This window comes from Dipodomys spectabilis, unplaced genomic scaffold (genome assembly GCF_019054845.1).
Source record: "Dipodomys spectabilis isolate Male_0828 unplaced genomic scaffold, ASM1905484v1 ptg000105l, whole genome shotgun sequence".
NCBI classification, from domain to species: domain Eukaryota; kingdom Metazoa; phylum Chordata; class Mammalia; order Rodentia; family Heteromyidae; genus Dipodomys; species Dipodomys spectabilis.
This window is the reverse complement of record NW_024870782.1, coordinates 2,090,039-2,234,217: the sequence shown is the minus strand read 5'-3', so window position 1 is coordinate 2,234,217 and position 144,179 is coordinate 2,090,039. Positions and strand designations below refer to the sequence as shown.

Genomic DNA, 144,179 nt, shown 5'->3' with positions numbered 1-144,179 from the left:
AATTAAATTATCTATCTAGATTTCTAAATTGGAGATAAATCACATTTTCTTCTAATTTTTTTTATTGTGAAAATATCGTAGAGAGGGGTTACAATTATATGGGCAAAGTAATGAGTACATTTCTTATCAAGCATTGTTTCCTCTTCCTTTGTTTTCCCTTCCCATCCTTACCCATCTCCACACCCTCGCCAGCCAAAGTTGTAAAGTTTGTCTTTCGACATAACGTCTTGTACATCTCATTATTACAATGGGTCCAACGGTATCCCTAAAATTATGAAGCAAAAATATCTCGAGGAAATATATTTTTCAATAAAATGTTTCCATCCTTAAAGTGCATTATACTTCAATATAAAGTTTACCTCAAAATAGAAATTCTGCATCTAATCTAATGTACGTTTGCATGCACAAAATTCTGTGACTTTTAGTCTTATTACGTGATATTAATTATATTTTTATTGTGAAATGATCTCTACTTATGTTTATTACAAACTTCTGTAATTATACAAATCATGCCTGTACATGCTAATTTACATAATTTAATACACAAACAAAAGTGTCTTTTTTCTTGTCTCCCACAGGGAAGGAAGCACTCTAACAGAGAGTCTATAGGGAATGGAAATTTGCAACGTGAGGATAGGAACATGAGCACTTTCTACTTGGCTGAACAAGAATTCTTGTTTCTACAGCACTTTCTTGCCATTTAATCACACAGGGAAAGCCACAAAATTTGAAGTTCATATGAAGGAATTACATTCCTAAAAGTTGTGGCAACCCTGCTCAAAAGCTCAATCTTATCACTAATTCTTTGTGCTTGCTGGCTGATCTATTTCTCTATCACATGTTTCATATTATTAAGCATATTAGCAATTCAACAAGAAGTACATGTCAGGAGACTCCTGAAATTACATCTATTTCAGTGTAATATTTAGAAGAGAGGAAAATGATTATATTGATCTCCAATTCCTCCCTTTGGCCTTCAATATACTAATCAATTGTCAAAACAATCGTGTAAGATGTTAGTTTATTTTCCCAATTTAATTAGAGATTAAGCAAGAGGTTTTTTTTGCAGTAAAGTGATGATAGTAGTATCATAGCTCTGATATGAGCACCTCCTCCCTAACAAGTAATGCTCTATGTACTGTAAATATGGAAGCCACACTAAATTCTCTCTCTCTGTCTTCCTCTCTTTATCTCTCTCTACTGACACACATACACACACACACACATACACACACACACACAAACACATAGAGCTGCCACCCAGGCACATCTGAGATCAGTTCCATTCCTTTGTAAGTATAGTTGATTGATGTTTGTGCTCCCTTACTTTTCTTTGCTTCAGGATCTTGCCTGGACCTGTATGTTTCCCTGAATTCAGTCCCTTGTTCTTAGTATACTGAGTATCTTTGTATACTTCAGGCCAATTAAGAGTACCCTGAATACAATACCTTCAAATTTGACATTCAAATGTAACCCCATGAATTCATACTACTGTTCCAAGATACTAGAATGTATTGGATCTAGAGCAAAAAAACGCCCACCTTTTTATTTTACAAAGAATTGAAATCATGAAATAGAAGAATATCGATCAGGAACTGAGCTAAGAGAATGGGAGTATGTGGGAAAATGTAGAATGCTGTATGTGTGTTAGAGATATAGAATAATAGGCTCATTTATTAAAAACTTGTCATCCTATATAGAAAGCTCAAATTAAGCATAGAGTTTTTCAGTTACTTTGCTTACCTATCACTTCTGATCACAAATTCTCTTATGAGTGTGTATAGTATCTTTGAATAAATCACACGATTTTTAGGTACTTAACATCTTAAGGAAAGACAGTCTGCTTCTACATTTTTCATTCTATATGACAAACCCTTAATTTTTTCCCCTTTTTGCTGAATAAATGTATTCCTGGAAGCAGGATATTGACAGCAAATCTGAGTGTAATTTTCATTTTGTAAATTTCAAATATAATATAAACTTTGTATTGACTAGTCATTTTTTAAAATTAGTGATATTCATGAAGACAATATTTTGATGCCTTTAAGTTAATTGAGAATTACTATGGTAGTTCTTGTGTCTAATTGACTTAACCATTATATTATTCATGTATAAACATTGCATTGCAATTTTTATTTTTATATATAAAATAATCCCCAAGGGCTTACTTTAAAGTGATAATAGGGGAGTTGTCTTCATATTCCAAACTTTATATTTACTTCAGTAAAAGTACTAGAAACACATGATGTTTACTGGAGCAATTTAAAAGCTGAGAACGCATTTCTAAAGAGAATGGATTTATTGATTAAAACATAGAATAGAGTAAAAAAAGTCAGGTTTCTTGCTTGAGACTGCATAAATTTCATATGAATGTAGCTCAAGATGTGACTCATAGATAAATTCATATTTATATTACTGAGATTTACATCACAATATAAGCAATATAGGTATTTAAGGAATTGGTCATTCAAAGCCCTAGATACATAATGGATGAAGAATGGAATTGAAAATAGCACAGGCAAAACAATTCAACATGCAGCTTTTATGATTTTATAATACTAATATGGAAGTAATGGAGCTTTTCCCTTTCTGAAGAAGAACGGTTAGCCAATATTTTCAATGTAAGTCATTAATTGTAATGAGTCTAAAGTCTTTTCCTCTGAGATATCCAAGAGTACTATACTCATCTTCTGAAGAGTAAATAAGTAATTATTTTCATTAGCTTTGCTTAATATTAATTTACTTGTAGGACATAGTTTTAAATATCTTCTCTTTCTCTCTATTTAATTACATACATTTCTGTCTCTTTCTGTTTCTTCTTACAAGCCTGAAATCACTATTTCAAAGTAGTATAAGCAGGAAAACAAAATAACCTGATACAACAATCACAAATCCTAAATTATGTGAAAAAATCCAAAATATAAACAATAAATCTGAGGATGAGGAAAAACAATGACAGAATAACAACAGAAAATTATCCTAGCAATCTCTAATGAAAAAGAGATTTAGAGTACTAGCAGGTACTCCACATCTAGAGGGTCACATCAAATCAGCTATAATTATAGATATGCAGCTATAAATATAGACATATAGACATACAATTCATAAGAAGATTTTATACTGTCTTCACAAGAAAACAGAAATCTATGAAATGGTGCCAGCCAGTAACACATTGGGCAGCACATTCAAAAGCACATGTGCAGTGTGGAAATAAAAGGGCAACATGGAAAAAAGCAGGAACAGAAATATACATCAGAGAGAGCCACATCCATACACATAGACAATTCACCATACCACTGGACAGTCCATATGGTCACTGGAATCACAAATGTTAACATCACAACATCTCAGCACAACTGATTTCTATTCCTTAATGGACTCGACAAAAATGCCATTCCAGAAAAACAAATCACAACAGGAAACCAAACCAAGACCCTTAGAATCAACCAAGAACATAGGTAGTCACCTACTAATATCATAGATCCCCCAAAAGAAAACCTCCAAATGGACAGAACAAATCAGAAAAATACAAGAAAAGTGATGTCAAAGTAGTATAATTCACACAGTAAATAACCAGGCATTAGAACAGACAATCAAGGATGTAGAAGATAGTTATCGAAATGTATTACAGATACTGCTGAAAAATGTGATTAATGGAAAGATAGAAAACCTCTACAACGAAATTTGTGAACAAAATGAGACCAACCAGTCATTAGCAAAATAATTCATGGAGACTTCAAACAGAAAGATAAATAAATTCTGAGAAGGCAAGGGAGTCCAAGAAAAAATGGATGTCTAGTTAAAAGATATGAGAGAAGACACAGCTAAGAAAACAACCCTTACATCTCCCCCAACCAAAGAAAAAATGTACAGAAAGCCCATACAAGACCTAAAACAAAGCTTTAATAAAGAGACAGATCTCCTAAAAAATGACCAATTAGAAGACAGGGAAATCAAAAACAAAGTATAAAGTCTCCACAGCAAATTGATGACATAGAAAATAATCTCAGGGTCAAAGACAGAATAGATCTAATAGGAAAGAGGAAATAATCATTTAGAACAAATCCAAGAAATAAATGATCTTGCCAGAACTTCAAGACTCAGTTAGAAGATCAAATTTCGGGGAGATAGGTATCAAGAAGGAGAAGAGCAAGAAACTAAATGGATGGGAAGTATATTGCAGAATTCTAGCAGAAAAAACATGCCAAACATCCAGTGAGATAGGCTCATTCAGAGAAGCCTGTAGAAACCAAACAGAATTCTAGAACTGAACAATCCACCATGACATCATAATCCATTAGAGGATTATTAAAGATCGAGGAAAGGGTTCTTAAAGATGCCATAGAGAAAAGATTAATTATTTATAAAGGACATGCATTCAGAATAAATACAGATTTCTTAGCTGATATGGCAAAAAGGAAACCTGGCATTATATATGACAAACATTAAAGGTAAACAACTACCAACCATGAATACAGTCCCAAGCCAAACTCTCCTTTACATTTAAAGGATATATAAACATATTTCATGACAAAGAAAACTTGAAATAATGTATGTCCACCAAATTATGAGGATAGAATATAATCAAATATATCCTACATAGAGAAGATCAAGAAGAAGAGGAACTGGTTATATAAAATGTTCCCTACCAGAGAACAAGGTAGATATGTTAAGAGTAGATGAGGCACAGCTCCTAACAACAGGTGTATAACATAACAGAACTTATCAGATATTTCTGTCTTAAAGCTCAATATCAATAGACTTAAATTTCCAAATAGAAGACATAGATTAGATAGTAGTATCAAAAACCAAGATGCATCCATCTAGTATCTATGAGAGACACATTATCAAACACATTCTATGAAGCTAGAATTAGACTCCTCCTCAAATCACATAGGGACCCACCAAAGAAAGACAACTATGAACCTAACTCTTTGATAAACATTAATGCAGAATTTCTTAATAAAATTCTCACTAACCAATTTCAGCAACTAACAAAAAAAATCATATGGTATGATCAAATAAGATTCATCTTGGATACGATTTGATTCAATATTCTTGTCAATAAACATAATACAAACCATCAGCAGAACCTGGACAAGAAACACATGATTGTCAATAGGGATGTAGAAATTGCTTTTAACAAGCTCCAATACCCCATTATGATGAAAAGGTCTAAGAACCTAGGAATGCATGGAACATTCCTCAATATTAAACTGAGTATGTATATGACAGAGATAATTAGCATTTACCTAAGGGTGGAAGCATGAAGACATTAACATGAGGAATGAGAAAAGGATGTCCACTCTTTGCTACTCTTCAATATGGTAGTGGACTTTCTTGCAAGAGCAATAGACAAGAGAAAACATAAAGCAGATCAAAATAAAGTACAAGTAAAACTATCCCTTTTTACCAATGAAATGACCCTGTATTTAAAAGACCCTGTAGATTCCTCCCTAAAGTTAGTACAGATGATGCTAACCTTCAGCAATGTAGCAGGATATAAAAACCACAAGAATCAGTAGTTTTTCTGTTACCAACAATGGGAAGATCCACGCTGAAATCCAAAAACAACCTCATATGTACTAGCCTCAAAATCAAATCAAATCTAAACAAAACATAACAACAACAACAAAACTAGGAATTAATTAATTTAACTAAAATTGTGAAGGACCTATATGTGAAAACTTTAAAAATATAAAAAGGGAAATTGAAGGAGATTCAAGGAAATAGAAAGTCTTTCAATGTTCCTGGTTGGAAGAATTAACATTTTGAAAACTGCAATACTTCCCCTAAACAATTGGCAATGCAATATTCATCAAAATCCCAACAATATTCTTCAATGTAGAAGAGAAAGCAATGCAACTATAATATGGAATTACAAAATTACAGATGAAACAGCATGCTTAGAAATGAATTCCTTGGCCTATAGTCATCTTACACACACACACACACACACACACACACACACACACACACACACACACACACACACACACACACACACAATGGAATTATATTCACCCATCAGAAAGATGACTTTTCACCAGTGGTAAGGAAAATGAAAGGTTTGGGAAAATTATATTAAGAGAAAAGAGAAAGGAATGCAGAAAGGAATGCAGCAATATAGGTTTCATGGATTCATTCATTTATTGTAGCTAGAAGATGCATACAAATCTATAAGTAAACAAGACAGATTCTACCTTGTCCGTTAGAATGGGCATTACTAAGACACTAACAATAGCAAATGCTGGCATGGATGTAGCCAATTGGGAACTCTATTATACTTTTGGTGGGAAATTATTAAACATGTTCAACCACTGTGGAATGCAGTACGGAGTTTCATGAAAAGAGTAAATATAGATCTCCCTTAAGACCCAGTAATTCCCCTCATAAATAACAAACAAGCTCACATGAAAACTACCAGCATAACCATGTTCAGGGCTCAGGCCCAGAGTTCAAGGACTGGAAAAAAGTTACCACTCCTGGTATTTGTTTCCGCAAATTCGAACCATTTTATATAAGATACCAAATCAATCTATTTGCAGTAGCTAGAATAGGACTTATATGTACTGGGTGATAAATGGCTCCTTTGTTGAATCTTAGGAAGGGATGCAGGTAGTAGATAAAAGGGAGATTTTTTGTTGTTGTTGTTCGAGGGAATTGAATTCTGGGCTTGGGCACTGTCCCTGAACTCTTCAACTCAAGGTGAGTGCTCTACCACTTGAGTGATAGTGCCACTTCTGGTTTTCTGATGGTTAAATGGAAATAAGTGTCTCAGGGTCTTTCTTACAAAGGCTGGTTTGAACCGTAGTCCTCAGATCTCAGCTTCCTGAGTAGCTAGGATTACAGCTGTGAAGAACTGGCCCCAGGTAAAAATGGGGGCTTTTTAGAAAAGAAAATCCACCTCTTCACCAGTGTCTAAACCTCAGATATTACTATTAGAACACTTTACCTTCACCTCATTTCATCAGACATTTGTAAATTTTCTTTTCCTTCATGTGGGAATACTGCAGTCAATATCAACTCAGCTGGGGGACTGGATCAATTGTATGATAATTGCTAGCACCTAATTTAAGAACTTTTACATCAAAAGAAATGAAACCCTCATTTGGAATAATTGTTTTCTCTTTTTATTACAAAACTGTGCTTGATTACTTCCTAATGTGATATTGGACTTCCTAATAGAGTGATGAAATTTTCTTTCTTTTCAACCTTCTCCCACATGTGGTCAAATATTTAAGAATTCAAAGATTTGCACTGATAATTGATTAAGCTGACTTCTAAGAAAATGTGCATTTGTGGAATTTGGTTTTCTGTCTTGTTCTTACATGCACAAGCTTTCTATGATTTATTTGTTCTACAAGGAATTCTACTTTCCAATCTTTGTGTGACCAGTTTTAGTCTCTCTGATCAGTCTTTCTGATCCTCTCTTTGGAGTCTCATTTGAGTCTACCTCATAAAAAATATATTAGTTATCAGTTAAATGACTCTCAGCTTCTGTTTTTTGCCTGACTTCATGTAGGCTGTGATAGCAACCCTGCTTGTCTGTGCTTACTGGAGTGTGTGTGTGTGTGTGTGTGTGTGTGTGTGTGTGTGTGTGTGTGTGTGTGTGTTGTTTTAGATGTCTAGGTAGTAGTTTCTCTGGGCCCCTGTGATCCCCTGGCCTAGAGTCAATGGGTTTTTCTCCTAAAGAACAACTGACTAAATTCCTGTTAATTGTCTCAAAATGAGGCAATCAGGCATCCTTGCAAAGCCATCAATAATGCTTTGTAACCACTTACAGAAGTCGTCTATCAAGATGGCCTTTCAAGGTTGACTGTGAAAAATGTTCATTTCCAAGTAGGCACCATAAAGCAGATCACATTCCTGGGATCAGACTTTTGGAAGGAAGGTTCCCCTTCCTTCCTTCTCTTATGATAGATCAAACCATAATATTCTTCAGTTGTGGCCAACCTGGAGCACATATTCCCAAGAATATTCTGTAGTGTAAAACAGTACCAACTTTCAAAATAACGGTAATAAATACTTGTCTACTACAGACTGATTTATCTTGCTTTTATCTGTTGTTATTTTCATTACTTCAAACACATGGATAATTTATATTGGGATTAGACAAAGGATTAAAGGAATAAACATTTAGTTTACTTTCATAGATCCAATATAATACACTTAACCCGTAATGGACAAATAAATCCAACTCTAGAAACAATGTCATGAATATAAAATAAGCCTCAATACGTATAATCTGGCACACACACACCATCATCTACTCAAAAATTCAGTCTCTTTGTAAATATTTATTTGGTATGAAATAATAAAAATTTAATTAATGAATTTGACTTTTAAGTATTATCTGAAATAGTCCTCATGTATATAATTGTAAATAATTTTATAGATGTCACCTAGAAAAGAATTTAACATGCATGTAGAAATTAAATTTCCACAATTTAAGTTATATGAGAGGGGTCATACCCTCGTGTACTATGTGGTGTGAATTTTACCAAAGTGATGAACCCTTCCACCTAATACCAAGAGTCATGTGTGATAATTTATTATTTGATGTTAAGATGAGTGCTAAGTGTAGAATACACTTTGAATTATTACATAAACTCACAGAAATGAAGCAATAATGATATATTATTTGTTTAAATTCTAATGCTTCTCAATTTTACAATTCATTAAATAGATTATTAAAATTATTTTCACTTTCTTCTTTTCTATAGCTGCTGAAATTAAAATTATATATTAAACATTCAATATTAAGAAATCAATAATAAATAAACTATTATTAAAATAACATACTATTAAACTGTGATTTGAATTATACTTCTAACAAATTGTGATGTAAACAAGTCAATAGAATTAAGGGTGATCATTTTTAAACTTAGCAGCTTGTTATTTATTTATTTTATTTTTTGGGTCTGATCATGGGGCCTCAACTCTAGACTGGGCGCTGTGACTCAGCATTTCAGCTCAAGGCTAGTGCTCCACCACTTGAGACACAGCACCACTTCTGGCTTTTTTCTTTTTGCTTATGTGGTGCTGAGGAATCAAACCCAGGGCCTCAGGCATGCAAGGCAAGCACTCTACCACTGAGCCACCTTCCCAGCCCAGCAGCTTGTTATTTGTTTCCTAATTGTGTCATTTGTTATTCTTGGTCCAAGTCATCTCTTCATCTTAATTGTTTACTTTTCTATTTTATCTCTGTTGATTTGCTGATTGTGCATTTTGTTTTCCCTTTTTAATGATTGACATGAGGCTGAAAATCTGTATGCTAGTTTATTACTTGCTATGTTAATGTAAAATTACTGCTTTCCACAGCTGTTCTACACTATGATACTACAGTATTTCCCCCACTCCCATCTCCTGTATTGCTGCTCTCATATATTTTATTTTATTTTTTATTTAAATTTTATTGTCAAGGTAATGTACAGATAGAATATAGTTACATAGGTAAGGTAATTAATTTATTTCTTTTCTAAATTGTTACCCTTTCCCCTATTTTTCTCCCACTTCACTCCCAAAGCCCCCCCCCCCGAGATTACTTACAAAATATTGTCTTGTGAGTACTACTGTTGCATAGGTTCCCCCTTTGTCCTTTGTCTCACCATTTTGTTTTTTTTTCCTTTCCCTTCCCTAGTTCAGATGAACATATTTAAAATACCCAGGGTATCAAAATCCAATACAGTGACTACAGGGGATTAACCATAGGTGGGGAAAACACAAAAGGATAAAAAGAAATCACATAGTCCATTAAGAACAACAACAACAAAGAACATGTCTTGGAGTTCATTTCACTTGGAATCACCTTATACGATCATATGTACATAGCTATTTTTTGAGCTATTCTGCTCATCTACTAAGATTATCCTTGATGTACACAATAATGCTCCCCTATTACCCAGTAATCCCACTTCTGGGCATATAACCAGGTGATCACAAACAAGGCCACAGTAAAGCTACTACTGTGTATCACAGTAATATTTACCAAAAGTCACATACACACACACACGTATAGATAAACACACGTGGAAAAATACGCTTGCATCACAAAGAATGTGACCACGTCATTTGTAAGGAAATGGAAGATCTCTGAAAAAAATCATATTAAGTGAAGTAACCTAGACTTAAAGAAAAATAGGTCCTATGGTTTCCCTCATTTGTAATTATTAGTTTACATCAAGGATAATCTCATGTATGTTAATTTGACATTTTGTTCTACGTTGAGCATGCAACATTATTGCTATATTGTTTGTTATTATTTCTGAAAATAGGCAGGTATACTTAAAGAATTACCTTCATCTCATCCATTATTGAAGTAAGAACAACTAAAAGAGTAACCACTACTGGGAAGAACAACTCCTACTTACTTAGCTTCATTCCTATGTAAGGCCAGTGTTGTCCCCTGTATCCTCATGTTGTACATTACACCTTTATACCTTGTCATAATGTATGTCTAGTATCTTATGCATTTTGAACTAAATGCCCCAGAAGTTCCACTTTGCTTTACTTTTTTTTTTTAAATTCTGTCTTAATGTTTGAGGATGGTGTGTGTGTGTGTGTGTGTGTGTGTGTGTGTGTGTGTGTGTGTGTGTGTGTGTGTGTGTTTACAAAGATCAGAACATAACATTTTTCTTCATTTTGAATACATCTTTCACGTCATTGTAAGTTGTGGCTTACTGTATTTTAAGAATTCAAGAATGAAAAAATTCACATATAATCACTCCAAAATGCTTTAAAGCTAGGAGATGATAAAACACGACTCTGTAAAGTAAATTTTCTTCTACTTTTAAAATTATTCTGAAAGCCTTGTGCTGGTTTGTCACACCTGTAATCCTAACTACTCGAGATACCAACTCAAGAGCCTAACATCTGTGGATAACATTTGGAAGCCAATCAGGGCAAAATAAATTCATGAGATTATTTTTCAAAAATTTTAATGAACTAGCAAAGGGCCAGGAACGGAGATGTAGCTCATATAGTAGCTCACCAATCTAGAGAGCAAGATGTAGCGAGACGTTGAAGCCCTGATTTCAAACTCTGAGCATGCCAACATGCAGGAATGCACACACACTCACTTTGTCAAAATATCTTCATATCAGTGTTTTGCATTCATTTCTTTGTTAATGATATTATATGGGTAAAATATGCACATATATTTATATATGTATATTTATTTACATATGCATATATGTGTATATAGGCCCATATATGTACACATGAATGTTACTATACACACAAATACACACATACATACACAGATGTACACATGCACAAATGGAGAAAGACACATAGATATAGCCAACAAAAGTTTCACTAGTTGTTAAATATGCCTTTGACAGAATGCTTGGTAACAAATGTGTTGAAGATATATTTGTCTCTAAGAGTTCTTTTACCACTCCTCTTATCTCTTACAACTGGTAGGTTTAGAGAGATTCGACTTGAAAAATGCAGTACAAGTGATAGCAAGTCACTCGGAAATCTCAATAAGTATAGGTCATATGGTGTCTCCCTGCTCCCCAAGGAATGCTTGCTCTTGTAGACACTCTCAACATCCAAAGTAGTAGGACAATATCCTTGTTAAGAATAAAGGTATAAGGCTTTAAATGGCATCCTTCCTTGGGCTCTTTCCACAGCCAGCATCAATTCCTAAGCAGATGAGTGACTCCCCAGAAGACTGGAGCACAGGTCAAAATTTAACTAACCCATATGAAAAGTCTAAAGTGAGAAATGGTGACTGAGGTCGTGCTGATGTCCTGGCCACGAAAATGAGAAAAAAAGAAAGTTTTTTTATGTATTAAATTTAAGAAAAATTTGTAACCTGTCAATAAATGTGTAGAACACAATTATACCAACTGACAAAAGATGATGTGCATTTCATTTATGTGCTTTTGTACTTGGAAAGTATTTTTAAGTGTGTCTACCCAAGTAGAATCAACATGAAACAAGCCAGCATTTCTTCATTTAAAATGCAAGGAAAGGATACACCTTGTCCCATTGTAACAATGAGATTTGCAAGATACTATTAGAGGGGGGTGGACGGAGGTGTTGGGGATGTGTGAAGGTAAGGGATAGTAGGGGAAAAACAAAGGAGGTAGTAACAATGCTCAATAAGAAATGTACTCATTACCTTACTTATGTAATTGTAACCCCTCTGTACAGTATCTTTATGATAAAATATATATTAAAAACATACAAGGAAAACTGTACATATAGCAAGTTGTATTTGTCACTCAATATAAATAAAGTATTGGTTTTAGGGCCACAGGCATACTAAAATTTTGGATGCTCAAATTCTCTACATAAACACAGTATATTATTTTCATTAGAATCTGCCAACAACCTAGTGCAGTGTAATTTCTGTGAAAATTTTTACTACATTCTATGTTTGTAATGGAAAATAAAATATATTCACTATAAACAGATACAAATTTATTTCAGATATTTTTTGTCTGCATTTTGCAGATGGAATTGCGAGAGCTAATTTGAAAAGCACAAATTTAATCAGCAAGAGCTGTCTTCAAGATGTACAAAAGATCTAATACAGCATCATTGAATAGTATGGGACTATAAGGAGAAGTACTTGAATTGAAACATTATCAGAAAGTGTAAGCAAGCACAGATTTTAGAAATGCAGCTGCTAGATTTCTCACGGAGAGCTTTTATAACATTTTGTGAAACACAAGTCAGAACCTCATGGAAGTGTAGACAATTTTCCTTCACCTTTCTGTCAATCTTGGTCATTGTCAATCATAATATAACTAATCTAGAATAATCCTGTAATAAGAAAATATTTATGAGAAGTGGGGGAAGATGGTGGAGGAGAACCTGGAGGCTAAACTATCTCTCACATAGAAAGCAGTTTTAGTGTTCCAGTGATCAGTACTAGGATAGAGTATCACAATAAGTGTGCCATCACAGTAAACAGTTTGGCTAGAGAGGGAAAATCCAGGGAAGCAGACACATCTGAGCAGTTGCTGTAGCCATGGCTGAGGCAGCTTTGGTGGTGGCCATAGCCACCCCGCCATACCTACAACAGAGAGGGTCCAGAACAAAGGCACCAGACACAATGGGTGAGCAGATTCAACTCAACACCAGCAAAAACTGAAAAGGAGCAAATGAGTTAAACCATTTTAACAGGCCCATATCAAGCATTGAAATAGAAAAAGCAGTAAGAGTCCTCCATTCTTAGAAAAGCCCAGAACCACATGGATTTACAGCGGAATTCTACAAGGTTTTCAAAGCAGAGCTCATACCAATACTCCTCCAACTCTTCAATGAAATTGAAAGAGAAAGTTCACGACCAAACTAATTCTATGAAGCCATCATAACCCTCATCCCAAAACCAGGCTGGAACTCATCAAAGAAAGAGAATTATACACCCATTACTTAGATGAACGTTGATGCCAAACTTCTCAACAAAATTTTCGCCAAACAATTCAACAATTCATCCAAAACTTTACATACCATGATCAAACAGGATTCAGTTCAGGGATGCAAAGCTGGTTCAATGTACACAAATCAATTAATTAACACCACTTTATGATGAAGTTTCTGGATAAACTAGGAATCCAGGGAATATTCCTCAATAAAATAAAGGCTGTATATGACAAACCTGCAGCCAGAAACGAGACAAGGATGGCCACTCTCTCCACTTCTCTTCAATTTACTATTAGCATGCCTAGCTACATCAATAAGAAAAGACAAAAACATAAAAGGGATCCACACAGGGGAAGATGAAGTAAAACTCTCCCTCTTTGCAGATGACATGATCTTGTATTTAAAGAATCCTATGGACTACAATCCCAAATTACTCATTCTGATTCAAAACTATGGCAATGTATCAGGGTATAAAATTAACCCTCAAAAATCAATGGCTTTTCTGTATTACTCATTCTGATTCAAAACTATGGCAATGTATCAGAGTATAAAATTAACCCTCAAAAATCAATGGCTTTTCTGTATGCCAACAATGAGAAAAGATTTTCTGAAATCAGAAAAGCAACTCCATTCTTAATAACCCCACAAAAAATAGAATAGCAATGAATTAACAAAAGAAGTAAAGGATCTTCAAGATGAAAAGTTTAAAAACCTGAAAAAGGAAATCAAAACAGAACTTAGAAAGTGAAAAAACTCCTTTGATCCTGGATTGGAAGGATTAACATCGTGAAAATGGCAATAATTCCCAAGGCTATCTGCAAATTCAATGCAATACCAATCAATAATTCAACCTCATTCTTCAAGGAAATAGAAGAGGCAATCCAAAAATTCATATGGAACGATAATAGGCAATGGATAGCATAAAAAATCCTTAACAGAAAAAACAGTGCTGGAGTAATATCAATACCAAATTTCAAACTCTACTACAAAGCATTAGCAAACAAAACAGCTTGGTACTGACACAAGAACAGACCTCAGGACCAATGGAATAGAATTGAAAACCCAGAAATGAGCCTACACACCAATAGGCACCTAATCTTTGATAAAGGAGATAAAAAATAGAATGGTAGAAAGCCTCTTCAGTAAAAGTGCTTGCAAAATGGGTTAATCACTCATAGAAAACTAAAGTTAGATCCTTATCTATCATCCTGTACCGAATCAGAAAAAAATGAAAAGAATACTTAAAAAGGACCAAAAGTTCAGAAGAGATAAACACACACACACACACACACACACACACACACACACACACACACACACACACACACACACACACACACGTATACACCTAAAATAAAAACTATGGGAGGAAAATAAGATTAATAGAAAACAATTTTAAAAATTAAAAAAAATTTTAAAAGGTTCAAATAAGAGTTCTTTGATTGCAACAATGAGTTGTACAATTCATTATGTCGAAAAACGAACTTAACACCTTTGGTGGGGGGTGGGGGAGGATCGGTGGAGGGAGGGGAGAAGTATGGGAAGGGATGGGAAGGTGAAACAACAAGGAGGCAACAATGCTTGATAAGAAATATACTCGTTATCTTGCCCATGTAATTGTAACTCCTCTGTACTGTATTCTCAAAATAAAAAATTAAATTAAATTTTAAAAAAGAGTTCTTTGACTTTTTTTTGGTGGGGGGGATGGGGACAATGTTACGATTGTGTATCTCCGTGTCCATAACCAGTCTCTTGATGGAGTCTCTGGTCTGCTTGTGGTGTTTGGTTTTCCTGTGGCTTGATTGTTTTCTTAAGTCAGTTTGTTTGAACAGTCAGAAAAATGCTTTGCCTAACCCATTGTTTTGTGATCCTCCTCCCAGGCTAGTTCAGTGGGAGGTAGATTTGCTTTGAGTATCCCAAAAGAGGGAGATGGGAGTTTCCTCTAGTTTGGAGATGCTGTGATAAGATTAGGTTATGTGTAGAGTTGAGGCCTTTCAGCAATCAGTAGCTTTTCCTTGCTGGGCTAGCTCCTGAGACTCTCAGAGTGCCCAGCTTGGAGTCATTCTCAGGGTTTATGTTTACTGAGTTTCAATTGTTTGTCTAGGCTGCTGTAGGGAGAGGCAGCCTCTGGCTCTGCTTACCCAGTGATGAAAGTCACTCCTCATGGGGCAGATTTTTCTCTGTCTGGGTTGTTTGACTTTCCCCTGGGTGGAGCTGAGCCTGCAGGTCAGAGCAAGTTCCTGTGACCTGCTAAATGACTCTTTTGTTTTCCTCCAAGGCCAGTGTTGGAGCTAGTTGCTCAGCCAGGCCTTCCAGTCATAGGGGACATGCAGCCTTCCCTCCTCTGATCCCTGAGCAGGAATGAGGAGATCAGGGTTCTACTCCTACCAGCGTCTTCTTCCTGGGCAGTTTCTGATCTGTGATCTGCAGGATGAAGATATCTGCTCCTTGTCAGTTCTTGCTTGCGTTGGGTAGAATCTGCTTGCCCGCCACATCTGGCGCCTTTGTCCATGATTCTCTCTGTAGTTATGGCTGCCAAGAGTGTCTCTGCTACCAACTCTGCCACTGCAGCCATGGCTAGCTGCAAGTGTCCAGATCTGTTTCCTTGCTTGGATTTTTCCTCTCTGTCCAAACTCTCTGTATTGAGATGAAACACTTGGTGTGACTCTGTAGCCTAAGACTGTTCACTGGAATACTAAAATGCTTTCTATGGGAGAGTTTGTTTAGCCTTCAGCTTCTCCTCTGCCATCTTCCCCCGAATCTCATGATTTTTTCATGAGTGTTTTTTTTAAGGGAAAAATGTCATTGGTGTTTATATTTTGTGTTGGCATAAAATGAGTCTACTATTGTCTTAATTTAATAAAATAAAACTCAGTGGATGGGCACTGGTGGCTCATGCTTGTAATCCTAGCTACTCAAAAGGCTGAGATATGAGGACCTCAGTTCAAAGACAGCCCAGGCAGGAAAGTCGGTGAGACTCTTATCTCAAATAAGCCACTAGAAAACCAGAAATGGCACTGTGGCTCAAGTAGAGAGCTCACCTTGAGCTGAAGAGTTTATGACCAGTGCCGAGGCCCAGAGTTCAAGCCCCATGAATTATCAAATAAAACAAAAAAACAACAACAAAAACTCTCTGATTCTATGACAGCAAAAATTTTGTGGGTAATGGTTAAGACCAGGTTGCCATTCTAAAAAATTATATATCACCCCCCCAAAAAAGAGGAACAATAGGAAATATAGAGCAGGAAACTTATAAATCTTAATGGACGAACAGTCTGTCAGTTTGTTTTGACTTTTTATCAAAAATGAAAGTAATACTTGATAATATTTTCTTAAGGCATTTAAATTTCTTTGACCTTGACATTTAAGATTCATTTTAAAAAGAAATTCAACAGGTGACAGTGTTTTCTCCTTACTTTTCCAAAGAAATGATTATTTCATCATTATAGTGTATAGCACAATATAACCTGAAAGCATTTGTTAAGGGGAAAAAAATTCCCATTCTTTGTTTTGCTTGTCTGTATTTAAAGCTGCATACCACATCCTACCCACCCTATTGTCTGTCTTCTCATTTGAAACATTTCAATAAAAGTGCCAGCCAGTAATGTTTTACAAAATAGCCTGCTTTCATTCATTGTGCTTTCCAAAATATATCTCATAAATGCCAACAACAAAACACAACTGGAAACATCTGTGGATTTTTCTATTTATGGTGCAAAGTAATCACTTTTCATAATTCTTAGAACCAGCTCTTCACAGGCATTAAATGCTCTTTCACTTCCATGCTTTAGAACAGCAACATGTAACAATTGTGTACATGTTAATTTGTTCACCACATCTGGTTTGTTTACAGCAAGGACTGACTTCATGGAAGATTGTAATAGATGAGTTGAGCAATTATGTAGTTTAAAAGGGCTCTGAGTTGGGGATGAAGAATATCCATTTATGTGACTAAATATTTAAATTAAATCCTATAATGTATACTCCTTCAATTTTCTGGCTAACATGTTCTACAATCTACATATTTTTAAAAGAAATATTGTACGTTGTTTCCTTGGTGACAACGTAATTGGAAGACTTAAAATTTTCCTATACCATGGCCATCTGAAATGAGATGCAGATACTTAGGTTAGCATAAAGAAATTTTGGGACAGCATTAATGTTTGAATCTTGGATGGGATTTGATTGGGAATAGTGACAGGCTTTCATAATATGAGAAGAAAAACCAAAGGCCATACTAATACTTTTATCTGCCACATTGTTTTATTAGTTTATTCAAACACACACATATAAACACACAGATACACATTATGAAGACCCAGTCAGTCTGCAAGAAAATATTTTAATAGGAATTCCATAAAATATTTAGTCTGCTGAGATCTGATTAGACTTTACAGAAATATCTAGTGGCATCCACCCCTAGACAAGTTATTATCATTGGTGAAGATGTTGCCATTTGATTTTAGAATGCCCCAGAAAGACCTATGTGTTAAAGAAAAATGACATTCCAATTCCTCCCAGACTGTGGAGCATACCTGAATAGTTCTTCTGGAGATTAAGTTCTTCAGAGTGAAACTCATGAGAAAATAGACTTTCATCTTCTTACTTCTTCTTTTAATCATTCTAGGTAAAAAACATTTCTCTTTGACATACTCCCCTCCTTGACATTGTCTTGTCACTGGCCCCCAAAGCAATAAAATCAGCTGAACATACACTTAACCATTCAATCTTGTACATCTGAGTAAGCCTTTCTGCTTAATAAATGGACAATATCACTTATTATGGTAGGTTATAAAGCTAACCCAAAATTCTAGTCTTTCTAACAATGTAAAGTATATTAAAATGTGCTTCATTATAAAATATCTAACTCCCTGTTGTATATTGTGTCTTTTTTTCTGTTGATCCTAGCGCTTACAATCAGGGCATAACTGTAAAACGGTTTACAATAAATAATCACATTACTTTTATGATTCCATAATTTTACTTGTTTTCCTACAAATTTATAGAATAGTGTAGCTATGGAAAATCAATAAATATTGAATTTTGATATCGGATTACTTATCATTGCAAGTGTTGTAAAAATTTATCTACACTGAAATGATTGCCATTGATATCTTTCTCAAGATTCCAAATGTTTTTACTTTCAGCTGAGCTTTTACAAAACTCATATCCCAAACATAATTTTTAGTTTGTTCATGCAATCATAAATATATGGCACAAAATGCTAATTAACTTTATTTGCTGTCATTAATGGAGTATACCTAATAGAATCAAGTATATACCCTCAGGGAAATAAGATATTCCTTCTAAATCCAGAATTGCAGGCAGACAGACAGACACCCACACCCACATATATATACACACCCACTCTCTCTCTCTCTCTCTCTCTCTCTCTCACACACACACACACACACACACACACATACTTACCACTCTGATTCAGGTATTAGACAATGATCTACTAATCAAACTTTCTTGTCCAGACATAAAATTCATTCATAATTCCACACATATAGAAACACCAGATCATTCAAAATAATGAGACTATTTAACAGAGCCACCACGTTCTGAGCCATGTACTCCCTGATTTCATTCATTCATTTCGATGCATTTTTCATATCATGATTAAAAATCTTCTTGTATCTCTCTGATTAACAGATAATATGTTATCATATAAGAGAAAATGTAGGTAAAATTCCTTTTTGCATATGAAATAATAACATTCATGAGGATAAACCATGACTGTTTTTCAGTTTGGTTACCAAAATGGAACTATTAGACCTTCTGAGTATTTAACTATAAATCTGAACCTTCAAATTTCCCTGGGATTTGAATTGTGCTACTTACAACATTAATGTAAAATAAAAGCATTACTAAATAGAAAGAAAATTATAAGTTTATCACACCTTAATCCCTGACTTGACTTTATGATAAAAACAATTACATTTATATAACATGATAAACATCCTGAAACAAACTATGAGGTATGGAAACAGAAGAGTCTGTTTTTTGTTTACTGTATGTTGTTGTGATTTATAGTTTGTGATGATTCTGTCTTCTTTACCTTAGGCATGGTATATTCATTCTACGTCTTCAGGAAGGTGGGGGTGGGCACAGAGCTTTAGGGAAAGGGTGAAAAAATGAAGCAGTGGATTTCCTTGAACATTGACTATTTAACACATGGGTGGGGAAAGAAGGGAGGGAATGGGAAAATATGAGGGAACTGAAGACATTTCATAAAAGGAAATGTACACATTACCTGACTCATGTAATTGTAATACCTCTATAAATCAACTTAATAACAGAGTAAATTTATTTTAAAAAGGCAAACAAAACATTGTTCCTTAGAATCTTACAAGTATGCTTTGTTCACTGGTTTGAGCTGGTTGAGTCTATCTCTGAAAATAGCTACATTTACATTTATTGGGTGAATTTTTGAGGTACTAGTAGATAAAAGTCAATTATGAATGTATGTTTTTCTGAGACTCTGATTTATTTATTTCTTTAATCTAATTTGTATGATTTCTATCTACTAGTTTTTGAATTGGCTTGTTCCTGTTTTTCAAGGACCTAGTGGTGCATTATTAGTGCTGATTTAAAATTGTTCTAATTTGTTGATGTACATACTCAAAGCTATAAATTTTCCTGAGTATTGCCTGTGTTCTTGTTCCCCAGAGGAGGTAGTATTTTGTCTGTTCACTTCCACTGAATTACATAAACGTTGGAACTTCCCTCCATATGTCTTCAGTGACTCACTGATGATTTAGCAATGTGTTATTCAGTCTCTGTGAGTTTCAGAATTTTTTGTGATGCTTTTTGATATTGAGATCTAATTTGGTCCCATTGTGGCCTGACAGGATACAAGGAGTAATTTCATTTTTATTTTTGAATTTTCACAGATTTTCTTTCTGATCTAAGATATGATCTATTTTGGAAAGCTTGTCAAACCAGGTATTTGGTATTGATTTTTTTGCTAGATTTTGACCTAGACGGCCTGTCCAGAGGTAAGAATGATGTGTTTAAGCAACCAGCAATGTGTTTGGATGTATACATATTTTTATGGCAAGTAGTATTTGTCTGATGAATTTGAGAGATCTAGGATTCAGGGCATTGATATTTAGCATTGTTATATCCACCTGATTGAGACTTTCCTTTACCAACATTTAATGTACTTTTTAGTCTCTTTTTACTTTTATACCAATTTTAATTTAAAGCCAATCTTATCTAATATTAATATAACTATTCTCGCCTGTTTATGAGGTCCATTTTTAATTTGTAAAGATGATGTACAGAAGGAATCCAATTACATAAGTCAGATAATGAGCACATTTCTTTTTCAACAGTGTCACCTCTTCCCTCATGTTCTCCCAGTTTTTCTCTTTCATCCTCCCTCCCCCATAAATTGTATAGTTCATTTACAAGGTAGTGTTTATTGAGTGGCACTGCTACATTTGTTGACCCTGTGTCCCACCATTTCTGTGTTTCCCCTTCCCCTTCCAAACCTATATATAAGACCAAAGGTGCCGAAATTAAAACAAAATAACAGCATCCGAATTCAGATGGAAAAAGCAAAATAATAAAAAAAAACTCTCAATATCATTTCTTGGAGATCAATTTGATGAACATTATATTATATGATAATATTCATATAGCTATTGAGCCTTTGTGATCCTCTCCAAAGGGCATCCTCCTTTGATCTCACTGTACAAATGTTTAGAATCCCATGTAATTTATCATGTCCAAATGTAATGTTTTCTCTTTTACCATCCAAGTGTGTTAGGCTGTAGAATTAGAGGCACATTCTAATACAACAAATGAGGGAAATCGGGCAATCTATATTTCTTTGAATCTGACTTTCTTCACTTAATATAGGTTTATTCCAAGTCTTTCCATTTCCTTATGAATGGTGTAATATCATTTTTTCTGGGTGAATAGAGTTGCATCATACTGAAGTGTTTCTTCATGGCAAAGGAAAAAGTTAGCAGGATATATAGAAAGAGAATAGAATGGAAGAAGATATTTACTAACTAAGTATTAGACGAGGGTTTACATAACTAACCCATATTTACAGATCAAATAAACCCTCAAATAAACAAGAGCCCAATTAATATATGGGATAATGACTTAAAGAGAACATCTTAGAAGAAAAGTAACAATGACAAATAGACATATCTCTCTCCATGAAAGAAATGCCAATCCAAACAACAGTGAGAGTCTTCTCACCCCTGTTACAATGTCATTATGAAAAAACGAACAATCACAGATACTGATAGGGATGTGGTCCAAAGGAAACTCTATTTGATTGTTGGTGGAAATGTGATCTTGTTCAACGACTTTGGAAAACACTATGGAGGTTCCTCACAAAACTGAAATGAAAGCTCCCTATGATCCATCAATTCCACTTATGTGCATTTACCCAATAGAGCAAAAACAAGGCCACACTGAAGCTGCTAGCACAATCATGTTCATTGTTGCATTATTTTCTATAGCCAACATATAGAATCAGCCCAGATACCTCTCAATGCAAAAATGGGATGAAGAATTGTGTGCGTGTGTGTATATGAATTATATATATATATATATATATATAATTTCATTGATATCTATTTACAAATATGTATGTATATATACATACATAATCAAATTTTATTAATCAATCAGAAAGAATCATATTGCACCATTCTTTTCTGGGAGGCAGTGGGTCCAGTCGTGGGACCTGAGATCTAAGGCTTGGTCGCTGTCCCTCAGCTCTTCAGCTCAAGGCTAGCGCTCTACCACTAGAGCCACAGTGCCACTTCCGGATTCTTTCTTTTTGCTTATGTGGTGCTGAGAAATCGAACCCAGGGCCTCATGCATTCAAGGCAAGTGCTGTACCACTGAGCCACCTTCCCAGCCCCTATTGCACCATATTAAGAAAAATGAAAGACTTAGAAATAATCATATTAAGTGAAATTAACTGGACCCAGAGAAAGTTAGGTTGTATGACTTTCCTTATGTTTGGTAGACAGAAGGTGCTTATAAATGTAAAATTAAATATACTGGATGCTATGTAAGGAGGTAAATGAATTATCTGAAGTGTCAGAGTCCATGGAAAGTGAACATAATATATTTCTCTTAAAAGATTAAGTCAAAACCCAACAAAATAAATACCAGTAAATGGGGATTACAAGAGAGGACAGAGGGGGTAAGGTGAGAGGAGTAGGAAATTGAAAAGGATACAGTACAGGCAAAAATCTATTGCATACTTGCCAGAATTGAAATATACAAAGTAATGTGTAGTGTGAAATGGGAGTTAAGATTTTGAAGTGGTAACACAATTCCAGGTGTATTGTATACACAAAATGATTTGTTAAATGGCAAGTAATTCCCTACATAACATATTATTGAGGTAACTATGGACTTGGTTGTTTGGGAGGAGTGGATGAGAATGTTGAATGGGGTGACATTAATCAAGATGAACTGTATTCATAAACAGCTTCAGTGAATGGCAACTCTTTTGTACAAATACTTAAAGACAATAAAAGTATTCAAAAGGTTGATTATGATAGTTAAATAGAACGTTGAACCTCAATTCAATTCCCATTTAATAATATTTGTAACCTGGAGGTTTGGAGAATAAAGTTTAAATAATAAAACATTATGAATAGTTTTTTTCAAAAATTTGAAATTTAAATCAAAACTACTTTGCTTTTTGTCCACTATGGGCTGTTATAAGAAAATACTTCAAAATAAGTGGATTAATAACATCAGGACTATATTACCCATACTCTAGAAGCTTGAACATTGATTATAAAAATGATTATTCAAAACAAATTTTTGTATTATGGGGGTCAACATTCTGGTTCATTATAATCTGTTTGCTGGACATTCACATGCAGAATAGTTATATTTGGCTTCTTTTATCAGGATCATTATTGCAGGGTCATCTCTGAAAGGCTGATTCTAATGTCACCAGACAGGGGAATAGAATTTCAATATGTGTAATTGGAAGGAGTTACAGTATCCAATATATTTTGCAACTTTTTCTTTAACTCAGTGTAGTGTATCATTTGGATATTATTTCATAGAAAATAATAACTTAAGGACAAACCTATATCGTGTAAATTATGTGAATGATTCTTCTTACGATGGGAATAATAGTAGTGATGACAGAGTGAAGTATGATTGTTTTGTGGCTCTTGAATCACATCATAGGTAATCATGTAAACATGTTCAGCCTTTCGAAGGCCTTTCTGGTGTATTTGAACAATCTTCAATGAGTTAACTGCTTTCAGAAATACAGATCTCCTTAGATTTTAATTGCTGTCTGCTATTAAGTCTCCCACAGAGACCAAAATCAGAGTATGCTAATTTCTCTGATAAAACATATAATATAAATTGTATAATTAATATAATATGAAGACTGTATAATTAATAGCACTATAAATACTAGTGTTCACATTATATAATATATTGATATCCTTTGGTTACATCAATTTTTAAAATATTTATAACAATGTAAATAGTTTGCAAATAGTTATTTGATGATGTATAGAAAATGAGAAAAAGATTTGTGTACATATTTACTTGAGATGCAAACATATTCATCTGGTTATATCTGATCCTTCCTTTGTTGGTTTCATTCATGCATGGAGAACATGCAGAGAAGTGACAATTGTAGCCTTGCGTTTACAAAAGGGTTAACTTACATGAAGTTTATGTTGGGCTAAATAAGAGATTTTATAAATTAAATTGGTTTTGTCCCTTCTTTCCTTTCTTCCTTCCTTCCTTCCTTGTTTCTTCCTTCCTTCCTTCCTGCTGTCCTTCCTTCCTCATTCCTTCCCTCCATCCCTACCTCTCTCTTTTGCTCTCTTTTTTCTTTCTTTCTTTCCTTCTTTCGTCCTTTTTCTCTCTTTCTTTCTTGCTTTTCTTCTATTCTTCCTTTCTTTCTTTTACTCATAATATTTCTTAAGTGTATACATAAAATACCAATGTGTTATGAGTAATTATAAATATTAACTAGATTAATATTAATTTTAATGAACTATGTTATATCTTAAATCAAATTGTACTAAAAACCACTTCATAATATTTGCAGGATATGAAACAAATTTTACACTTCATGAAATTGTTTATTTCTTCAAACTAAAATAAGAATCTAGACATAATATGCATGTGTGTGCATGTGGGTGTGTGTTACTCTTGTGATTTGAACTCAAGGCCTATGCCTTAGTTTTTTTCACTCAAGGCTAGTTTCACCCACAAGTCCACTTCTGGCTTTGTGTGTGTGTGTGTGTGTGTGTGTGTGTGTGTGTGTGTGTGTGTGTGTGTGGTTATTTGAGATGTGTCTCACAAACTTTCTTGCCAAATCTGGCTTTGGTCCCCAGCTTCCTGAGTAGAAAGGATTACAAACTTTAGACACTCATATTCAGGATAGATATATCAACTCCCACTCATGATAACCAAGGGACAGAACAGATAATGAATAATCCAAAGGTGAGTTCCCAAATAGCTCTACAAACACTGCTGGCAAACATGATAAATGAAAAGATTGAAAACATAAAAAGGACTCTGTATGAGCGTGATCGGGAGAGAATGGAGGCAATCCAAAGGTTTATACAGGAATATTCTGAGTGTGAGGAAGCTACTCAAGAACTGATACAGGATTTTGGTGAGCAGCTTGAGAATACTCAAAGAGAATGGCAGGAATGGTGTAAACAGGCGGAGAACACTCAAAGAGAACTACAGGAATGACATGAACGGGAGGAAGCTAAGCAAAAAGTAATACAGGAATTGAGAAAGCAGGATGAGAATACACAAAGATCACTAAAGGCATTCATGGGGTCCATTAACAAAGAGCTGAAGGAAGTCAGGGAGACCACAAAGGGAATGCTGAATGGAACCCAACAGAAGGAATGGGAGTCCAAGGAAACCATAACCAATCAACTAAATGATTTGAGAATAAACACTGAACACCAAATTAAGGAGGTAAAGAAGTTCATACAAGATCTAAAACAAAGCTTCAACAAACAATTTGAAGCCATCAAAGCTGACTATTCAGAAAGAAAAGAAATAAAAAACAAAGTAGAAAGTCTTGACAGCAGGTTAGACCATGCAGAAGATCGAATCTCGGGGATTGAAGACAGCCTAGATATTTTAGAGAAAGAACATACAACCATCCAGGACAAGTCCAAGAAATATGATAGATTTATCCAACACTTGGAAGACACCATCAGAAGGCCTAATCTAATGATAATGGGTGTAGAGGAGCACCTAGAAACAGAAGTTAATGGCCTAGGAAATTTATTTAACAGGATCCTAGCAGATAACTTCCCAAACATACAAAAAGATAGGCCTATTCAGATACAAGAAGCTTTTAGAACTCCAAATAGACCATACCAGGATAGGACATCTCATTGTCACATTATAAGCCACACAGGATCAATTCAGACCAAGGAAAAGATCCATAAAGCTGTCAAGGAGAAAAGATTAATCATCTATAAAGGGAAACCAATTAGAATCACCTCAGATTTCTCAGCAGAGACAATCAAAGCAAGAAAAGCCTGGAATGATGTATGCCATGCCCTAAAAACAAACAACTATCAACCAAGAATACTGTACCCAGCCAAACTTTCCTTAATAACTGAAGGCCAAAAACAAAACCTTCCATAGCAAAGAAAAATTGAAACAATACATCTCCACCAAACCAACCTTACAAAAGATTCTTAAAGATGTCCTACATATAGAAAACCAACAAGATAAAATAAAGGCCAAGAAACTGCACCCAAACCGAGAATCCAAGAACCATAGGAAGAACCCAGTTTTCGTAGCCCCAAAGAAGGTGGATAACATGGCATGAACTCCCAAATACCTCTCAGGCCTATCTATCAACATTAACTTAACTCTTCAATTAAGCGACATAGACTGTCTAGATGGAATAAAAAACAAGATCGTTCAACTGCTGCCTTAAGGAGTCACATCTTGCCCATGAAAACAAACACATTTTCAATGATAAAGGCTGGAACAAAATCTACCAAGCAAATGGCCCCCATAAACAGACGAGAGTTGCAAGCCTAATATCAGATAACATAGACTTCAAATTAGAATTTGTGAGAAGAAATAAAGAATCTCTCCTTCAGGAGGATAATACAATTCTAAATATCTATTCGCCAAACAACGGAGCACCCAAAATTTATCCAAGAAACACTACTTTCCCTCAAATCCCACATAGATCCAAAGAAATTAATTGTTGGGATTTTAACACAACACTCTCCCCTCTAGATAGATCAACTCGGCAAAAACTCAACAGAGAAACCACAGACCTAAACAGCTGTATAGATCAACTAGATTTAACAAACATCTACCGAATAACTAACCCAGCAGCATCACAATACACGTTTTTCTCAGGAGCACATGGAACATTTTCAAATAGACCACATTTTAGGCCACAAAGCAAATGTGCCCAAATTCAGAAACATTGAAATTAAACCTTACATTCTCTCAGACCACAAGGGGATAAAATTAGAACTGAACACCAAACGCCACCAAAGAAATCCGTTAACACATGGAGGCTGAACAACACACTGCTAAATCAGGAGTGGGTCATGGAAGATATTAGAAAGGAAATTCAAATGTTCATGCTATTCAACAAAAATGAGCACACAGATTACCAGCTCCTCTGGGTCACAGCAAAAGCAATACTCAGAGGCAAGTTCATAGCTCTGAGCTCCTACATCAACATATTGGAGAGATCTGAAACCAACAATTTAATGAGATATCTGAACCTCCTTGAAAAAGAGCAGCAAGATAAACTCCAATTCAGTAGACAGAAAGAAATGATTAAAATTAAAACAGAATTAAATGAATTAGAATCCAAAAAAACTATAGAAAGAATCAACAGAGTTGATTCTTCGAAAATATTAACAAAATTGACAGACCCTTAACAAATCTTATGAGAAAAAGAAGAGAACACACCCAGATAAATAAACTCACAGATGAGAATGGAAACATCACCACAGAAACAACCAAGATTCAGAACATTTTAAGGGAATACTTCTCAAAACTTTATGCTAATAAGTTTGAGAACTTGGCAGAAATGGACCTTTTCCTTGCAAATATTGACATGCTAAAAATAAACCAAGACGAGTGAAACCATCTTAGCAGGCCCATATCAAGAATTGAAATAGAAACAGCAATAAGAGACCTCCAAGATAAGAAAAATCCAGGACAAGATGGTTTTAGAGCAGAATTCTACAAGGCTTTCAAAGCATAGTTCACACCAATACTCCTCCAACTCTTCAATGAAATTGAAAGACAAAGTTCACTACTGAAAACATTCTATGAAGCCATCATAACCCTCATCCCAAAAACACGCAGGGACTGATCAAAGAAAGAGAACTATAGACCCATTTCTTTAATGAACATTGATGCAAAACTTCTCAACAAAATTTTGGCCAATCGACTTCAACACTTTATCCAAAAAATCATACACCACGATCAAACAGGATTCAATTCAGGGATGCAAAGCTGGTTAATATATGCAAATCAATTAATATTATTCATCACATCAACAGGAGCAAGGATAAGAACCATATGGTTATCTCAATAGATGCAGAAAAAGCATTCGACAAGATCCAACATACCCTTTATGATGAAGGTTTTGGAAAAATTAGGAATCCATGGAAGGCTGTATATGACAAACCTACAGCCAGTATTGTACTTAATGGTGAAAAACTAAAGCCATTTCCTCTTAACTCAGGAACAAGACAAGGATGTCCACACTCGCCACTTCTCTTCAATCTAATATTAGAATGCCTAGCTACAGCAATAAGACAAGATGCAAACATAAAGGGGATCCAAATAGGGAGAGAATAAATAAAACTCTCCCTCTTTGCAGATGAAATGATCTTGTATTTAAAGAATCCCATAGTCTACACTCCCAAATTACTCAAGCTGATTCAAAACTTTGGCAAAGTAGCAGGGTATAAAATTAACCCCCCAAAATCAATGGCTTTTCTGTATGCCAACAATGAGAAAAGTGTGGCTGAAATTAGGAAAGCAACTCCATTTGTAATAGCCCCACAAAAATAAAATACCTAGGAATTACCTGACCAAAGAAGTGAAGGACCTCTATGAGGAAAACATTAAAAACTTGAAAAAGGAAATCAAAGGAGAACTTAGAAAATGGCAAAACCTCCCATGCTCCTGGAATTGGAAAGATTAACATCCTGAAAATGGCAATATTTCCCAAGGCTATTTACAAATTCAATGCGATACCTATCAAAATTCCAACCTCATTCTTCAGGGAAATAGAAGAGCCAATCCAAAAATTCATATGGAACAATAAAAGACACCGAATAGCAAAAAAGCTCTTCAACGGAAAGAACACTGCTTGAGGAATATCAACACCAAATTTCAAACTCTACTATAAACCCATAGAATTCAAAAAAGCTTGTTACTGGCACAAGAACAGACCAAAGGACCAATGGAATAGAATTGAAAACCCAGAAATGAACCTACACACCTATAGCCATCTAATCTTCCATATGGGAGCTAAAAAAATACAATGGAAGAAATACAGCCTCTTCAGTAAATGGTGCTGGCAAAATTGGTTAACTACTTGTAGAAAACTAAAGCTAGATCCTTAGATATCATCCTGCACCAGAATCAACTCCAAATGTATCAAAGACCTCGAAGTTAAAGCAGACAATCTGAAAACATTGCAGGGTGGAATAGGATAAACCCTAGGTCTCCTTGGCACAGGCTTAAATTTTCTTAATAGAGACCTGGAAACACAACAAATCAAAGAAAGTTTGGACAAATGGGATTGCATGAAGTTGCAGAGTTTCTGAATGGCAAAGGAAATAGCCAGCAAGATCAATAGAAAGCCCACGGATTGGGAGAATATCTTCACTAGCTATACAATGGACAAGGGTCTCATATCTAAAATATATTTGGAACTCAAAAAATTAAATCCCACAACAACAAATCCTCAAACAACTGCTGAATAAATAAGGGGGTTAAAGACGTAAAGAGAAACTTCTCTGAAGAAGAAAGAAGGATGGCCAATAGACACATGAAGAAATGCTCAACCTCCCTAGCCATAAAAGAAATGCAAATCAAAACAACATTGAGATACCACCTCACACTAGTTAGAATGGCAAAAATCAAGAACTCTAAGATGCTGGAGGGGATGTGGACAGGAGGGAATCTTACTTCATTGCTGGTGGGAGTGTAAACTTGTTCAACCACTTTGGAAAGCAGTATGGAGGTTCCTAAAAAGACTTCACATAGAGTTCCCCTATGACCCAGCAATCCCACTTTTGGGCATTTACCCAAATGTTTACAAACAAGACCACACTAAAGCTACCAGGACAACTATGTTTATTGAAGCATTATTTACCATAGCTAAAATATGGAACCAACCGATATGCCCCTCAGTAGATGAATGGATCAAGAAAATGTGGTATAATCACACAATGGAATTCTAAGCCTCCATCAGAAAGAATGACATTGCCCCATTTGTTAGGAAATGGAAAGGCTTGGAAAAAATTGTATTAACTGAAGTAAGCCAAGCCCAAAGAAACATAGGTTCCATGATTTCCCTTATTTGCAATATCTAGTATATGTGTGAGTCAAGCAGAAAAGGTCAGATAATGTAATGTTAAGAAAATGAACACTTAGTTATGTATTTAAATGTTCTTTTTTTCTTTCATGCATTTGTTTCTAATGCATTTATAAGATTATTTCTTTGTAGCTTTGTATGTCCCTCCCCCACAGTATAATCCCTGCTTTCACCATATTTGGTGTGTGTATAATTTGTGAAGGAGAAAGGGGAAAACAAGTCGTTTAAAGATACAGGGGGACCCGTTGCAACAATGGGAAGTACAAGTTGTCATGTCCAAAACGAAGTTTACAACTTTGGTGGGGGGGGGGGGGGGGGAGACTGGGAAGGGATGTGAAGGGTAAACAAAGGAGGAGGCTGCAATGCTTGATAAGAAATGTATTCATTATCTTCCCATGTCATTGTAACCCCTCTGTACAGTATGTTCACAATAAAAAAAAGAGAAAAAAATTACAATCTAGAAAGTGTATCTGTAATGTTAGTTGTGTCAAGTCACCATCGGCAGCAATCGTTTTTAGATCTCACTATGTCCTGTCTAATGCCAGATAATATTTCATTAATTTATTTAATTTTTTCTAACAAAATTCATTATGAATGGCAACATCACAATTTTCTAGTGAGCATCAACACATCTTCAACATATTTATTTCAACAAACAGCATTTTGCATTTTGTTTTTGTTGTTTAATTTTGCCAGCGCTGGGGCTTGAAATCAGGGCCTGGGCCCTCTCCCTGAGCTTCTTTGATCCAGACTTGCACTCTACCAATTGAGCCACAGTACCAATTCCAATTTTTCTGCTTATGTCATACTGAGGAATCACATCAAGTGCTTCATGCATGGGAGCCCAGCACTCTACCACTAACCACATTCCCAGTTATTGGGACTTGTTATTGTTGTTGCTTTAAGATAGCCTTTTACTATGTGTCCTTCTGTTGGCCAAAACATAGGCTGGTCTCAAGCTAACTTCTTAATCTTCCTCTCAAGTTCAGAGATTACAAACATTGACCACCATATTCGGCTCAGGATTCTTTGTGAGAAAATACTCTTTTAGATATAGAAAGAGTTATTCTGTCTTCCATGGACTCTATGGTTTTTGCATTCAGCATTTTAATCACATTCTTGTACTGGTGTGTTTCCACTTCTAGATCAATAGAACTATTTCAGGTTCTGAACTTGAAGCTGATCCCTGCCACCCAATAATATCACATTCTTGTGAATAGCAATAGCTGGCCTCATGAGCATAGCAGCCAGCTGGAGCTCAGCTATCTGATGGCCTTGGGCTCCAACAATGCAATCATTTCTGTGCACAGACTGAAAACTATCATAGGTAATTATGATTTACTCCATTCTATTCTCAGCTAAATTCTATTCTCAGCTATGTATGCTTTAAAATCTCTTGAATATTAATTACATTTTCCTACATTCTCAAAAGTAACATATGTCTTACTCTAAAATTCATTCAAACATGCAAAAATATTAATGTAGTGCTGTCCAACTATGGCTCAAATTTTAAAACCTGGATAATTTAGAGATAAAAATCGGAGGATCCTGGTTTAAAGCAGCCTATGCAGAAAAATCTGAGATATTTCTCCAATTGAGAAACCAAAATCCAGAAGTGGAGATGTTGCTCTCGTGGGAGAGTGTCAGCTTTGAGCAAAAAGGCTAAACAAGATTATTAGGACTACTTCTGACTCCGTTGCCTCATTTGATTTTGCTTCACAAGTTACAAAATATTTTGACATAATTTTGGTTTGATGTTTGGGGGAGGTTGGCTTTTGAAGTACTAGGGGGCCAGTACTCAGGCTTGAACTGAGGTTCTGGAGCTCTTGCTTAGATTGCTTTGCTCAATGCTGTCACTGTGCCCCTCGAACCACATCTCCACTTCTGACTTTTTCTACTTAATTGAAGATAAGAATTTGAGGATTTATTAGCTTGGGTTGGCATCAAACTGTGATCCTCAGATCCCATCGTTGTGAACAGCTAAGATTACAACAACGATCCAGAGGCTGAATATATTGTGCTCCCTATGAAACCTAAACAAGGGCAAGTGTGTAAGATGCATTTCTCTGTACAGTGTTTTCACAATAAAAAAGAAAATTAGTTAGAAAATATAGCCCTTATATGTGTGTATACATTATGTAAATGTGCAGAGGGAAATGAGGATGTATCTGCTGATTTTGAGGAAAGATTTCAACTATGAGTTTTCACAGACTGGGCTACGCTGTACAGAATGCTTGAGACTAACGGTGAGGTAATTGATGTCATCATCCCATTCATCTACATCCCTTGTTAACATGTGCACTTTATACTGTGTTGTAATCATGATTATTTTGTGTATGAGAGGCAGTACTGGGGTTGAATTCAGGACCTATGTACTGTTGCTTAGCTTTTATATGCAATGCTAACACTCTACCATTTGAAGCACAGCTCAGCTTTCTGTATTTACTGTTTAAATGGAGGTAAGATTCTTTTTTGCTCAGTTGGCATTGAACTGAGTTCCTCATAGCTCAGGTTTCAGAGTAGCTAGTTTTACAGGCCTGAGGTTGCAAAGCCTAGCTTTTCATTATTACTTTTACAAGCTATCTGCTCACACACATTCCTTGCATTCAAAAGTCTCACTGTTCAGGATGATAAGATGTAAGGAAAGATGGTTGAGTGGATAAGTTACCAAATTGGTCTCTAGCCCCAGTAACATCATTCTGGCAGTAAGTTACATTTCAGTCAGTGAGCACATATTTCCAATTTCACTCTGCCTTTTTTAAATGCCTTTTTGAACTGTCTTTGATACATCTTTTAAACATTATCTCCCAAACAGGAGATATTATGTGAATGTATTTGATAATATTTCAAATAGGCATGTTGTTGTGTGTCTTCATGTCTGTTATCAAAGGCTGTCCATCTGGGCTTCAGGAACAGAGCTAATGTTTCCTGTCTGCTGGTTGCAGACAGGAAGGTTTTTCCTGGCCAGGCTTTGACTTGGGATCCATTCATCTTAGATTTCTAAGTAGCTAGGATAACAAGCATGAACCACCAACAACTGGCTTGTTTTAGAAGCATTGCTTTTCATTCATTGATTTTTTTTTTCCTGGAAGGTTGATCTAGACAGACTGCTTGTACCTCATGATAATGTGATTTGAATAACACCCTTTGCCTCTGGCATTTCTGAAACTGATTTCCACAGTTCTAGACAAATGGAATTGTTCTAAACCAATAGCATTTTCCTTCTGAGATGTTAGGTCGCTTATTTAAATCTCTTATCATTTCCTTTGGCAAAACGATCAGGGTTTTTCTGTAAAACCCTATTTCTTGAGATTATTAGAGATAGAAGGTATCATGTACACACTTTCTAATAGTCTTTCCTTTTATAAACATATGTTACAAGATTGGATGGAAGAATGATGACTATTGAATTAATTTGATAACCACTCTAGAATTTTTAAGCTTTAATCCTTATTAACTCAAAGGAAGATTATAAACATTCAGAATAGTGGAATGTGTCTACTACTCATTAGTTGTATGTGGAAAGATGATCAGAATTCTTATGATTAATAAAATATATCTTCAAATTTCCAATGGTTGACTGCTATGCTAATTGGGAGGAGACATTGGTGCTGCCAGGGGTTTGAAAGTTGGTAATGAAGCAAAATATCCTGGGAGAGAATTTGCTAAGGATATAATTTCCAAGACTCATACCAAATACATTGAACTAGAATGCTAAGTGATGAATGACTGAGCACCAAATTTTATTTGTTGGCTTCTTGGTTTTTAACGTCCTGGGATTTGGACCTAAGGACTGGGTGCTGTTTCTTAGTTTTTTCCTCAAGGCTAGTGATCTTTCACTTTAACCATAGGTTCATATCCATATTTTTGGTGTTTAATTGGACATGACTTTGGGCTTCCTTAAAACTGATCCTCAGTTATCAGTCTCCTGAGTAAGTAGGATTCCAATTGTAAGCCACCAGAGCCCAGCTAAAATCACATTTTAGAAGTATTCTTTCGGTGAATCAGATGTGTCTGACTGCTATTTTAGCACTTTGGTTCCAGTGGGTCATGTCAGTTTTATACTAAAATCAAAACCTTTCTTCTTGTAATACACATATCCCGTATCTACTTTATTCCTATCTTCATTTCTGACCTCTTTTTGCTTCTTTGTACATTTCCATTCTTACTTCACAAGCAAGCATGTCAGTGCAGTTTTCCTTTTCTGAAGCAAGTCAGTTCCATTCCGATCAATGGGGGATGTACTTGCTGTTCTTACTGCCTGGAGTACCTGCTCCTAGATAATTGCCTGGATGATGACTCACATATCAGCTATCTCTTGTTCAGGGTTGTCTCATCCCATACTCACTGTGAAGTTGTTGCTACAAAATCACGAATATCATGTCTCTGAATAATAGGAATTATCATTATGCTTTCTGGTTTTCGTTTCAGCATGAAATTGGTGAAGACAGAGCCACATTCACTTCTGTTTCTCCAATACCTATAATAGTGTCTAATCCTTAGTGTTCAGGAGTCTTACATGGAGATCAGCCTTCTCCAGTTCAATTTATTCTAGCTTCTGGTCAGGACAGCTCTTCAAGCTGAAGTCTGATAGCTAGTAAGTCATTCCCTCTCATTATTTGTGCCTGTTGGTGTTGTTGAGTCTACTTCAGGTCAAAACCAGTGCCTGACACCTATTTGTTGTTATGGCAAAGGTGGCTGTGACATCATAGAAATTATAGCCATTATTTTGTGAAGCTGTGTGAGGACATTCACCCCCACATAATTTCTTCCAAATATGTGTCTCCTTTGCCTAGGAGTGCATTCAACAATTCAACAACCAAACTCTCACCCAGTTCTTGATACACTCAGAATATGTTTCCATTTCCTTTAAAAAAAATTCAAAACATGCTTTGGTGATTTGTAATTGAATTACTGAAACAGAGTATATAATTTTATGTATTTGTAAGTCTTTGTCTATCTCTCTTGAGCCCTTGCCATATTTATATGAGTTTGCAGCTTGGGAAGGGAAATAAGGTTTAACTCAGTATAGTCAGAGATTATAGTTCAGAAGGCTCTTTTTAGATCCTTTTGGAGGGAATGCCTACTTTCTATCTGATGTTCTACAGATGGACATCTTGGTACAGAAACTGAGTAGAGTGTCATAAGAGTGACATAAGATTTCTACTGACTTTCTTCTGAGTTTGGGGAGTGTGATCCCACTGCATATATGTCTCTTTGCTACACTGAAGGGCCCAGGCCTCTTCTGAAAATTTAAGGCCTAAACCTCATAACCCAGCTTCCCACATCTCTAGGATTACAGGCTTGAGTCTCATGGACTCAACTCATAGCTGCATTTTTATACATAGCGTAGTCAGTTTCATTATATTCACTTCATAGACAGATATATACAAATATATGTATATGTTTATTCATCTATTTATAATAAGTGTTAGATATAGAAACACACGAATATATATTCATATAATCATATAATTATAATCAAATTATAACTGTATTTACCCAAAAATATTTTACACTAATATTTTGTTAAATAATTACTCAAGAATAAAAATTTAAATACCTGTATAGTTTGAAAAATCATATTCAATTTTATGTATTATATAATATACTATATATAACATCAAGAATATAACATGTATTTACATACAGCTAATTAAATTATGTTATTTTCCTTCCGGATTTTGTGTTTGTTCATCTATGTAAGCCTTCTTTCTTCTATTGATGATGGTTTTTACTTTCTAGTATATATATTTCCTATATATTTTGTCAAATATTAACCATAAGTAGATTTTTATATTATTGGATCCAAATTTTTCTTCCATATTTACCCAAAGCAAAAAGAAAATGTATACACATTTGAACTCACTGTTGGAAGTGTGTCCCACATACCACTATAAGTATTGTGTCATTTGTCCCAATTGAGAGAATAGCTTTCTAGGCCATTTTATCTGCTGTCCAAGACCTTTTCTCTCCCCCTTATCAACACAGCCAGGGATGGCCTGGCTTCTTTGCCGCTCCCTGAGCATTTAACAGTTCCCTTTATACACAGTAGGCTCTTTTGTTCAGCCCCCTGTCACTCTGTGTTTTCCCTCCAATAGCACATGTATACACGATGCTTCAGATTGTAGGCTTAAAAAGAAACATATTTAGGATTCATGAGTCTACAATATATCTAAAACATTGACATTTTAATAAAGTTAGAAAAATAAATAGAATTAACACTTTACAACAATCAGAACAAAAATAAAAATAAAGACTTTTCCAGCAAGGGGGAATGGAATCTCTAAATCTAGCTTGGCCTCTAAGTTGCCTTCAGACATAAATTCTGCCTCTGAGTCCTCAAAGGAATTTACTTCCTCATTAAAGACAGGATTTTCTTCCTGAATCCAGGGAGGGGCAGATTCTAATTTCTTAATTGCAATTTGGATCCCCTGCAGGAGGATAGATTGGTCTGGGTATTCTGTGAGGAAAGATTCTCTTTCCTCAACTGAATCTAGATTTTGGACCTCTCTTATTGGTTTTCCTGAACATAGACTGGGGTCATTTTCCTTTAGCACACATTTACCCTGCACACCAAGACAAGTCTTTTTGACTGGTTTGGCGCCGATCTAGGTGGATTGTGAATATCAATGGGAGACATTCTGGATCATCTTCTTCCTTGGTTGTATGTGCAGGTGCACCTGCATCACATGTGGTGTTCAGAACCAGTAAGATGTCCACAAGACTCAAAACTTGCTTGGGCCTTTCTACAAATTAAAAAAAAAAAAAGCCCTCTATATTCACATGCTTTCTGGAGATTAGTGATGGCTTCCTATGTCTATCAGTCACCATAGATAACATCACTGATGGGTTCTTTATCTGGAATTTTGCAGGAGTTTTTCTACGGTGATGCAAACCTGAGCATGGAAATAGGTTCAGGAGACTTAGAACTATAGAAGTTAAGGTGTGACTAAACTTTCATGATGATCTAATGGGGGAAGCTTTAGAACTTGAGTTTGGACTGAACACTGATAAGTAGGTAGGGTGTTTCTAATGAGTGATTACGTCCAAGTTCTTTCAAAAGGAGAACAGATATTACCTGGCAAAGAATATCAATAAAAGGACATTTTGTCAAGCTGGGGCGTACAAAGGGCTGTTGGTCAATCAGGCACAGACCTAGAGACCCAGGTTCTAACCGTACTCACTAGATCTGAGGCATCTAAACAAGGACTTCTTCCTCTTTTTCTTGGTCTCAAGGATCATGCGTTCCTTCAGCTGCTTCAGAAGAATATGTGAGCAGAAGAGCAAGTCTGAAGAGGGCATGTTGAGCTTGACATACTGTGTAAATTCTTTCATGGTGTCATGGTACGTGTACTCATAGAAATCATCATAGTAGAAGTCCATCCACATAGGAAAGATGGAACAAACCATGCTGTGAGCAGACGAGGAAAATGAAAGCCCACCCTCCACATCCTGACCTATATAGTTTTTGTGGCAGGATATGCATGTTGGGAGACGGGAAGAGACTCTTGCAAGCAGGCTGCTCCTCACAATTTCTGAAAAACAATACTCTAAAATTCTCCTTGTGATAGGGGAGAAATTTGTTTCCCCACTGAATCTGACTTGTTATGCACAGACCTCTTTGTCATCCATGGGAGTCCAAAACAGCAACCACATCCATGTTGTGTAATCTGCTATCCACTGAAATGCTAAGCCTCAACCCCCTGGTGAAAACCACAACTGGTGTGCAAAGAAGAATGTAGACTTTGAATCAAAAAGCTCAAAGATACCAATTTTTCAAGGACAGAACTTCTCTTTGTCCCAACGTCCACTTTCTTTTTCATCTTGTTCATCTTCCTCCCAGTTACGGTAGAAGGATCTGTACTAATGGGAGGAGAGAAGGAGAACAACTCTGTGCTTCTCCTTGTTCTGAACTAACAGGACACACATGGTCCTAGTTAAATCCCACAGAGTAATGTAAACATGACAGAAAAAACTGGAGATATGTCTACACAATTTCAAGGAAATTCTGTGAGACTGCTTATAAGCATCTGTCCAAATAAATGCACAATGGCTCATGCCTCTAATCCTACTAACCAGGAGAGTGAGATCTGAGGATCACAGTTTGAAACAGTCTAATTTGTAAAATTCTAAAGATACTTCAATTAACCGGCCAAAGGTCAGACCTGGACGTGGGGCTCAAATAGCAGAGTGCTACGAACAGGACAGCACTCAGGCCCCGAATTCAAGCTCAAGTTGCATTCTTTCTTCTGTCTATATTCATTCAAAAGCCTCCAAGATAGTGGTTTCCTAGGTGAGTGTGGACGTTGGGTGCCACTGGCTCATTCCTTTAATCCTAGTCTCTCAGCAAACAAACTGCTAAGGCTCCCCTAGCTTCTGAGGCAAATGAAATGTTCTGGCAGACCAGTCCTAAGGAGTTAGCCATGGAGTGAACTTCTTTGTCTCAAGACAAGCTCCTGTGATCAGACCCCAGTGAAACAGTCTCAGAGAGGTACCAAGTATTCCAATCATCTGCCAGGGTGTTTCATCAGCTCTGTTTGAGGGAGGAGCACTCAATTTTTAAACAATATCCAGCAACTGCTCCATTGTCTCCTACTCTATTGTGGTGAAGGATGTTTTTAACATAGAAAAGATCACCTTTCTTGTAATCAGGGACGAGGTCCATTACCAGCATTTCCAACAAGCCTGAGTCCAAACTCCCTATATTATAAGGCACATTCAGGGTTTGGGCTGACTCATTGTCACACTGAGGTGGTAAAAAGAATGGATTTTTGACACATGGAATTGGGAGTATACTTCAAAATGAGTAATAGAGTGGACTGAAAAGTACACAGTAAATATTTTCTCATTATACATATATAAAAGCATACAAGAAGGTTGTACTGTGGGCTGTCATAGTTATACCTGGCCTAAGTTGCCTTCTGATTTCCTTGGTTTCTTCTTATAAAAAGGCCTGAGAATATGGATTCGTATTTTTTCACTGATCCAATGTCTGCAGCATTGTGTGAGGCACTCACATCTCTCATGCCTAAGACCTGAGTCTCTTGAACTTTGAAAACAACACAGGAACATCTTTCTTGATCCTGAGCCACAGGCCACTTGAGCTGGCATGAGCTGACTGTCAGTTACTATCGCCTGACTCTCAGAGTTCCATATTCTATTCCATTGTGAGGTAGAGAGTGTCATCTCTCAGAGCCCAATGATCTAAGCTGCTTGCTCACATAAGATCGTCCCATAGACATACTGGAGACTGAAATCTCCCCTCCCACATCATTCTATACACATGTGAACATTTTCAAATCCCGACATCCTCAGCTAGGCCTGGGAATCAGCATGCTCTCAACCTCAAGGAACACTTCCTAGATCAGATCCATGCCTTATTTGTCACTTTTCCTCTCATACTGCAGAAATCATTTTGCCTCTCAGGGCCCTCTCAGACTGCCATGTACTTCTTGCATCTATTTCTGACATCTACATCCTAGGACTTTGTTGATTGTTTGTTTCCTAAACTTGTTTACCCTTGAATCCCCAGTGTGCTGTCATCTGGAAAAAAGGTAAGTACTTAGAGGTGGGAAAATCATACAAGTATTGAAAAATAAACCTTACACATATTGTCAGACATTTCTAGAGATGTACATGCTTGTAAGATAAGAGAGTATTTTTGAAAATTTTTTCATATTTTATGACAGAAGGGAAGGGGGGAGGGAAGAGGTGCTGCATTATCTTCTGATAATTCAGTGATTATTATAGAAAAATACTATAGTTGAACGAATGTAAGCTTTAAATATAAAAACGTTGCTCCTGTTTTTTTTTTTATAATAAGCTAGTCGTTTATAAAGAATTCCTCACTAAATCTTGTCATCTTTGTCCCATAAACTATCCTCCTCCTTAAAATAATCAGGAAAAAAACCTTCACAAATGAGTGGGCTGTTGCCCAATCTCTGGATAAGTATTTAAGATACAACATTGCCAGAGCATCTGTGTGTGTACATGTGTGTTGGTGTTTGTGTGTGTGTGTGTGTGTGTGTGTGTGTATGTGAGGTTATGTTGTGCATATCTATGTTTTAGGTCTTGAATTCAGGGGCTATATGACAAGCCTGAGTATCTTTCTGGTGACTGTAGTGATCTACCAATTGTGCCACAGTTCCACTGCAAGAATTTTGCAGTGAACTGGAGAGGAGAGACTCATAAAATTTCATGTTCAGGCTGTCTGAACTAAATCTCAGGTCTCAAACGCCTGATTATTTAGAATTATACATATCAGCATCCATAACCAGGTTATAAAACAGTGTTAATGGAGGAAATGGGGTTCAAAGTTTCAGTCTAGCTTCACAACATTCTATATCATAAAACAACAACAGTAGAACCCTATATAAAATACAATAAAAAGATGTAATTAGAATATAATTTAATGATCTAGTCTGTTAGCATACATTTCAGGAAACCATGGTCTTAATGATTTAGCATCACAAATCCAAACAAAATGAGATAATTTCAGTAGACTCTACAAATTTTTAATTCCATCATATAATAATTTCAAATCATTATAATAAACAGGAAAACATGCATACTTATAATGTAAAAAGATGTAAAAAGATGAAGATGGCAGATTATGAAATGGGAAATTCTACACTGCAGGAAAATTATTGTCATGGTGAATATATGGTGGTATTGTCATGGTGAATATATGAAAATATTCTTCAGAGGAACAATAGATAAATATATATGTACTACACATAGTCTAACTTGTCTCTAACCCTATCAACTTCCAATATTCTACACATTGTCACTGTGTTTGTGTTTATGAAACATTGCAAAATAGCTAGCAGAGTCAGGAGGTTACCAAAATACATTAGCTTGAATGTTTTAGGAGATAAACCTGCTAATTATATTGACTACTTTAGATATTTAACATGTAGTGTGTAATCATTGTACTCTCTAAGTATATACATAAGCTATTCAAAGTGAAATGGAATATAACATTGTTTTGCCTGTAAAGGTAGGTATTTGGGACATCAGTTCCAGACCAGTGTAGAGTTACCTGCAATGCTCCCCAACCCCTGGCTATGCGTGATGGAATACTTCTATCATCCCTGGCCCATGGGGAGCTGAGAACAGGAGGATTTCAAATCCATGCCATTCTAGGAAAGATCGTCCACATAGCTCCATCTCAACCAAAGAAAGTGCAACACGGGCTAGCACTTATCACACCCACCTAGGTGAAAATAAAAATAAGAGCATTGTAGTAAAAGTAACAAAAATATTAAAACATGGCAATACAAACCGTCATGAACAATACTTAACTAGTGTTTGTTTCTCATAACTATAATCCTAACTATAGCTAGGATTATATATGTGAGCCAGAGGCACCAAGCAGTTCATTTTAAAAATGACTATTTGAAGCCAGGTGCCAGTCTCTCATGCTTGTAATCCCAGTTAGTCATAAGGCTGATTTCTAAGGATCGCAGTACAAAGCCAGCCCAGGAAGAAAAGTCCCCATAAGACTCTTATCTCCAATTAACAACTCAAAAAACAGAAGTGACTCTGTGGCTCAATTGGTGGAATTCTAAGTAACTTGAGCACAGAGTCTCAAGGACAGTGCCCAGGCCTTGAGTCCAAGACCCACAACTGTCAGAGAATAAACAAACATTTTAAAGTCTGAATTTTTTGTAAATTAAAATGACAGCTGTGGTATACAATTCCACAGACTACTACAGATTTCATTATATTTGTAGTTAGAAAAAGTAGCAGCAGTTGAATAAAGGACATTTTTTCATAAACTCGGGCAGATTGGTCTCTAATTCGAGGAAATTGGACTCATACATAATATTTTTTGGTGGCTTTTTGTTTTGTTTTTAGAACACGATGAGAAACCTTATTTCTACCAATGGCTATTTGGATGTGTCTAACATCATTCCAGGCCATGCAAAATTAAACAGTAAAGACAGGACGCAGTATTTGTTTTGTTTTTTTGTGAGGCCTGAACTCTGGGCCTGGGCGATGTCTCTCAGCTCTTCAGCTCAAGGCTAGTGCTCTACCACTTGAGCCACAGCGTCACTTCCAGCTTTTTTTTGCTTATGTGGTGCTGGGGAATCGAACCCAGGGCCTCAGGCATGCAAGGCAAGCGCTCTAACACTGAGCCACCTTCCCAGCCCTGACAGGACGCAGTCAACTGGCAATAAATTACTTGTCTTTATGCCATGTTCCAAATGATTTGTTTAGCTTATACGTCCCTATGGCCTATAGTTTCCTATTCCTGCCTTCCTCAAAATACAAGCATGTTCCACCAATTCAGATTTGAGCCAGGCAATATGTAGTATTAGTGCCAAAAGTAGAGGAAAATTGTAACACAACTAGGGAAGCATGAAACCAACACGTTAGTAGCTGGACACAGGGGACTCAGGCCTATAAACCCAGCTACTCAGGAGGCTAATGATCACAGTTCAAAGACAGCAGGAGTGAGAAAATCTGTGACTCTTCTCTCCAATTAACAACCAAAAAGTCATAAAGGAAGCTGGGACTCCAGAGGTAGAGTAGCCTTGATTACAAAAACTCAGGTGCAGCAACCAATCCTGAGTTGAAGCTGAAGGTTAGGCACAAAAACAAAAACAAACAACAGCAACAAAACAAACAGAAACTGGGAGAAAGCTCAGGAAAGGATGGCATTGTCTACAAAGCAAATGTACACATTACATGAATTGTGATATGGTAAACACACTCTACACACCTGAGTAACAATTACATTTAAAAAAAAGAATCTGAGAAATCCCAAAGCTATGGACCTTTTGATGTGCATCTACTTTCTAGTATTTCAAAGTCCCATCATCTGACCTGGTAGCACACAGGTTGTAGCCCAGGGTGATTAGAAAATATGAAGGCAGATGCTGATCGAAGATGGCGACGGGGCAGTAGGGAAATGCCACAGCTCTCTCCAACCAAAAAGAGAGTTCGAGTTCCAACGTTTAATCTCCCCAAGAGACCGACAACAACAAAAAGATGAACACTCAGAGAAAAACCAGAGGTGGAAAATAACAAAAAAAGAAAGAGAGGAAAAGAAGAATTTCAGAACAGAGAAGAGCGAAGACCCCTCCCCCAACCTTTACTGGCCGCGCGGCAGTGCGCCAAGCCGCCGGCCAGCCAGCCCGGCGGGGGCTGCCGGAGCCACAGAGACACAGGGGGCGGCTTGCAGATCACCAGGTACCGGATTGCAGAACAGCGGATCGCCAGGAACAGAGAAACCTAACAGCCGGGAGTCTCCACGAGGATCCCACCCCCACCCATCACTCTCCACCGGAGCGGAGAGGCTCCATCCCGCCAAAGCCGCCCGGCACCAGCAGCGCGACAAAGGGACCTGTCGGCAGACCACCCGCCCAATCGCCATTGCAGCAACCCGGCAGGGGGCCGCCCAACCCAGCCCACAACCACCCCAACTGAACTCGGATTGCAACAACTGACGACCTACAGGGTGAGTACCCAACAGGGGACAGGGAATCCCTCAAGGGAGACCAGAGCTGGAGGGAATCCCTAGACCCTGACCTAGACTCCCTACCCCAACACCCGGACCACAGGACCCACTAAAACTGGGAACTGTTCGAGAGCTCCACCAGCCGGTGGAGCACACTCTGCTGGCCAGGCCAGAGCAAGAGCGCCCCTGGAAGGGAGCTTAAATGCCCAAGCCAGGAACAGCGCCCTGGGTCAAGACTACCAACAGTAGAAGAAATTTGAACTGTGTCCTCCAGGCTGCATAACCTAGGTGGTATACACATTAGCACAGGCCTAACGAGCGCGCTCAAGGCTGGGGCCGGAACCAGGCCTGGGGACCGGCACCTGAACAAAGCAAAAAGGGTCAGAAGTGGGGCTGTGACTCAAATGGTAGGGTGCCAGCCTTGAGCTGAAGAGCTGAGGGACAGCACCCAAATCTAGAGTTCAAGCCCACAACCAGCCCAAAACAAACAAACAAAAACACATCAAGAGCCCATAGCAGACTCCAGTATTTGGGAGAGTGCATCCAGAGCATCTGATCTTCCCAAGAGCACCCGCAGGAGCAAACACAAGCAGTCTAGGCTGCTCAACCCTTCCAAAGGCGGGAATTGCTACAGCAGAGAGCTGAGAATCCTAAGTAAGTCAGAATAGCAGCTGGAAATAGGCTCCCAACAGAATCCAGATCAGGCACAGACTCTCTCTACCAATACAGAATCAGCAACCAAGCAAAGACAGACACACCAAAACAAGATTGAAGAGCAGTCTCCTGAACCCCCATGCGAAAATCACAGAGAAAAATCACAAGGTTTACCACTACCTAGGACAGCAAGCTCACCTCAAAAGCCAGCAGCCACGCAGGGGAGAGCCCCAGTGGGAGCAAAGCAGGAATGGAAGACAAAAACTACATCCAAGGGTTGCTGGAGGCAATGACTCAAGAAATAAAGCGAGAAATGGATCAGAAATTGAAAGAGCACAAGGATGAACTATCAAAAGATATACAGGACATCAAACAAAAGTTGGATGCAAAAATAGAAGCTGCACAAACCTCAGTAAGAAGTGAGATAAACGCCAAATTAGAGGTAATGCATACTGATCTCACCTCATTGATAGGTGAGATCAGTACTCTGAGAACCAACATTGAATCCATAAAGGGATCCATTTCCACCATGCAAACCACAATAGAAGCCACGGTCAACAGAGTGAATGAAATGGAAGGTAGAGTGTCAGATACAGAAGACAGAATACACCAACTGGACCAAAAAGTGACAGATATGGAAAAATCATTCAAATTAAACCAAAGGGAAATTCAAGAGCAAGCAGATAATGCTAAAAAATTTAACCTTCGCATAATCGGAGTGGACGAAGGTGAGGAATTCCAGAGCAAGGGAATGCAACACCTATTTAACAAGATAGTCAATGAAAATTTTCCCCACCTCAAAAACGACCATCTTAACTACATCACAAAAGCTTATCGAACACCCAACAAGCAAGATCCCAGGAGAAACACTTCTAGGAACATTATAGTAACAATGATGGATCTGAATAATAAGGAAACAATCCTGCATGCAGCAAAAATGAAGAAGGAGCTATACTACAACGGGAAAAAAATTAGAATCACTGCAGATCTCTCCCACATCCACAAATCAGCCAACGACAAATGCTGGAGGGGATGTGGAGAAAGAGGAACCCTGTTACACTGCTGGTGGGAATGTACACTTATACAACCACTTTGGAAAGCAGTCTGGAGGGTCCTTAGAAAGCTAAAGATTGACCTCCCTTACGACCCAGTCATACCACTTCTAGGCATCTACCCTGAACAACAGGAACCAATATACAAGGACACGTGCACCTCCATGTTTATTGCAGCACTGTTCGCAATAGCCAGGATATGGAAACAACCTAGATGCCCCACCACAGATGAATGGATCCAAAAATTGTGGTATCTATACACAATGGAATATTATGCAGCCATTAGAAATGACAAAATAATGGCATTTGCAGGGAAATGGATGGAGCTAGAAGGAATCATGGTGAGCGAGGTAAGCCAAGAACGAAGAGACAAACGGTACATGGTCTCCCTGATAAGTGGATGCTAAATCCAAAAGTTTAGGTGATACGATAAAACTAACAGGACTTAAGAAACAAAGAACTCCCGCTCATCTGGTTGAACCACTACTAAATATCCCCATGCTGCTGATCACAAATATGGTATATAACATGTGAACACTGTTATATATTACAGACTGTGGTAGACAATTTGCTCCAGGGAAGTTAGAATGAACTTGTGACTTTGAAATTATGTAATCATTTAATCACAATCAAAAAAAAAAAAAAAGAACCTCGGGAAAGGGAGGGAGGGAGGGGATGGTAGGGGGAAAACAATGGAGGGGGTAACAATGTTCAAGAGGAAGTGTACTCATAACCTCACTCATGTAACTGTAACCCTCTGTATAGTAGCTTTACAATAAAAAAAAAAAAGAGTAGATATGGAACACATGCTTAATCCCACTGATTCTACTATATCCATCAGGAAAAAGTAGGAGGCAAGTCCGGATAAGTCATTGCGGATGCTATACATAGGACCCATGGACCACTGTGAAAACCTGGGTTACTCTGAGAGAAATGGGGAGCCAATGGAGATTTTTTAAGCAGGAGAAGATATTATCAGGGATCAAAATCATAAGAAGATTTAAAGATTGAATAAAACAATTCAAGGAAAGTACTAAACACTATGGCTTGTCTATTAATGGTGCTCAATGAGTGGCAATTATGACTGTAATCATCATTTTCAAGGAATGCTATTAGAGCAGTAGTACTCTTTGCCAAGACTGAATCAGGAAGATAGAGAAAATGTGAATGGTGCTTTCACTAGTATGGTGGGCTTAGTAACCAAGCACCTCTCAATAAGGAAAAACCATGGACCATATGGTAAAATCTACGAAACATGCAAAAAAGAATTAGCACCTAACTCCACAAACTCTCCCAGTGTTGCAAAGTAGAAAACTCTTCTTAATCTACTGTAAGATGTCAGCATTATCTTTATGGTGAAGTCAAACACACAACAAAAATAAAAATAAAGATCAATAAAGGTTCTTGATTATTATTAATCTAAAATGTCCTCTATAAGACACTAACAAAAATTTCACCTGTTAAAAGTGGGATTTGTGCCTGGCGTCAGTGGCTCACACCTGTAATCCTAGCTACTCAGGTGGCTGAGATCTGAGGATCACGGTTCAAAGCCAGCCCAAGAAAGAAACTCCATGAGACTCTTATCTCCAATAAACCATTCAGAAAACTGGAAGTGGTGCTGTGGCTCAAGTGGTAGAGTGTTCGCCTTGAGCTGAAGAGCTGAGGGATAGTGCACAGGCCTAGAGTTCAAGCCCCACAACTGACAAAAAAAGTAGGATTTGTTTCAGCCAGGGTAACTGTTGTATATAATAGTTAATCCATTTATGTATTAGATTAACTACTATTTGTTATATATATTAACATCTAGAACATACAAAGAACTGCTGCAATTCAATAATAAACAACTTGATTAAAAAAAAAAAAGAAAGAAAATATGAAGGCAGAGATCTTTTCAGAGTGTCCCACCAAATCTTTGATTACTTTATGCTAAAAACAAAACAAAGCAAAGAAAACAAAATAGACTTTAAGGTTAATTAGGCTGCTATTAAAAATTCAGATGTTGGTAGTGTTTGTGGAGTGGAAGGGAAAAAACAAATTATGTAAATAAGGATACAGGTGGATCCATAGCAACAATGAGATGTACAACACATTATGTCAAAAAACAAACTTTACACCTTTGGAGGAGGAAGTGGGAGATGGGAAGGGATGAAAAGGAGAAACAAAGGAGGAGGCACCACTGCTTAATAAGACATGTACTCTTTATCTTGCCAATGTAATTGCAACTCCTCTGTATATTATTTTCAAAATTAAAAAATTGAATAAAAAGATTCCAGGCAGAATTATACTGTCAAATGATAGTTAGTACATATGTTTTGTAGATACTGATCTCACATGTGTCAGAAAAATATCCATGAATTCATAACTAGAAACTCTGAAGTGTAAGGTGTATTAATTAGGTAAGTTTCATGAGGTAGCCAATGAAGAGATCACCACATGTTATTCAGTCAGGTAAAGTAGTTTATTTACTGAACTGCTGCCCATGCCATATATGATGGAGAGGCATGTGAAATAAGGGGGTTGACCCAACCTTGGGCCAGGACATATCTAGGCCAAGGACCTGGTTGAGATATGGCCTGGTCGGGGAAAATTCTGGCCACACTGGATGTGAGCTCAGGGCCTGGGAATCTCCTCTGGTCAAATGGAAAGTGTGACCAGAGGCTGACCAGGTTGTGACTTAGTAGGAGGGGGAGGTGTCTGCCTCCAGGCATGCCAGATACCTAGGTAACACATAAAGGATGGAAACTTAGCCAAGAAGAGTGGAAGGGTCTGCATAGGGTCTGCATGGCTTGGGCAGACCTAATACCAAATACAGGTAGAACCTCTGCCATGTAACTCCTGACTCTAAACCGTTCATTCTCAATCACTTATCGTTCTTTCCTTTATTCTTCCTTCCTTCCTTCCTTTCTTTCTTTTTTCTTTTTTACTTTCTTTCTTTCTATCTTTCTGTCTGTCTGTCTTTCCTTCCTTCCTTCTTACCTTCCTTCCTTCCTTCCTTCCTTCTTTTATTTCTTTCTTTCTTTCCTTCTTTCTTTCTTCCTGCCTACCTTCCTTCCTTCCTTTCTGTTCTCTCTCCCTCTATCTATCACTCCTCTCTTTCACTCACCCTCCCTCTCTCCCCTACCTCAGTATTCTCAACTCTCAAAAAATGGACACTTGGTGAGTTGAACTCACAGGCTGTGAAGAACAGCTCAATTGGCAAATGTGAAATTTAATTTACTGTTACCTTACACCTCTACCACAGGTCACTGGAATCAAATAATGAGCACTCAGCATCATGGCATCTGAAGCCATTTGGAGGAGGAAAGCCTGCACATTCACTGCATTCTGGAGGTCCAACCTGGGAATGTGGAGGAGACACCTCCCTCCTCTTGGTTAAATCTCAGCCTAGTTTCTGCATTAGGACAGGTGACTGCCTCCAAGTGAGCCAGTTACCTAAGTGACACAGGTACTGGGCAGAGACTTAGCCTCTTGTGGTGTTGAGATTAATGGCATGATTCAACATGATCCACTAGTTTGTTGAGATTGAGACTTCCTAACTTTTTGGTTAGGCTATGTTCAAATTGTGATCTATTTATTTCTGATTGCTAACCATGATTATAGATGTGAACCAGCACATCAGACCATTCAAAGATCTTTACCATGCATGGAATACATTAAGTTTATTTTACCAAATGACATACAAGTTTACAGACAGCAAACTAAGTCCTGAATTCTGGTCGAGATATTTTTTAATGTGAAGCAAAATTTTCTTAGCAAAATATCTGACTACTGTGATTATACTTTCAAACTTACCCTACATTTTAATATCATACTCATTTCATAAAAGAGAAAAGAAAAGGGAAGAAAGAAAGAAAGAAAGAAAGAAAGAAAAAGAAAGAGAAAGAAAAGAAAGCAGAGAAGGAGAAGGAGAGAAGGAGGAGAGAAGGGAATGAAGAAAGGAAGAAAGGAACGAAGGAAGGAAGGAAGGAAGGAAGGAAGGAAGGAAGGAAAGAAGGAAGGAAGGAAGGAAAGAAGCAAGGAAGGAAGCAAGGAAGCAAGGTATCAAGCAAGGAAGGAGATAAGGAAGAAAAGAAGGAAGGACAGAAGGAAGGAAATAAGGAAAGAAGGACAAAATGAAGGAAGGAAGGGAAAGAAAGAAACAAAGAAAGAAGGAAAGAAAGAAACAAAGAAAAAAAGAGAGAAAGGAAGGAAGGAAGAAAGAAAGAAAGAAAGAGAAAGGAAAAGAAAAGAAAGAAAGGGAGGAAGAAAGAAAGGGTGAAAGTGAGGTATAAATAAAAACCTCAGCATGTGTTAGATGTTAATAATTACCCTAAATCATTTAAACTATAAATGCCATCATTCAAGTCTCTGGGCAGAGACATTTTATATCAAGCTTGTTGTACGGACTTGGGACTCCCAAAAGACCATCAGATACTACGACCAATGCAAACAGCAAAAGTCATTTATTTGCAAGCTCAAGCTTGGTCCTCCACGCACTGGTAACCCGTGACAGTAAGAGTCCCCAAGCACAGAATCAACACAACTTTTATAATATTGAACAAATAAGTTTAGGGAATTTCCACACAAGCAGTTACATGATTGGTTTGAGCCCACCCTAAACATACTGCCTTTTTTCTGAACTGTTGGTATGTTCTGTTCCTGGAACACTTGGGCAACTGTTCTGCTTTCTTAAGGGTGGGCAGGGTTGGTGGCAACCTGTGTTTTTTTCCTCTCTCTTGGGCTTACTCTGAGGGCAGCCTAGCAAAAGATGGTGGGGTTAATCTCAAGTTGGAGTTACTTTGGCTCTTCATTCCCTCCTCTTCTAGAGCATCAGGGACCAATCATGTTCCCCTAATTGGCACAGTGTTCTATATTTACAGTTTGGTATTTGGATCTCAGAACTAATAGATGGACTGTGCTGATCCTCTCTTTTACAAAGGACACCAGTCTACAAGGTCCGATTGTGAGTAACAAAATTAACAGTACCAAAGGCCCTGACATTTTCTTCTAGCAATCTTGACTCTGTATATAACAGCTAACTTAATTTTATACCAGCTATACTCGTAAGCTCCAATTTTAAGACATACTCATACCATTTGTTACATACTTAAACTTTCTGAGGTTTGTCTTCTTTACAAATATTTTAAGACAATCCTTACTTTTTAAATCCTTTCTCATCCTGAGGATACCAATTTTCCCCCAGTTCCTTTCCTAAGGCTTACTGTACTACCCTCCTCTTCTTTACAATTCCTTGAGCTTTTTTGTGGTGAGAGTTTAAAACCGCCCATTTTTCCTTTGACTTGTGGAACCAAGTTATCTCAGAAAGCCTCAAGGCACAGTAGGATGAAAAGTTTGCTAGATTTTTTTTGGGGGGGGGGGTCCGTTCGTAGGGCCTCAACTCTGGGCCTGGGCACTGTCCCTCAGTTCAAGGCTCAAGACTAGTGCTCTACCACTTGAGTCACAGTGCCAGTTTCGGCTTTTTTCTTTTTGCTTATGTGGTGCTGAGGAATCAATCCAAGGACTTGAGGCATGCAAGGCAAGCACTCTACCACTGAGCCACCTTCCCAGCCCAAGCTTACTAGATTTTAAGGCTAAGATTAGGACTGGGACTCATTCCTCGTACTAACTCCATTGATTAAAAAAATCTCTCGTTTATCTTTAAAACACACCCAGGAGGAAGCAGGTTATTACCATACCAGAACCAAACTAGGCTGTGACCCTGTAGTGCCTAAGGCAAGCCAGTGATATTCTCGTTCCCAATATCTACTGTGGGAGTATAAAGGGTTACTGCATATTACCAAGAGAATGTCCCACACGATCTTAGTTGTAGCAGCTTTCAACTGGGAAGCATTTTCAGGTGATGGAATCAGTCAGGAGTGCAGTCTACTTTTACCATGGTGGAGGTGGTCTGGGTCTTGATGTAGATTTCCTCCAGGTAAGTGTCAGGCTGTTGTTGAACTTTACCCATTAGGGTGTGCAGCAGTAGCAGCAGTAGCAGTAGCAGTGTCTCTCAGTGGCTCCAAGGGATTGTCACACCTAATGTTGGACTGCAAATTCCTACATTGACTGGTAAGGATACATTGCATACACTTGGCAGGCTGTGAACCCACTAGTTTTTAAGACAATTTATACAATAGCCCAGGACAATTTACCAAGATGATAACTTTTTAAACAAATAGTTCTTTTAATAAGGCTAGAATTTTCTAAGCAGATATAGAGGGCTCAGACCTGTACTATTATTTCCCATGCCTTTCCTTCTGTCTATTTTGCCACATTTTTTAAAAAAGTGAATATTTTCCCTTGTTCTTAAAAGGGGATGATGGGCAAAGATTCATCTTCTATCACTTCTTCAAGCTGACTCAGGAGTGTTGATCCTACCTAGCCAGGAACCTATAAACTTAGCCTATTTTACAAAGAGTTTACCAGGGTTAAATGTCATTAAGAATAATATTTTTACTTTTGACAAAATGCACAGACCATTTTTCTGGCTACAGCAGTGGAGCTTATTTATCCTTCTGGTTTGCAAAAGGATCTTTATGGATGGCTTAAGAACCTGATCTATAGTAATCCTAGCAATATCTGAGATACCTATGCAGGCCTTCAGACAGATATCAATAGACACACACTCTCAGGTTTACAAACTTTTCCTGAGCAGATGAATTTCATGTAGCTGGTGTCAGCTCAAAAATTTACCGCCAATTAGAGCTTTTGGCACATACAGGGGTTGGGATTTAAACTATCCTCCACACTTTAAAACCTTAGCTTTTTACTACTATCACAGATGACTGACAAGTTCCTGTCCCTTACAGTCATAAACATTAGGCATGCTTACAAACTATCTTCCCATGACCTCCTGGCTCTGACCAATTTTTGAAGGGCCATGCAGAAATGATGCAAGGATCTGACATTATTTCTGCCATCTAAGCAGTGGCTTATGGTCTCTGGATGCTCCTCCATTACTTTCGTCCAAAGAGTGTCTTCTCCACACTGGGAACAATGCCTCATTGGCAATTCCCTTAGTTTGTTGCTAGACTTGAACTTGGGGCCTGGGTGCTGTCCCTCAGCTCTACAGCTCAAGGCTAGCACTCTGCCACACTGAATCCAAAAGCAGTTCTGCTTGCTCTTTCTGCCTTCTGCTGGCTGAGTAGAGGTGACATTCTCACAGGGACATTTATCTGCCCAGGCTGGATTCGAACCAGTTTTCAGATCAATGAGTCTCATAAAAGGCCATTTTACTCCAATTAAAAGCAACAAGGCAGGGGAGGATTGGGTGGGGGGGTGGAGGGGAAGCTGGGAAGGGATATGAATGGTAAACAAAGGAGGAGGCTGCAATGCTTGATAAGAAATGTACGCATTAACCTGCCCATGTAATTGTAACCCCTCTGTACAGTGTGTTCACAAAAAATAAATTAAAAAAAAATGTTTTTCACATTAAAAAAAAAGCAACAAGGCAGTCAACATAGAAGTAGCTTTTAAGCATATTCTTACCTGAAACTTATTAAGAGCCAAAGTTACATCTGACAAACTTACAAGAATCCTCACTCCTTTTTGTGGATCTGCTGGGAACGGTTACAAAAAAAGCAAAAACAAAAACAAAAACAAAAAAAACAAAACAACAGCAACAACAAAAAACCTATGAGACCAAACTGAAATAGGAATTAAGCAATAACTTTGGTAATCCTAATTTTCCCTTTTTGTACTTTGAGGCAAATGTATAGAACAATTATACTTTTAAACTTTATATACAGAAATCGATTCTTAATTTGTAAGCCTCCCATTCATCTCTGTTTTAATATTCTATACTTTAGTTTTTAGTTGCATTTTGAAAAACCTCTTAAACTCACCTTTAGCTGCTTGTTTTAAAACAGATACACATGAATTTTAACACATCGATGGGGCAGTTTTAGCAATGTTAATCAGATCTTCACATCACTCATTTTTACCATTAGGTTTCCAGTGTCTATCTGCAGGGAAAAGGGGCAGAATAAATATGGGCCACTTGGCCCTTCCAGTGGAATGGGTACACACCCAATCCTACTCTTTAGGGTTAGTTGAACTGCGTTTGTGCCAGCTTGCCCTCTTTCACCATGAGTGGACTCCTCCCATGGCCTGTTCCACCATGCATGACCAGCTGAACTGCACTTCTGCCTGTTCACCCTTCCCTCCAAAAGATAGGTCTTCTGTTGGCTTCAAAATTTCTCCTTTTTGCTAAGCCAGATATATTGATTACAGTGTAAAAAGCCTTATGCATTCTAAAGTACCAGATTTTCTAATGTTTAACTTAAAGAATCGTTAAGCCATTTCAAACAATGTGAAAATGCTTTAAAAATTTTTTGGTAATGATCAAATCTTATAACCTTTTGAACTTTAAACTCAGCCAATTGTTACAGCATGCTGACAATTTCTATCATGAACATGTTCACAAACACATACAAAACACACTCAGATTTTTAAGCACCCAAAAACCAAAATCAGTTATATGTACATTTTAAAGTTTTGAAAGAAAAATTTAAGACAGTATTTATTTTAATCTAAGTAACTTGGTTGAACTTCATTTTCCCAGGGCTTGCTTATTTAGCAAGGCATTTCAAAATTTGGTCTTTTGAATCCCTTCTTTTGGAGGAAGGCTGGGGGGGAGGGGGAAGTCACCTGAAATTAAACTGGCCTGATTTTTATCCAGTTTTAGTCAAGAGCACTTTACATTGTCAGGACTAGCTGAAAAGTCAAAACCAGGCACAAATCCTTCTCTGTGACTGAGCCCAGCTGGAGGCTGGAACTTTTATTTCCCCAGATATGTTCAAAATCACATTTGTAATAAAAGTTGCTAGATGAGACCTTCATGGATGAGGTAGTATGGGGTTTCTGGTGGAGATCTGTATGGTTTAAGGGAGGAGTTGGTATTCGCACAACCTGTATGGTGGAACAGGACAGGGCTTTGAGGGTGAAGGCCAGGCTGTGTAGGGCTTTGAGACATCAAGGAGGAAACAGGAAGGACTTGACTTGTTAGGGGAGGGGTCTCGTGGAGTAGGTGGGATTTAGGATGGAGGCTGGCAGGCAGACAGGTTTTCAGTGGAAAAAAGTGGTGTCACTAGGAAGGAGGCTGTTTGGGGCAGGGCTTTGAGAAGGAAGAACAAGGCTACAAAGGAAGAGGTTACTTAGAGGAGGAGATCTGGTGGAACACTGTGAGCCCTTGTGGGATATATTGGGTGAGGTTTCCCCTAAGGCAGGGCAGGGAATGGAGGCAAGAGGTTGACAGAAGGTAGGGATTCTGGAGCAGGAATGCGGAGCTATGAGGGAGCGGCTTTTCAGGGTGTGGTTTTGAGAGGGCAGGGTGGTACTAGAAAGACATAGGCTAGTAAGGGGCGGGGTTTCTCATGGAGAATGGCAGGCCTTTGGCAAGTGTGTTAGGGTGAAGGTGGGGTTTCCAGCAGAGCAGGATGTAGTCACAATGTATGGATGCGTTTTTCAGGACCAGGGCTTTTCAGGACCAGTGATAAGATCCAGTGCACTAGACTAGTTAGGATGGGGTTTCTGGTGTATCCAGTCACCACTTGGAAATGAGGAGTAAGGTTGGATGGGTATTTCAGTGTTGTAATGCAGGACAAGGACTATGGACAGGATTTCCAGCAGGGGAAAACAACCTTCCAAAAAGGACTATGGAGGGACTGGGATTTACATTTGCGTATAGTGAGGCTTCCAGAGGGAGGCTAACTGGTGCAGTGGTTTCCAGTGAAGCAATGTGGGTGTCGAGAGATGGGAGAGTGTGGTGGAGGTTTTCTAGGCTTCCAGAAGGAGGCCAACTGGAACAGTGGCTTCCAGTGGAGCAATGTGGGTGTCCAGAAATGGCATAGTGTGTTGGGGGTTTTCTAGTGGAATTTTTCAGGAGCAAGGCAGGGTTTAGAGCCATGGGGCTAGTTGGAGGAGGCGCTTTGAGAAGGAGTGGAAGAGCTATAATAGTGTAGAATAATTGTGGGCAGAGTATCTGGTGGAGTAGGATGTGGAACTGAGGGAGGAGCCATAGGGGGCGGGTTTATCTGGAGAGCAAGGCAGGGCATTGAAAGAGTAGATGTGGGAGGTAGGGAGACTTGTGGTGGAGCAGGGATGTCTTTCCAGGCAGGAGATGGGCTATGTGAAAAGCTCCTGGCCAAGGAAGGCAGGGCTTCAAGGGCCGTTATAGGAAGGTGAAGGGTTTTTGGTATAGCATGATGGGCTTTGTGGGAAGAGGTAGGTTCAGTGCTGTGTTTGAGAGGTTAAGCCTCTTACAAGTAGGCTAGTTATGGGCAGAGTTTCTGATGAAACCTGGGGGGCTGGAGTGAGAAGGCTGGTTGGGGGTGGGGTATAAAAGGGAAGGGAGAAGTTTGGAGGTACTAGGATATGGGAACAGTGCGACTATGAGGGACTAGAGTAGGTAGGGGCGGACCTCATCTGGTGGATGAGGTGGGGATTTGAGGGAGAAGCCTGGTGTAGGCGGGGTTCTATTGCAGCAAGGTGGGAAATAGAAGGAGATATGGATGTGGCCTGGTTTCTGGTGCTGCAGAGCAGGGATTCCAGGATGGGGTGGAGTGGAAGAGGGATTTCCATAAGGCAGAGGAGGGCTTTCAGGAAGGAGTATGGTTGCAGTCAGGCCTTTGAAAATTTTTAGCAGGGCTACCAGGGGATAGGTTAGTTAAGGTTGAGCTTTTTAAGGAAGAGGCTGACTAGTAGGGGGTTTCCAGTTGATCTAGTCAAGTTTTATGGGAAGGAGGGATAGCAAATGAGCAAGAGTTTGTGAAGAGTGGAGCTACTAAAAATAAGAAGTTACTACTAATAATATAAGAACACCGTTTTCTGTCAGTGTAGAATTATACAACTTTTATGTGTGTGAGAGATACTGGAGAAAGTAACCAAGTGTTAATTCCTTCCTAGGGAAATTTTTCTTTATTCCAGTTGATTGAAAATAAAACCATAGGTCATGTCAGGCTCAGAAGCACACAGTAGACTAAGACACATGAAGCCAAGAAGTTGATTCCCCAGCACCACCATTAAGGACCACAAATAAAAAGTTTAAAATATCTCACTTGGTCATAATGGACAATATTGTCTCAAAAACAGCAATCAAAAGGCTGAGAGCTCTGCTCTCAAAGGTCAGTCAAGGGAAGACAGGGGTATGAGCTATTACCTCAAGAGTATTTAAATTTGAGCTGTTGTACACTAAAAGATTAAGACTTTGGAGACAAGATGGATGTCTGTGTTATGGATTTAATGACTATTGCTCCCTTCTGCTCCCTAACAATAAGGGATTCAATTATCACTATGTATACAAACAATACCTCATATTAATAGTTGTAACCAAAGCTAGATTAATGCCTTAGTTTGTGGACACACTGACCACCCACCCGCCCCCCCCTTGTAATAGAAGGAATATAAACATGTTAAGCAGGATTTGGTGATCCAGAAGCTGGCAATGAGGCTTTGGGTCCTCTGGTGTCTTCTTTCCTATCACTTCCTGTGATTTCTCAGTTCTATGGCCAGGTATCCCATCATCTTTCCTGTCCCATGGTTGCGGTTAGTGACAGTACTGATTTTCTAAACATCTCAAAAAAAATATGGAAAAACACTTCTTCAAAAAAGATTGAAGAAGATTGAGCACCTGGAAAGGTACCAAACGTTAGCAGTGACCCTGTGATCCTCTAGCAAGTAAGTACAATTCAGGAGTATCTTTACTTCTGATAATATGAGATGGATAATTGTCCCTTTTGTATATTTGGTATTTGGTATTACATGCATTTTCAGAAACACATGCATTGTGAAATAATGTTATTTATTTCACAGGTCACAGACCATGTCACTGAAGTGATGACCCTAATTTCTTATCTCAGTTGCCTGATTCAGACTTAGATGAGTGTGAATTGCCTAATTATGAAGATTTCTCCATGAAACTCAGCAACACAGAATGAAGTGTTAAGGTCAGGCCATTCCATACCTGTAAGGATTTTTACATATATTAGAGTAATATACACCTACACTGCTCAGCACTCATGGCACAGTGGTATGTTATAATTGTCCTCCAATCAGAAATATGCTACAGCTTAAAGTAGAATGATGGGCTATTCATTTACAACGCAAGAGTAATGATCACCCCCTGAAATTATTCTCAGTGGAGAATCCTTCCTATACATTTTACTGACTTAGCTTCTACTCTCTGTTTACCATTATCAGGAAGGGTCACACTGTATCGAGCTACAATACTCCAGCAATTTAGCTGCCTTTGAATTTTACCTCCAATCTTGATACCAAGGTCAACTCTGCAACTCTAGTGACATAGTTAGTGGACAACCGAACTTTTCAAGCCTAGTTAAAAATTCAACTATCACTGCTCATACCCAGTGTTAAAGAACTCACTCCTTTAGATGTATTATGTATCTTCTTTATTTCCAACACTGCCTTAGATGTTGGTTTTTGAAGTAGAGCTTTTAGTTTGCATTTGATTTATGGAGGTGTTAGTGATGCCAGTTGATAGTAACTTGACGTTTTGACATTGAGGGTATTGAGGAAGTGAATACACATCACTCACAAAAGTTTCTTTATGTGTATATGTATTGCTATATTGTGAACTTCCTAAAAGCCAGCCATGGGAGCACACATCCCTAATCCCATCATTTATGTCACTGAGACAAGCCTTGAAGGGTCCAGACCACTTGGCACTTTATAGTGAGAACCTTTCTACAAAGAAATGGGAGAGAATAGCAAAAACAACAACAACAACAACAACAACAACAAATGAATCTTCCAACAGTTTTGTTACATATTCTTTACACTTAGCCATTAAGAGCACCATAATAGTATTGTTTATGACTTCTTACCTACTTTTTTCCTGTTCTGAGCTGTTTTATTTATGGATCTCTAAGAAGTCACATAAGAATCACATAAGGAATCTATATAAATCATATAAAAATCATAAAAAAGAATTTGTTAGGGATATATAATCCAAAGGTAATAATTTCAGGAAAATATTAAGCACATAAAATGTAATACATTGACTATTGAAAACTTCAGCAGTTGTAGTTTATTTATTCTTTTTTTTAATTTTTATTTACTTTTTATTGTGAAAATACTGTACAGAGGGGTTACAATTACATGGGCAAGATAATGAGTATATTTCTTATCAAGAATTGTAGCCTCCTCCTTTGTTTCCCCTTCCCATCCCTTCCCAGACTCCCCCGGGGCCCCCACCCAATACTCCACCCCCCCACCAAAGTTATAAAGTTCGTTTTTGACATGACAACTTGTACTTCTCATTGTTGCAATGGGTCCACCTGTATCCTTATTTAAACGACTTGTTTTTCCCCTTCCCCTCCACAAATTATACCAACATCAAATACAGTGAAAGCAGGGGTTATACTGTGGGTAAGGAACATACAAAGCAACAAAGAAATAACCTTAGAAATGCATTAGAAACAATAGCATGAAAGAAAAAAATCCTTAAATACATATCTTTGGGTTCATTTCCCTAACATCACCTTATCTGACCCTTTCTGCTTGACTCAGACATATACTAAATATTGCAAATAAGGGAAACCATGGGACAAATGTTACTTTGGGCTTGGCTTACTTCACTTAATATAATTTTTTCCAAGTAGAAAACTAAAGCTAGATCCTTATATATCACCCTGCACTAGAATCAACTCCAAATACATCATAGACCTCGGAGTCAAAGCAGACACTCTGAAAACATTGCAGGATGGAATAGGAGAAACCCTAAGTCTCTTTGACCCAGGCTGAAATTTCCTTAATAGAGACGCAGAAACATAACAAATCAAAGAAAGGTTGGACAAATGGGATTGCATGAAGTTGCAGAACTTCTGCATGGCAAAGGACATAGCTAGCAAGATCAATAGAAAGCCCACGGATTAGGAGAGGATCTTCACTAACCATACAATGGACAAGGGTCTCATACCTAAAATATACTTGGAACTCAAAAAATTAAATCCCCGAGAGTTCCAGGAAGATGGCAGAGGAGAAGCTAGAGGCTAAACAAGCTCTCACATCGAAAGCATTTTTAGAGTTCCAGTGAACAGTCCTAAGACAGAGAATGACACCAAGTGTGCCTTCACAGGACACAGAGTTAGGCCATAGAGAGAAAATACAGGCAAGGAGACAGCTCTGAGCACTTGCCAGCAGCAGCTGCCGCGGTAGAGTGCTCACCTTGAGCTGTAGAGTGTAGGACAAGCGCCGAAGCCCAGTCAAGCCCCATGACCGACCAAAAAACCAAGACAACAACAAAAAAACCCCAAAAACTCTCTGATTATATGACAGCATAATGTAGGTAATGGTTAAGACCAGGTTGCCATTCTAAAAAATATATATATCACCACCCAAAAAAGAGGAACAATAGGAAATATAGAGCAGGAAACTTATAAATGTAAATGGACTAACAGTCTGTCAGTTTGTTTTAACTTTTTATCAAAAAAAAGTAATACTTGATAATATTTTATTATGACATTTAAATTTCTTTGACCTTGACATTTTTGATTCACTTTAAAAAGAAATTCAACAGGTGACAGTGTTTTCTCCTTACTTTTCCATAGAAATGATTATTTCATCATTATAGTGTATAGCACAATATAACCAGAAAGCATTTGTTAAGGAAAAAAAAAATTCCCATTCTTTGTTTTTCTTGTCTGTATTTAAAGCTGCATACTACATCTTACCCACCCTATTGTCTGTCTTCTCATTTGAAACATTTCAATAAAAGAGTCAGCCAGCAAAGTTTTACAAAATAGCCTGCTTTCATTCATTGTGCTTTCCGAAATATATCTCATAAATGCCAACAACAAAACACAACTGGAAACATCTGTGGATTTTTCTATTTATGGGGCAAAGTAATCACTTTTCATAATCCTTAGAACCAGCTCTTCACAGGCATTAAATGCACTTTCACTTCCATGCTTTAGAAGAGCAGCATGTTACAATGGTGCATATGTTAATTTGTTCACCACATCTGGTTTGTTTACAGCAAGGACTGACTTCATGGAAGATGGTAATAGATGAGTTGAGCAATTATGTAGTTTAAAAGGGCTCTGAGTTGGGGATAAAGAATATCCATTTATGTGACTAAATATTTAAATTAAATCCTATAATGTATACTCCTTCAATTTTCTGGTTAACATGTTCTACAATCTACGTATTTTTAAAAGAAATATTGTACGTTGTTTCATTGGTGATAACGTAATTGGAAGACTTAAAATTTTCCTATACCATGGCCATCTGAAATGAGATGCATATACTTAGGTTAGCATAAAGAAATTTTGGGACAGCATTAATGTTTGAATCTTGGATGGGATTTGATTGGGAATTGTGACAGGCTTTCATAATATGAGAAGAAAAACCAAAGGCCATACTAATACTTTTATCTGCCACATTGTTTTATTAGTTTATTCAAACACACATATAAACACACAGATACACATTATGAAGACCCAGTCAGTCTGCAAGAAAATATTTTAATAGGAATTCCATAAAATATTTAGTCTGTTGAGATCTGATTAGAATTTATAGAAATATCTAGTGGCTTCCACCCCTGGACAAGTTATTATCATTGGTGAAGATGTTGCCATTTGATTTTAGAATGCCCCAGAAAGACCTATGTGTTAAAGAAAAATGACATTCCAATTCCTCCCAGACTGTAGAGCATACCTGAATAGTTCTTCTGGAGATTAAGTTCTTCAGAGTGAAACCCATTAGAAAATAGACTCCCATCTTCTTTCTTCTTTTATCTTTTAATCATTCTAGGTAAAAATCATTTCTCTTTGACATACTCCCCTCCTTGACATTGTCTTGTCACTGGCCCCCAAAGCAATAAAACTAGCTGAACATACACTGAACCATTCAATCTTGTAAATCTGAGTAAGCCTTTTTGCTTAATAAATGGCAATATCACTTCTTATGGTAGGTTATAAAGCTAACCCAAAGTTCTAGTCTTTCTAACAATGTAGAGTATATTAAAATGTGCTTCATTATAAAATACCTAACTCCATGTTGTATATTGTGTTTTTTTTTCTATTGATCCTAGCACTTACAATCAGGGTCTAACTGTAGAAATCTTCGCAATAAATAATCACATTACTTTTATGATTCCTTAATTTAACTTGTTTTCCTACAAATTTATAGAATAGTGTAGCTATGGAAAATCAATAAATATTAACTTTTGATATAAGATTACCTATCACTGCAAGTGTTGTCCAAATTTATCTACACTGAAATGATTGCCATTGATATCTTTCTCAAGATTCCAAATGTTTATAATTTCAGCTGATCTTTTACAAAACTCATACCACAAACATAATTTTTATTTTGTCCATGCAGTCATAGGTCCATAAATATATGGCACAAAATGTTAATTAACTTTATCTGCTGTCATTAATGGAGTACACCTAATAGAATTAAGTACATACCTTCAGGGAAATAAGATACTTCCTTCTAAGTCCAGACTTGCAAGCAGACAGACAGACACCCACACCCACACACATACACACAACCACACACTCACACACACACACACACACACACACACACACACACACTTACCACTCTGACTCAGGTTAGGTTCTAGACATTGGGTATTAGATAATGATCTATTAATCAAATTTTCTTGTCCAGACATAAAAAACATTCATAATTCCACACATACAAAAACACCACATCATTCAAAATAATGAGAATATTTAACAGAATCACCCTGCTCTGAGCCATCTACTCCCTGATTTCATTCATACATGTCAATGCATTTTTCATATCATAATTAAAAATCTTTTTGTATCTCTCTGAATAACAGATAATATGTTATCATATAAGAGAAAATGTAGGTAAAATTACTTTTTGCATATGAAATAATGACATTCCTGAGGATAAACCATGCCTGTTTTTCAATTTGGTTGCCAAAATGGAATTATTAGACCTTTTGAATATTTAACTTTAAATCTGAACCTTCAAGTTTCACTAGGATTTGAATTGTGTTACTTACAACATTAATGTAAAATAAAAGCATTACTAAATAGAAAGAAAATTATAAGTTTATCACACCTTAATCCCTGAATTGACTTTATGATAAAAACAATTACATTTATATAACATGATAAACATCCTGAAACAAACTATGAGGTATGGAAACAGAATACTCCATTTTTTGGTTAGTGTATGTTGTTGTTAATTTATAGTTTGTGATGATTCTGTCTTCTTTACCTTATGCATGGTATATTCATTCTACGTCTTCAGGAAGGTGTGGGTGGGCAAAGAGCTTTAGGGAAAGGGTGAAAAAATGAAGCAGTGGATTTCCTTGAACATTGATAGAAGTGGACTGTTTAACACATGGGTGGGGAAAGAAGGGAGGGAATGGGAAAATATGAGGGAATTGAAGACATTTCATAAAAGGAAATGTACTCATTACCTTACTCATGTAATTGTAATAACTCTATAAATCAACTTAATAACAGAGTAAATTTATTTTAAAAAGGCAAACAAAACATTGTTCCTTAGAATCTTACAAGTATGTTTTGTTCACTGGTTTGAGCTGGTTGAGTCTATCTCTGAAAATAGCTACATTTACATTTATTGGGCGAATTTTTGAGGTACTAGTAGATAAAAGTCAATTATGATTGTATGTTTTTCTGAGGCTCTGATTCATTTATTTCTTTAATCTAATTTGTATAATTTCTATCTACCAGTTTTTGAATTGGCTTGTTCCTGTTTTTCAAGGACATAGTGGTGCATTATTAGTGGTGATTTAAAATTGTTCTAATTTGTTGATGTACATACTCAAAGCTATAAATTTTCCTGAGTATTGCCTGTGTTCTTGTGTCCCAGAGGAGGTAGTATTTTGTCTGTTCACTTCCACTGAATTCCATAAACTTTGGAACTTCCCTCCATATGTCTTCAGTGACTCACTGATGATTTAGCAATGTGCTATTCAGTCTCTGTGAGTTTCAGAACTTTTTGTGATGCCTTTTGATGTTGAGATCTAATTTGGTCCCATTGTGGTCTGACAGGATACAAGAGGTAATTTCATTTTTTTTTTTTGGTCTGGTCGTGGGGCCTGAACTCTGGGTCTGGGCGCTGTCCCTCAGCTCTTCAGCTCACGGCTAGCGCTCTACCACTTGAGCCACAGCGCCACTTCCGGCTTTTTTCTTTCTGCTTATGTGGTGCTGAGGAATTGAACCCAGAGCCTCGAGCATGCAAGGCAAGTGCTCTACCACTGAGCCACCTTCCCAGCCCCGGTAATTTCATTTTTATTTTTGAATTTTCACAGATTTTCTTTCTGATCTAAGATATGATCTATTTTGGAAAACGTTCCATGGGCTGTTAGGTATAGCTTATCAAACTAGGTATTTGGTTGTGATTTTTTTTCGAGATTTTGACCTGGATGGCCTGTCCAGAGGTAAGAATGATGTGTTCAAGCAACCAACAATGTGATTGGATGTATGCATATTTTTATGGCAAGTAGTATTTGTCTGATGAATTTGAGAGATCTAGGATTCAGGGCATTGATATTTAGCATTGTTATATCCACCTGATTCAGACTTTCCTTTACCAACATTTAATGTTCTTTTTAGTCTCTTTTTACTTTTATACCAATTTTAATTTAAAGCCAATCTTATCTAATATTAATATAACTATTCTCGCCTGTTTATGAGGTCCATTTTTAATTTGTAAAGATGATGTACAGAAGGAATCCAATTACATAAGTCAGATGATGAGCACATTTCTTTTTCAACAGTGTCACCTCTTCCCTCATGTTCTCCCAGTTTTTCTCTTTCAACCTCCCTCCCCCATAAATTGTATAGTTCATTTACAAGGTAATGTCTATTGTGTGGAACTGCCACATTTGTTCACCCTTTCCCAACATTTCTGTGTTTCCCCTTGCCCTTTCTAAACTTACATATAAGACCAAAGGTGCAGAAATTAAAACAAAATTACAGCATCCGAATTCAGATGGAAAAAGCAAAATAATAAAAAAACTCTCATTATCATTTCTTGGAGATCAATTTGATGAACATTATATTATATGATAATATTCATATAGCTATTGAGCCTTTGTGATCCTCTCCAAAGTGCATCCTCCTTTGATCTCACTGTATAAATGTTTAGAATCCCATGTAATTTATCATATCCAAATGTAATATTTTCTCTTTTATCATCCAAGTGTGTCAAGGTGTAGAATTAGAGGCACATTCTAATACAAGAATTGAGGGAAATCGGGCAACCTATATTTCTTTGAGTATTACTTTCTTCCCTTAATATAGGTTTGTTCCAAGTCTTTCCATTTCCTTATGAATGGTGTAATATAATTTTTTTTCTGGGTGAATAGAGTTGCATTATACTAAAGAGTTTCTTCATGGCAAAGGAAAAAGTTAGCAGGGTATATAGAAAGAGAACAGAAAGGAAGAAGATTTTTACTAACTAAGCATTTGACAAGGATTTACATAACTAACCCATATTTACAGATCAAATAAACTCTCAAATAAACAAGAGCCCAATTAATATATGGGATAATGACTTAAAGAGAACTTCTTAGAAGAAAAGTAACAATGACAAATAGACATACCTGTCTCCATGAAAGAAATGCAATTCCAAACAACACTGAGATTCTTTTCACCCCTGTTACAATGTCATTATGAAAAAACGAACAATCACAGATACTGATAGGGATGTGGTCCAAAGGAAACTCTATTTTATTGTTGGTGGAAATGTAATCTTGTTCAACGACTATGGAAAACACGATGGAGGTTGCTCACAAAACTGAATAGAGAGCTCCCTGTGATCCAGCAATTCCACTTATGGGCATTTATCCAATAGAGCAGAAACAAGGCCACACTGAAGCTGCCAGCACAATCATGTTCATTGTTGCATTATTTTCTGTAGCCAACATATGGAATCAGCCCAGATGCCTCTCACTGACAAAAGCGATCAAGAATTGTGTGCTCGTGTATATGAATTATATATATATAATTTCATTGATCTCTATTTACAAGTATGTATGTATATATACATACATAATCAAATTTTATTAATCAATCAGAAAGAATCATATTGCACCATTCTTTTTTGGGGGGCGGGGGATCCAGTCGTGGGGCCTGAGCTCTGGGGCTCTAGTGCTGTCCCTCAGCTCTTCACCTCAAGGTTAGTGCTCTACCACTAGAGCCACAGTGCCACTTCCGGATTCTTTCTTTTTGCTTAGGTGGTGCTGAGAAATCGAACCCAGGGCCTCATGCATGCAAGGCTAGTTCTCTACCACTAGAGCCACAGTGCCACTTCCGGATTCTTTCTCTTTGCTTAGGTTGTGCTGAGAAATCGAACCCAGGGCCTCATGCATGCAAGGCAAGCGCTCTACCACTGAGCCACCTTCCCAGGCCCTATTGCACCATTCTTAAGGAAAATGAAAGACTTAGAAATAGTCATATTAAGTAAAATTAACTGGACCCAGAGAAAGTTAGGTTGTATGATTTTCTTTATGTTTGGTAGACAGAAGGTGCCTATTAATGTAAAAGTAAATACACTGGATGATATGCAAGGAGGTAAATTAATTATCTGAAGTGTCAGAGTCCATGGAAAGTGAAAATAGTATAGTTCTCTTAAAAGATTAAGTCAAAACCCAACAAAATAAATACCAGTCAATGTGTACTACAAGAGAGGACAGTGGGGGGTAAGGTGAGAGGGGTAGGAAATTGAAAACTATAGAATACAGGCAAGAATCCATTGTATACTTCCCAGAATTGATATATACAAAGCAATGTGTAGTGTGAAATGGGGGTGAAGATGTTGAAGTGGTAATACAATTCCAGGTGTATTGTATACATAAAATGTTTTGTTACATGGCAAGTAATTCGATACATAACATAATATTGAGTTAAGTAAGGACTGGGTTGAATGGGAGGGGTGGATGAGAATGTGGGAAGGGGTGACATTAATCAAGATGCACTGTATCCATACACTGTTTCAGTGAATGGCAACTCCTTTGTACAAATACGTAAAGATAATAAAAACATTCAAAAGGTTAATTATGGTAGTTGAATAGAGCATTGAACCTCAATTCAATTCTCATTTAATAATATTTGCAACCTGGAGGTTTGGAGAATAAAGGTCAAATAATAAAACATTATGAATAGTTTTTTTTCAAAAATTTGAAATTTAAATCAATTCCACTTTGCTTTTTGTCCGCTATTGGGCTGTTCTAAGAAAATATTTCAAATAAGTGCATTAAAAACATCAGGACTATATTACCCGTACTCTAGAAGCTTGAACATTGATTATAAAAATGGTTATTCAAAGCAAATCTTTGTCTTATGGCGGTCTACTTTCTGGTTAATTATAATCTGTTTGCTGGACATTCACATGGCAGACTAGTTATATTGGGCTTCTTTTATCAGGATCATTATTGCAGGGTCATCTCTGAAAGGCTGATTCTAATGTCACCAGAAAGTGGAATAGAATTTCAATATGTGTAATTGGAAGGAGTTAGAGTGTCCAATACATTTTGCAACTTTTTCTTTAACTCAGTGAAGTGTATCATTTGGATATTATGTCATAGAAAATAATAACTTAAGGACAAACATATATCGTGTAAATTATGTGAATGATTCTACTTACAATGGGAATAATTGTAGTGATGACAAAGTGAAGTATGATTGTTTTAACGCTGTTGAATCACATCATAGGTAATCATGTAAACATGTTCAGCCTTTCTAAGGCCCTTCTGATATATTTGAACAATCTCCAATGAGTTAACTGCTTTCAGAAATACATATCTCCTTAGATTTTAATTGCTGTCTGCTATTAAGACTCCCACAGACACCAAAATTAGAGGATGCTAATTTCTCTGGTAAAACATATAATTTTTATAATTAATATAATATGAAGACTGTAACATTAATATCATTATAAATTCTAGTGTTCACATTATATAATATATTGACATCCTTTGGTTACATCAATTTTCAGAATATTTATAACAATGTAAATAGTTTGCAAATACTTATTTGATGATGTATAGAAAATGAGAAAAAGATTTGTTTACATATTTACTAGAGATGCAAACAGATTCGTCTGGTTATATCTGATCCTTCCTTTGTTGGTTTCATTCATGCATGGAGAACATGCAGAGAAGTGACAATTGGAACCTTGTTTACAAAAGGGTTAACTTACATGAAGTTTATGTTGGGCTAAATAACAGATTTTATAAATTAAAGTGTTTTTGTCACTTCCTTCCTTCCTTCCTTCCTTCCTTCCTTCCTTCCTTCCTTCCTTCCTTCCTTCCGTCTTTCCTTCCTCCCTCCTTCCCTCCATCCCTACCTCTCTCTTTTACTCTCTTCTTTTTTCTTTCCTTCTTTCCTCCTTTCTTTCTTTCTTTCTCTTTCTTTCTTTCTTTTCTTCTATTCTTCCTTTCTTTCTTTTACTCATAATATTTCTTAAGTGTATACATAAAATACCAATGTTTTATATGCAATTATAAATATTAACTAGATTAATATTAATTTTAATGACATGTTATATCTTAAAGCAAATTGTACTCAAAACCACTTCACAAAAGTTGCAGGATATGAAACAAATATTACTATTCATGATATTGTTTATTTCTTCAAACTAAAATAAGAATTTAGACATAATGTCCATGTGTGTGCATGTGGGTGGGTGTTATTCTTGTGATTTGAACTCAAGGTCTATGCCTTAGTTTTTTTCACTCAAGGATAGTGTCCTAACGTTTGATCCACAACTCCACTTCTAGCTGTGTGTGTGTGTGTGTGTGTGTGTGTGTGTGTGTGTGTGTGTGTGTGTGTGTGTGATTGAGATGTGTCTCACAAACTTTCTTGCCAAAGCTGGCTTTGGACCCCAGCTTCCTGAGTAGTAAGGATTACAAGCTTGAGACACTCATATTCAGCATAGATATAATATATCTAAGAATAAAATAAATTTATGATTTGAATTCTAGAGGCTCAATTTAATAAATTAACATTTAGATATTTATTTAGTTGTTAAATCTGAACCTGCACTGTGGAAAAATACTTTTCATTTTTATGAAAAAAATATACACTTGAAGGTTTAAATGACAGAATCTGGGCAAATTGAAATACTCTATTATTCAAAAGCGACAAAGGGATTATTAATCAAATTTCTAATGTAAGATAAAATCAATAGTCTCTGTCAGGATGAATGAAGCAATTTGTCATTAACTTTGATTATTATCTACAGGAGTTACATGATTTTCTCTACATTTTACCCTAATTTTTTGACATGAAAATGCAGATTCATACATTTTTGAGTATACAGAAATCATAGTTAATGGTCATGTATTTCTCAGGTTGGAGTACCAAGTCATTTCAGAGAAAAATTGAATTTCATGTATTTTATGTCAACAGTGATTTTGAGAAATTGAATCAATCTTAATATGAGCTAACTCAAGCAAGATATTCCATGACTTTTCCAATTATTCCTATAGACTTGAATATAACTTATTATTGAATGGCAGGAAATTCATATTATACCAACTCTCTATAGAATAATTAAGAAATAAATGACCGTGATAGCATTCATTTTTCCTTCACTAGAAAAAATGAACCTTGCTATAGTCGACAAAATACTTCAATGGAAATGCCATAAAATTATGAAAAGTTCAAGCCACTATAAGTTGAATGAAATAGTTATTTTTGAAGGTCACAAAATGAAATCTCTTGAAGCTTCTTTATCTGTTAAATAAAATGTATTTGCATTTAAAATATTTCATTCATCTCTCCTAGAGTGGTATAACCAAACCAACTCCATGCCAAATAGTTTATCTGATTAATTCAAGTAAATATTTAGGAACAGAAGTTATCACACTTGTATAGACATATTTACCCACCATTCTAGAAATTAAATCTGAAATCATATAGGATTGGGATTAATAATTAGCTTTCACTATGTTGCCATAAATAGGTGGTGAACCTTTTCAAGTGGGCTCAGTTGTAGAGGTATGGTCACTGAGAACTTGTGATCAAAGAAGATGTTAAGATCAAAGTCTTTCCTCCTCTTCCTTCTTTTCCTTCTCTGTCTCCTTCTCCTTTTCCTTCTCCCTCTCCCTCTTCCCCTCCTCCTCTTTCTCTCTCTCCCACTCCTATTCCTCCTCTTCTTTACTTTCTGTCTTCCATGAATACACATGCTCAATCACATGTTCCTGACATTGGGTTCTGTGCCACCACCAAACCCAAGCAATGAGGATAAGAAACATAAACTGAAATGTGTAAAATCAGATGCCAAGATTAATCTTTCCCCCTTATTAATTAATTTTATAAAATATTTTGTCATATTAATAGGAGACTGACACAGCATGCTCTCATTTATTATAAGGGATAGGATTTACTGGAAAACAATCTGACTAACATCACCCTAATGAAATGATTGATCAAATTAATATTATATTAGGACAAATCTACTTTAAAATATCAGATATATTTCAACAAGAGGCAAAAAATTCACCTCTATGGTTTGCTATGAAAAGACAACAGAATTCAATCTGTTCCTCAAGGAAATTGACCTATAATTGGCAGTATTGTCAATTTCATAAATGATTTAAGAAGACTGAAGAACAAATTTCAACTCTACCTAAGAGATAAAATTTACTTTGTCCCTGTAAACAACCTTTGTATTCTATCTATGTTTGGTCTACGAAATGACTTGTATTCTATTTTAGTCATATTTTTCATTGACTTTAAGTAGTAGCATGGGAGTTGCTGTTTGACCATGCAGTTTATGAACAGTTTTTAGTGAATTATTTTGTTTTCTTTCTTCTCTCCTGAGGTTTGAACTCTGGGTCTGGGCGCTGTGCATGACCTCCTTTCGATGCACACTAGAACTCTATCACTTGAGGCACAGCAGGACTTTCAGATTTTTCTGACATTTAATTGGGGATAAGAATCTCACAGACTTTCCTACCTGGGCTGGCTTCAAACCTCATTCCTCAGCCTCTTGAATATCTAAGATTACAGGAATGAGCCGTTAGTGCCTATCTTAATAAAATGCATCTTTTTCTTTTTGACCAGTCCTGGGGCTTGAACTCAGGGCCTTGGCAATGTCCAAGAACTTCTTTTCCTCACACTGGCACTTTACGACTTCTGTCACAGTGCCAATTCCAGCTTTTTCCGTTAATGTAGAACTGAGGAATCAAACACAGGGCTTCACATTATTCCCCTAAGACTACCACTAAGCCACATTGCCAGCTCAATACAATGCATCTGTTTTTTAATTTTTATTTTTTGTTAACAAACTCTACAGAGGGGTTACAATTACATGGGCAAGATTTTGAGTACATTTCTTATCAAGCATTGCAGCCTCCTCCTTTGTTTACCCTTCACATCCCTTCCCAGCCTCCCCCGTCCCCCCACCTAATCCCCGCCCCCCACCAAAGTTGTAAAGTTCGTTTTTGACATGACAACTTGTACTTCTCATAGTTGCATCGAGTCTACTTGTATCCTTAAGCGACTTGGTTTTCCCCATCTCCTCCACAAATTATACCAACATCAAATATAGTGAAAGCAGGGGTTATACTGTGGGGAAGGGATACAAAGCTACAAAGAAATAATCTTATAAATGAGTTAGAAACAAATGCATGAAAGTAAAAAAACATTTAAATACATATCTAAGGGATCATTTTCCTAACATCACATTATCTGACCTTTCCTGCTTGACTCACACATATACTAGATGTTGAAAATTAGGGAAACCATGGGACCTATGTTTCTTTGGGCTTGGCTTACTTCACTTAATATAACTTTTTCCAAGCTTTTCCATTTCCTAACAAATGGGGAAATGTCATTCTTTCTGATGGAGGCATAGAATTCCATTGTGTATATATACCACATTTTCTTGATCCATTCATTTACTGAGGGGCATCTGGGTTGGTTCCATATCTTAGCTATTGTAAATAATGTTGCAATAAACATAGTTGTGCTGTTAGCTTTAGTGTGGTCTTGTTTGTAAACATTTGGGCAAATGCCCAAAAGTGGGATTGCTGGGTCATAGGGGAGGTCTACGTGAAGTCTTTTCAAGAACCTCCATACTGTTTTCCAAAGTGGTTGAACAAGTTTACACTCCCACCAACAATGAAGTAAGGTTCCCTTCTGTCCACATCCCCTCCAGCATCTGTTGTTGTTAGACTTCTTGATTATAGCCATTCTAACTGGTGTGAAGTGGTATCTCAATGTTGTTTTGATTTGCATTTCTTTTATGGCTAGGGAGGTTGAGCATTTCTTCATGTGTCTATTGGCCATCCTTCTTTCTTCTTCAGAGAAGTTTCAATACAATGCATCTTGATGATCATTATCCCTCATTCTTTTCAGTCCTATCTCATTCCTCAATTTACATAATTTTGTATTCACTGACTTGCAATGTCATATACAGTCACTCAGAGGATATATCACAGATCATATTTTATTGATAGTCTTATTCATCAATATATTATACGTGTGCATTATAGAATTCTGTGATTTTTAAATTTTAAATTATCACTCATATTCACCCATTACAATTCTAAAATTTTTCTTAAGGTTAATGCAAATGCAATATGTAATTTTTCGATAAAGTACAATGATTAAAGATTTGGAGTATGAATATCACCTTCAGTTCTAGAATATTTTATCATCACTACCCTCTCAAAATACTCCAATATCTATTATTAATCACTTCCTGTCATCATTTCAACCTACCCTTCACTTGACCAACCATTACTTCATAGTCTACCACCACGGCTGTGTCCATTTTAAAAAGCTCATGTAATTAGAAATTGAATTCTATTTTATCCATTCCTCCCAAGTAAAATTTGTTTCCAAAGCAAGTCCATATAAATTTTTCCCAGGGATATACCATATTGATTTGTATGTGTGTGTATAATTCTATAATGCCCTCAATGGGCATTTCAATATTTTATTATATGTTATTATAAAAGGTTTTCTTATGTATATAATTGTACATGTGTTTCATTGGACATATGTTGAAATATATTTTGTATATAAAATTATGATTCAAAATGCTGGATCATAGAGGTAACTCTATGTGTAGTATCTTAGATTGCCAATATGTTTAACAAACTGACTCTGTCACTTTAAGTGCCAAGCACCAATATATAAGGATTCCAATTTCTACATATTGGTTTGCACTGATATTCTATTGTTTTTCTATTTCCACTAATCTCTATATGTATGCAATGTATAGGTATGGTATGATTTTTCCATATATTCTTTGGATTTTGGTATATTATTATAAAAATATGTATTTGGATTTTTGATAACATATTCAGGATAGTTAAAGCTTTTCATAGGCAGGATGGTTAAAGTTTTTCATAGGCATTAATATATTTCTTATTCAAGTCTCTTTAAATAAATGTATATGTATACACACTATGTACATATGCATATATTCATACTTATATGTGTACATACACAAATACATATATATGTACACATATATATGAATATATGGATGTGTATATACATGTATATAGACATAAATGGTTATTATTATTTTCATTTGTCTGTAAGTTAGCATTGTACTTTATTTGCCAAACTTGTCCTTTATTGACTATACTTTATTTTATTTTATTGTTAAAATGTTGTACCGAAGGGTTACAGTTACATGAGTAAGGCAATGAGTACATTATTTGTTGATCATTATTACCACTTTCCTTTCTTGTTGTAGTACCACTATCCCTTCCCTCCCCCAGCTCTCACATTCCTTTCTCCCCACTCTTCGCATCATGAAGTGGTAAGGTTCATTTCCAATATAGTCTTATTGGTATCTGTGTTGCAATGGGTCATCCTGTGTCCTTATTTCAGCATTTTGTAATTCCCTTTACCCTCCCCAGATTAGACATGTATATACAAGATGCAAGGTATCAAAATCGAGTACAGTGAAAACAGGGGATATTCCATAGGGGAAAGAACATACTAAGGACACAACAACAACAAAAATGAATAAAATGATATTGTACATTTACAACAGTAACAATAGAGACAGAACTCCCAAACATGTCCCTTATTACCAAGCTAGTTATTGTAATTCATGTCCTTATCATTTTTGGAACTTCACTAAAATGTTTTGTAGCCTTCCATGTGGACTTATATGTTCAATTTTTCCTAAATCTATCTACTCATAAGATACCAGCCAGCTCTCTTCTGAAGCCAAAAAGGCAGCCTTCTACAGCTTGGTTCCAAATCACTTGTATTTTTCTTTGTTCTAAGAATACTGATTCAAGCCCAGTGCAGGTGGCTCATTTTATAATTGTAGCCAGCTTGAGCAGAAAAAGTCCATGAGACTCGTATCTCCAATAAACCACCAGAAAAATGAAGTGGCGCTATGGCTTAAGTGGTAGAGATCTAGCCTTGAGCCGAATAGATGAGGGACAGCGCCCAGGCCCAGAGTTCAAGGCCCACGACCACCACCAGCAACAACAACAACAATAAAGAGAATACTTACTAAAAAGGCAATAGCATTAAGCAGTCTTAAAGATAGGCTCAAGTTTAACATTTTAGTCTTATCTTAGATACCAAGGGCCTTCTATTCTAATGAGCCATGAGCCCTCAGAATGTTGACCAAATTTCTTAGTTTATTTACACAATTACTATAAGTATGTATTTTCTCATCTATCTTTCAATTCACCACAACATCTGTATTTATCCTTTATGACATACTCGAATATCAATGCCTTTGGAAGATATTTATTAATTGGTGTATATTAGTTGTACAAAGAAATCTTATTAAAATATTTTACACACTCACATATTGATCAAGGGCCTGTTTAACCCATTTCTGTCTTTCTCCGTTCCCATTACCCCTTATTTTTCAACTGTTCTCTGTGAATTTCTTTGTGCCATCTTCACACATCGTCAAAATGTATTAAAGTGTTGTTGACTCACCCTCATTGAACATTATGCAATGCTGAATATGAAAGCAAAAATCTAAGTAAATGGAGACATATACTTTTTATGGATTGGAGGATAAAATTGAGCAAAGATATTAATTGTCCTCACCCCCCCCCTTTTTGGGGCTTATACATGGGGTTTGAAATCTGGGCCTGGGCACTGTTCCTCAGCTCTTCAGCTCAAAGTGAGTGCTCTACCCTTTGAGCAACTGTGCCACTTCTGGTTTTCTGGTGGTTAATTGGGGATAAGAGTCTCACAGACATTCTTGTTCCAGCTGCCTTGAACCGCAATCCTCAGATCTCAGCCTCCTATCCAGCTAATGCAATAAGTGTGAGCTAACAGTGCCTAGCTTCACAGCTTTAGTTATAAGTATATGAAAATTCCTAAAAACACCTGACCATCACTCTTTGACTCATTGACAAAGGAAAATAAACTGGAATATATTTCTCTGTCCAATATTAAAGCTGTTACTGTAAAATTGTTATATTTGTAGAGGAAAGATTATATAGCTCAATGTGTCTGTAGGGCACCAGATTAGAGCCACATAATTACTATCAAGGAATATTTAATAAGAGTGTAAAACCAAACACTTGTGGCGTGACATTCTTTTAAATAAGTGGTGATAGGTTAGACAATATTGGGGAGAATTAAAAAGTGAACATTGACTTAACAATTTATTCAAATATTCACTTCAAGCATTCTTTGAAGGTGGCATATAAAACAAAAAGAGTGATGTAAATGTATAAGAGAAGATGCCTTGACAATTTTGGAGATGAAGCGTACTTAAATTTGGCATTAAAATTATAGGAAAGGAAAACTTAATATAGTAGAATTCAAAAAAGTATAACATAATTTAGTCTGTGAAAGCTCATATGCAACTAATGAATAGAAGTTGAGAGCATGGGACTCATGTATCTCAACCTAACTACTTGGTAAGCTGTGATGTGAGTATTGCTGTTTGATGGCAGCCCACAAAATAAAGTCCCTGAAAACCTTATCTCTGATTAATCAGCAAAAAAGCCAGAAGTGAGGCATGACTGAAATGGTAAATTGTTAACGAATTGCAACTAATCTTACAGACTCTGTGTTCATGTCCCAGGACCATACCTACATGTACAAAACTAACAGTAGTAATAATAGTAGTGATGATGATGATGGTGATGATGATGATGATGATGATGATGATGATGATGATGATGATGATGATGATGATGATGATTGTAGGGCACATGGGCAGCAAAGATGGTACTGAGAGGGAGTTGAGTGGTAAGAGCCAAATTTGCTTTACGTTCAGTGGGTAACCAGCCCGTGGAAGCTTAGGTTCATGATAGGGTGTGACCTTGACAGTGATTGGTTCCTCTTCCTCCCTTGCCATGCCACCTGCTCTTTTTTGCTTTAAAAAGGGCTCCTCTGTGTTAATAAAGGAGTTTCTTCCTGCTTGACTTCACTCCCTCCTGGATCTGATTGTTTCCCGGGCTGAGGGAGGCTGGGTAACAGGCGAGCGGCCACACTTACCTTTCCTCGGACCCCTTCTGTGTTTCGTGGGATGGACGAAGACCCACCAGATGATGATAATGATGATGATAATGATGATGAAGATAATGTTGATGAAGTGTACCCATATTCAAGGATAAAATATTTGCAAATCCTATACCTGAAGAATGCCTCAAATTAGACTCTAAATAGAATTCTCAAAAAATTTGTTAAGAAGAACATCAATTAGAAACTAGCAAAATACATCTTGTGAAAAATAAGCCCAAGAAAGGCATCATCAGTCATCAAATAAACGCACATTAAAACAAAAAGGACATCATAAAACATGTATGAGAATTACTGCACATAATACAATATTGACCATACTAACTGCTATCAAGAAACAGAGAAACTGGATGCTGGCAGGAATCTCAAATGGTAAAGCCACTTCTGAAAACATGTTGACAGGTTCCTAGAATATGAAATATGCAAACCACCTAGAGTATATCACAGGAATTGAGCTCTTCAAGCTTTGTCTCATAGAAATAAACCGTTACATTAACCCAAAGGCCAAAACACAGAGGATTATAGCAGCATTATTTCCTCTAGTTAAAGAAATGGAAATCAATTCAGGCTTTCTTCAGGTGAATGGGAAACAAATTGTGCTACATTCTGTAATAACAGAACCAAAAGGCTAATCGAGTGAATACAATACAATATTAAGGCACACAAAAACATTGAATAATCTACCATAGATTTGAAGGCAATCCTAAAAGCTTATTTATTGCATGATCTAGAAGTCGGAGAAAAAAAGTGTTTTGGTTTCCAGGATGAAACAGGTTTGGGATGGGACCAAGAGAAATAGTGGGTTTAATTATAGAAGGGAAGCATGAGACAGACTTATTTTTGGTAAAGAAATGTGTAAAGAAACGTGTCTGTAACTATTCATATAGAATTGATAAAATTATATTGAACTTATTGTGTGCACAAAATAAAAAGATTGAAGTCTGCATAAGGTACTTGTGAAATATTAATGTCCTACTTTTAATGTCATACTATAAATATTTTAAGAAACTGAAAAACTATTCAAGGGATTTCTCTGTGTTCTTCTTATAACATCATAAAGATCCATACTAACCTCAATAGAATTTAATCATATCTAGAAAACAGAAGTCAATATTGAATGTTTACAATGAAAAATAGTATGGGTCCAAGCTTTAGATGAACTATGCCATGCCAATTAGACGGCAGAGATTTAGAAGACTGATATCGAGGGCCGGTTCTAACCAAAAAAATTCGTGACAAAGTACAAAAAAGAAAGCAAGATATAGGGTAATTTCCCTGTTATCTCTCGTTTGTAGAAGCCATAGGTAAGAGATTATTGCTCAAGCAAGGCTTGGCCAAAAAGTAATACCTCATCTGAAAAATAATATGAAGTGGTCAGAGCCTTAGAAACTTCAAGCACCAGTAGTGGCAAAGGAAAAAAAAAAAGAAGAAAACATGAAAGGAAAAGAAATGAGAGAAAAGGAAAACTATTTCCTCTTCATTCTTGTAGTTTCACATCATTGGATTCAAGAATTGAGGGTATTTTGTTTACTGTTTTCAGATTCAGGCCTCTCTAATATGAAAGCATTTATTTCAAGTAATTATTTTATTATTACTATTTATTAACTTATTATTAGATCTTCTTGGAGATTGAAGCCATGGCTTTGTATATATTAGTCTAGTCCTCCAACTGAGCTTTACCCCAGCTCTCTTTTGTATAGTTTTGGTAATTGTTTATAAGTTCTTCAATTGATAGCTACTCTACTTTTCATCTTATCTTTTCTCTGCCACATTTTCCTCTATACATTATAGTTTATGTGTTCAAAACTTTCCTCAATTTTATCTTCTAAACTTAGAATTTTGCTTTTCCGTTTACAGAGAACTCAATTTCCTCAGGAATGTGGTAATGCCATTCTTTCCAACAGAAGCACAGATTTCCTCAATAGAACAGAAGTGAAGACCCAGAAATGAATCCACTCCTATAGACACATAATCTTTGATAAGGGAGCCAGAACCACAGGATGGAAGAAAGACAAATTCTTCAAAAATTTGTGCTGATGGAATTGTCTGTACACAGAAAACTGAAGTTAGATCCTTATATATCCTCCTGCACCAGAATCGATTCCAAATGGATTGAAGCCCTAAATGTAAGTCCAGATACCTTAGAATTTTACAGGAAGAGTTAGGGGAAACACGAGGGCTCCTTGGGACAGGTCAAAACTTCCAAAGTAAGGCTGGATAAATGGGATTACATCAAACCGAATCAATCATTTGTCAGACTCAAAAGAGACGAAAAATAAAGAGATATTGTAGCACATTTATTAGAGAGCAAACCTACAGATGACAGCCTCAGCCAATGGTAAACCGTTAATCCCTTTTTGAACTAGTATATTTATAGTGAGTTTACATGAATATAAGAGTTTTCTGGTGGGGATTAGTAAGAAAACAACTAATACTAAGACAGAGATAGCATGTGAAAAGATTTGTAGATGGACAAAGGGAGAGATTAAGGCTGTGGTGTCTAGTTCAAAGCCTTGGCTTGGTGCCAGATTTGTAAGGTATAGGTGCACAAAGGAAAGGGTACAACAGGACCGGTTATTAACAAAAGGCTCACATATGTCTGAAGCCTCAAAATAAGGACCCAAGTCTGTGTGGACCAGACAGCATCTAATATAAGGTTTTATTTAAAATAGCAAGCACAATTTTAGATTTTTGCACAATGGGATGGTACATAGTCAGTCACAGGCAATGTCTGCTATGTCAGGTAATCCAATTTACTCTTTCATGTTACCCAGTAGCCAGGTTTCAACACAAATGAGTACAATGAGATTGTACAAATGAGACTGTGATTTTTCCCTCTCCTGAATCAAAATTCTGTCAAATGATTTCTGTCTTCCAGCTGTTTATGCAATATTTCTCATGATCTTTTCTACTACTTTGTCTTCATTATTGATGTTCATAGTAGTTTTTATTGTTGTCTTGTGTGTCTATGCCATTTTTAGGGCTTGAACTCAATGTTTAATTGTCTTCCTTGTACTTTTTGCTCATGGCTGATCACACTCTATCCTTTGACCCACATCCTCATATTCTCCTTCTTGCTGGACAATTGGAGATAAGTTTTCACATTTTTGTCTGTTTAGACTGACATTGAACCAAAATCTTCAGATTTTAGCCTCCTGAGTTTCTAGGATTCTACACATGAGCCACTAACACCAAGCTTTGCTTTACTGTTATTTTAGTTATGTGGTAGAAGAAAGTGGAAGCATATTTGTGTTAAATGTGCAATTTTCAAATACAAGTTGGAATCAACTTGATATAATGTAACAGTTATCAAATTTAACAGTTAAATCAATGAATAGCTCACATTCCCACAGAAATATAATTGAAAACAAAAGGTGTAATTGTTTTCCTAAAACAAGTAATGGAACCATGAACTTCTCTCACCTAACAATTCATGTTTTCTATGAGTTTAATTAGCAGACTTCCAATCCTAAAAGTAAATATATTAATTTTATACCATAAGGAGCAAAGTGATTATAGTTAAGAATAGATATTTCATCACAGCCAAAAGATAACTTTTCGAGCAGTCTCACTAAAAAGAAATGTTACATATAGAAACTAATGGATATGATATAGCTTGATCATTACACAACATATAAATGAATGGGATTACAACTCCATACTTCATAAATGTGGAAAAAATAATTTTGTAGCTAGGGGCAAGTGGTTGATGCTTGTAATCCTAGTTACTAAGAGTCTGAGGGCTGAGAATCATGGTTCAAAGCCAGCCTAGGCAGGAAAGTCTGCGAGACTTGTTTGTTTAATTTTTGTCAATCGTCGGGCTTGAACTCTGGGCCTGGGCACTGTCCCTACGCTCTACAGCTCAAGGTGAGCATTCTACCACTTGAGCCACAGCACCACTTCGGATTTCTGGTGGTTTTATCGGAGACAAGAGTTTCACAGACTTTCCTGCCCCAGCTGGCTTTGAACCGCAATCCTCAGATCTCAGCCTCCTGAGTAGCTAGGATTACAGCCGTGAGCCACTGGCGCAGGTTTCTTGAGACTATCTTCAATGAGCCACCAGAAAACTGGCAGTGGCTCAAGTGGTAGAACACTAGCTGTGAGGTCAAGAACTGAGGGACAACGTCCAGGCCCAGATTTCAAGCCCCAAGACCGACAAAATTTAAAAATAAACTGTTAAAAATAAAGAAATATTTTGGCATAAATGTTAAAATATAATTCTAAAAATTTTTAAATCCTCACTAGATATAATAGTTTATATAAATGAGAAGTGTTTTCTGGTTTTGGTAACCATTGAGTCAATTGTGTAAGTCACAAATTTCTCAATCAACTCATATTTATGTATTTATATACTTATATGCCATAAGTATAATTAACTGATAATTGATAGGCAGTGCTGTTTTAGGAATCTCCCTTGGCTTTCTAACATTAACCTTCCTACCCTAAAATCAATATGCCCTCCAACCTTGTCAGAGATTTCATTGACAGTAAAATTACTCATCTCATTGGAGCAGAAAAGTATAAGCCATAATTATTGTTTGGAATAACTGTCACATTTACATGCATTTCACTTAGTTTAAGAACCATGCCAGTAATAGCAAAATGTCTTCTGAGCTTTTCAGTCTCTTAAGAGATGAAAATCTTTAATTATATATCTATTTTTTTCTGCCTAACATCCTATATATTAGGAAGATCTTTTTGTGTAACACTGTTTTCCTGACTAGAAGAATGGAACAAAGGCAGTAATGAAAATAGCCAAGGAAAATACTTGGAAACAATTTAAAAAGCAATGGCCTGTATTCATCGGTTTCAATGAGAATATACAATAAAGTATGTTTTTGTTATTTAAAGAGCAATAATTAAACTTTATTTAGCAGTGAAGAAGGGAACAGAAAACGGTGTTTGAAGACAGCTTGCCTTTGAAAAATTCAACAAAAGCATAATGGATTTTTCTTGTTTTTCTATATAGTTGCCAAAATAATAGAGAGCAACACCCAAAGGCAGGAAAACACCTAAGCCAAAGCAGTAAACTTTTGTCTATAAAATAATTGTGAGTGTCTGACTCTTTCAAAGTCAGGATTGATAGGAGGAAAAGTGTATTTGCTTTAGTGTGAACAATGAAAAATATAAAAATCCTTTATTAATGTTTTACATATAATGACTAGGACTTCTCATGTTGGAGAAGAGGAAAGTTATGAAAAAGTTCAAAATTGTTTGACTATTCCCCAAGAGCATTCTTATTTATCACCTATGGCAACAGAAGTAGCCTTGGTTACTCTTAGTATCATGCTTGTTTATATTTAGAAGCATTATTTGTTGCTGGATTATAAGCTGCAATACCTTAAGTAGGAATAGAGTCGTTTCCTGAGAGAGGAAAGTTGCTGTGTAAACAAACCTAAAATATCAAAGACATAGCATAGTGGAAACTATTTTACAGCTATATCAAAATCTGTAGGTATAGATTTTGTTTCCCATTGTTCCAGGGGAAGCATTTTTTTAACTTCTTTTTCACCATCTAATGATCCTATAAAATCCTATACAATCCTGAGATTGCTGTAACTTTACTGGATTCCCTAATTTCTGTTGGAAAGTTAGGAAAGATAGAAAATTGTGTTTCTGTTACTGTTTTACCTTATTTTTTTTATTACTTTAGAAACTGTAACTCAAAATGGCATAAATTATCTTTATAATATTAGGAGACAGATTTCATGTCCATCTTCTAACCCTAGCCTTCTACAAAACTTTGGTACTTAGTGATCCCCAAATGTGAAAATAAATATAGGGAGCATCTTATTTAAATATTGTTGAGAATTTCAAGACTTCCTTTATGTAAGGCCCTTAGAAGTACAGCATACATGTGTACAAAGCCAGTGACAACAGGAAAATATCACTAAGTTTCCCCAAAAGGATTGATGAAGTCAGTAGTTATCTTCCCAAGCAGTTGAAAAAATGCTTCCAAAATAATTCAGTGCACCTACATTTGTGGAGTTATTTAAGTTATGGCTTCTTTGTTAGACATATTCTTTTCTTTTAAAAATTGTCAAATATTAGCTTTATAATAAATTTTGTCTAGTATTTCTTGGTTCAAAACAGAAATCTTGATACAGTTGATGTCACTTGGCTTTCTTACTTTCTCAGTTCAAAGCCAACCCAAGCAGGAAAGTCTGTCACATTCTTATCTGTAACTAAACACCTAAAACGCCAGAAGTGGAGTTTTGGCTCAAGCAGTAGAGTACTAGCTTTGGGGGAAGTTGGCCAGGGAAGACATTTGTTCAGGGACATGGTCCAGCATCTGAGTTCAAGCTCCAGAACTAGAACAAACTAAACATACAAACAAGCAAAAAAAAAAAAAAAAACGCACGTATTTCTTAGGGACCATCCTTAAAGCACTGGTTTGAGAACAGGCTCCTTTTGCTGATCATACTCACTCGATTCTGCTTTTTTGGAATACTAATTGCCCTCCAGAATTCAGGACAAGATTAAAGGAATTAATAAGTGACTCCTGCAACAACAGAATCATCTCAGTAGTGAAATATCCATGCATAAGACAATTTAAAACCTCCAAGTCGTTGTTTCCTTGCAATAGAACACTTTTAAAAGAACGTTATTTCCTTTTGTTTTATGCTGGCCTTCAAATAGCCCAATGTTTCCTTTTGTAATACTTTCAAGAAGTTTACAGACAATTTTTATATGAATAAAGAACATACTCGAAAAAATTCAGGGACAGAGTTTCCTTCAAGCCTTGGATTCTTTTTTTTCTAACAATGAATATATATTTTTATAGTGAAAATAATGTACAGATGGGTTACAATTACATGGGCAAGATAATGAGTACATTTTTTATCAAGCATTGTAACCTACTCCTTGGTTTCCCCTTCCCATACCTTCTCATCCTCCCCTCTCCCACTCATTCAATCCCCCTCCCCCCACCAACAAAGTTGTAAAGTTCGTTTTCGACATAAGGACTTGTACATCTCATTGTTGCAATGGGTCAACCTGTATCCATATTTAAATGATTTGTTTTTTTCCATTCCCCTCCACAAATCGTAATGACATCAAATACAGTGAAAGCAGGGGTTATCGTTATGCCGTGGGGAAGGGACATACAAAGCAACAAGGATATCATCTTATAAATGTGTTAGAAACAATCACATGAAAGAAAAAAAAACATTCAAATACATATCTTATGGTTCATTTCCCTAACATCTACTTATCTGACCTTTTCTGTTTGACTCAGACATATACTAGATATTGCAAATAAGGAAAACCATGGGACCTATGTTTCTTTGGGCATGGCTTACTTCATTTAATATAATTTTTTCCAAGTCTTTCCATTTCCTAACAAATGGAGCAATGTCACTCTTTCTGATGGAGGCATAGGATTCCATTGTGTATATATACCACATTTTCTTGATCCATTCATCTACTGAGGGGCATCTGGGTTGGTTCCATACCTTAGCTATGGTAAATAAGGCTGCAATAAACATAGTCGTGCTGGTAACGCTAGTGTGGCCTTGTTTCTGAACATTTGGGTAAATGCCCAAAAGTGGGATTGGTGGGTCATAGGGGACTCTATGTGGAGTCTTTTGAGGAACCTCCATACTACTTTCCGAAGTGGTTGAACAAGTTTACACTCACACCAACAATGCAGTAAGGTTTCCTCTGTCCACCTCCCCTCGAGCATCTGTTGTTATTAGAGTTCTTGATTATAGCCATTCTAACTGGGGTGAGATGATATTTCAATGTTGTTTTGATTTGAATTCCTTTTATGTTTAGGGAGGTTGAGCATTTCTTCATATGTCTTTGGAAATCCTTCTTTCCTCTTCAGAGAAGTTCCTCTTTAAGTATTTAGCCAACTTATTTATTGGGCAGTTGTTTCTTTGAAGATTTGTTTTTTGGGGATTTAATTTTTTGAGTTCCAGTTATATTTTAGATATGAGACCATTGTCTGTTGTGTGGCTAGTAATGATCCTCTCCCAGTCTGTGGGCTTTCAATTGATCTTGCTAGCTATGTCCTTTGCCAGGCAGAAGCTCTGCAATTTCATGAAATCCCATTTGTCCAACCTTTCTTTGATTTGTTGTGTTTCTAGGTCTCTATTAAGAAAATTTCGGCCTGGGCCAAGGAGACCTAGTGTTTCTCCTATTCCATCTTGTAATGTTTTCAGGGTGTCTGCTTTGACTCTGAGGTCTTTGATCCATTTGGAGTTGATTTTAGTACAGGGTGATATATAAGGATCTAGCTTAATTTTCTACAAGTATTTAACCAATTTTGACAGCACCATTTACTGAAGAGGATGTCTTTCTTCTATTCTATTTTTTAGCTCCCTTATCGAAGTTTAGATGGCTATAGTTCTGCAGGTTCATTTCTGGGTTTTCAATTCTATTCCATTGGTCCTGAGGTCTGTTCTTGTGCCAGTACCAAGCTGTTTCGATTACTATGGCTTTGTAGTTGAATTCAAATTTGGTATTCATATTCCTCCAGCACTGTTCTTTCTGTTAAGGATCGTTTTAGACATTCAGGGTCTTTTATTGTTCCATATGAATTTTTGGATTGCCTTTTCTGTTTCCTTGAAGAATGAGATTGGAATATTGATAGGTATCACATTGAATTTGTAGATAGCCTTGGAAAGTATTGCCATTTTCACGATGTTGATCTTTCCAATACAGGAGCACGGGAGTTTTTGCCACTTTCTAAGTTCTATTTTGATTTCCTTTTTCAAGTTTTTAAAGTTTTCATCATAGAGGTCCTTCACTTCTTTAGTTAAGTTAATTCCTAGGTATTTTTTTTTGTGGGGCTATTCTGAATGGAGTTGCTTTCCTAATTTCAGCCAAACTTTTCTCATTGTTGGCATACAGAAAAGCCATTGATTTAGCGGGGTTAAATTTATACCCTGCTACTTTGCTAAAATTTTGAATCAGCTTGAATAATTTTGGAGTGGATTCTGTGGGATTCTTTAAATACAAGATCGTGTCATCTGCAAAGAGGGAGAGTTTTACTTCTTCTTTCCCTGTTTGCATCCATCTAATACTTGCATCTTGTCTTATTGCTGTAGCTAGGCATTCCAATACAAGTTTGAAGATAAATGGAGAGAGTGGACATCCTTGTCTGCTTCCTGAATTAAGTGGAAATGGCTTTAGTTTTTCACCATTAAGTATAATGTTGGCTGTAGGTTTGTCCTATATAGCCTTGATTGTGTTGAGGAATGTTCCATGGATTCCTAGTTTTTTCCAGAACCTTCACATAAAGGGGTGTTGGATCTTGTCAAATGCTTTTATTGCATCTGTTGAGATAACCTTGTGGTTCTTATCCTTGTTCCTGTTGATGTGATGAATTATAGTAATTGATTTGTGTATATTGAACCAGTTTTGCATCCCTGAAATGAATCCTGTTTGATCGTGGTGTATGATTTTTTGGATGAATTGTTGAAGTTGATTGGCCAAAATTTTGTTGAGAAGTTTTGCATCAATATTCATCAAAGAAATTGGTCTATAGTTCTCTTTCTTTGATGAGTCCCTTCCCGGTTTTGGGATGAGGGTTTTGATGGCTTCAAAGAATGAGTTCAGTAGTGAACTTTCTCTTTCCATTTCATTGAAGAGTTGGAGGAGTATTGATGTGAGCTCTGCTTTGAAGGCCTTATAGAATTCCGTTGTTAAAACATTTGGGCCTGACCTTTTCTTAGGAGGGAGGTATCTTATTTCTGTTTCTATTTCAATGCTTGATACAGGCCCCTTAATATGTTTTAACTCATCTTGGTTTAGTTTCGGCATCTGAGTATTTCCTAGGAAAAGGTCTATTTTTGCCAAGTTCTCAAATTTATTAGCATAAAATTTTGAGAAGTATTCCCTTATAATGTTCTGAATCTTGATTGTTTCTGTGGTGATGTTTCCTTTCTCCTCTCTGAGTTTATTTATTTGGGTGTGTTCTTTTCTTTTTCTATTATGATTTGCTAAGGGTTTGTCAATTTTGTTAATTTTTTTGAAGAACCAATTCTTTGTTTTGTGATTCTTTCTATGGTTTTTTTGATCCTAATTCATGTAAGTCTGATTTAATTTTAAGTATTTCTTTCCATCTACTGTATTGAGGTTTATCTTGCTGGTATTTTTCAAGGAGGCTCAGATGTCTAATTAAATTGTTGGTTTCAGATCCCTCCAATTTGTTGATGAAGGAACTCAGAGCTATAAACTTGCCTCTGAGTACTGACTTTGCTGTGTCCCAGAGGAGCTGATAATCTGTGTTCATTTTTGTTGAATATTATGAACATTTGAATTTCCTTTCTAATCTCTTCCATAACCCACTCGTGATTCAGCAGTGTATTCTTCAACCTCCATGTGATACAGGTATTTCTGTGGTGGCTTTTTTGTTGAATTCTAATTTTATTCCCTTGTGGTCTGAGAGAATGCAAGGTATAACTTCAATGTTTCTGAATTTGGACAATGGATTCTTTTCTTATATAGCAAAAAGGAACACACGAATTAACTTCCACTTTGTCATTTCTCTATGTTCAATTCCTCTTTTGGGATCAGTTTCCACCTGAAGTAACAGTTCCTTCCACTTATTTCCAATAACAATCTATGGCACTGCTCAAGGTAAAATGAATGTTTTCAGGCTTCATTGAACTAGCACAAAGACATTTTTGGACATGAGGTAACACGCCTTTCAGAGACAACTTAGTAAATACAAAATATAAAATTTAAATGGCTTATAAAAACATTATTAATGTACATATGACCATATAAGACAATGTTAAGTAAAATGAACCCCAAGATAGGGACACAACTTGTTTTTTTTCTTTATTGAAATGGTTTTAAAATGTATCTAAAATGTACTATATGATTTTTTCGTTTCTCCTCCATGTTCTTCCCCCATGATATAATTCCTGTTTTCACTGGATATGATGTTGATGCCCTACATCTTGCAAATACATTTTTCTAGTGTGGGGAAACAAAGATTCAGGATGACCTATTGTAACAATGATATGAACAAGACACTATGTAGAAAACAAACTTTACAACTTGGGGAGGGGAGGGGGAATTGGGTAGATAGGGAGGGAACGGATAACACAGTAAAAAAAAGAGGATGTAACAATAGGAAATGTACTCATTACCTTACTTATGTAACTCTAAGCCCTCTGTACACTATTTTTACTATAAAAACATAAAAGAAATCATTATCCAGGAGTACATTAAGTTCAAATTTCATAAGTGCTCTTAAATTAAACTGGGAGAAGATTCTCAGAAAAGTTTATTTGTGTGTGTGTGTGTTGTGCATTATTTCCTATGTGTACACAAGTTTACAGTAGAAGAAACAATAGGAATAATAAGAGAAAGAAAAGCTCTGTGTTTAAGTATAATGGTTCAATATACTATAGAATACTCTGAAAATAAGACAACATTGAACCAATAAAGGCAAGGCCTTTATTGGGAGTGACATAGAGAAATAATTAATACTAAGAGGAACATGAACGATGAGGCCACTCTCTTTCAACTTCCGTCTCTAAATCATGGTTGCTAATCACGCAAATTTGTAAAATGCATAATGGAAGAATTATTCTGGTTCCAAAGCAAGTTAGATATAAGAGCATGGACTTAACTGGAAAAAAGTCCATGGTGAGAAAGCAGGAATTATACTAGCAATGAACTAGTGGCCAAGATCTCATTTCTTTTTCTTTCTTTTATCTTTTCATCTTTTTTTTGATGGTTGTGGCAGGGTTTGAAATCGGCCTGGGCAGTATCTCTCCACTCTTAAGCTCAAGACTAGTGCTCTACATCTTGAGCCACAGCCCCACTTCCAGTTTTCTGGTGGTTTATTGGAGATAAGTGTCTCAGAACTTTCTTTCCTACTCGTACTGGATTTGAACCGCAAATCTCAGATCTGAGCCTCCTGAGAATTATAGGCATGAGCTCAAGTGATGGAATACTAGTCATGAGCAAGATTGCTGAATAAAGTTGCTGAGGGTTTTGCATACACACATACAAACATACACATATACACAGAGGCACATATATGTGCAAACACACCTGCACAAATGAAACAACTCTCAGAATATGGAGAAATGTTAGAAAACAATAGAAAATATATCCTGAGTAAGACTAGATCAAGTGATAAATATGAATATTAGAAAGTCCTCAAGTGAAATTTCTTCAAAGAAGTTTGAGAATATTACCTACCTAGGGACCAAAGATAATAAGAAAGTCAAGTAATCATTATTAAAGTGATTGGATCCATGGAAGAATGAATCAAAGACCCCTGCAAGTGCATCTGAAAATGTTCATGTCCTGTGTCAAATGATAGAACCACTTTGAAAATAGTACATAAAGAGTGAAAAATCAGTCTAATGGATAAGATCATAGGAGAAGTTCAGAATTGCTAGTCGGTATCTAGATTAAATAAACCACCAAACTATGGCAGGGCAATTTGATACAAGCCTGAAATTCTAGCACTCAGACTAAGACAGGAGATTAGAGAGGGGGATTACATATTGATACCTTCCCTGGACCAGGTAGTATAATTTTGTCTAATGAAACAAGCCAAACAACAAGAAAGGAATACACAGTTGGAAGTTTGGGCTAATTTTGTCATTATGTTTTGAGAAGGCAAGTTTTCTATTGAAATGCAACTCACATATAATCCTCAGTTGTGTTTTAAATGCTCTCTTTATTACACAACATTCCTAGATGCAAAATGGCTCATGATTCCCAATCAGAAATTTGAAAAAGTAAGCACCATTCTGTTGGATTTCAAAGAAATAATGAAGGATTACAAAAGTTTAAGCCTGGAAAAATACAAAGTTCATCTAATGTAGGACTTTGTAGACCTTGCTAAATTAGAATTTAGATTTAAAATAAATATTTTGGTTTTGTTTGTAAATTCATATTCTATAGGATACTACAAAATTCTTTTTAAATAGAGGTTTTAATTGACAAATTCACAAATGAATCTGGCATTTTATTTGCCTAAAATATTCTTTCAAGTGAAGTATAACTAGAACTTAGTTAATTGATAATTCCAACAGTTCATATATAAAATGATGTGTGAATAATCTAGACAGAGTTGTCAACAAATGGATGATATTAATTTATAAATTTAGAACAAGCAATTTTTTGAGGCTTTGGTGTATCCTGGTATGAAGAGAGTAATTGTGTGAGGTCTTGGTTCTTCTATCTACTTGTAATACCAGAAGAAATTTCCTTAATTACATGCTTCTGTATACAATGAGAAAAATGCTAGGGTTGGAGTTGGTTTTTATTTTTTGGTTTATCCTCAGGTTTGAACTCTGGGCCTGGCCACTCTTTTTGAGCCAGTTTGTGCTCAAGGCTCATGCCCTACCACTTCAACCTCAGTGCCACTTGAGTCTGGCTTTTCCTGAGAAGTTTATTGGAGATAAGAATCTAAGGAATCTTTCTGAACCATAATATTCTGATCTTAGTTTCCTGAATATCTATGATAGATAAAAAATATAAATAATATTTGCAATTGTTCTGATTTCTAGAAATCAGAAAAATGTTGCAGCAAAGTTTAGTGTAGTGTACTTTCCACAGTAGGAAGGGCATCATATTAGCACAAGTGTAGTATTTTTTCACAATAGTAATAAGCTATTCATGATGTGAATTACGGGATTTTTAAGGTGCACCTTACAAATTGGAAACTGTTGGGCTAGGAAGACTTTATGGCATAAAAGCTTGGGATTGATGGTCACAGAAATAATAGCTTACTCTGATGGACAAATGTTTACTCTCGAGGAATTAATTAATACACATACTTCGTAGTTATACCCTCCAGCAGAATGTGGCTATTTTTTTCTGTTGATTTCTCATTATGTAACACCCCATTAGAATCTGCAGCTATTGCAGAATTAAATAACATGCAAATAGGTACTGTTTTGAATTGCTCTGATATGGAATGTTCAGAATTTGAAAATGAGTAGTTAGTATTTGTAAGAACTTTGAAGAACACATATATTCTGTCCTTTTAACAATTATTCAGTTTTAAAAGTTAGGAGTTTCCAGAGAATTAAACTGTTTTCTGTTTTACTATGAGACAATACTAAACTTATAATTTTTTGAAAATTATGGCAGGTATATTGTGAAAATGTTGCATATTTGGATAACATTCAAGTAGATGAACCTCTGATAAAGAAAGGTATAATTAATTCAAATTAGATGCCAAATAGTGTTCATTTTTAAAAAGTAATGCACATAGAATAGTATTTACTGTAGCAATACAGTGAAATTATACCTTATGTAACTTATTTTTAGTTTAATTTTATTTTTAAGGAAATATATACAGGGGTTGGATTAATTGTAAGGTAGTGAATACATAACATGTCGAAATTTTACACACTACCTCATTTTTCTCACACTTTTCCTTTCCCCCCAAACCCCTCACAAGTTGTAATGTAAATTTCCAACATGTTGTCTTGTGAGTATTGATATTGCATTGGTTTTCCCTTTGTCCTTTTCTCCCCAATATGTTGTTCATCTTGCCTTGTCAAATTAAGATAAATGCATGTGCAATACACACAGTACTGAAATCAAATACAGCAGGGGATAAACTGTAGGGGAAAGCATAAAAGAAAAAAGAAATCACATAGTACATTAAAAAAAAAAAAACAACCACAAAGAAAAATCTCTATTTCCATATCTAGTTGTTCATTTTGCTCAACATGATCTTGTATGGTCTATATACAAAGCTTTTGAACCATTCTGCTCATCTGCTAGTGTTATTCTATACATTTCCTATTATTACAAATGAGGGAAACTATGGAATCTGTTTCTTTGAGTCTTGCTTATTTTATTTCGCAGGATTTTAAAAAATCTTTCCATTTCCTTTTGAATTGGAAGCATAGAATTCAACCATATACAAAATGTGAAATATATATCTATATATATATAGAGAGAGAGAGAGAGAGAATACATATATATATATATATATACATATATATATATATATTCGTTCATCTACTGAATGGCATATTGGTTTAAAACATGTTTGCATGTAAGTATCACTTAGGGTCATTCAAAAATGACAGATGACACCTCCCCAGAAATACTGAAATCATGATTTCTACGTAAGAAAGGATTTTATGGTGGTACAAGTGTTGAAATATCTGGATGAGTGAAATTTATATCTTGCACTGAATTAGGCAGGAAGATATCCAATATCATATAGGATAAAAATGGTAGTGACAAAATATTCCCTTGAGATAGGAGTATGAAGAAATTCAGATAATTTTGAAGAATTTAGAAATACAAGTTCAAATATGTTTCTTTAAATAAAAATTATGTAAGTGGAAGGGCAAAAGAAGGAGAAGAGAAGAAAATAACTGACAGCAGATCATTGTCCCAAGTTAGAGAATAAAAAGTCATAATCTAGAGTTCTGTGGAAGATGGCAGAAGGTCTAGGCTTAACAAGCTTTCGCCTAGACAACAGATTTAGTGTTCCAGTTAACAGTCCTAGGCTAGAGAATCACACCCAGTGTGCCATCACAGAACAGAGAGTTTGGCCAGAGATGGAATATCCAGGCAAGGAAACATATCTGAGCATCAGTGGCCGGAGGCACCATGCCTACAGAGAGAGTCCAGTCAAAAAGATGCCAGACACAGTGTGCGTATTCTACTCAACACCAGGAAGAACTGACAAGGAACAGATATATTCATGTTGCAGATCGCAGACCATAGACAGCCCAGTAACCAAGACTCTGGCATGAGTAGAACCCTGACACTCCTTCTCAGAAAGCAAAGGAGGGAAGGCGGCCCCTCTCCCACCACCAGATAGCTCCATCTTTGATACTGACAAAGGCCCAGAAATTGATACTGACAAAAAGCCCAGACTTTGGGCTGTGCAACTACAAGACTTTGGTTGATGCTTGCCTAAAAATAGTGTTCTAGCACAAAAATGGTGTTACTTTCCTACCAAATAGGGGCATTCATGAAATCCAATAAAAGACAGCTGAAAGAAGTCAGGGAGACCGGAAAGAGAATGTTGAATGGAGCCCAACAGAAGGAATAGGAGTCCAAGGAAACCATAACCGATCAACTCAATGATTTGAGAATAAACACAACACCAAATTAAGGAAGTAATGAATTTCATATAAGATCTAAAACAAAGCTCCAACAAAGAATTTGAAGTCATCAAAGCTGACCAAATAGAAGGAAAAGAAATTAAAAACAAAGTGGAAAGTCTTGAGAGCAGGGTAGACCATGCAGAAGATAGAATCTGATGAAGACAGCCAGGTTATGATAGAGAAAGAACATACAACTATCTAAGACAAATCCAAGAAATATGATAGATCTATTCAACATTTGGAAGACACCCTCAGAAGGCCTAATTTACAGATAATGGGTGTAGAGGAGCACATAGAGTGAGGAGTTAATGGTCTAACAAATTTGGTTAACATGTTCCAAGCAGAGAACTTCTCAAACATGCATAAAGATAGACCTATTCAGATTCAAGAAGCTTTTAGAACTCCAAATAGACCAGACTAGGACACGATATCCCACTGAGACATTATAATCCCCACAGGATCAATTCCAAGGAAAATATCCTTAAAGCTGTCAAGGAGAAAAGATCAACCACTTACAAAGGGAAAGGAATTAGAATTACCTCACATATCTCAGTGGAGACAATTACAGCAAGAAGAGCCTGGAATGATATATGCCATGCCCTAAAGACAAACAACTATCAACCAAGAATACTGTACCCAGCTATACTCTCCTTCCTAACCGAAGGCCAAATAAAAACCTTCCATACCAGAGAACAACTGCAAAAACATATATCCACCAAACCATCCCTATAAATGACACTTAACGATGTCCTACACATAGAAAACCAACAAGACCACAATAAAGGCCAAGAAACCGCACCCAAACTGAGAATTCAAGAACCATAGGAAGAACCCAGTTGCGGCAACCCCCAAGAAGGGGCATAAAATGGCAGGAATTCCCAAAGAGCTCTCAATCCTAACTCTCAACATTAACAGATTGACTCTCCAATTAAGCGACATAGACTGTCAAGTTGGATTAAGAAGCAAGATCCTTCTATCTGCTGCCTTCAGGAGTCACATATTGCCCATAAAAACAAACACATTTTCCATGTAAAAGGCTGGAACAAAATCTTCCAAGCAAACGGCCCCCATAAACAGGCGGAAGTTGCAATCCTAATAACAGATAAAATAGACTTCCATTAAAATTAGTGAGAAGAGATAAAGAAGGTTGCTACATACTAATTAAGGGATCTCTCCTTCAGGAGGATATTACAATTCTAAATATCTATTCACCAATCAACCCAGCACCCAAATTTATACAAGAAACACTACTTTCCCTCAAATCCCACATAGATCCAAAGACATTAATTGTTTGGGACTTTAACACACCATTTTCCTCACTAGATAGATCAACTCAGCAAAAACTCAACAGAGAAACCGCAAATCTAAACAACTGCATAGATCAACTAGATTTAACAGACATCTACCAAATATTTCACCCAATAGCATCAGAATACACGTTTTCATCAGCAGCACATGGAATATTTTCCAAAATAAACCACATTTTAGGTCACAAAACAAACTTTTCCAAATTCAGAAACATTGAAGTTATACCTTGCATTCTCTCACACAACAAGGGAATAAAATTAGAACTCACCACCAAAAGCCACTGAAGAAAATCCTGTACTACATGGACGCTGATAAACACACTGTGGAATGTCCAGTGGGTCATGAAAGACATTAGAAAGGAAATTCAAATATTCATGATATTCAGCAAAGATGAACACACAAATTACCCCCTACTCTGAGACACAACAAAGGCAGTACTCAGAGACAAATTTATAGCCCTGAGTTCCAACACAAACCAATTGTAGAGATCTGAAACCAGCAATTTAATGAGACATCTGATCTTACTTGAATAAGAGCAGCAAGATAATCCCCAATCGAATACATGGAAAGAAATAATTAATATTAAATCAGAATTAAAGAATTAGAATCCAAAAAAAAACCATAGAAAGAATCAACAAAAGAAAGAGTTGATTCATTGATAAAATTAACAAAATTGACAGAATTTTATCACATCTTATCAGAAAAAGAAGAGAACATACCCAAATAAATAAACTCAGAGATAAGAATGGAAACATCACCAAAGAAACAACCAAGATTCACAACATTATATGGGAATACTTCTCAAAACTTTATGCTAATAAGTTTGAGAACTTGGCAGAAATGGACCTTTTCCTAACAAATATTGACATGCTGAAACTAAACCAATGTGAGTTAAACCATCTTAACAGGCCCATATCTAACATTGAAATAGAAACAGCAGTAAGAGTCCTCCCATCTAACAAAAGCCCAGATCCTGATGGATTTACAGTGGAATTCTACAAGGCCTTCAAAGAAGAGCTCACACCAACACTCCTCCAAATCTTCAATGAAATTGAAAGAGAAAGTTCACTACCGAACTCATTCTATGAAGCCATCATAACCCTCATCCCAAAACCAGGCAGGGAGTCATCAAAAAAGAGAACTATAGACCCATTTCTTGGATAATCATTAATGCAAGAATTCTCAACCCACTTTTGGCCAATCGACTTCAACAATTCATCCAAAAATCATACACCACGATCAAACAGGATTCATTTCATGTTTCATTTCTTCATTGCGTACATTCTTCATTGCGTACATTCTTCATTGCGTACATTGAACCAACTTCGAATATGCGAAGTTGGTTCAATGTCTGCAAATCAATTAATATAATTCATCACATCAACAAGAGCAAAGACAAGAACCACATGGTTATCTCAATAGATTCTGAAAAAGCATTGGACAAAATCTAACACCCTTTACGTTGCAGATTCTGCAAAAATTAGGAATCCAGGGAACATTCCTCAGTACAACAAAGGCTCTACATGATAAACCTACAGCCAGCATTGTACTTAATTGTGAAAAACTAAATCCATTTCCTCTTATCTCAGGAATGAGACAAGGATGTCCACTCTCTCCACTTCTCTTCAATCTAGTGTTAGAATGCCTAGTTAAACCATAAAACAAGATGCAAAACTCTCCCTCTTTGCAGATGACATGATCTTGTATATAAAGAATCCCAAGGAGTCCACTCTCAAATTACTCAAGCTGATTCAAAATATTGGTAAAGTAGCAGGGTATAAAATTAACCTTCAAAAATCAATGGCATTTCTGTATGCCAACAATGAGAAAAGTGTGCTGAAATCCGGAAAACAACTCTATTTGTAATAGCCCCACAAAAAAATAAAATACCTAGAAATTAACATACCCAAAGGAGTGGTGGATCTCTATGATGAAAAGTTTAAAAACTTGAAAAAGGAAATCAAAACAGAACTTAGATAGTGGCAAAAATAAACTCCCATGCTCCTGTATTGGAAGAATCAACATCGTGAAAATGGCAACATTTCCCAAGGCTATTTAAAAATTCAGTGTGATACCTATCAATATTCTGACCTCAAGGAAACAGAAAAGGCAATCCAAAAATTCATATGGAATAATAAAAGACCCCGAATAGCAAAAATGATCCATAACAGAAAGAACAGTGCTGGAGGAATATCAATACCAAATTTCAAACACTACTACAAAACCATTGTATCCCTCCCCCACAGTATAACCCCTGCTTTCACTATATTTGATGTTGGTATAATTTGTGGAGGAGATAGGGGAAATCAAGTCGTTTAAGGATATAGGTGGACCTGTTGCAACAATGAGAACAAGTTGTCATGTCAAAAATGAACTATACAACTTTGGTGGGGGGGTGGGGGGGCGTGGGGAGGATTGGGTGGGGCAGGGGAGAGGCTGGGAAGGGATGTGAAGGGTAAACAAAGGAGGAGGCTGAAATGCTCGATAAGAAATTTACTCATTATCTGGCCCATGTAATTGTAACCCTTCTGTACAGTATGTTCACAAAAACTAAAAATTTAAATTAAAAAAAAAAAAACATTGTAATCAAAACAGCTTGGTGCTGGCAAAAGAACAGACCTCTGGACCAATGGAATAGAATTGAAAACCCAGAAGTTAACCCACAGACTTATAGTCCTCTAATATTTGATAAGGGAGCTAAAAAAATAGAATGGAAGAAAGACAGCCTCTTCAGTAAATGGTGCTGGCAAAACTGGTTAATCACTTGTAGAAAATCAAAAATAGACCCATACATGTCATCCTGCACCAGAGTCAAATCCAAATGGATCAAGGACCTTGGAGTCAAAGCAGACACTCTGAAATCATAACAGGTCCTAAATCATTACTAGGTCTCCTTGGCATAGGCCGAAAGTTTCTTAAAAGAGATGCAGAAACAACAAATCAAAGAAAATTTGGAAAAATGGGATTGCATAAAATTGCAGAGTTCTGCATGGCAAAGGATATAGCTAGCAAGATCAATAGAAAGCCTACTTATTGGGAGAAGATATTCCCTAGCCATACAATGGACAAGGTTCTCATATGTAAACTATACCTGTGACTCAAAATATTAAATCCCCCAACAGCAAATCCTCAACAAAACAACTGCCCAATAAATAAGTTGGCTACATTGCAACAATGAGATGTACAAGTTGTTATGTTGAAAACAAACTTTACTACCTTCCTGGGGTGTGGGGCGGGGAGGATTGAGGGGTGGGGGGTGGGAAAGGATGGGAAGGGGAAACAAAGGAGGAGGCTAAAATGCTTGATAAGAAATGTACTCATTATTTTGCCCATGTAATTGTAACTCTTCTGTACAGTATTTGCAAAATAAAAATAAATAAATAAATAAATAAGTGGGCTAAAGACTTACAGAGAAAATTCTGTGAAGAGGAAAGAAGGATTGCCAATAGACACATGAAGAAATGACCGACCTCCCCAGCCATAAGGGAAATGCAAACCAAAACAACACGGAAATACCACCTCAACCCAGTTAGAATGGCCATAGACAAGAACTATAATAACAGATGCTGGAGTGGATGTGGCCAGAAGCGAATCTTACTTCATTGTTATTGGGAGTGCAAACTTGTTCAACCACTTTGGAAAATTGTATGGAGGTTCCTCAAAAAACTCCTAGAGCTCTCCTATGGCCCAGCAATCCCACTTTTGGGAATTTACCCAAATGATCACAAACAAGACCATACTAAATCTTCCAGCACAACTATGTTTATTGCAGCATTATTTACCATAACTAAGATATGGAACCTACCCAGATGCCCTTGAGTAGATGACTGGATCAAGAAAATGTGGTATATATATTCTCAAATGAATTCTTTGCCTCCATCAGAAAGAATAACAATACTCCATTTGATGGGAAATGGACACTAGAATTGAAACGCTCCTTAGGGACATTTTCTTGGAGCTCATTAGTTTACCTAGGAGAAATATAAATACCCATAAATTATGGAGCTAATTAGTAAATATCCGAATTAACACTAGATCCTAGATGTTGTGTTATTACAAGTGGACATTGTATTATTGTTACATCAGAATTCTTCCCTACTTGCCAATGTGTAAGAGAAAATGAAAGAAAGGCATTAAGGCAAAATGCCTTATCTTTTTAGGAGTATAATCCTAGTGGTGAGGGTAATGTCTGAACTCTTCCTTTCAATAAAAGCTTGAAGTTTATAAGAGCACTGCCTACATATAAAAATTTGTGGCAGGTTGATTGACAGGTTTATTTCATCATGGAGATATCGCCAAAACACTGTTCTTATTGAACGTGTCTATATCTTTTTAGATTTCAAATCCAAATAGCATATTTCCTTCAATATCTCTGTAACAGTTTTGACCTTTTCTTCCTGCAAATTCTTTCCTTTCTTTACTCTGCGTTTATTACTTTCTTGTTTCCTTATTTATCTCATTCTTCCAATCTTGTCCACACTGGTACTCACATTGTTCAGAATTGTGTCAGAACTTTCCTTTTCCTCTTCCCTTTAATAATGCCCCCGATTTTATTATTCTTTTTCATATTCATGGTCATGGATATTTTGATAATGTCTAAACAAACCTATCTTTGCATCTGCTTAATATAAACTTTAGAATTATCAGAGTTTTTTCCCCCCGAAATCCATCATTTCAACCTGCAATCTCTATCACCAAGGATATCACTAACACAGTTGCCTGGCCAGAGATGTAGAACACTTTAGATTTCTTCTTACCCTTCTGTTCCCACCCATTAGATAAGATGAATGATCAAGATTTTCTGAGTTTCTGTCACTGATATGATTTCTATGAACACCTTTTTATGCCCCTAACAACAGCCTGTTTCATGTAATCATCACTGGTCACCTAGTCTTAAACAACCTTTTATAAAGTGTGTTTTTCGCCATAGTCTTTTCATATTGGTCCTTTCCATCACCAAATTACTCTCTTTGTAAGCACACAGAGTGAAGAGATCAGACACACATTCTAGTATCATTATTTACTCATTACATTGACTACTGGCCTTACATTTCTCATCTGTAAATGGATGTAACCGATCAGAAATATTGAAGAATATATTTGTTGACTTCTAGAGCATAAAAAAGAAAAGTGAGGAGTCCTTTCATTTTCCCCCTTAGCTTTTAAATAAGGAAAGAGTCAAATTCAGTTTGTTGGTATAAAGTCAGAAATTGTTTCATGCAGAAATAAGAATAAATTTTCCTCTTGGCTCTAAGGACCGTAACTCCAGATATGTAAGTGGTATTATGTAAATTGTGTCATGTGTTTACAGCTATATGGAAGAATATGTCATTGGAAAACATTGGTTATTGAATAGTGTCTTTATGAGAATAGTAATTGAACTAATCACACTAAGTTGAAAACTACATCTTAGTCCATCAATATTTTTCTTATTGCTTTATTTGTTGCCAAGTGTTCTTAATAAATTTATACACAGATTTTCTCCAGTTAACTGGATGGAAACTAAAACTGATCATGGATTTCTGCCTAATGAGTGAAACATGCTTGAGGCATGTGTTGTTAATTTCTAGAGATATATATCTAAGCCAATGGCTATGTGGGTAGTGAAAGGCTTTCTCCTAAATTCCCAAGGCTAGAACAAACAAGATCATTTGTAACAGAAAGCACTCAGCTTATTATATTTTATCTATGTGGGATAATCAACATGTGCAAATAAACGATTTTATTTATAAGAAAACAATACTACCAAGAAAAGTGAGTATATTTAGAGAGACTGAAAGAATAACGTTAGGGTTTTTACTTTCTCACTCTTTTATATGATTGTATTTCTTGATATTGAAACTCTCCTATTGTTATTCTTACTGCATTAATCCAATGCTTTTTAGTACTATGTATTCAATGTGAGAAATCTGGCTTAAAAGATGTATAATTTTTTTTCCTTTTCAATCACAACCTTGTCATTATCAGGTTACACTTTGGTCATCATCATCTTCATCAAAATTATTATTAGAATCATAAGTGCTAACTATTGAACATATGATACCTGTCTATGATTTTGCAATATTGGTATTTTAATTAATAATTTTAATGTTACCACTGTGCATGCATCCATGTTAAAATTTTGAATAAATAAAGAAACAAAAAAAACTAAGCCATACCAGGTAGCTTGATTATGTGCTTATAACAAATTATTGAATAGATTTTTGAAGCATTGCAAATTCCTAACCAGTATGAATTATCTTCCTCTCTCCCTCTCATTACACACAAATATTTAAGAGTTTGAACAGAATTTTTTCAAGTAATATACTATAAACGTTACTACAATATCATGTGTATATCTAAAATTCCCTTGAAATTAATAAACTCTACTTTCTATTGAAATATTAGTTATTTTACACTAGGAAACTTTTAGAAAAATAGACTGCTTATCTTTGAAATGAAAAATATTTGAATAAAAGTTTCAGAGGGAGTTCCGGAATGATGGCAGACAAACTGTAGGCTAAAAAAGCTCTCACATAGAAACAGTTTTTTGTTCCAGTAAACATTCCTAAGCCAGAGAATCACACCAAGTGTGCCATCACAGGACAGAGAGTTAAGCCAGAGAGGGAAAATCGAGGCAAGGAGACAAATCTGAGCACTTGCCAGCCTCCGCAGCTGCGGTGGCAGCTGCAGCGGTGGCCGGAGCCGCCATACCTGCAACACAGAGAGTCTGGGACGAAGGCATCAGAGGCAGCAGGTGAGCAGATTCTACTCAACACCAGCAAGAACTGACAAGGAGCAGACATCTTAATCCTGCAGTTCACAGACCAGAGACAACACAGGAACCAAGATTCTGGCGTGAGTAGAAGCCTGACATCCTCACTCCTTCTCAGGGATCAGAGGAGGGAAGGCCACTCCTCCCCTCCCCACTACCAGAGATCTCCATCTTTGATACTGACAAAGGCCTGGCTGAGTAGCTATCTCCAACTCAGGCATTGGAAGAAAACAAGAGTAATTTAGCAGGTCAAAGGAACCTAACCTAACCTGCTAAGCTCAGCTCCACCCAGGAAAAAGTCACTGAGCACAGGCTGCAAGCCCCAGAATTGGATTTCTTCACTGGGTACACAGAGACAGAGGGTGCCCCTCCCTACAGCAGCCTTTTAAATCAATTGAAATACAGCAAACATAAACCATGAAAAAGGCTCCAGGCTGGGCTCTGTGAGTGACTCAAAAGCTAGCCCCTCAGGGAAAAGATTCTGTTTGCTGAAAGGCCTCAATTCTACCCAGAACCTTGCCTCAATACAGCATCTCTAAACTAGAGGAAACAGCCACCTCCCCCTTTTGTGATACTCAAAGCAGATCTCCCTCCCATTGAACTAGCCTGGGAGGAGGATAAAAAAATCCTGGATAAGCAGAACATTTTTCGGCCTGCTCAAACTAACCGACTTAAGTAACCAACCAAAATCAAACACCACAAGCAGACCAGAGACTCCAACTAGAGACAGGTTAAGGACACAAGGGAGATACAGGATCTTCCCAACCTCCCCAAAAATTCAAAGAACTTTTTTGTACCTGTTTTTAAAAAAAATGTTAAACTTTTTAAAATTTTTAATATTGAATTTTTTTTAAATAAAATTGTTTTCTATTAACATTTTTCTTCCTCTAATAATTTTTATTTTAAGAGTATAAGTGTGTACTTTTTTCTCTTTTTTCTTTTTTTTTCTTTCTTTTCTGTTTTTTCTTTCTTGCTTAGCGCTACTGATCTTCTTTTCACCTTTTCTTCTCTTTTGTTCTTCTTTGCATGACTTAATTGCTCTTCTGCTCATCCTCAGATATACCGGTATTCAATTATCAGATCTTAACCCCCATTGTGTACACATTTAATCCAGAAATGCATTACTCAATTCAAAACCTTTTAGATTTAAATTGCTTAATAGTAGTACTACCTTTTTATATCTATATAATATTTTAAGCAGTTTTTAAGTTTCCCACATCTCCTTTTTATCTGTACCCTTATCTTATCTATCCACATTCTTCACTGAATATTACGTTTTTAAATTTGCATAATTTTAAAGTTTTTAAGTGTTTCAGTTTCTAATTTTTAATATTTGTTTTTCTATTTTTTTCTTGTCTGTTTTACTATCTTTCTCTTCTTTTCTTTTCTCTCTCTCTACTATCATTCTATCCAACTTATTTTACGCTTTGAGATTAGGACTTAGTTAAGTTAACTCACCCTCTGCCTTTCCGTATCCTTTTATCTCTATTTTTACCCACATCGCTCCTTAAACCTAATAATTTCTAGTTTGCCAAAATCTTCTTTGGGGTTCATAACCCATTAATACATGGTTGTTTGACATTGAACTAGAGTGTATCTGCAGACTTTGACTGAGCAACTGCAGACGTTGGTTGATGCTTCCCTTAACATAGAGATCTAGCACAAAACTGGTGTTACTTTCATCCCAAATGGGCTGAGCAAGCAGGAAAAAGACAAGAAAAATGGCAAGTCCGGGTATCTCAACTCCCCCTCATGATAAACAGTGGACAGAACAGTTAATTAATAATCCAGAGGAGAGTTCCCAAAAAGCTCTACACACATTACTGGTAAACATGGTAAATGAAAAATTGAAAACCTGCAAAGGACTCTGTGTGAGCATGATAGGGAGAGAGAGGAGGCAAAAGAAAGGCCAATACAGGAATATCATGAGCATGAGGAAGCTACTCAAATAATGATACAGGAATTGCATGAGCAGCTTGAGAGCACTCAAACTGAAATAAAGAAATGGTGTGAGCAGGCTGAGATCAGTCAAAGAGAGCTACAGGAACCGCATGAACTGGTGGAAGCTAATCAAAGAGTAATACAGGAATTGAGAGAACAGGATGAGAATACACAAAGATCATTAAAGGCATTCATGGAATCCATAAATGGAGAACTGAAAGAACTCAGGGAGTCCACAAAGGGAATGCTGAATGGATCCCAGCAGAAGGAATGGGAGTCCAAGGAAACCATAACTAATCAACTACGTGATTTGAGAATAAACACTGAACACCAAATTAAGGAAGTAAAGAAGTCCATACAAGATCTAAAACAAAGCTCCAACAAAGAATTTGAAGCCATCAAAGCCGACCAACTAGAAATAAAAGAAAAAAAAAAAAAACAAAGTAGAAAGTCTTGATAGTAGGTTAGAACCTGCAGAAGATTGAGTCTTGGGAATTGAAGATAGCATGGATAATATAGAGAAGAAACATAAAACCATCCAAGACAAATCCAAGAAATATGATAGATCTATTCAACATTTGGAAGACACCATCAGAAGGCCTACTCTGAGCATAATGGGTGTAGAGGAGCACTTAAAAACAGAAGTTAATGGTCTAGGAAATTTGTTTAACAGGATCCTAGCAGCCTATTCAAATACAATAAGTTTTAGGACTCCAAATAGACCAGACCAGAATAGGACATTCCACTGTCACATTATAATCCACACTGGATCAATTCAGACCAAAGAAAACCTCCTTAAAGCTCTCAAGGAGGAAAGATGAATCACCTATAAAGAGAAACCAATTAGAATCACCTCAGATTTCTCAGCAAAGACAATCAAAGCAAGAAGAGCCTGGAATGATGTATGCCATGCACTACAGACAAACAACTATCAAGGAAGAATACTGTACCCAGCTTTACACTCCTTCATAACCGAAGGTAAACTAAAAATCTTCCATACCAAAGAACAACTGAAACAATATATCTCCACCAAACCAGCCCTACAAAATATTCTTAATGATTTCCTACACAGAGAAAACTAACAAGACCACAATAAAGGCCAAGAAACCACACCCAAACTGAGAATCCAATAACCATAGGAAGAATGCAGTTGCTGCAGACCCCAAGAAGGTGCATAAAATGGCAGAAACTCCCAAATACCTCTCAGTCCTATCTGTCAACATTAACGGACTTAACTCTCCAATTAACCACACAGACTGCCCAGTTGGTTAAAAAGCAAGATCCTTCTGTCTGTTCCCTTCAGGAGTCACATCTTGCTCATAAAAACAAGCACATTTTCAACGTGAAAGGCTGGAACCAAATCTACCAAGCAAACGGCCCCCATGAAAAGGCGGGAGTTGCTATCCTAATATCAGATAAAATAGACTTCAAATTAAAATTAGTAAGGAAAGATAAAGAATGTCACTACATACTAATAATTAAGGGATCTCTCCTCCATGAGAATATTACAATTGTAAATACCTATTCACCAAACAATGGAGCACTTAAATTTATCCAAGAAACACTACTTTTCCTCATATCCCACACAGATCCAAAGACATTAATTGTTGGGGACTTTAACACAACACTTTCCCCACTAGATAGATCAACTCGAGAAATCGCAGATCAAAACAACTGCATAGATCAACTAGATTTCACAGACATCTACCGAATGTTTCACCCAACAGTTTCAGAATACACGTTTTTCTCAGCAACACATGGAACATTTTCCAAAATAGCCCACATTTTAGGCCACAAAGCAAACTTGTCGAAATTCAAAAACATTGAACTTATACCTTGCATTCTCTCACACCACAAGGGAATAAAAATAGAACTCACCACCAATAGCCACAACAGAAAGTCCTGTAACACATGGAGGCTGAACAACACACTGCTGAATCGCCAGTGGGTGATGGAAGAGATTAGAAAGGAAATTCAAATGTTCATGATATTCAACAAAAATGAACACACAAATTACCAGCTCTTCTGGGAAACAGCAAAGGCAGTACTCAGGGGCAAGTTTATATCTTTGAGTTCCTACATCAACAAATTGGAAAGAGCTGAAACCAACAGTTTAATAAGGCATCTGAGCCTCCTTAAATAAGAGCAGCAATATAAACCCCTATCCAGTAGATGGAAAGAAATAATTAAAATTAAATCAGAATTAAATGAATTAGAATCCACAAAAACCATAGAAAGAATCAACAAAAGAAAGAATTGGTTCTTCTAAAAAATTAACAAAATTGACAGACCCTTAGCAAACCTTATCAGAAAAAGAACAGAACAACCCAAATAAATAAACTTAGAGGTTAGAATAAAACATCACCAAAGAAACAAGCAAGATTCAGAACATTATTAGGGAATACTTCTCAAAACTTTATACTAATAAATTTGAGAACTTGGCAGAAATGGATCTTTTCCTAGCAAATATTGACATGCCGAAACTAAACCAAGATGAGTTAAATCATTTTAACAGGCCCATATCAAGTATTGAAGTAGAAACAGCAATTAGAGTGCTCCCATCTAAGAAAAACCCAGGACCAGATGGTTTTACAGCAGAATTCTACAAAGCATTCAAAGCAGAGCTCACACAAATACTCCTCCAACCCTTCAATGCATCTTCATGGGCCCCCACACTCAGGCCATTCTACTATAGTCCAGAAAAACATGAAAATATAAAACAAACTGCAGACATAGCAAAGTAATCCTGGGTACCTGGTGTCTTTTAAGTAAGCCAGTTCCTTGTACGTGCCTTTAAGCGAGCACAGGGGTCAAGAGAAGCTTTGACCTTTACTCCTAGCTCCCAAGAGCTCCCAACTTCTCCCCCTTCTTTGTTTAAAGAAGCGAACCCACCTGTCTTAGGTTGGGTGGATTGCCTTATCTGCCTTACCCGTCATCAGGAACTTCTTCAGAGTGAAGCTGAAGGCCCTGTCTTAGGTTGGTCAGACTGACACCCCCTCTTACTGGTCTCTGGCTGTGATTACTCTCAAGGGAAATTCATTCCCTTGGAGCTTGATCTTATGTAACTGGCTGGCTAAGCTCATATGAGTTTTGCAGTGCACGTATAATGCAAGGAAGGCATAGGAAAACCATCAGGAAAAGCATTACCAGGCCATGAAATGTCATTAGCAGTCCTTTAACATTAGTCAAGAATGGGATAGCAGTCTTTGCCACTGAAGAGTCCAGAGGTGGGGCTTGTTCTAATCCAGCTATTTGCCTGTGGGGTTGAAAAAGATCTAAACTGGAAGCATAACAAAAGGTGATTGTTTAACAATAAGTATGGATTCAATAATGTCGTTATACAAGCAATTAGTAAAAGGACAATTAAAGCAGGTAAGATTAAAATAATTAGCTCCTACAGAAATATTAAACAGTCCGTACATAATGTCATAGGGTGGTGATTAAAATGAAGGTCAGGCCACCAGGTCTAAGGGACAGCTTCTCTTGTGGTGCTACTGATGATTTCTGCATTGCCAGCGCTGATCACTGCACAGGTCACTCGTTAAGGTTGATGCAGATTCCGTAGGGCAATTGCCAGGACTGGGAGGGTCAGGACAGCTAACAGCCAGAGTATCGCCATCTGCAATTGTTCGAGAACACAAGGCTTCTCAACGGCTGGTTGCCCTTGGGGATGGTTAATGGTTATCTTTCTGGCTTTCCTCTTTTAAACACAAGCCTAGGCCACCATAAACATTTTTCTTTTCTTGTTGGTTAGTTTAACCTTGAACATCCTCCTGTATAGAGGAAATGGATAAAAAACTTAAGGTTCCTGGAAGGTATCCAAATGGGCGTTTTCTCCCCTATTGGAAATAATGCATCCAAATCCCCTGCCCATAGAAACTAGGAGGTCAGGTCCTCTACATTGTTGTGTCAGGGGGTCCATTCACCTGACTTTTACTTGGGGCTTAGAGTTTAGATGTTCCCAGTGCTTCTGAAATCTGGATTCAGTTGCCCTTTTTGAAAAATTTAAAATATTAATGGTAAACAAAGCTATGGAGCTGTAAAAATATTGCCTGATGGCTTTCTGTAATGTAATAACTTCTTGGGACATCCTGTCTTTTAGTAGGGCAAATAAGGGTACAAGACTATCTTTAGGGACAGAAACCCATGGCAACATCCAATAGATTTCCCCTAAAAGACTCTGAAGTTAGATTAAGGTTAGAGAGGCTGGAATATCCAGCAAAGGCTTAATGGGGCTGGCCTGAGTCACGGTAAGGTGGAACCCGAGCATTTTAAAAGGGGTACCTTTTGAATTTTATTGAGGGCTATGGTAAAACCCCCCTTTTTTAATATGGTGAGAACCAGGGCCAGAAGGCCCTCCAGGTGTCCGGAGTCTTGCTGCCCCAGAATTATATCATCCATGTAGGCATAAGCAATGGAGGTATCTAAACCTAGCACAGGCCCTAAAAGTGTGTTGCAAATGTATTGTTGCAAGTGTATTGTTGGCAAAATGCCAGGCTATTGGTCATTCCCTGTGGCAGCACCATCCATTCAAACCTCCGATCAGGCTGGGAAAATTAAGAGAAGGGATGGAGAAAGAAAACTTCTCACAGTCATCTGGATGCAGGGTGATATAAAAAAATCTTTAATATCAATCCAAACCAAGGTATATTCTTGAGGTATAGTGGGAGTCCAGGGCATGCTTCTTAGGGGCGTTCCTACTAGCTCCATCCTTTCATTTACCTAACATAGATCTTGGAGCATGTGCCAAGCCTCAGATGCTTTTTGAATAACAAATACCGGTGTGTTCCAAGGACTCACAGTAGGGTGTATGTGCCCAAGGTTTTTCTGTTCCTCCACCATAAGGTATAGGGCTACAAGTTTAGGTTTGGTTAATGGCCGATGCTACACCCAAATAGGGCTTCTCATGTAAATAAAACTTGGATGGACAATCCTTTTTCCAATGGTATCACTCCTTGCCCCTGGGACAGGGTGTAGGGGCAGTTTGCCCCTCCCCACCCGGTTGGCAGGAATTGTTGTAAACAGTCCCTCTTAAAGTGCCCCTCCTGCCCTCATTTAAAACAAGTCCCTCTCCCCGATGGTCTTGCGGTTCCTCGACCCTGGGCTGCCAGCACCTGGTAATAGCCTCAGTCATTGCAGATGTCTTAGCCTGTAAAGCTAAAGTTAATGATTGGGACTGTTGCTGTTGTGCTCCCACATCCTGTGAGGCCACCACCCATCTGCTCAAGGAACTCTCTCTCAATCCCGTGCAGGCCATGCAATGGTCTTCATTCATTCCTTCCCACACCAGCAGCTTTACGAACTGATCTCAGAAGTTACCTGCTGGTAGCTGGTGGTGAACACTCTTTTGGCCTCAGTCTACAAACTCAGCTAGACGCTCACCAGGTTTTTGTTTTACTCCTGCTATGGAGGACTCAGTAGGCCCATCGCCCAGTTTGTACCACGCGGCAAGTCCTGCCTGCCTCACCTGGTCATGGTAGGGGCCAGGTATTGTGGCCTGTTTGACTCCAGTGGAGTCCCCCATCCCTGTTAACATGGCATAAGTAATAGGTATCTTGGGTTGAGCCTGCCATATATTCTTTGCTCACACTCCGCATTCCTCCTTAAAGAAAGCACATCATTTAATAAACAGAACTGGTAAGGACAGCTTTGGTCATATCCAGCCAGTCCTTAAGGACACATGGGTGATAACCAATATCCTGTAAAAAGTTCTGGGCCCAAGTAGAGTTTGGGCCATATACCACCACCTCCTTGTGGAGCTCATTAAGGTCTTTAGCTTCCCATGGATACCATTCCGAGGACCTGTTAGATCCTCGTGCCAGATTGACCACATATGCTTGGGGAAGCGAATCCTGTGGCCTAGGGTCCAGGCTTTCAATTAGCCCTTCCCTTCCAGGGTAGGCCTCCGAGTAGGTTACTTCCCAAGGCCTTGGCCCCTACACAGAAGGTTGGTAGGGATCCAGGTCTTGCAGGTACCTCTTGAGGGTCGAGTGGGATTCCGTACGTCCTCCCCAATAGGGGGAATAGGGAGGGGGCTTAGGACCGTCAGGAGCACCTGAGTCAGAGGGAGTAACTTTCACCCTCGTTTTGACTTCCACTGTGCATGTTTCAGTGTGTTCTCCATCAAATTTGACCCATTCTTGTTCCTTCTCAATTCCCAAGTTCTCCTTTACTCCTTCTAGGCCTAATGTTGCCTCTCCTCCTTCTTCTGTGAGATAGCATTACACATATTAAGGGTTTCACTTACCCTGAGAGACCATTTAGCCTCAGCCGGTATCTTTCCCTTTCAAGCCCCAAGTTGGGCGCCAGATGTCCAGTCTTTGTCCATCCTACAAAAGATGGACGCGGTCTGAGGAAAGGTAACGCGGATGTTCTCATGTTCCTCAGCCTCCCTTAGCCTGGGAGACAATCAGACCCAGCGGGGAGTCAAGTCAAGCAGGAAAACTCATTTATTAACACAGAGCAAGCCCTTTTTAAAGCAAATAAAAGAGCAGCAAGTGGCATGGCAGTGGAGGAGAAGGAACCAATCACTGTCAAGGTCACACCCTATCATGTCCCTAAGCTTCCTCGGGCTGGTTAAGCACTAAACCTAAAGCAAATTGGCCTCTGGCCACTCAACTCACACTCAGCGCCATCTTTGCTGCCCATGTGCTTTACAATAACCCTCATCCCAAAACCAGGCAGGGACTCATCAAAGAAAGAGAACTGTAAATCCATTTCTTTTTTATTTTTGTAGACCCATTTATTTGGTGAATATTGATGCAAAACTTCTCAACAAAATTTTGGCCAATCGACTTCAACAATTCATCCAAAAAATCATACACCACAATCAAACAGGATTCATTTCAGATATGCAAAGCTGGTTCAATATACACAAATCAAATAATATAATTCATCACATCAACAGGAGCAAGGATAAGAAACACATGGGTATTTCAATAGATGCAGAAAAAGCATTGGACAAGACCAAACACCCCTTTATGATGAAGGTTCTGGAAAAATTAGGAATTCTTTGGAACATTCCTCAATACAATAAAGGCTGTATAAGACAAACCTGCAGGAAGCATTATACTTAATGGTGAAAAACTAAAGCCATTTCCTCTTAACTTAGGAAGGAGACAAGGTTGTCCATTGTCTCCACTTCTCTTCAATCTAGTATTGGAATGCCTCACTAAAGCAATAAGACAAGATGCAAACATAAAGGGGATCCAGATAGGGAAAGAAGAAGTAATACTCCCCTCTTTGCAAATGACATAATCTCATATTTAAAGAATCCCACAAACTCCACTCCCAAATTACTCAAGCTAATTCAAAACTTTGGCAGAGTAGCAGTAACCCTCAAAAACCAATGGCTTTTCTATATGCCAACAATGAGAAAAGTGTGACTGAAATTAGGAAAGCAACTCCATTCGTAATAGCCCCCCAAAAATAAAATACCTAGTAACTATCTTAACTAAAAAACCTGAAAAAGGAAATCAAAACAGAACTTAGAAAGTGGCAAAAACTCCCATATACCTGGATTGGAAAGATCAAAATCCTGAAAATGGCAATACTTCCCAAGGCTATCTACAAATTCAATGCAATACCTATCAATATTCCTTCATCATTCTTCAAGGAAATAGAAGAGGCAATCCAAAAATTCATATGGAACAATAAAAGACCCCAAATAGCTGAAACGATCCTAAACAGAAAGAACAGTGCTGGAGGAATACCAGTACCAAATTTCAAACTCTACTACAAAGCCATAGTAATCAAAACAGATTGGTACTGACACAAGAACAGACCTCAGGACCAATGGAATAGAATTGAAAACCCAGAAATCAGCCTACAGACTTATAGCCATCTAATTTTCGATAAGGGAGCTAAAAAAGTAGAATGGAAGAAAGACAGCCTCTTCAGTAAATGGTGCTGGCAAAATTTGTCAACTAATTGCAGAAAATTAAGCTAGATCCTTATGTATCACCCTGCACCAGAATCAATTCCAAATGGATCAAAGACCTCGGAGTCAGACACCCTGAAAACATTAGAGGATGGAATAGGAGAAACCCTAGGACTCCTTGGCACAGGCCGAAATTTTCTTAATAGAGACCCAGAAACACAACAAATCAAAGAAATGTTGGACAAATGGTATTCCATGGAATTGCAGAACTTCTGTATGGCAAAGGACATAGCTAGCAAGATCAATTGAAAGCCCACAGATTGGGAGAAGATCTTCACTAGCCATACAACAGACAAGGGTCTCATATCTAAAATATACGTGGAATTCAATAAATTAAATCCACCAACAACCTATCTTCAAAGAAACAACTTCCCAATAAATAATTGGGCTAAAGACTTAAAGAGAATCTTCTCTGAAGAGGAAAGAAGGATGGCCAATAGACACATGAAGAAATGCTCAACCTCCCTTGCCATAAAAGTAATGCAAATCAAAACAACATTGAGATACGACCTCACCCCAGTTAGAATGGCTATAATCAAGAACTCTAATAACCACAGATGCTGGAGGGAATGTCGACAGAAGGGAACCTTACTACATTGTTGGTGGGAGTGTAAATTTGTTCAACCACTTTGGAAAGCAGTATGGAGGTTCCTGAAAAGACTCCACATAGATCTCCCCTATGACCCAGCATTTACCCACGTGATCACAAACAAGGCCACACTAAAGCTCCCAGCAGGACTATGTTTATTGCAGCAGCATTTACCATAGCTAAGATATGGAACCAACCCAGATGCCCCTCAGTAGGTGAATGGATCAAGAAAATGTGGTGTATATACACAATGGAATGCTATGCCTCCATCAGAAAGAATGACATTGCTACATTTTTTAGGAAATGAAAAGTATTGGGAAAATTATATTAAGTGAAGTAAGCCAGGCCCAAAGAAACTTAGGTCCCATGGTTTCCCTTATTTGCAATGACTAGTATATGTCTGAGTCAAGCAGAAAAGGTTAGATAAGTTGATGTTAGAAAAATGCATTTTTCTTTCATGTGGTTGTTTCTAACACATTTATAAGATTATATTTTTGTTGCTTTGTATGTCTCTCCCCCATGGTGTAACCCCTGCTTTCACTGAATTTTAGGTTGGTATAATTTGTGGAGGAGAAGTGAAAACACAAATAGTTTAAATAGGGATACATGTGGATCCGTTGCAACAATGAGATGTACAATACGTTATGTGCAAAAATGAACTTCACGTCTTTGCTTGAGGGGAGCAGGATTGAGAGGGGGATAGGGGAAGGATGGGAAGGGATGGAAAGGGGAAACAAAGAAGAGGCAACAATGCTTAATAAGAAATGTATTCATTATCTTGCCCATGTAATTGTAACTCCTCTGTATGGTATTTTCACAATAAGAAAAAATAAAAAATAAAATAAGATAAATAAATGCTTGAAGACCTTAAAAAACAGAAATTGTATCTCCTCTGCAGGTATTTTCACAATAAAAATTTTATTAATAAAATTTAAAGAAAAGAAAAAGAAAACCATTAAGAAAATTATTCCAGGGCTTGGAAGGTGACTCAGTGGTAAAGGGCTTGCATTGCATGCATGAGGCCCTGAGTTCGATTCCTCAGCATCATATAAGCAAAAAGAAAACAGCAAGAAGTGGCATTGTGGCTGAAATTGTAGTGCACTAGCCTTGAGCTGAAGAGCTGAGGGACCGGGCCCAGGCCCAGAGTTCAGGCCCCACCACCGGACCCCCTCAAAAAAATATTCCAAGGCTGGTTTGATCTAAGACTATGTTTCTTTTCTTGTTCTAGTTTTCATATGTTAGTAGAAATTAAAATTCCAAAAATTCAGTGGATGTTGGCATTCAGGAATATCTTCATAGACATTAATATGGGAGGCCCTTAAGTGGAATTTTTTTATTTCACTTATTATTTTCCCAAATAAATCACCATGATTGTGTATTTTGTTTCTTTTCATTGTTATTGGCTCTTATGTTGAGAATACTTTTTCCTAGCAAAGTAGAGAAAAGCAATTTGATTGAGCAAGTCACATATGGGTTTCATAAAATGCAGATGCATATATATGTGTCTTCTGTCATTTCTAAAATTTCTTCCAGAAAAAGTTATTAATTATTCATAAGAGATACCTAATTTCAAGGTATTCCAGTTATCACATACACTTTTTGATTGAGTTATCTCTGTATAAACTCAAAATACACAGAAATCACATCTTCGTTTTAAAAACTGTAGTTTAAGCCGGGCGCTGGTGGCTCACGCCTGTAATCCTAGCTACTCAGGAGGCTGAGATCTGAGGATCGTGGTTCAAAGCCAGCCCGGGCAAGAGAGACCGTGAGACTCCTATCTCCAATAAACCACCAGAAAACCGGAAGTGGCGCTGTAGCTCAAGTGGTAGAGCGCTGGCCTTGAGCTGAAGAGCTGAGGGACAGTGCCCAAGCCCAGAGTTCAAGCCCCACGACTGACCAAAAAATAAATAAATAAATAAATAAAAGCTGTAGTTTACAGAGAGTTTTTAACCAACAGCGAAAATATTTCTAGGTATTCTGAATTTTGTGTGAAATATTTTTAACTAGTTTATTGCTGACATATAATTCACATGCAATATATTATCTCCTTTTAGTGTATACATTTTAGTGGTTTGGAAGCGAATTAGACAATCATGGGTTTTTCAAGCGTAATTTTCACAAACTTGCATTTCTTCAAATAGAAAATCTGTAAACTTTAGAACAGACATTAAAATAGACATAAAATTCAGGTACAAGTATATGTCCAGCATACATCCTCTATAGTGTATCTTTTCAAAATTTGTTTTTGCGGATTATTTCTAGGGTCTAATATATACCATTCCAGTGTACTGTCAATGAACTACATTACCTGTGCAAACAAGTTTTTTACTTCTCTATACATTCATAGAAGTGTAACGCATGGATCCTATACAATTCTCTTTGACCTTTTGAAGACTTGAAAACTTGCTTGATAAAGTGATTGCAGTATTATACAAATCGATCTGCTGTTTGGAGTATAGCAATTTCTCCACAAATGCATTAATATATTTTGTGTCATCTTCTTATATAATGGTCATGCTAGTCACTTTTTCTTTTTTCTTAGATACTAAAGAGGAGCTTATTGCATATGCTTCTCCTATTGACTATTAATTTCCATATGTTCTTTAAATAAATATCCTATTCAGAAATAATTTATATAGAATTAGAAGATATAAAAATAGTTAAGACTCAGGATCATTGTAGCATTAATATTGTAGCGTTAACAAATATATGCCCTCTATCTGTTGCATATATTTTCACTTCTGTTATACTGTCCTTTTTTGAAATATGAAAAGTTATCAGTTGATGTTATCTTGTTATATCTTGCTTGTCTTTAGCCACTAATGAGCCTCCTGAGCATCTAGGATTATAGGCATGACCGATTGGTGCATGTTTGTCTTTCAATATTTTAAGTGTTTTCCTCTTTCTTTTGAACTCAAATATTGTCCTTTCAGGAATTCTGCAAATTCTCAGACTTTTGTTCTCCAACTGTCAAGATGATAAGCATCTGTTTGATGGGTAATTGTCCTTTTTATTGTGTTTGACATATTTTTCATGATTTCTTTTGTTTTATCCTTCCTAATTATTGCATATGATGATTAGAATATTTAATATATAGACTTCAGCTTTGCCTCAAAGGAGATAGTAGAAGTCATGTCAAAAAAATGGTTTAAGGAAGTGGCACTGTAGCTCAAGTGGTAGAGCGCTTACCTTGAGCTGAAGAGCTGAGGGACAGCACCCAAACACAGAGATCAAGCCACATGATTGACAAAAAAAAGAATGTTTGAAAAGATTCTTATAGAGATAGCATTTTGAACTTTATACATACAAATGACAAAAAAATTTAGTTGGTCTTTTTTCCTATGAAGAAATTTGAAAAATAGGCTTTAAATTATATAGCAATATATTTTAAATGCCAACTAAACAAAAATTAAAATATTATAATCAGCAAAGTTTTCCCTAGATGACTGTCCCATTTATTTCCTCCCCCCACATCCTTTTCCCTATTTTGGAGCCTAGAAAGGAAAAGGAAAATTGGTGTTGATTATTAAGCATTTTAAAATTCTCAAACTAGCTTTTCAGAAGCTCTACAGTCTTGGGATGTAGAACTGTGGTAGAGACCAAGCTTAGCATGTGCAAGACCCTGCATTGGATCCTCAGCACTGAGCAAAGAAGAAGACGATGACGATGATGACGATGGCGAGGAAGAAGAAGAAGAAGAAGAAGAAGAAGAAGAAGGAGGAGGAGGAGGAGGAGGAGGAGGAGGAGGAGGAGGAGGAGGAGGAGGAGGAGGAGGAGGAGGAGGAGGAGGAGGAGGAGGAGGAGGGGGAGGAGGGGGAGGAGGGGGAGGAGGGGGAGGAGGAGGAGGAGGGGGAGGAGGAGGAGGAGGAGGAGGAGGAGGAGGAGGAGGAGGAGGAGGAGAAAGAGGAGGAGGAGGAGGAGGAGGAGAAAGAAAAAGAAAAAGAGGAGGAGGAGGAGGGAGAAGAGGAGGAAGAGGTACAGAATCACATTTATCCACATTTTATTTAGTGAATAATTATGTCAAAATAAGAAGTTCAAGTTTCTTTTTGATCTTTACAGTAGTTCCTGCTTAGCCTCCGGATATACATTCCAAGTGGATATCTAAAATCAATGATGTACCCTCTGTATTCAGAATTTGCACATTAGGTGTTCACCCAACCAGAAATTTATAATATTCAGGAAAAAAATTCTTCCCCTCACATTGAATATAGCAACTATTTACATACTGTTACATATATGTTGGTAATAGATATAACCTTGGCATGATGTAAAGTGTAGCTTACTTTGTATAACATATTATGCTATTTTCTATATGGGCCTGGAGCCTATGCTGATTTTGGTACACTCAATCAGTTCTGGAAGCCACCCTATAAATACCAAGATGAAAATTTTATGCTTTTACACAGGCAAATATAGCTACAATAAAGCTTAAGTTATAAATTAGGTACAATAAGACAATAATAACAGTAACTAATAAAATAGAAGAATTGTAACAATATAATGTAAAATCTAATGTGAAATAGGTGTGGATGTGCACACCTGTAATCGCAGAAATCAAAGTCGAGCCAGGAAAATAATGAGAGAGATTTACAGTGAGACCTTACATCCACAAAATCCAAAAAAAGTATTATGTGAATGTGATCTCTTTCAAAATATGAGATTTTTTCCTTTTAATCTTTTCAGAGCACAGTTGAGCACAGGTAATTAACTACAGAAGGAAATTACAATGAAGAGGACTACTGTATAATTAAGTGTTTTGTGAAGAGAAAAATATATCCTATTTAAAGGTTCTCTTCTGAGAAGAAAACCCATGCACCATTCTTTTGCCTTTTTCTGAAAATAAGATATTTCTCCTCTCCCTCCTAACCACCTTCCCACCTAGGTTGTGGAAAGGACAAGCCCTTTCAAACTAGCTTAGCTGTGACATCAAGGCTTTCCATGGAATTACAAACATCTTTATTCTTGAACAATTAAGCTTCCTGTAGCCTGTTTCACTCCTATTTTGCTCCCTGATGCCCAGAAGACCCTCCTTTGAAGACATATTCGGTATTTTCAGGTGAGTAAGATAAATGACTTCCTTAGAAGAAAATGTGAATTTGAAGATTGAAATTGAGAAGGGAAATCAAACTCTTCCATCTATTGTTTTATTAAGAATCAGAAAAAAATGATATGTGCTTACATGCTGAGAGTAAGCAACTTTTTTGGGGGGTGGGATCCCATCGTGGGGCCTGAACTCTGGGCCTGGGCGCTGTCTCTTAGCTCTTCACCTCAAGGTTAGTGCTCTACCACTTGAGCCACAGTGCCACTTCCGGCTTTTTTCTTTTTTGCTTATGTGGTGTTGAGAAATCGAACCCAGGGCCTCAGGCATGGCAAGCTCTCTACCACTGAGCCTCCTTCCCAACCCGAGTAAGCAACTTTTGCAGCCTGTGATAATGAATTTAATCTTGATGCTGAAGTGAAATGTCTTCCATGTGTCCTGAACCCGAATTCCTTATTTTCTGAGAGTACCACTCCATCAGAAATTCTGATTTGTGCTGTGAATATTTACTTCCTGTTTAATGTAGTTGCTTGGATATTTTGATTTTGTGAAGGCTGGGTGAATTTGATGTTCTTTCAGTTAAATTGTAAGCATGTAAAAATGAATTGAACCTGATTAAATGAAGTCCTTTCTGCCCATTTTCTCTGGTACAGATTTTTCTGATTTAGGAAATCTATATTTTAAGTCATTCTGGATGCTTAACTAGGTCTGTGTATGTGTATGAGTCAATAAGAAATGCAGAATTCGCCACATTGATTTTGGAGCAAAGACTCACAGCTGTTAACTGGGCAATGATTCAAAAGACAGCTGAGGCTGAAGCCATGAGCCTTCCTGCCTGTGTTCAGCTCCCAATCTCTTCTAAAACGCCCCTCACTTCCCATGCGTTGGTTTCTTTTTCCGTCCAAAGGTTTCTGGAGCTTCATCTTATTCTGGCCTCTTAATATACCAACTTGAGGGGAGTGAAAGCAAGCAAGGGAGATGTGTCAGAGGGACTTTTTTTGGGTCGGTTGTGGGGCCTGACTTCTGAGCATGTCCACTGTCCCTCAGCTCTTCAGCTCAAGGCTAACACTTTACCACTTGAGCTGTAGCGCCACGTCTGGTTTTTTCTGCTTATGTGGTGTTGAGGAATTGAATCTAGGGCCTCATGCATGCAAAACAATCACTTTACCACTGAGCCACCTTCCCAATCCCAGCAGAACGATTTTATCTCGGGATCTATCACACTTGGGTGCTTCTGGCTGAAAACCCCAGAAAGACAAAAGTGATGAAACACCTAAAAATAATGTAATATAGGAAGCTGCAATGTTTAACCCTAAAAACAGTTTCTTGGATAAGGAGACTCAGGATCTGGTGTCACCTGAGGAGAATCTGGTAGAAGAGAAAATATTCAGAAAATGAGAAGGGGTGTGAGGGAGTGGAGAGAAAGAGGCCTAGATTACCTAGAACTGGGACCTGAGTGTGAGCTCAATTTCACTGTGGGAAACCAACCACAATAGTTTACAACTTTGATTAGTTTCTCTCATGCTACCAATCCTTTTCCAGGTCCACTGCCACTCAGCATGGTGTACATTCTGGAATTCACTGACTGCTGGAGGTTCCCAGTGGAAGAAAAGAATGTAAACCACAGAACTAAAGCTCAGAAAAGACACATGTCATCATTTTTCACATGTCCTTGGTCAAAGTAAGTTATACAACAAAGCCTGGTATCAATGGGGATGGGAATACATATTGTGAGCATTATAATATCTATTATTATTGTCATAATGATCTAACATCTATTGTTTTCACCAAAGGGAAAGGGATGGCATTTCTCCTTTTTCAGGAGTATGGGACAGGGCATTCTGTAGAATGTTCTTCAATTGGGGGCTCTCTGAATCTTTTCTCCTAAGATTGTGGCTGTGAGGTTTCAGGAAGGAGAATTACAGTGCAAAAGTATGTTCTCAAGCTGAGCACTGGTGGCTCACACCTATATTCTCTGCCTGAGATCTGAGCATTATGATTCGAAGTCAGCCTGGGCAGGACAACCCATGAGACTCATCTCCAATTAACCAGAAAGAGCCAGAATTGGAGCTGTGGCTCAAATGTTGGAGCACTAGCTTTGAGGGAGTGTGGGTGAGAGAAGCTCTGGGAGAGAATCTTGGCCCTGAGTTCAAACCCAGGATTGAGGGATGGAGGGGAAATATGCTCTCAGTGCATGAAATCAAGGGTGTATGTCAACATCAATATTGATGGTAACTTTGGGGTAGAGTTGATCGTCAGGAAATGATATGTTCCACTCTTCTCTGTTCTGTATTCTTAAAAAAAAAAAAAAAAAAAAAAAACAAAAAAACAGCTACTTGCAATCTATACCTAAGCGGTGTGGATTGCACTGATGGATTGGTCACACTTTTTCTACTTAAGAAATTATACATAAGTCGTGTAAAAAGGTGTTTTTATTTTTTATTTTGAGGAGTTTAAATTTAATATGTCATTTTGTGAGTACATCTTGATTGATGTCACCAATTTAATCATTCCTCTCTCTCTCCCAACCCATCCCCTCAATTTACCTGGTTACACATTCACACACTTACATTATGACTGGATTAGCCTACTGCACCAGTTTTGTAAAGAAGTTTCTTCATTGTACAGGCAAGGAAGATGAAGATGTGGACGACAAGCCCAAGACAGCATAGCTATTAATTGGCATCAAGATTATTTGACTTACAAAATCTTCACCAAAAGAAGCATTATAAAAAAGAACATGGCCAGGAAAAGTAGAAGCATCTGTGTTTGTGTGTGTGCTAGTTCTGGGGCCTTTGTGCTTCCCCTGAGCTGCTTTGCTACCACTTGAGCCACAGTAACACTTCCAGCTTTTTGGTAGTCAATTGGAGGTAAGAATCTTTCAGACTTTCTATCCTGGACTCGCTTTGAACCACAATCTTCAGATTTCAGTCTCCTGAGTAGCTAGGATTGCTGGTGTGAGCCACTGGCAGCTAGCAAAACATCTATTAGTTGTCCCACTTAAACAAATGGAGCAGTAGGTCAATTGATACTGGTGAAATGCAGATAATGATTCCTCTACTTGTTCCTCTGTGGTGTTATGACTAGGGTGATACTGCTCACTCTGGTTTACATGACTGTGCAATCATTGTTCCATTTTGTTCAGTAAACAGTTTTTCAGGACAGGAGAACTGTAAGGGGAGAAGATGGGATGAAAATTTTATCTATACTTTTTGTGGCCTGGCAATATCTTCTCAGAATGTTTGCAAGAGGAAATAAGACTCCATATCGGCTGAATAAAGGAAAAGACACACATGTGCCCCAGAAGCAGTTCCACAGACGGACAAATGGGAAAACTCATCCAGGCTCAGAGCAAAGCAATAGGATGGATTGTTCAGGTGCGTGAAAATTTGTGAAGATTGTCTTTCTTACCATGGAGTGATCATTCAGTGCTGGCATTTATAATATGTTCCAGGACTCATATCTGTTTAGGTCTGTTTCCTTTGAAGCATCTTTGATAATGACAGAAAGGAGCATGTAACAATGGCACCTGGTTAATGTTTTCTGAAGGAGATTTCAGCTCTCTCCAAAAACAAGTTAGGGTTGTAATGAATTACTTTTATTTCCTTAGAGAATCCATGTTTAATTCTTTATTTCTATTAAGGTTATCAAATTAATAACTTTAAATTTGTAAGATGTTATTATAACAAATATGGAATTATGATATTTATGTTATTAAGAGGCACCCAGTTTCCTTTTAGATAGAAAATACTTGGCTGGATTCCAACTAAAGTTTTACATATCAGCCCCCTGAGTACCTAGGATTGTAGGAATCAGTCACCTTTCCTGGCTGAGACAAATATTTTTAGTAAGGAAAATCACTATGCTATGGGACATGAAGCATGAAGAATGTAGTCTAAAAAGGAATATTTTGAAAGCATTAACAAACTGAAGTTATCACAAACTTTCCAGCTTCAGTGAGGAGATAAATGAGAAAGAAGTTCCAGAGGCCTAGAATTGGAGATTAAAGAGAAGTTATTGAATATCTCGTTGTTAGCAGAGCTACTGAAGATTCCTTTTTAGAAAAACTCATCTTGATATAGTGGTACATGCTTATAATTCTAACTACTTAAGAACTAGACACTGGAAGTTATAGAAGGTTTGCTGTTGGTATGGTAAAATTAGAATACTGGTACCTCAATATCTAAAACAAACTGGTGCCACATGTTGATAAGAGAGGCAAAAGTAGGACAATCACAGTTTGAGGCAGAAGTGGGCCTTTGTTTATATGTGGACGGTAATTAAGTCATGGAGGCAAGCCTTCATGAATGGGATTTAAATAAAACCAAATAGATTTTACTTCTGATAGTTAATACAGTGCATTACACAGAAAAAAAAATCCTGACTATGCTGGCATGGCAATCTTGTATCTCCACGCTCCAGAATGTAGAAATAAATTTGTTGTTTAAAACCAATCCAGTAACGGGTAACTTATCATCATAGATCTAAAGGGCTAACAGTAAGCCATCTGAAATGGACTGTGATTTTGTTTTGTTTTGTTTTGTTTTTTGTTGATTGTGGGGCCTGAACTCTGCGCCTGTGCACTGTCCCTCAGCTTTACAACTGTAGACTAGTACTCTACCACTTGAGCTTCAGCTCCACTTCTGGCTTTTTCTGCTGAGGAATGGAACCAAGGAATCGAACCAAGGGCCTCATGCATACATGGCAAGCACTCTACCACTGAGCTACCTTCCAGCCTTGGTTTCTCTATTTTATTTTTCCATCTTTCCAGAGACCTTTTGATACTGAAAAATGCTAAGGCTCCATAGAGAGAAGTTTTAAAACTGCCCATTGTCCAACTCTGACTTCATAAATTTTGGAGTGTAAGGAATGACATCAAGTACCTGAGAGACCTAAGACAGGACACTTCATAGTCTTTGGTCTTGCTCCTCAGCACCTGGTGCACATTCACACTATGTAATCAAGTATACTAATGGTAGTTATAATAAATTTAAAAATACATAGCCAGAAAACACTTTATGAACACTCTTGCACTGTAATCTCATTGGCTCCCATGTCCAAAATAGGAAACAGAGGCTTAAAAAGAGGTAGGTAATTTACCAAAGGTTGCAAAGCTGGTATGTTGGTACATTTAAACTCAGAGTAATCTATATCCATACTTAGGCTAACATACCATGTGCATTTATAATAAAGGCTCACAGACCTTTATTCAAGGTCTAGATTCATATGTGCTACCATGATATGTCTATCCTGGTTGCTTTACTGGTGCCCCCAAGACTTATCAGCTGTAGTTGATACATCTGTACCCACACATATAAAAACTGCTGAGACTTGGGCAACTGTACTTTTAAAATCTCCCATGCAGTAATAATGTGTAATTAACAGTATGAAATCCAGGGCTAGAGACTAAAACTTCTATGATGGTGCCAGACCCACCTTGCAATTCTTTCATGGTTTCTTTCCTTCCTTCCTTTTTAGCGCTGGGGATTGAACCCAGGGCCCTGTGCATATTAAGGAAGTGCCATAATACCAAGCAATATGGTCATTTCAATCCCTCCAACTTCACTCTCTAATTCACTGCTACCTTGTTCCTAATACTTTACGTTTCTTTTTTTTTTTTTTTTTTTTGGTCCGGTAGTGGGGCCTGAACTCTAGGCCTGGGCGCTATCCCTCAGCTCTTCAGCTCAAGGCTAGCACTCTACCACTTGAGCCACAGCGCCACTTTCAGCTTTTTTCTTATTGCTTATGTGGTGCTGAGGAATCGAACCCAGGGCCTCAGGCATGCAAGGCAAGCACTTTACCACTGAGCAACCTTCCCAGCCCTACTTTACGTTTCTTGATCATAATATTTGGAGAGTACTGAACTTCATATGATTATCTTCATTTTACAGAATATTTGTTTTCTCCCTTCCTATGTATCACGATACGTAGCAATAAGGATTTTCTTGAACTCCCCAGGCAGAGTTTATGGCTCATCATCAGGTTCTATTTTACCATGTATATCATTAAATTATTACATTTATAATAACAACTCACTTAAATAATTGTTTCTCTTCTTCAGTCTACTGGTAGACCCATGTCCAATCCTAGTTTTTATATAAACAGGAATAGAATTTTTCTTGACTTATTTTCCTCTTTTTGACTTGGTGCAAATTTTCCTGATCTTGTAGAACTGTTTTTTTCCATGAATATTTTTCAGGACATTTCTGCATATTGTGCATAATATAATTAAGAGATTTCCAACCAAAGAAAACATCTCAGAATTCTAGATGTTAATGACTCTACTCTGGGTTCTTGTGCACTTGGCACTGGATTTGGCATCTCTTTGTTACAAAAATAAAAATATATATATTGAAAGTTGCTTTCTTTTTGGTTTCCCATTTTGAGCCATATGAAGCATTTAAGGTGCATAGCAAGTTAACCGTGGAAGTATGAGCTGGTAATCTTTTTTAAAGTATTTTTTTATTGTAAAGAAACTGTATAGAAAGTTACAGGGTTACAGTTACAGTACGGTGATGAGTACATTTCCTGTCGAGCATTGTTACCCCCTCCTTTGTTTTCCCCCTATATTCCCTTCCCTCCTTACTTCCCCAACTCCTCCTTCCCCCTACCATGAAGTTGTGAAGTTCGTTTTCAACATAGTGTATTGTACTTCTTATTGTTACAATTGGTCAACCTGTATCCTTGTTTCAGCATTTTGTTGTTTCCTTCCCCTCCCCAAATTAGAAAAATTAATATACATGATGTAGAGAACTGGAATCAAATACAGTGACAACAGAGGATATGAGAGCTGGTAATCTTTAACCTTCAAATTCCAAAACAAAAATAAGCAATGAATGATAAAATTTGTTCATAAGGGAACCCTCAGCCTTCTGATTGATACTCTGATTCTTCCATTAAAATAAAATATTGTTAGAATCAAGTTCTGATCCAGGCTAAAATGCGAATACCTGTGGAAATGATGACATTGAGTTGGTATTAGTTAATATGCCTTCCTATTAATGAAATACTATGGAAAATGTTTTTACAAAACTGGATGATAGCAAGAAGGATTTTCGACAAAAGCATTATAGTGGGTAAGGTGTGTAAAAGTTACAAAACTAGAACTGCATGCTGGGAAAAGAATAACTTTATGGGGAGGAGTAACGTACTGTTTTAGATGAGCCAAGTTAAGATGGCTCATTATGTAACAAGAAATTTCGTATTTGGTTCTTTCTAACAGCTAGCAGATACCTATCTATTTATAAAAAATAAATACTAGAATGAAAAATCCAAAAGAACTTTAATGATGCATTTAATATTTTGGAGACAACAAAGATTTTCAGTGATAGGGACAGTTTAATTAATTCTGGAATTTATAAGCCCTGGACTTCCATGTAATCATTATAAGTGATGTTCTTAGAACAGTATGAAATTTCTAAGGATAGGAAATATATGAATGATATAATGAGATGAAAAGTCAACTTATAAAGTAGGCTCACACCTGTAATCTAACCTGCTCACAAGGGTGAGATTTGAGTATCATGGTTCAAAACCAGCCCCCAGAGGAAAATCCATTTAACCACCAAAATGACAGAAATGGGCCTGTGGCTAGCGCTGAGGAAAGTAAAAAACAGAGAACAATGCGTAGGTCCTGGATTCAAGCTCCAGTTTGGGCAATAAACAAATGAATAATCAAACAAATATATGACAACAAATTGTAGGAAAATATGCATATGCATATATGCATGGCAGAGAGGTCTAACCGTGGTGTTTCAGAGTTTACATTGTGGAGTTCCAGGACGGGAACATCACAAACATTTAATTAAAGGAAATCAAATGTAACAATACGTTGGAAATGATCTGTACAACGTGGGAGGGATTGAGAGAGTGAAGGAAAGAGGAAGAAAAATGAAGGATAGGGTCACAAGTTAGATAAGAAATGTTATCACTACCTTAATTATGTAACTGTAATCCCTCTGTACATCATCTTGACAATAATATTAAAATAAAAAATAAAAACAAAACAAAAGCTTTTATTTACATCGTTATATTTAAAAGTATATTTTAAAAGAGTTATAGGCATGTTTTAAATTTCTAATGCATTGCTCCACTCTACTGGAGTATACTGGAATATGGGGAGAATTACTTACCCATGAGTCCATGAGTAAGGACCCTAATAAGAATTCTACAAAGAAATGTCAACATGGACCAAAGGGTCCTACCCATAACACCTTCCTTCTACAGCAAATCACACAACCTCCCAAATCCACATAATTTAATCATTTAAAGACAAATGATGAACCAACGTCTCCATTTGTAGAAAAGGCACTGAGATCCAAAGTGAATAATATACAATTTTAAGGAAGATTCCATAGATAAAGGAATGTGTCCCACACACTTCAAACTGTAAATCTGGGAAAGTCAGTCATCTTTGTCATACTAATAAAAACCACAATAAAAGCTAACTGTGGGATTCAAAACGATTGTTCCTTGTGACAGCACAGTAACTTCAGTGCAAATTATTATGTCTCTCTTTCCTTGTCTTATTCCCACCTCATTCTTGAATTCTGAAGGTGAGATTCTGGGAAGCCAGTTCCCTTTGCTCCAGTAATTAATGAACGTGAACGGGTGATTGGAGATACAATTTCTTCATATAGTTCTTGGATTCTCATTTTTTATTACTGAGAAATGATGCAATTGCAAAACACAAGAAAGTCTTAACTTTTCCACTAATTTCTAAAATGCCTGCTGTAAGAACAACAAAATTAATGAAAGAAACAACTCGGTAACCATATAAAGATATTTGTAGTGTATTGATACCAGGAGAAATTGAAATGTCACATATAAATACCAAATTACATTTACAAAGCACAAACCCTAATTCTTCACTGAGCTAATGTGATATTTACACATTTATATTTTCCAACAAAATCACCATTGAGAATACCACAGTCAATTTCAATCACAGAAGCAAAGCTGGAAAGAACTGTTAATTTTCACTTATTCTTTCCTGGAGTTGAGAGTGTTGATTCTGTGGATGTTGACTATTTGATCCCCTTCCTCCTCACAAATAAGTGTGCCTATGTAGAACAATTTATACCTATATCTTAACTTCATGGGTGTCTAGCCTTTCTTGTTGGATCTTCTGTCTGAGTACCACCTATGGAGCATATATAGTTTGTGAACATGGACCATGCCTTAACAAGCTAAAACATGCTCTAAAACAGTTCTAACAGAAACATCTGTGTTAATGGAAATATTCTATATATGCATTGTCTAACAGACTAGCCACTGGCTATATGTGGCTAATGAATCTCAAATGTAGAATGTCTGAAAAATTAATTCTTCCAATTTCAGTTAAATGAAATTTTAAATAATAAGATTCATCTACTCACTGTTAACTGAACAGCTCAGTTTCCAAATAAGGAAGCTGAAGTTCTCACAAAGATGATGATAAAATATAATCCAAGTGAAGAAGTTTCCATTAGATACTAACTGAATGCCTGTAAATTATCTGAACTTTCTTGTCTTATAGAATTCAGCCATCACTCAGCTAGATTGACAGCTGGGAGGAAAGGGGTGGGAGATAAACACAAGCTACTTGGGATACTGAGAATTGCTCCTTGAAGATGAGGGTTATGCATGAATCTTTTCTATATTTATTAGACAACAAAGTGTGTGGAATCCTGAAGGTAGAAAAATAATGATTGTATTTCAATCAAACAGGTGCTCTGTTTATCAAAATGGGAGAGAAGTCAGACAGGTAAATTCTATAAATATACAAACAATATAGAGAAAAATTGCTACATTCTATTCTATGATAGGCCCTGGCATAAATGTTTGCACTTTGTACATACTCTGTAAATATTCACACACTAAAAAACAGAAATGTAATCCTTTACTACTGTTAAGATACATAGAATATCTTCATAATATATATTTGTGAAGGTATTTTTTTCCTTAATTTCTTCCACACCTACATTAAGAAATGGCTCTAAGAAAAAAGCTTCTAGATGTGTTAAATTTGAATTCCATCTATTTCTTTTGTTGAATTGTACTCTAAATAGGATTGAGGGCTTAGGGTTAGAAAAATAATAAGTATTCTCAACAAATTGTCATGCCTCATTTTCAAGGGGATGTATGCGTTTATTAGGAGAAATATGTGTTGGTCTTTGTAGATAGGAACATTCAAGAAACAAAAGTAAAAGAAAAATTCCATGGCAGTCACAAGTGTTTGCATATCTTCAAGTGAATACTAGCTGCTCTATATTCCATAGTATATTTGCAATATTTTTCTAAGCTATTGTCATCCTCCAGAGTAAAGTTCAGGCATGCCTATTGCTCATTATAAAGATCGCAGTTGCTCAAACTCAGAAACCATTGTTTGTATAGGCTTCACATGGCTATCTTTATTTCACTCAGTGGCACTGAGGGATGGGAGATACACTTGAAATATATAAATATACACATACACACATATCTCACTGGCTTTCACTACTACTGTAAAAATTAAGTCCTTTTTGTCTCTGACCCAAGAGCATCATAAATCGTCTAGCATCCATTAAAGTGGGACAAGTTCATTATTAACTTGCAAGTAGGTTAAATCTATAGATTCACACAATTCTAAATACTCGTATGAAGAAAAATATATACCTAGAGTTTTGGTGTGCTTCTATATTACGAAGCTCTCAATTGTCATCTTATTTGCCCAGAGGAGGCAAAATTGCTTGATAGGAAATGTACTCATTACCTTGTCATGTAACTGTAACCTCTTTGTACAGTATTCTTACAATCAAAAATGTACAAAAAGGAAAAAAAAAGAAATTGGAAGTCATGTATTTCCCTGAAAACTAACTAAATTTAAGGTTTGTAACTTTCTACAGGTTTTTAAGGACCAAATAAGTTGTGGATATGCCCCACGACCTTTACGAAAAGCTAAGGGAGAGAGTTCCAAAAGTGGCAGGAGATAGGTGACCAGAGCATAATTATATAGCTTTACTTCACTGTTACCATAGCAGGAGTACAAATCAATATGATGGTTCGTAGTTACAGGAACAGAAGATATACTAGAAACTGACATCAATGAAGGGTCATTCATTGTAGGAAAACATAAATCAGGATGCACCAAAGATTGCAATCAATAGTGCCCAAAAAAGCATGGGATAAAGTTATTGCAAGTATATATTTGATAAGTGGTTCATATCAAGAATATATAAAAAACATCATTGCAATGACACACAACCTGATTTTACAATGTGCAAATAAATCAGATGTTTCTCCAGAGAAGACAAAGTGTTAACACGCCAATGAAGAAGGTGTTGAACATCACTAATCACCACGAAAGTGTAAGTCAAAATAATGAAAAAAATTACCACTTCATATGAATTAGGTAGGATAATACAAAAAAATAAAGTAACAATATTGACAAAAGTGTGGTAAAATTGGAACCGTTCTATGGGAAATAGAATGGCATCTTTTCAAACAATTAAAAACAGGATTATTCATACCTGTAATCCTAAGCACTCAGGACAGGAGGCTGAAATGCAAGGATCACAGTTCATAGCCAGCCTGGGCAGAAAACTGGAAGTGGATCTGTGGTTTAAAGTGGTAGAACTCTAGTCTTGAGGAAAAGTTCAGGGACAGTGACTTGTCCCTGAGTTCAAGCCCCATGACAAAAAAATTAAAAAAAAAAAAGAAAGTAAAGAGAGTTTTCTTGTGATCCAGTGACTCCATTTCTGGGAATATACTCTAAACAACTAAAAGCAAGGTCTGGAAGAGATCTTGCACACTCATATTCATTTTGTATAATACTCAAATATGGAGGCAATCCAGTGGCCATCAACAAATGAATAGCTAAAGCAAATGTGGTTTATACATACAGTGGTATATTATTTCAACTTCAAAAAGAATTATGGGGCTGGGAAGGTGGCTCAGTGGTAGAGCGCTTGCCTTGCATGCATGAGGTTCTGGGTTCGATTCCTCAGCACCACATAAGCAAAAAGAAAAAAGCCAGAAGTGGCGCTGTGGCTCAAGTGGTAGAGTGCTAGCCTTGAGCTGAAAAGCTGAGGGACAGTGCCCAGGCCCAGAGTTCAGGCCCCACGACCGGACCCCCCCAAAAAAAAAGAATTATGTTGTGACATATCCTTTGGAATACTGCTAAGTGAAATAAGCCAGTCAAAAAAAGATCAAATATTACATGATTCAACTTATAAGAGTAGCTACATAGAACAGTCTAATTGATAGAGACAGGAAGCAAAACTTACTTGATGTATAACTTGAAGCAGAGGAGAGTGGAAAATTGTTTTAATAAATAAAGAATTTGAATCTTGGAGGATGTAAAGAATGTGGACATTGAGATTGTACAATATTGTAAATGTACTTATTACTACTATGTTGTATGCTTAAAATGATTAATAAAACCTGGGAGAGAATTATGAAGGGGTTAAGCATAATCATGGTACATTGTATGCCTATGTGGATATATCAAAATGAAAAATCCACTTATTTAAGTAGGTAATGTTAATATAGTTGAAAAAAGACAAAAATTTTAAGTTAAGTGTGCAAGTTTAAGTCAGAGGGCTTTGCTTCTTCAAAACAGCAATTTAGACATCCAATTTCTCTGTCAACATAGTGTTGATGGGACATCACAATGTACAGTGCCCAGTGAGTAACAAGTGGTTATGTGCCACTCAAAGGGAGTTAAACCACTTCATCTGGGTAGTTATGGATAAAAAGTAATGGTTGGAACTGGTTCCAACATGGTGGGGATGAATGATGCAGCAAAAAATACACACCCTTTTCCCATGAAGCTTTAGGTGCTAACACATGGCTTTTTCTGACTATGGTCTGGGGAGTGTCTCTCTACTTCCCATCCAATCAAAAGTGTTTTCTGTGCTTGTGCTCTGAGAAGGGGCATCCAATAAGGAAAAATTCCATACTCATGCTCTGAGACTAGGAAACCAATTATGAGACACTATGTCTCTTTTCGCTAGGGAGTCTGTTTCACTGCTCTGTTTTTGTTTTGAGGAAGAGACTGTTGCACTGCTCTCTTTTCGCTTTGAAGAAAAACTGCTTTAAAAACTGTTCTGCTCTCTAATTCTTTAAAGAAAACAAACCTGATATACAGACAATACTGCTATTCTGAAGATGTTGCGGGGAGGGAAGCCTTGACCTTCAGCTTTGAGACTAGATTTAGAATTTGATAACTTAGGTGCTGTGTTTTCAGATTAATCTGAACCAGGCTAATGTTTGAATTTCTCAATTCTTCTAACTAGAATCTCTAAAGTATTAGGAAAAAAACAAAACAAACAAACAAATAAAAAACAACAAGAACCAGATATTAGGCTAGCAAAGGCTCCAGAAATTCTCAGATTTCTTCTTTTTTCTTGTATGAATCTAATAAATGAAAAGTTAATGCAGCAAAGTGTTAATTCTCTATAATGTGGTTTATTTTCTTCCTCTTATTCTGAGATAGAAATTGATCTATTCTAAAGCCAGAGGCTATGTTTTCTTCACAAGCTAGATCAAGTTCGCTGAATTTTGCTTTTTTAAAAATTGCTTAACTCCTGTAAGAAGGAATTGAAGACTGCTAGGCAGGAGGGATAGAGTGTGAGATGTGGGAAGTGTTCTCATACTCTGCATCTAGAGGGCTAGAAAATATGATGATCTGCTCACTGCCTCAAGCAATTCAGAAAGTGGCTTGCATTTTCTAAAACCTAAATCCAAACTTTCACATTCTCCTTCCCACCAAGAATTCCCCCTCAGGATTCTTCTTACCATAGTGTCTTGGCAGCTTAGAACTGCTTTGCCTCAGAAATGTGGCATCAGAATTGTGCCCTGTGGTCAGCCCAGCAGCTGGTATCTGACTGATTCATCTATGGCTCTGAAATGCTGCAGCTCAATCTGTGCTCTGTGCTCAGCGTTCAGTAAGCGTGCTTAAGTCCATAGATATGTGCTTCCAGAAAGCAGACTTTCCTCTTTCTATTAGCAGTAGGAGCACAAGAACAAGACAGGTTCTTTATAATGAAGCAGCCACACATAGCTGTTGGTTTCATAATCACTTGCTGAGGCGAATTTGCCTAAGGGAATCAAGACAATATGCAAATAAGGTGTTTTCACCTGGAAGCTCATAAGTTTCCATTCCAAAAAGGAAGCTGCTTATAATAAATTCTTTCTGGGAATAGACTGTGTAGGAGTTAGAATAATCATTTTCTCTGAAAATGATTGATTGAGGGAAAGAATTGACTAAGCATAATTATCTTCCAAAAAGCTATATAACTAAAGTATTTCTTGTTACTAAAATAGTTCTAAGGACTTGAGGAATAGTTTAACTCATAAAGCACAAGCTGAGTAAGAATTTTCTAACAATTTATGGCCTGGTTGTCCTGGTCTAGTGAATTGCTCTGAAACTATTAACCCCTTTCAAAATAATCAGCTGAGCTTCAAAAGAGCCAATAGAGCAAGATTGTGAACACAACTTGTGATCAATACCAGAAGTAGTAACTCATTAGGGGTATAACCTGGGCAGACTTCCTACTCAGAGTGGTTGCTTCCTGTCAATAACATGCCCTTTAACAGAACTAAACTTTGCCATGCTAAGTTCCTTTCAACTTGGTGGTCTTTCTTGGGATATTGGATTACAGTAGGGGAGTATTCCCAACAATGTGGGGACTAATCCAGGATCCATGTTATGCAAGGGGGATGTAGGGAGACCCTCAGGAGAAGACACATCCTGACTTGTTGAGATAGCTCAAGATTGGGTTAAACACCATCTGTTGTGATAAAGGATGGAAAGTTTATCAGCAATTTCAGGAAAGGGCCCAAGGAAACACCTCAATAAAAAGTAATCTCATGCATAAGCCATGAGAGGAAAAATTGGATTAGAGCATACTACCTGGTTGGTTGGGGATTTTTATGGGCTGAGTGTGTCTTAGGCACAAAGAGAACTTGAGTCTCAATATGTGTTTTCATTCTCTGGCCCAAGAATAAAAATGGGGGAGCTGGAGGAATCCATTGTTGGGAAATCTCCAGTAACGGGAGCATCAAATATGAGAAGGGTGCACAAGAAACTTACAATAGGGAGGTTTAAGTGCACCAAAAACTGAAATCACAAGAGATCTGCTAAAATGGGGAATAAGAATTCTAGGCCTAAGGAACCCAAGGAAAATGATCTAAGGACGTGCTTCTGATAATCCATTGGGAGAATTTTGACAAAGGTCTGAGAACACTATTAAAGAATGGATAATTTTCATTATGGAGTTCCATAATGTGCACTTGTCCAAACAAAAACTTGTTATGAATATGTGCTCGCATGTGTGTGTTTTAAATATTATATCCTGAAAGGGGAACTCAAAAAAGTCCTACTCACTAAACTCGCTCAGCTGCCCACTTTGACTCTGAAGCCTGGATTGATCATCTAGCTGATCCAAGGATGTATGGCATTGAACCTTAGTTTCAGAAGCAGACTCTCTGGGTAGACTTAAAATTCAAGTCAAAAGCCAGGTGCCAGTGGCTTGCACCTGCAATCGTAGCTACTCAGGATCTGAGAATTAGAGTTAAAAACCAGCCCAGGCAGGAAATTCCTTGACACTCTTATCTCCAATTAACTACCAGCAACTGGAAGTGGTGCTGTGGCTCAAGTAGTAGGGTTTTTGCCTTGAACTCTGGGCCTGGGTGCTGCCCCTGATCCCTTCAGCTCAAGTCTTATGACCAAGAAAATAATGCTTGAGTGAAATGGGTTAAATATTCTGACCACCATTAAGATTCTGTGGCACAGAAACCAGAAAAACACGTGGTCCACTTCCTACTATGATGAACCTCAGATCCCTAAGAGCATGGAGTGCATGATCTGTCAGTCAAACATGGCCTGGAGAAACTTGTAAGACCCTACTGTTGCTGTTCACAAGAGTATGGATCTAAGACAAAAACCCTCTTTTCCCAAGCCAACTATACCCCTTGCTTCTGTAGGTATCGGGAGGGATGATTGGCATATCTGGGAAACTTATCAAGATGTACTGAAATCCAAACCTTGAAGAGATGAGCAGTAATCAGTAAATATAGCCAGGGGAGATGTCTAATGGTATTGTGGAGGACCAGTGTTGTAGACCTTCCTGGAAAACTAGAGTAGAACCTGTACTTTGGTTCAATTGACCATCCCTTTCACCATAGCATTTCATCCACCTGTCCATTCTCAAACATTTTATACTAGTTAGGAGAGACCCCTTCCCTAGAGGGTCATTCGTATTTCCTAATTACTTAGGTGGTTTTCAGGATCCCCCCCCTCCAAAGTTTCCAAAAAGTTCAAAGCCTGAAACCAGACAGCACATTATGAATAAATTTTATTCTTATGATTAGTATAAATAAAATATTTTGGGGGTTGGGAATATGGCTTTGTTTGTCCAGCATGCATGAAGCCCTGGGTTTTATTCCTCAGAATCACATAAACAGAAAAGGCTGGAAATAGCACTGTGGTTCAACTGGTAGAGTGTAAGCCTTGAGCAAAAGAAGCTCAGGGAGCCCCAGGACTGGCAAAAATAAAATACAGAGTAGAATAAAATAAAAAGAGGTTTGTTAATTATACTAAAAAAAAATTGTAACCCATAAACTAAATGCTCTAGTAGAATGGCATGGGAAAATTAGCTCTAGAAACATTATCTGACAAGGGAAGAGCTTCTGTGGTGATTGGAGACCAAAGCTGCACAAAGACCTTATTTGGTGGGGGAGAAGGGGGAGTCCGGTCATGGAGACTAAACTCTGGGCCTGGGCACTGTCCCTCAGTTCTTCAGCTTTTTTCTTTTTTGCTTATTTGGTGCTGAGGAATCGAACCCAGGGCCTCAGGCATGCAAGGCAAGCACTCTACCACTGAACCACCTTCCCAGCCCCTGCACAAAGACCTTAGAAGGTTTGAACATTGGCAAGTGAGTTAACTAAAAACTCAGATGAAGAGCTGGGAAGGTGGTTTAGCAGTAGAGTGCTTGTCTTGCATGCATGAACCCCTGGGTTCAAAACCTCAGCACCATGTAAGCAGAAAAAGCACTGTGGCTCAAGTGGTAGAGAGCTATCCTTAAGCTGAAGAGCTGAGGGACAGTGTCCCGGCCCAAATTTCAGGCCTCACAACCGACAAATCCAAGAACAAAGAAAAGAAAAAAGAAAAAATAATATGGGCACCGGTGGCTCACACATGTAATCTTAGCTACTCTGAAGGCTAAGATCTGAGGATGGTCATTCAAAGCTAGGCAAGGCAGGTAAATTCTGTGATACTCTTATCACCAATAAACCACTCAGAAAACTGGAAGTGGTGTTGTGGCTCAAGTGGTAGAGGACTAGCCTTGAGCTGAAGAGCTGAGGGACAACACCCATGCAAAGAGTTCAGTTCCAAGACCGACCAAAAACCAAAACAAACAAACAAAAAAAAAACAAAGGCAAGCTACACCTAAAGCGTTTTCTACCAAGAGGGAGGAAGGGTTTCCTACCAAGAGGGAAGGAGTTTTGGGCGTTTCTATCTAACAAGAATGCAAGTTTCCCTTTTAGTGGGCAGGGGCATTGCCATCTAGTAATGAGGGTGTTAATGAAAAAATTGGTCAAAATATGATTCAGTTTCATAATGTCCAGATAAATGTCTAATGTTTGACTTGTGAAAACATCCTACTTGGGGAAATCCAAACACTCTTAATGCCCTTAAAGTGATCATGCTTAGTTCCAGGGCCTCAATGGACCCTCTACTTAATCTTATATGATTGCAAATTCAATCTTGGAGCAGACACTTTGTGTATGTCTTCCAATTTTGAGTTTACCCAGATTCAAATTGAGACTGAATAAGTGAAGAAATACTAGGGTGATTCTGTCCACATACAGAGTACTGCTATTACTGTGTTGCAGGGAGGCCACACAAGAGGTTCTATTTGTGCTGTCATAGAGCCCAGACCCCATGTGCATGAAATTCATGATAGGTCAGCAAAATGTGATCCGAGACAACTTGGAACACCTTGTTTCTCTTCTCAGAAGCAAGAGTCTATTTCAAAAACCCTTGAAACTGATCAGCTCCATTCTTTCTAGGTCAACTACCTGGGGAAAATTGAACATTTCTGGGAAACTTATCTGGATGTAGTGAAGATGAGCAGTAAGTACAAATCATAGCCAGGGAAAATGTCTGGTGGTATTCCAGGAGACCACTATTGGAGATGTTACTGGCCAACTGGAGTGGAATCTGTGCTTTGGTTCCATTGGCCAATCCATACCTGACCATTCTCAAACACCTTAAATTAAGTAAGAAGAGACTTCTTAGCTAGTGGGTCATTCAAACTTCATATTTGCAAATACAAACTACATATTTACAAATTTCATATTTACTTAGGAGCTTAAAGAGCTTCAAGCTAGAAACCAGAAACAGCAGCTTAAATTAGTTTTATTCTGTTGATCTCCACAATCTATGATCTCCATAATCGAATTATTCCAATAGGTGCTTTTATTTATCAGCTGGATTTGTTTACTGGAAATGCCACCATGTAAAAGTAACTAGGAGCCACTGGTAGGATTGAATGGGAAAAATTTGGTCTAAATATAGTACTTGAACAGATAAGATGGTGAAAAGTGAAATGAACCCCACCATAGGGGCACAAGTGTTTTTTGTCATTTCTTGTTATTGTTTCTAACATATTTATAATGTTCCATGTGATTTTTGTTTCTTTGTATGCTGTCCCCCAAAAAAACAGCATAACCCCTGTTTCCAATGTTTTTGATGTTGGTGCCCTCCATCTTGTATATACACTTCTCTAGTTTGGGGAGGAAAGGGAAAAAACAGAATACTTAAATGGGAATACAGGTTGACCCATTGTAACAATGAGATGCACAAGACACTGTTGAAAAACAAACTTTACAATTTAGGTGGGGTTCAGGGGGAGTGTATAGGGTAGTTTTGAAGCTAAGAGGTTAGGGATGGTAGGGGACATATAAAGGAGGAGGTAACAATGCTTGATAGAAAATGTATGCTTTACTTTGCTCATGTAACTAACCCTCTGTACAGTATTTTTAAAATAAATATATAAAAATAAAAGAATAAATATACTTCAAAGGTAATCTGTGTGGTGGTTGGAGGTCAATGATACAGAAAAACTTACAAGGATTGAATACTGGAAACAAATTACCTAAAAACTGAAATGATCCTGAGTATAATCCTAAATGCTCAGTTGACTGAATTTTGTGTTTGAAGCCAACCCAGACAGGAAAGATGAGACTTTTATTTCCAATAAAGGTGCAAAAAAAGATACTACTGGAGTTGTGGCTAAAGTGGTAGCCTTGAGTAAAACTGCTCTGGGACAATGCCACAGCATGAGATCAAACCCAAGACCAGCTCCCAGTCACTTATAAAAAAGGTTGTGTGTCTGTGTGTGGTGGCAGATTCTTTTACAAGTTTGATGATAGAACAAGCATTTCAACAATGAGTCATGGTGTCAATATTTACCTCTTTAGTAATTGTTTTCATAGTAATGTGTGCTTTATCTCTTCTATAACAGGTTTTTTTTCTGTGACTGACTGTAAAACTGCCTTAATCAAACCCTTTTTTAAATCAAAATATCTTATTGGATACTGCTGAATAGGAAAGTCAATGATTATTGTTTGGAAGAAAAGAAACAAAATCAGATGGGAGAATTGTAGAAGTTAAATCTTGAAGTGCTTGACTGATATAAGCATTGCCCTTGTAAAGGTAGTCAAAACCTTACCAATGCTATTTTAGAGAAGTGCTAGGGGCTAGAGGCATGGCAATAGTAGTAGAACAACAACTGGGTAAAAGTTGTTTATTTTTCATATGGCCAGGTGTTCAGATTTGGTTGATTATTAAAGCTTTTGACTAGTTTGAAAGGAGTCAAAAGTTTGAGCCATCATAAAAGATGATACCAAAGCTCAAATTCATGGGAACCAGTGGTGGGCTGCCTATCCAGTGTGCTTATTCAACTTCGACATGCGGCAGCATGCCTTCTGCAGGAGTAAACTTTGCCTTGCTGAGATGGTGTTTGTAGAATACCTTAATTGCCACCGGTTTTTCCAACACAGATCTTCTGTGCCATTCATGAGGGATCTTAGGAACCCCTCATAGGACACACATCCAGCCGCCCTGTTGAGCCAACCTCCTGGATGGCCTAAACATGCCATCCTTGGTAGCTGATAATGGAACTAGGTATAAAGTTAATCTGCAACATAAGTAAGAGCCACAAACAGGCACCCTCAGAAGCAAGCAACCTCATGCATTGGCCTTGGTAGAAAAAAATGAAACTATGTATCCTGTTTTGGTACTTGTGTCTTTGTAGGGATGGTGTATGAGAGAAGTGTCTTAGATTCAGGCTCTTAAATTCTTTCTGTCTAAGAGTCTTGATCTGCAAATTCATTTGTCCAGCTAGGAAGAGTGAAAAGTTGGAGATGGAGTCATCTCTGAGAAAAATCTCTAATAATGGAGTTGAGAAAAGGGAGGAACAAGAAACACAGACTGAAGGGCAAAGTGTACCAAAAAATCTTACTCCCATTACAGCATGTCTCTGTGATTTAAGAATTGTAAACCTAGGAATCCCAAGAAAATTGGAGCTAAAATGCCTCCCTCATACATTGTAGGGAAAGATATGAAAATATGTGTTAAGGCTGATTTTTATTTTTGAGCACTAATTTTAATGTTCATTTGGTAAACTAAATCCTCTATATTCCTGTCTCTGTGTAAATACCCATCAACATGAAATATAAAGTGATTTTGTTTAAAAAAATGACTCAGAAGAAATTATAAATGCAAAAACAATCTTCACAGAAGCAAACTCTCAGAGATATTTCATGACTTTGACAAGGATAAAGTGGTCAAATTAGTATAAATTTAGAAGTATGACAATGCACAAAAACATAAAAAAGATACTCATATATTTCATTATATAACCCAAAGCAGAAAGCAAATGTTGTTTAGATGATTTTATAAAACCCAGTCTCTCAGGTACTGGGAAGTGGCTCAATGGTAGAGTGCCTGCCTTGCATGCATGAGGCCTTGGGTTTGATTTCTCAGCATCACATAAGCAGAAAAAGATGGAAGTGGTGCTGTGGCTCAAGTGGTATCACTAACCTTGAGCTGAGGGACAGCACCAGGCCCCAGAGTTCAAACCCCATGACCAACAAAATAAAAATAAAAAACAAAACAAAACACAGTCTCTCACTTTTGTGCCCTCAACTCTGTAATAACTCTCCTTGAGCCTAGGGCTAATATTTCAGGTGAGGACATACATTAACACTCTTGAATCAGACTCCACTTGATCATTTTTTAAATACATATTTTGTTCTAAGTTTCCTCTTTATAAATTCACATACACCTATAAAAAATGGTGTGGCCATCCCAGTAACCTTCTCAAAGTACTTCCTAATGACAACTTACAAAAAGTTGTATTATATTACAACAAGGCAAACAATGCTAAAAATAAAGAAAACCAATTATGAAATATTAATGAATAATAAAATAAAAAACAAAACAATTACCAGTGTTTTCAGTATTTGAAGTGTACTACAAATTAGATTTTATTATTGTCATATTTCTTTACATTTAACACTGGCTAAGATTATGATGTTCCACAAGAATTTTATAGGCTATGAGTAGTGTTTAAAGACACCCACTAAGATAACTATTTATAGTTCATCTCATAATTTGTATATGGCTTATATCATCATTTGTTCCTCATTAACATATGAAGTAAGGAAGGCCTACAGTTTTAACAGAAACTGTGTAGTTAACATAGTCAACTCTTTATTCTGCTCCTTTACACAAAGACTTTGCAACTTCTCATTACTAAACTTTCTATAAAATCTGAAATGTACATACTTAGTAGTACTTATCTGCTACCATAAATCTTAAATACTTTATAGAAAAGTATTATGACCTGCCAAACAGTCCCAGTTTTTGGCATATATAAGCAAAATTAAATATATTGAAAACATTAAAACTTTTAACAAACCTTAACACTTGCTGTAGTGTTCATTATGGCAGGTCCCTTGTATAGAATAATTGAATTCCTCCTCCTACACATCTCTTGAACAACAAATATCTGGAATTATTTTGTTTTTGACATGTCAATCTTGACTTTATTCTTAAATGTGTACTTATGTAAGAAGTACATGGTTCTAAAATTTCACGAAAATTCTTTCAAACTTACTTTTTGTTGAATTGTCTAGTTAAAGAAAATCAATTACAATTTATATATAAAAATGTTCTGTGCACAATTCTGCATCACATACACTAACATTGGAATGATACAGAGAAGATTAGCATGGCCACTGGGCAAGGATGACAGGCAAATTCCTGAAGCATTCCATCGCCCAATATTTTAGGAAATGGAAAGACTTGGAAAAAAATTATTAATTGAAGTAAGCCAAGTCCAAAGAAACTTAGGTCCCATGGTTTCTCTAATTTTCAATAACTAATGTATGTCTAGGATAAGCAGAAAAGGCCAAAAGTTATGTGTATATGACCAGATAAGATTATGTTAAGGGAAATGAAACCCATGTTAGGGACACAAGTGGTTTTTTTTTTCTTGCTATTGTTTCTCATGTCCTTGTAACGTGCAGTGTTTTTTTTTTTTGTTTCTTTGTATGTTCGTCCCCCATGCTATAACACCTGTTTTCACTGTATTTGAAGTTGGTGCGCCTACATCTTGTATATACTCTCCTCTAATTTGGTGAGGGGAAGGAAAAAAAAAACAAAATGATTAAATAGGGATACAGGTATACCCATTGTAACAATAAGATGCACAAGACACTATGTTGTAAAGTGAACTTTACAATTGAGGTGGGGAAAGGGAGGAGGTTAATGGACTTGTGGAGGTGGGAGGGAAGGGATGTAGGGGAACAATAAAGGAGGAGGTAACAATGCTTGTTAGGGAATGTACTCATTACCTTGCTCATGTAAGTGTTACCCCTATGTACAGTATTTTTACAATAAGAACGTATAAAAATGTTCTGAGATGGAAGAGTTTATTTCCTTTATTTTACTCATATAATATCGTTAGCAAAGGAAGTCATGCAAAACTCCAATATGAAGGCATTTTGAATACAAATGTGGGTGAATGCACGCATGTGCTCAAGTACTTGAATGTGTGTTGACGTGCTCAGTGTTTGAAATCAGGGCTTCAAGGTCTTGCTGGGCCTTTTTTCTCTAGATTGATGAGCTACTAAATGAGCTACATCTCCATTCTTGGCCCTATGCTAGTTCATTAAAATTTTTGAAAAATAATCTCCTGAATTTATTTTGCCCTGATTGGCTTCCAACTGCTATCCACAGATCTCAGGCTCCTGAGTAGATATCCAGAGTAGTTAGGATTACAGGTGTGACAAACCAGCAAAAGCTTTCAGAATAACGTTAAAAGTAGAAGAAAATTTACTTCAGAGGGCATGTTTTAGCATCTCCAATTTTAAAGCATTTTGGAGTGATTATTTATGATTTTTTTTTCTTTTTGGATACTTATAAGACAGTAGGTGATGATATTTAAAGGTTTTAGTACTTTTTAAAGAGGATACTGGAATTGTGGGACAGAAGAAATTTGCCTCTCTTTGGACCTCAATGTATAAGCTCAGTTCTGTGCATGATAACCCAGTGTCACCAACACAATCTGTATTGAAGACAAATGTGATAGAAAACAATCACCATGGGCAATATTTACTATGCTATTATTTCTTGGACAATATGAATATTGAATTGAGAGTGTAATAGAATGGAGAGATTTTATCTACCTTTTGTGTATTGCTGAAAGACTTTCAGAAACTTTGACTCATTTCTTTCCCCACTGTGTGTGTCTTTAGGCCGTGCACTTACTGCATTTAATTACAATTTTTCCCAACACTAAAATGGTAATAACATTAACATTATAGCAAATGGTATCTTAACAATTAAGGGAATAAAACTTGTGAAATACTTAAAATAAACTTCTAGGAATGAGCTTTGAGTTTAGCCAGCAATCTTTTATAAATACTAAATAGAACGTCATAAGTAGTACAGAAACCATTACATGTAGTGAGTAACTAGAAGTAATATCTATTGATCATGCTCTGCTTCCAAGGAAGCCAGGTGGATAACTTCTCATGCTGTAAATCAAACTGGTTATGTTATGTCTTGATAGTGTAAAAATATCAGGGACAGAATGATGAAGGAATATTGTAGACTGAGGTGAAATCCATATGAAAATGTGCAAAACTGATAAAACATAAAAGTATCTGAGCAGTATTTTGTGTTTTACAACATTTAAGTTACATCGCAAAGATAAAGAAGTCATAGAAGAATAAATTCTTTTTTGTTGTCCTATCATAGCTCCTTAAAAGGATGAACTCTTTCCTCATTCTTATACAGGCATCATCGGATGAGAGGAACTGTAGTTTTTTGTTGTTGTTGTTTGCTTCCTTCCATTTGTTCTTCAGTTTGAAATCTGAGCTACTTGAGACTGAAAGAAACCAAGGGAAATTAGACAAACAGGCTTTGGAAAGAACAATCAATGTAAAATAAACTACAGCCCTGTAACAGGTCTAACTAAATTGAGTTATATAGTGTCAATTTTTAACAGAAAATGATGTAAGCAATACCATGTTATTGAAAACTGAAAAATGTTAAGAGTTGCTTCATTTTTTTTATTTTCTACTACCTTGAATTTATTATTGATCTGATTTAGCGAGATTAAAGATGAGATTAACCAGAACCTCGATTAAAAATGGACAAAAGTTCTGAATAGACATGTTCTCCATAAGCCCTGAAAATTGCCTGTGGGTTTACAAAGTTGTGTTTAATACAACTTCTATGCTGCCTTAATGCTTTTTGAGCAGAAGTCATTAGAGAAATATAATTCAAAATTACTATGAAACAACTTTATAACTATTATAACTCATCAAAAAATCAATGGATCCAGTTATGGTGGTAAAGGCTTGTAATTCCAAGCATTTAAGAGGTTGGATTTAATTCTAAGGCCAGTCTAGGGTACTGCAGATAGTAAAAACCTGCCCTTTATTACCTTTGAATAAACGGTAATAATGTTGGTGAGAGTGTGGAGAAAAGGAAATTTTCTACACTATTGGTCAAAAAACAGTTTAGTATTCTCGTTGTAGAAAGTAGTATGCAAGTTTCTAAAAAAATCCAAAGTTGAGATATCATCTGATCCACCAATCATGTGATTATTTCTCTCTGCGTACCTCATAAATATATCTGTAGTTCATTGTTATTCACATTATTCACAAGAGCAGCCAAGATATAAGTCAATGTTTAGTGTTCAACTACAGACTAATAAAGCAACTGTGGTACATGCACAAATATCTTTTTCTGTTTCATCTTTAAAATAACAAGAGACTGCTCCCATTAGCCACAACTTACAATGACCTGAAAGATGTATTCGAAATGAATAAAAATGTTGTGTTCTGATCTTTGTAAACACACACACACACACACACACACACACACACACACACACAAACTCAAATATTAAGACAGATTTTTTTAAAGTAAAGCAAAGTGGAAATTCTGGGGCATTTAGTTCACAATGTAGAAGATACTAGATATACAGTATGAGGTATAGAGTTGAAATGTACAACATGAGGATACAGGGGACAACAGTGGCCTTACATAGGAATGAAGCTAAGTAAGTAGGAGTTGTTCTTCCTAGTAGGGGTTGCTCTTTTAGTTGTTCTTCTTTTAGTAATTGAAAAGATGAATGTAATTCTTTCAATATACCTGTCTGTTTGCAGAAATGATAACAAACAATATTGTAATAATGTTGCATACTCAACATAGAACAAACTGTCAAATTAAAATACATGAGATTATCCTTGATGTAAACTAATTATTACAAATAAGGGAAACCATTGGAACTATGTTTCTTTAAGTCTGGTTTACTTCACTTAATATGATTTTTTCCAAGACCTTCCATTTCCTTACAAATGAGGTGGTATCTTTCTTTCTGATGGAAGCATGATACGTGTGTCTATGTGTGTATGTAAGTGTGTGTGTCTCATTTTCTTGATCCATTCATCTACTGAGGGGCTTCAGAGTTGATTCCACATCTTAGCTATGGTAAATATTACTGTGATAAACATAATTGCGCTGGTAGCTTTAGTGTGGCCTTGTTTGTGATCATCTGGTTAAATGCCCAGAAGTGGGATTACTGGGGCATAGGAGCGTTATTTTGTACATCAAGGATAATCTTAGTAGATGAGTAGAATAACTCAATAGCTATGTACATATGACCATATAGGGTGATTCTAAGTGAAATGAACTCCAAGACATGTTCTTTGTTGTTGTTGTTCTTAATGTACTACATGATTTATTTTTATCCTTTTGTGTTTTCCCCACCTATGGTTTATCCCCTGTAGTCACTGTATTTGATTTTGATTCCCTGGGTATTGTAAATATGTTGATCTGAACTGGGGAAGGGGAAGGAAAAAAAACAAAATAGTGAGACAAAGGACAAAGGGGGAACCTATGCAACAGTGAGACTCACAAAACAATAGGTTGGAAACGGATCTTGGGAGGTGCATTGGGAGGGAAGAGGGAGAAAAATGGGTAAAGGGGTAACAAGTTAGAAAAGAAATTAATTCCTTACCTTAATTATGTAACTCTAACCCCTCTGTACATTACCTTGACAATAAAATTTAAATAAAAAATAAAATAAAATATATGAGAGCAGCAATACAGTCAGTGGGACTAGGGGAAATTCTGTACTATACAAAGAAAAGTAGAACAGCTATGGAGAGCAACAATTTGACTTTAACGTAAGAAGTAATAAACTAGCATACAGATTTTCAGCCTCATGTCAGTCACTAAAAAGGGAAAACAAAATGCATAATTAGCAAACCAATAGAGATAAAATAGAAAACTAAGCAATTGAGGTGAAGGGGTGACTTGGATCAAGTATAACAAATGACACAATTAGAAGACAATAACAAGGTGGTAAGTTTAAAAAACATAGGGCTGGGAAGGTGGCTCAGTGGTAGAGTGCTTGCGTTGCATGCATGAGGCCCTGGGTTCAATTCCTCAGCACCACATAAGCAAAAAGAAAAAAGCCAGAAGTGGCGCTGTGGCTCAAGTGGTAGAACGCTAGCCTTGAGCTGAAGAGCTGAGGGACAGCGCCCAGGCCCAGAGTTCAGGCCCCACAACCGGACCCCCCCCAAAAAAATAAATAAAAAATAAAAAACATTACCCATAATTCTATTAAATGTTGTTTACATCACAATTTGTTAGAACTATAATTCAAATCACAGTTTAATAGTATGTCATTTTAATAATAGTTTACTTATTATTGATTACTTCATATTCAATGTTTAATATATAATTTTATTTTCTGCAGATATAGAAAAGAAAAAGTGAAGCTAATATTAATAAATTAATGTAATAATTCAAAATGTATCCTACACTTAGCACTCTTCTTAACATGAAAAAATAAATTATTGCACATGACTCCTGGTATTAGGTGGAAGGGTTCAGCATTGTAGTAAAATTCACACCACACAATACAGGAGGGTATTACTCCTCTAATCTAGCTTAAATTGTGGAAATTTGAATTTTACATGCATTTTTAATTCCTGTCTAAGTGACATCTAAAACATATACAATCATATACATGAGGAGTATTTCAGATAATACTTAAAAGTCACATTCATTAATTAAATTTTTATTATTTTGTACCAAATAAATATTTAAAGAGAGACTGGATTTCTGAGTAGATGATGGTGTATATGTGCCAGATTATTCATATTGAAGCTTATTTTATATTTCTGACATTGTTTCTACAGTCAGATTTAATTTTCCATAAAGGGTTAAGTGCATTATATAGGATATATGAAAGTAAACTGAATGTTTATTCCAGTAATCCTTTGCCACTTGTCTAATCCCAATATAATTCATCCATGTGTTTAAAGTAATGAAAATAACAACAGATAAAAGAAAGATAAATCAGTCTGTAGTAGACAAGTATTTTCACCTTTATTTTCACAGTTGGTCCTCTTTTACACTACAGAATATTCTTGGGAAAATGTGCTCCAGGCTGGCCACAACTGCAGAATATTATGGTTTGATGTATCATAAGAGAAGGAAGGAAGGGGACCTTCCTTCCAAAAGTCTGCTCCATGGGATGTGATCTGCTTCATGGTGCTGAATTGGAAATGAACATTTTTCACTCTCAACCTTGAAAAGCCATCTTGATAGACCATTTCTATAAGTGGTTACAGAGGATTATTGATGGCTTTGCAAGGATGCCACATTGCCTCATTTTGAGACAATTAACAGGAATTTAGTCAGCTGTTTCTTTGTATCTTTAGGAGAAAAACCTATTGACTCTAGGTCAGGGGATCACTGGGACCCAGAGAAGCTACTATCTTGAATAGTAATCTTAGACCTCTAAAACCAAAAAAAAAAAAACACACACAAAACAAACAAACAAACAAAAAATCCAGTAAGCACAGCCAGTCATGTCTGCTATCACAGCCTACATGAAGTCAGGCAAGAAACAGAAGCTGAAAGTCATTTAGCTGATAAATAATATATTTTTTATGAGGCAGACTGAAATGAGACTCCAGAGAGAGGGTCAGAAAGACTGAACAGAGACACTAAAGTTGATCACAGAAAGATTAGAAAGTAGAGTTCCTTGTAGAACAAATAAATCATAGATTAGAAAGTAGAATTCCTTGTAGAACAAATAAATCATAGAAAGCCTATGCATGTAAGAACAAGACAGATCTTAGATTTAGTAAGGGTCTGTCAAGTCTGTTAATTTATTTAAATAACCAGCTGATTTGCTGATTCATTCTATGTTTTATTTTGTCTTTATTTAGTTATTTCTGATTTAATTTTTTTATTTGTTTCTGTCTATTGTTTTGGGTTTGGGCTTCTTCCTGTTTTCAAGGAGCTTGAGCTACATAAGTAAAATATTCATTTGAGATTTCCCCAATTACTTGATGTAGGCACACAGAGCTATAAATTTTCG

The 144,179-nt window shown here is 36.8% G+C and overlaps 1 pseudogene; it reads left to right on the top strand.

Annotated features, from left to right (window-relative positions):
- Window positions 1–137,440: 137,440 nt before the first annotated feature.
- LOC122114073 lies at window positions 137,441–137,553 on the top strand (annotated as a pseudogene).
- The last annotated feature ends 6,626 nt before the right edge of the window (window positions 137,554–144,179 follow it).